We start from the raw sequence: 144,179 nt of genomic DNA on the forward strand, positions 1-144,179 counted from the left end.
CAAAGAGAAAACACCACCAGGTGTGTGTCAGGCTGTGAAAAGGACATGTCTTGGTGTCAAATTGGTAGAGTAGACCAAATAATCAAGGGAGGATTTCAACACTAACCTGATGGTTTGGCACAATTGGTAATTCAATGGATCGTCCGGTGGTGTAAAAAAAAAAAAAAAAAAGCTCTCTTCTCACTAAGAAGACCGAAGGAGGAGAAGAATTTTTTAAAAAAACTGATCGAAAACCTAAATTAAGAATATTTCCTAATAAGGAGGTTCTTACCTATAACTGAATAGTGAGGAGCTAGTAACTGGAGATGGGACACAGAAGTCATTCCAAGATAATTCACAAGGAAAATGAGAACGGAATGGAGGGGGGTGGGAAGTAGGAAGTAGGAGACTAGATTAGTAAGACTCTGTTCCCCCAAACTCCCAGGCAGCATGAAGACGCACTGACTGGATGGTTCACAGTAGAAATCAGCAAGGCATCCTAAGCTCAGTGCACTAAACAGCTTCCCAAGGTACAGCAGGTAGATTTCAATCTCGGAGAGCAAATTGTCAGAACACACACAGGGAAAATCCAGAGGCAATCCAAAAGTAAGGCCAAGTTCGTTACCATGTAGTCGGAAGCAGAAACCAATCCGAATCAAGAGGCAAGGCAGTCTGTGATGAGGAAACACCACCACCCGGCAAAACGCTAGTTACGGATGCATCCCTCCAAGGGTGGGGCACTTGCGTGGATCAACTACACGTCAAGGGGCTATGGGAAGCCACCCTACATATAAATGTGCTCGAACTCGGAGCAGTTGGGTGGGCACGCCAATCACTCCTCCCAATAATGAAAACACAAACGGTCAAAGTCCTGACATGGCACTGGGCCCTTGACCATGGGATCAGCATTCAGGCATATCACCTTGTAGGGTGGCAGAATCGGACCGCAGACAGCCGGAGCAGGCAAATGTCTCAAAACCACGAATGGGAACTCCACTCCACCATGCTGCAGTCCCTATTCCAGCGATGGGGTCAGCCAACGGTGCTCAATTTGGAAACTAGTTTGGAACGGCCTCTTCGCGTATGCCTTCCCTTTGTTCCCAATCCTGCGCAGAACCATACAATCAAACTACACACCTACAAGGTGATCCTCATTGCGCCAGACTGGCCTTTCCAGACCTGATACTCGGATGTATTACAGATCTCCAGGGACAAGCCCATCCGACTGCAATCAACCAGACGACATAACACAAGGCAAGGGGAAAATCCTAAACCACAACCTCCAATCACTTCGCCTGACGGTGTGGCTCCTGACTTTGCAGAGTTTGGAAGCCTAAAAACATATTGCAAGAATGTAGGCAGGACCTAGCGGCAGTGAGAACCCCTGCCATTAACAAATCGTACTGCTTGAAGTGGAAGCGTTTTTGCAAGTGGTGCGAAACCCAACGCCAACAGCACCAGGAAAGCTCAACCCATTCCAGGTGACACTGGAAGAGGGGCTGCCATACCTCACGCATCGTATTACCAGTCCAATGCACATTAAAGGACGTACGCTAGACTGGCTACCGGATCTTAACTGTAGGATCAAGGTACTGGCCAACACACGATGTCCATGAACTGACCACCATCTAATTACACTCACCATGGACAACACTGTACTTCCTGTCACTACCCCCACTCAGGCGCCAGCCCTAATGACAAGAAGCAAACGCAACCTTACTGTTGATAATTTGCTATCATTACTACGTCCTACCATTAAACATTCAGACCCATGAGACCTAGTGAACCTATACAATGACACTATCCTCAAAGCAATCAATACGATAGCCCCGCTCAAATTACAAAAATCTAAACCCCTTGCCCACATCAACAAATGGTATTCACCACACTTAAAGACTCTTGGGAAAGAGAAACGCTCAGCGGAGACCACCTGGAAAAATTCCCCATCTATACAAAACAAAGATATTTTCACTGCGCCCACATTAGCCATTGTACAGGCTAAAAAAAGATAACTTCAATGACCGTATAGCTGAAGCCAACTCTAGCACTAAGGAATTGTTCAATATCATAAAAGGATTGGAAACGCCAACTCCCATACCTGACACTTGTACTAAAGACATCCTATGGTGTTCTAACATACAGAATGCCTTACAAGATAAAAATTATTCTGCTACTCAATAAAATATCTAATAAGAAAAATCTTATCAACAACGCCTTACCAAAGGAATTACCATCTACCCCCAATCCCTCTCAATTCAACTTCAAACCACTTTCAATTAAAGAAGTAGAGATGATCATACTTAAACTCAAACCCTCGAACTGCAAGTGTGACGTATGTCCAGCTTCGCTTATTAAGGAAGCTGCCACCACACTCGCTCCTTTTATCACTACTTTCATTAATGGATCATTCGACACTAGTATTGTACCCACTAATCTGAAAGATGCATGGGTAATCCCACTATTAAAAAAACCTACGCTAGACCCTAATAATCCATCTAATTATAGACCTATTACTACTGTCCCCTTGCTGCTCAAAACCTTGGATTGCGCAGCATTCCTACAGATCCAACAGTACATGGAAACAAATAATCTACTGTGTTTAAGACAGTCAGGCTTTAGACCAAGACATGGGACTGAAACTGCACTTATTGACCTAAATAAACAAATACAGGCATTAAAAGATGAAGGTAAATCTTCCCTTCTCCTACTACCTGACTTATCGGCAGCATTTGACTGGGTGAACCATGAAGTTTTATACAAACACTTGTCATCTGCTGCACACTTTTCCGACCAAGCCAACTTATGGAGCAAATCCTTCCTTAGTAACAGATAAATGAGGGTCTTTGCACCGTCTGCATCAGCCCCCTCTCCCCACGCCAGTTACTTGTAGAGTCCCCCAAGGATCTTGTGTGTCCCCAATGCTCTATAATGTTTTCACCAAGCGATTATTTGATATACTCGATTATCTGGGTGTCACGTATACTAATTATGTAGATGACACCCAGATACTCATCCCGATCACTGGTGATTCCATTGTAGATAGTAAACCTTAAACGACATCTACAGTATGATACAAATATGGATGGCCAAGCACGGCTTATGTCTAAACGATGACAAAACCAAACTACTTTTACTTGGCTCCCCAACCAAACTTAACAAGTTAGGATCGTCCTTCAAAGCTTTCAACATTGACGGGAATATTATCAAAGTAGCTAAGGATGTTAAAACATTAGGCATCTACATTGACTCCACACGATTGCTCACAAGACAAACTAACGCCTTAGCGTCAGCGACATCATACACTTGCAAGCTTATCACAGCCTGCCGTCCCTACCGAACTACATCCAACTGCATTTCAGTAGCAAGAGCCCTAGTACTATCTAAACTAGACTACTGTAATGCGCTATACCTAAGAACCTCACAATAACATCAATAAAGTGCACGTCATCCAAAATAATGTAGTGAGATCAGCTTGTAACATCCCAAGGAAACATCATATTACTACAACCAGGCAGAATATAAATTGGCTGAACATTCAGCAAAGAATAGATCGCAAATCTCTCTAACACATGTGCCTCTATAATCAGGCACTTATATACCTTTGTGACACGTTTTCACGTCATCATGACCGAGTAGAACCGAACGGTCACACTGTATTATAATGTAAAACGTTTTCTATGGCGTCTGAGCAGAATGTTAAATAAGGATTAAAATGAGTGTTCCAATTTCACTTCGCAGCCAATGGCAATATTCTAACGGGTTGCTTGACATAGAGGTGACTCATTGTTTTTCACAACTTTTCTTGGCATTTGGCCCCGCAAATAAAGGCAATGCTCTAACCAAACAAAGCATAGCAAGATGGATCTCATTGGCTATTGTCTTCTGCCACAAGTCAGTGGGGAAACCCCTCCAGACTCCCCCACATTTACATAAAACAAGAGCTACAGTGGTGTCCGCGACATGGTGGTCGGGGGTCCCGATCAGACATCTGCCAAACGGCCACCTATTTGGTGCAGTACTGGCTGGAGAAGCAGCATCCCGAAGAAGTCCGAAGAGGGAGAGCACTCCTACAGCACCTGTTCCAATAAGGTACGATCCTATGGATTTGCTGTACGGTGTGCTAGTGGGGTTTTTACCTGCGTGTACCTACCATGTCTGCATACTGCTACATAGTCCATTCACAGCATGTGAATCAGGAGTATGTTTCTTAGCTGTAACTCCTGTTCTCCACCAATGGTATCGGCCTGCTCCCCTGACGGGGAGACTAACAAGCTCTTTGTATCCCCGCACGGCTAGGATGATGCCTGCTGTATATTTCTCAAGGGCATAAATCCGCTTGCTAGCTCCTGCAGTAAAAGGAGGGCAACGCATACATTAAGTTGACCCAATCCATGTGGGGCCAAGGCATATAATGAGGTCTCCCTGGTCCCTTCTGTAACAATGGGAACTGGTTTCCCTTCTATTTAAGCTTGGCGGTTCTCACTCGCATATTACTTGTGTCTGGGGCCATTCGGCCATGCCGCGATCAAAGTCTGTGGCTCCAGGGTGTTGCCTCCTGCGGGGCCTGACTTCCCCGATGTTGCTGTCCTCCCCTGGCTTCCCTCTGCACTTTGTTTTATTTATATAGCGCTCCCCACCCAAAGGTATCTGGGCGCAAGTTTACAAGTTACACTTGGGTATGTATATAGAATAAACATCTAGAAATACAGATAAAATATATTACATAGGATATGGTACATCAATTAGGATACAATTATAGTAAAAATGGATGCGGTATCTGGGCGCACGTTTGCAAGTTGCACTTGGGTATGTACATAGAATAATCATATAGGAGTACAGGTGAAATACATTGCATTGGGTGTGGTACATCAGTTAGTAAACAATTATAGTAAACATGGATGATAACAAAGGTTTGTGGTTTGTCTAGGTCAGAAGTCTGTAAAGAGCAAGTAGTCCTCGGGAGGTGATCATGAGGCTAGGGCCAGGAGCTGTCTGAGGGGATGGATTATTCTTGGGAGACTAGCCAGGTCTTTAGTTTATTACGAAAAGTCCAGTAGGTTGTCCAGTTCTAAGGTCAGCAGGCCGAGCATTCCAAAGCTTGGCGACTAGGAACTGAAAGCTTTCCTCCATCCCCCCACCCCCAGATTTTTCATGTTTATATCGTAGTTTGAGTTGGTTGATTTGTGCTTACCTGGTGGGTCTGTCAGAGTGGGAATTAGTGAATTTGCAATTTAGGTATTTTGGAGCAAGGTTGGCTAGGCACTTGTGGGTGAGGGATAGTGTTTTGTAGATGATTCTGTTCTTCACAGGCACCCATTGGTGACTGTAATGTGGTTGGCTCAGGGTATGTTAAGGGCGGCTCTAAGAGCATTGTTTTGGAGAACTTGGAGTTTGTTGAGGTTGCGCAGACTAGTTCCGTTGTATAATATATTGCAATAGTCGAATTCTGATAAGTGCTCTGGCCAGGATAATACAGCTGTCAGGTGTTGGGGAAGGGTCTGCAAGCGGTTATAAGTTTGGCTGTGTAGGCAACTGATGAGGCTGTGGCATTTATTTGATTAGTGAGGCTAAGGTTGGAATTTAGGTATACCATTTCAATTATGTTAATGGTTTCCGACACTGAGACAGGAGTGAACTGAAAAGGAGTTGGCCGGTTGGTGGTGAGTTTGGAATGGTTGGCGTGTTTGGTTTCAACAGGGAGGCTGTTTTTTTGCATCTATTTTGGATTGGAGGAGCGCATCAGGTGTCCCTGGTGTTTCCAATTCTCAGAGAATAGAGAAGTTCTTTAGTCCCAGATTTAGTGTTACTGATTCTCAAGTTATAGATACCTCTTTTTTTTTAGTGAATTGCATTTTTGTAGTTGGTAGAGGCTAGTGCAAATTTCTCTGTTTTGAGGGCAGAGGGATTTTTGTTTCCATGCCCCTTCAGCTGCTTTTCTGATATTGTACAACTTTTTTAGACTAATGTTGTATACCAGGAGTTGAGGTGCTCCGTTTGTTTGGCTTTCTGCACTTCTAGAAGGGCTACTTCGTCTAAGGCCAGAGAGAGGGTGTGATTGTACAAGTCTACCAACATATCAGGGCTAAGGTTGTTGTAGTTCTGTGGGGTGATGATGGTGTTGAGTAGCGGGAGCATCTTATCCCCTATAATATTCTTTTTGTTTCTAGTCTGTGCTGATGGTGCCATGCTGGGGCGGGAGGTGGTCAAAGTGCCCTGAATGGTGAAGGTGATAACATGGTGGTTGGCCCAGACGCAAGGTGAGTTAGGCAGGATCTTGATGTCGCAGTTGAGGTCCGCAATCCAACCAAGGGGTCTGACTTTATTGTGCGTGGGGCTATTGATGCGATTAATAAAGCTCAGTTCTGTGACAGTGTTGGCTAGTGCCAAGGCATTAGGGTCGTTAAGGCCCAGGTTGAGGTCACCTAGGAGGATGACTTTGGACCCTGGTTTGACATTAGCAAGGAGTAAAGTGATCTCTTCTAGGGCAGCAACTGGACCTGCAGAATGGTAGATGTGTGTGATCAGGGTGGCTTTGAAGGAGAGGGGTATTTCTAACTGAGAAGTTCTCCCGAGCAGAAGGGTATGAGGGTGGATGCTTCTTGAACTCCCCGATGTTTTTTGGCAATAAGTGCTATACCTCCTCCTCTGGTGATTTACCGGTTAGTTCTTAAGATCATATAGTTGTCGGGACTACCTAGTGATCGAGTGGGTCTAGCTGCGGCGTGGAACCAGGTCTCGGAAACTGCTAGGAGGTCTAAGTTGTTGGTGAGGATGATGTCAGCAATGTCTAGTGCATGGGCATTGAGGGAGCTTGCATTGATGAGTGCGATCTTGAAGGACTGGCACTTGGGATGAGAGGTGTCCAATTTTGTATGAGCCGCAACTTGTTTGATAGTCACAATGGTAGGTGGGCGGGGGGGCTGTGCGAGTGGCTGCGTATCTCTTCAGCCATTGCCTTTGGAGGATTTGTGTATGGGTAGCTTTTTGTGCTTCCCAGGAGTATTTGTGTGAAGACCTGAATAAAGGTGAGAATCTGGAGACATGGCTCCTCTCGATCTCAGTCTGTGGTTGTTACGCTCACCTGGTATCCACAGGGACGCCACCCAGCCGGGTTACTCGCTGGTATGCTTCTCAGCTTTGCCCTGATGTGGTCTGCGGGGAAGGTTCTGCCTGAAAATACATGAGGACTGTGTTCAAGACTGACCAACTGGGATAAGTATCCTCCCTCATCCCCCGTATGATTTCAGTCCCTTTGGTGCCCTCTCCTCACCTTGTGTTAGAATTAGGCGCGCTCCCCGTCCTGCCTTCTTTGCAGGGGCGCGTTGTCTTTCTTGGGCGAGTGCGGTCCAGTTACTTCACTGACGCCGGCCCGTTTGATATTGTTCAGGTAGGTCTTATTACTGTTCTTTAGTTTTGTTGCTATCCTGCATGCCTTTCTTTGTTTAAAATGTCTTTTTTTCTCCCTTAGGTATGCAGAGCTTCAGCGCGGCGAACTGGCTTGGTTGAGCCCCGCTGGTAAATGATGGCGCGTTAAGAGCGCTATGATGCGGTAAGTAAGCGCTATGCACAGCGCTGCAAAGTCTTGCCTTTGCTAACCTGTGTTTTCCTTCCTTGTAGGTCGCGGTGTTCTTCAGCGCGAGTAGAATGTCCAGAGTGGTGCCAGCCGAGAGGCGACCAGCAAGGTAAGCCTTTTGAGCAGTTTGTAATTTGTAATTCTGATGTTTGTTAATCTGCTTAGAATCACATGCTGTGCATAGGTCCGACATCCAGTGGTCACTGCGGAGTATTGCATTTTGTTTTTCGTAGTCGAAAAGGGGACGTCGACAAGGCGTGTCTGAAACACTATCCCTATAGTGATGTGCGTTGTACCCACAATCCCTCACGCGCCGAGGTCCCTCAGATTGTTTTTTTCCGCCCAGCTACTGGTCGCCTTTACGCGGAGCTCCTCGAGAGACATTGCAGATTTCATCTCCTCGACCTTTGGTCGTTTTCTTATAATATATAACACATAGATCCCTCCCTCGACGCAGTTGTGAAGCTGTTCTCCGCCGAGCAAGATCTTCGACGGAGGGGACGAGCGGAGGAGATACTTCGGCGTTGCCGAACACGTGGCCTGGCCTTGCAGGCCAAATAGAGTAGGGAGAGTGGGGTCGTGGGACATCTCTTGTTTCCTTTCTGAGAATGCCTTTCCCTTCCCCTTCCTTCCCCTTGGGGTCGTTATCACGATTTACTGCCTCAGCTATGGAGAGGACACCCTTTAGGTTTTGCCCGCGTTGCAAGGGCAAGTTCACTTGGAAGGACAAGCATTCACGGTGTAATCGCTGCTTGCCCCTCGATCACAAGGAGGAGGGTTGCACGGCTTGTCGGCTTCTTAAGCCAAAGACTCTAAAAGACCGTAGGGTCAAGAGGTGGGCGGCCTATGCTATGTTGAAGGCCGATTCCTCACCCGCCGCCGCTACCACCGACAGTGACGAGGAACGTGATAACACGACCTCTGCTACGGAAGTCGTAGACCCCTCTAAAGAGCGCTCGCGCTCTTCGTCGTCTGTCCCCGGCCCCGACGGGCTCGGCTCACGCCCTGCTTATGGGGATGAACACCCCGGCGACACTGACGCACACGATACCACCCATAAGCACACAACCCATGGCTCTTCTTCGTCGAAGACGAAGAAAGCATCAGCGCCCAAGGAGACCGTTCAGGTTCGAAGCCCCTCTCGCAGCCGCGACCAGCGACTGGGCTTTCGGCAAATAAGGGCGCCGCCCCCAAACCATTGGCCGGCGTGCACCAGCAGAGAGCGCAAGCCGCCGTAGAACGATCGACACCCGTAACGTCGAAACCACAGCCCTCCTCTGACAAACTAGTCACAGAGAGCTTGGCGAGGATCGTTGTAGCCGACGCCCAGAAGCGTACGCTTAAAGACACGTCGAGCGCTACGCAAAGGTCGAAAGACACGCAGAAAAGGCCCAAAGAAAGACAGGGACTACCCCCTTCAGTCGGGGGGACCCCCAGCACACCGGAAGGCTTTTCTGAAGGCGACGGGACACTTTCCTCAACGTTATGGGAGAGGTCAAGCCGTTTTCAGGCGGAAGACACTAATTTTCCACCGCTAGACCGCTCAGGGGTACCCCATGAGACCATGGAAAGGCTCCATCTCTGCATGGAGAGGATGGAGAGGTTTATGAAGACCCAGAACCCTCCCACTCCCAAGAGAACAAGAGAAGGGCCTCAGGAGGACCCCAGGGCTAAATATCCGAGACTATTCAACCCCTCCCAGCAGGACAAAGCCTCAGATTTCCATAATCTGTATGACCTCACTGGTGAGGAACAATACTTGGAGGATGAATTTGTGAAGGTCTGGAAGACAGCCCAGACATGGTAGGAGAAGGCTTCAGAGAAAATCCAGAAGAAGGGCCTTCACATCCCTGGCAATCCCCATCAGTATATTCGGACACTGATGTCCTGAACCTAAATCCTCCTGACAATTCACCTGTTAGGAACACGTCTCCCATAGACTATCAGCCCACATTCAATGCCCTGTTGCGCAGAGCAGCAGCACATTTCAAACTGGACACTGGGGAGATCTCTCCTGAAATAGACTTTGTGGAAAGAATAATTAAGGAGAAACCCCCGGTCAGCCAGACCATTCCCCTCCTCGCTTCAGTGAAGAGAAGAATCATCCCTTCGCTATCCACGCCCGCACTAATCAGAGGAGTTAATCCAAGAAATGAAAAACTTTTCACTCCTTCACTCTCAGACCCGCTGTACATCAGGGGACATTCTATTCCTGACTCCCTTGTAGTAACTAATACAAGGAAGAGGGCAGGGGTGCCGCTGTCGACCAGCGAGGCACCACCTGACAAGGAGGGCAAGAGATTGTATGCCCTTGGAAAGAGAGTCACATCCTCGGCTGCCTTTTCTGCAAGAATTGAGAACAACAATTCCTTGCTAGCTAGCTACGCGGACGCGCAGTGGGCCAAACTGCGCAAAGACGCCGAAGAAGCGCCGGAACCGCTACGGACACGCCTGCTATCAACTATTGGCGAAGGAACCCAGGTCAACCAGAGCATTGTGAAGAACTCTCTGGATGCTGCAGAGACAGCGGGACGTTCCCTGGTTCAGGGAATACTCCTAAAACGCCATGTATGGCTGCGTAACTCAGGGTTCAAACCGGAGACACAGGCGTCTTTAATAAATAGACCTATTGAAGACTCAAACCTCTTCGGGAAAGCGGTGGATGAGGCTCTGGAGATGGCTAAAAAAGAGTTCGATACTATCAAAACTCTTGACCAGATCTCTAAGCCCACTACCAGACGCGGCTATGGCAACAAACGCTTTTTTCGTGGCCAACAACAGAATCAGCAGCAACAGTACCCTGCCACCAATTACCAGACCAATAGTGGGCAGTACAGCCAAAGAGTCCAGCGCTGTGGCAAAGAGAGAGGTCGGGGGTCCACCCCCAGAGGCTCCCAAGCCCCCAACAACACCAAGTGACGCGAAGATTCGCGTCCCCTCCCATGCAACACCGGTCGGGGGCCGGCTAACATCCTTTCTTCCAGCATAGGAGGGAATAACGTCAGACCGCTGGGTACTTTCCAACGTAGCCCACGGATACTGCATCGAATTCAACGGTTCCCCAACATACAGACCCCCGAGGGGACGACGCATGACACCAGAACACCTTGCCATCCTTCTCCAAGAAGTAGAACAACTGCTGGAAAAAGGAGCCATAGAGGTCGTGCCTCTATCTCGGGTAACGGAAGGTATTTATTCCGTGTACTTCCTTGTACCCAAAAAGGATCTAACCGTGCGCCCAACGAACAAGTTTGTCAAACCCCAGAAGTTTCGTATGGTGACCTTACAGGAAGTGATCAACCTGCTATCACAAGGAGATTACATGACAACACTTGACATGAAAGATGCATACTTTCATATTTTAATGTTGCCAGCGCACAGAAAATACCTCAGGTTCATGATAGAGGGCAAACACTACCAGTTCAGAGTGCTACCCTTCGGCATAGCATCTGCACCAAGGGTATTCACGAAGGTACTGGCAGTGGCAGCGGCCCTCTTGCGCAGGTTGTCCATACCAGTTTACCCTTACCTCGACGACTGGCTCATAACGGGGGATTCTTACGAAACATGCTTCTCCAATACCCAAAAGACTGTAGACCTTTTGTTCCAGCTGGGTTTCTCCATCAACGAAAAGAAGTCCAGCCTAGACCCCAGCCAGATCAAACAATTCCTAGGGGCTCTAATTCAAACAAAGGACGGCCTTGTCTTCCCCTCCAACGAGAGGGTCCAAAACATGCTGTTTCAGATCCCTCAATATGTGGCCGGTCGAGAGGTGACGGTACGCAAAGCAATGCGCTTGCTAGGAATGATGGCGTTGTGTATTTATTTGGTACCTCACGCGCGTCTGCGCCCAATGCAAGAGTGGCTCAACAGCCAGTGGTGTCAGGCCAGCGGACTATGGGACGATCTAGTGGTGGTCTCGCAGGCCTTGGTTCTCTCGCTACGGTGGTGGACAAAGGAAAACCTGGTAAGAGGGAAACCCTTTGCCACACCCGCGGCGGACGTCACTCTAACCACAGACGCATCCCTCACAGGATGGGGGGCTCACCTATCCCATCAGACTGCTCACTGAGTGTGGACTCCGAACGTAGCATCCAAACACATACATTTACTGGAGCTACTAGCTGTGTTCAAGGCCCTAAAAGCCTTCCAGGAACACCTACAAGGCAAAACAGTTATGGTCCTTACAGACAGCACCACAGCCATGTACTACATCAACAAGCAGGGGGGCACCCAGTCTCCAGGACTGTCCAAACTGGCCCAAAATATATGGAAGTGGGCTCTCAAACAAAACATGTTCCTACTGTCACAACATGTACCAGGGGAACTCAATCTGCTGGCAGACAAACTCAGCAGAGATTTCCCCCTGCTCGAAGAGTACGAATGGCGACTGCACGAAGACATCGTCTTTGACGTCTTCACGCAATGGGGATTCCCAGAAATAGACCTGTTCGCAACCCTGGAGAACTCGCAATGCCAAAGTTACGCCTCCAGGTACCCCCAGAACCAATCCAAGGGGAACGGTCTGTCGATTCAATGGTCAGGGAAATTTGTTTACGCTTTTCCCCCGACTCCCCTTCTCAACAAGGTGATGCACCAGGAACAAGTGACCATGATACTGGTGGCCCCAATGTGGGCCCGACAGCCATGGTTCGCTCACTTGATGGAGATGTCTCTATCCCCCCCAGTGAAACTCCCCTGCCCGTACAACATGCTGTCACAAGACAAGGGCAGGACTCTGCATCCATGCCCCCAGAACATGAACTTAGCAGCCTGGCTCCTGAGATCATAGAATTTGGACATCTACAGCTCCCGCAGAGATGCATGGACATCCTCAGGGAAGCCAGAAAACCTAACACTCGCCACTGCTATTCTAGCAAGTGGAAGATATTTGTCATCTGGTGCAGAGGAAAGAGCATCAACCCAATTGTCTGCTCTCCCACACATATTGTTCTATACCTCACCCATTTATTGGATTCAGGTCTAGTGTTCAATTCCATTAAAGTCCACCTAGCGGCACTTTCTGCATACACCACTTCCCAACTCAGTGTTGTGGTGGGAGATCCCTGTTATAAAGGCCTTCATGGAGGGAGTAAAGAGAATACACCCCCCGATAGCTGGCCCAGCTCCCGGATGGGACCTTAACGTGGTACTTACCAGACTCATGGGCTCACCATTTGAACCCATGCACAAAGCATCTCTTAAAGACCTCACTCTTAAGACTGCTTTTCTAATAGCTATCCCCTCCATCAGGAGAGTAAGTGAACTACAGGCTCTTTCTGTTCTAGACCCCTTCGTTACAGTTCACAGAGATAAGGTGGTTCTACGCACGCACCCAAGGTTTGCACCGAAATTCATCTCGAAATTCCACGTAAACCAGTCTATAGAACTACCAACGTTCTTTCAAAATCCTTCCAACTTGGGAGAAAAAAGTCTGCACACACTAGATGTGCGCAGAGCGGTCATGTTCTACATGGAAAGAACCAGACCACTGAGGAAGACTAATCGGTTCTTCGTCTCGGTGGCAGCAGGAAGAGAAGGGGATGCAGTTTCAAAGTCCACTATTTCTAGATGGATTGTTCAATGCATCACTCTCTGCTATACTCTTGCTAAGAGAGAACTGCCCTTTAAGCCAAGAGCACACTCTACTCGAGGCACGGGGTCGTCCATAGCATTCATTGCAAATGTTCCCCTTGAGTCCATCTGCAAAGCGGCTACCTGGAGTTCTGTGCACACCTTTACAAAACACTACTGTCTAGATGCACACTCGAGATCTGACTCCCAGGTGGGACAGGCAGTATTAAGACATCTTTTCTCTACTGTTCCTTCTCCTAACCCACCGCCAACTCCGGGTACTGCTCGCTAGTCTATGCACAGCATGTGATTCTAAGCAGATTAAGAAACATCAGAAGGCAATGCATTACTTACCGTAAAAGCATTTCTGATGGTTGTATCTGCTTAGATTCATATGCGCCCACCCTTCCTCCCCGCTCGGATGGAAGGAACATAGACTTCCTTTTATGTCTCTTTTCTGTACTCACTCGCGTCTAGAAGGCTCCCTCAGGGCAGAAAAACACAAACAGAGGGACCTCGACGCGTGAGGGATTGTGGGTACAACGCACGTCACTATAGGGATAGTGTTTCAGACGTCCCCTTTTCGACTACAAAAAACAAAATGCAATACTCCGCAGTGACCACTGGATGTCGGACCTATGCACAGCATGTGAATCTAAGCAGATACAACCATCAGAAATGCTTTTACGGTAAGTAATGCATTGTCATGTCTCTACTGCTTTCTTTAATGTTGCCTCTATCTTCCTCTTTCAGGTCGTTCTGTCCGGGAGGCGTGCAGATTCGAGGAAGCTGTTCTCAGTAGCTGCAAGTGTTTAAAGATGAAGACTGCAGGTAAGATGCTGATGCTAATGATGTTCGTTTTGTCTCCTTGCAGGTTCTGCTTCTCCGAGGTTCAAGGGAATAGCTGGACACGGTGAGCGTCACGTTGCAAGCTGCAAAGTAACGCGAAGCGTGTTGCCTTGCTCGGGTGTGGTTTAAATAGCCCCAACAAAATAGTCCAGGTAAAGTAGTCCCTAGGCTACCACACCCAAAACACTGGACCGCATAGCTTGTTTCTTAGGAAGCATAGCTTGGTTCTTAGGAACCAAGCTATGTGGATGCCTCCATGTTGGCTGACAATACAATAAAGTAGTTCCCAAGCACATTGTCTTTCATGGTGTATAAGCCTGGCGCCATAGGCGCCAGGACTGGCCCCATGAGGGCTTTTGTAGAGGATGCCAGGCTCTAGAGGCCTGAGTCCTGGCTCCACCTGGCCAATGGGTTTGCCAGAGGGGTTTTGGGCGAGGGTCGTGACAGTGGTTACTTAGGCCAAGTGGGCAAGGGATGTTAGGAGTAGGCCGGGATGCATATTTAATGTTCCATTCAATTGGAGAATGGGTCGCGTGGGAAGTTGAGGTTGACATTGTAGTTTGGTTAGCGGCTTGCCAAGAAGAGGGATACGTCCCCGGGCAAGTGCGTCGAACAAGATGAACATTGGCGAGCATGGGGCAATGCCACTTAATAGGTAAGTGTGCACGAGAATACAGAGTTTCCTATGCTTGGGTGGTAGGGCACGAGGTATTGAGGAGGTGGATACCTGTCTTAGGTGTGGGTGTGTAATAAGCGTTAAACCCAAGTACAAGCCTATAGATGAGAAAAAGTAAAATCCTGCTGCTAATGTGGGGTGAGTTGGAGAGGCATATGAAGTACGATTACACAGAAACAGTCTTAGTGATAGTAAGCAATTACCTGCTTATAGCTAGGCTACTGTGGGGTGAATTTGAAAAGCAGTAGAAATACAATATATTATACTTAATAAATCCCTGTTCTTGCCCATAAATTGGGATTCCTCACTTGCGCCCCATGGCATGGTATCGCCGAGGGTGGTCTGAGCTGGCGAGATTTGGGGATCGTCAACAACTTTATCATTGATCTTAAAGAGGATCCGTCCCACTCCTGATTTATCAATACCTAGAGACGCGCTTTGTCCCTCCTCTTGCCCCTACTGTCTGTTCTGGCTCTGCAAGGCTCGTGTGTACTCCTGCTAACCTTTTTGTAATGCCGCCTCATATGCTTGTGAGCCTTGTTCTCAATTGCTAAAATCGTCTGATCTTTGGTGGCATCCTCCAGGCTTCCCTTTTCCGTCTTCCATTGGGGAAGAATAAAACTGGGCGTTGGTGTTTCCTACGGCAGGCAAAAAGGTATGGGACCCATATGGGTCCAGGAGGCGGGCAGGCGGCAGATCTTTTGCTCACCTGGGTGGACCTTCTCCCCCTATTACCAAGCACACCTTCTTCCTCAACATTTTACATAAATTAAGTATACTCTATCTATTTTCCAATTGTTCCCCCTTATAGGTTGGCAATAGACAACCCTAGAAATCCAGTAACACTATATAGGTAGACTGTCCATGGCACCCAAAGAATCCTACTATCCTAAATAGCTGCCTAGTTGCTATACTAGGCCAGCCATTCTATTGCGCCAAGAAGACCTAAGTATAGCTTATTCCCCCTTCAGCCCCCTTTTTTCCACAGACTGACAACACAGCAACATCAAAGATCAGGTCTGTCTGTGCTCTTGGTACGTATAAATGCACCACTTCGGTGGACATCTGCCACAGACTCGGCTATAGTAGAATGCAGCTACGACATATGATAAAATTCAGGCTAGCTGGACACTTAATGTTTGTAAACCCGCTTACACCAGACAATGCCTCAACACCCCTGACATCAGTATGCAGTGAAGACCTATGACAAATTCAGGCACTCTGGACTCATAGCGAGTCTCTAGCACACATACCATCTCCTGACCCCTCAACACCGATCCACATGCCAGGTGTTCATGGGTTGTTTCTACCATAGCCTTGCCGGCCCTGCTAAGCCTGATCGTGGCCAAATGCACACACAAATTCTATCTCCGTGATCTCCAACACTATGGACCTCGGTCCTCCAAGGGCATTTACACTAGCATCGCTTTGAGACTACAATAATGGAAAAAAGGCGCTATACAAATGACAAGTACAATACAATAAATAAGTGCATATGTTCCTAATTGTCTTGCCGTGCATGCCCTCTTCTGGCCGTGGTTTAAACAATTTGCCCACAGCTCCCCAAACCCATTCCTACTGAAACTTCAATATCTTGTCTTTACATTGCAGCAGTACTTTTTTTTATTGTTACTTGTTTTCATTGAAAATCAATTTTTACAAGAATCAAAGATTTCTCGTTTCTATAATTTGATCAAAATTTAAAAGAAAATCGAGATCCTAGGGAGGGGGCGGGTGTTAAATGGAGGAAGAAGGAAGGATGATTAATGGGTACAATACGTTGCTGAAACATGGACTCGGTTGGTCTAAAACCCAGAAAGTTCAGTTTCTTTTTCCAAGTATAGTTTTCACTTAGTCCGTTCAAAACACTCCTTCTCCCCGACCCCTTATGCAGTCTTTCGTCTTATCTTTCACTCTGTCCCAATGGTCTCTAGTTTCAAGTTCTCAAAGAATTTGGTGACGGCAATCACCCACGTGGTTCTTTCGCCACTCAGCAGACGTGAGCACCATTCGTTTTCATCATAGGAGTGGAGGTCAAAAAGGATATGTCCAAAATAAGTCTTTTCGCTGCTGTTCTAGGGCTTGGCAATTTAATACTAGGTGTCTTAGATTTTCAGTTGACTCCTTATTTTGACAGAAACGGCAGGATTTTTCATTTTGTTTACTCCTTATGGCTTTCACCTCTTTAGTCTTTAATAAGTTTAATCTTATTCTCATGAAGTTTTCTCTTAAGCTTTTGTTAGGAAATTTTTTGCGGTAGTTTGGCGGATGATTAATTTTGTTAAGTATTAGTGGAATGTTTTTTGTCAACTTGTTTCTATTAGCCCGATCTTGTGTTAATATCCAATCCTGGATAAGTAACTTTTTTTTTTATTTTTGTCGGGTTTTCCAAAAGGTCTTCCTCTATACAGCTGATTTGTCCAAGTCTCTCTTGAATATTTCTTTTTTATGTAAGCCAAATATGTGAGGGCTTGCAGGGTCGATTATCTTCCTGTATAGCATAATTCTGTTACAAACTACTACCGATGAAATTGATTGGATGCTTAACTCCTGCCGGATCGATGCTATAGGTGTTGATTGCGGGCGTGACAGGACCCTTCGCCAAAATCTTCCTTTTAACTTGTCCCACAAAGTTTCAGGAAGGTTTGGCATAACTTCTACACCATAAGTCAGACATGGTATGATTTTGGCCTTATAAAAATTCAGGACCGGTAAGGAGAATCTTCCATATTTTTTATTTACAGCTTTGGTCCGTACGATCAGGGATTTCAGTTTTTCCTGTAATGCCTCTTGCGTTGGTAAATCCCTTCCGCTTGAGCTAAGGGTCACACCGAAGTATTTGAAACTGGTGACGGTGTCTAATTTTTTCCCCTTAATGAACCACTTTGAATTTTCGTTTTTCTTTTTTACGAGTTCAAAAGACATTATCTTGGTTTTGGAGTTGTTTATTTCCAAGTCGTTCTCTTTGATGAAACCCGCCAAGTTCAGTTTTCTTTGGAGACCTATTTGTGTTTGGTCAATGATGATAATGTCATCTGCGTAAATTGATCGCGGTAATGGTTCACCGCCGAAGGTTGGCGGAAACGCTGGAAGTTTGCATTCACTGATCTTGTAGTCCGCGATGTAAGCGTTGTATAGCACCGGTGCCAAGGGACAACCTTGTTTCACTCCTCGGGCCGTTTCAATAGGTTTCGTTAGTTGGCCCGCTCTGCTGAGGCGCACTTGAATCGTAGTTCCAGAGTATAATGCTCTGATTTGCGCCAATAGTTGCTGTGGGCATTTCCAAGAGGCAAGTTTGTTCCACAGTTTGGACCGGTTAACCTGATCAAATGCCTGTACGAGGTCTATAAACCCCATAAATACTCTTGGTTTGCCTTCCAGCACTTTGTTCTTAAGTATACTCAGCAGGAGGATGTTTACTGTTGTTCCTGTAGCCTTAACGAATCCAGTCTGTAGAGGGTCATTGATTTTGCTATTATTGGTCCAGGTTTGAAACTGATCCAATACAAAGGAAGCGAAGATCTTTCCTATTGTGTCAAGTAGTGCAATAGGGCAGTAATGTTTAGGGTTGTCCCTTGCTCCCTTCTTAAATATTGGGACAATGTTTACGCATTTCCATGACACCGGAATTGATCTAGTTCTCTGACATTTTGCAAATACTTTGCTGATGAATAACGACCATGAGTCCGCCTCTTTTTTCAGAATTGGTCACCCCGTCTGGACCTGGGGCTCTGGATTGGTTTAGTTTTTTTATTTTGACCAATATTTGTTCTGGGTTATGCGGAATAGTCCATGGCTCAGGATCCTCTTCCGGCGGTAATTGGGTGCAGATGTTTCTTGCTTTGGTACAGTGGTTTGAAATGCTTAATCCACTTTGCTTCTCCCACGCTGTTCTGTAGTGCCTCATTTGCTGATCTTGTAGTGGTTTTTACCAGGGTCCAGAAAGTAGTTGTTTTTCTCCCGCAGAGAGTTTTCAACCTCTCCTCAGAATCAGTCTGATACATTTTTCTTCTATGATTTCTCACCCAAGCTTTATATTCTTTTTTTGCTTGGAGTGCGTCCGCTATTGTATTGGGTGAGGTTGTTTTTTTTTTTTTGCTTGCCTCTTTTATTTGCGCATCCATCTGCGCATTACAACTAATTCTTGGTCCTATGTATGATTTTCAGGTCTTGCATAGTTTTGATTTTCAATTTAGTTTCTTGAATGCCAAGAGAAGTGGACGATAGTCTATTGTTTTATCAATCATGCCAGTATCAGAGTAACGTCTTGTTAGCTGTGCGATCCCTGCTTCAGTTATTCTGAGGCAGACTGCACTGCAGTCAGCTTCTAAGTCGAAGTGAGTTGTCTGAGTTGGTGGTTTTGGAGAAATCCATTGCATCTGGAGCATATTATGATCGCTATGTGTTGTTCTTACTACGTTAAAGGATTTGATTTCCGTAAGCAGGTTTCGTGAGACGTAGATATGATCTATAATTCCTGCTTGATTTTCTCTCTCCCAAGTAAGTATCTTTTCAGTTGTTCAAATATCACATGGAGGTTGTGCAGGTCGTTCTTCATAAGTGACTCCTATAATTGAGCTCTTCTTACCATATCCGTATGTTGCGGAGAAGTCGTTTTTTGTCTATCAATCCCTTCACAGGTTATGTTTAGGTCACCTCTGATCAAGATGTGGTCAATATCATGATTCTCCGATGTTATTTCGATGACGTTTTCCAAAGCGTTCAGGAAATCGTCATCAGAAATTGCGTTTGGGTTCCAGTATGTATTTCTAAACATCAGCTTCCTTTTAGTCACTTCCGATTTTGCGGTGTGTGATTTCCATAGAATTAAGGAAGCTTGTAAAAATGTTGTTGTCAATGATGCGATCAAGGAGAACCCACTGCTGGAACGGAAAGCTGTTAATAGGGCAGACATCGGACGGCCTTTAATGCCTCTGTATGCAGGGGAGAAGTTGATTTCAAAGCCATCCAGTGAAGGTTTGTTTAGTAACCAGGCTTCTTGTAACATTATTACGCTGTGTGATCCCAGATTTATATCACTTTTCCTAGTCAAGTGAGCAAAGCCTCTAGTGTTCCACGAAATGATGGATAAATTGTCTGTTGGGCCTGTGTTAGATGATTCACATGAGTGGTGTGCTCCGACGGATTTTGCTGATTGCTAAACATTTTTATTGGCTAAGGTAGGCGCGATCCAAGACCACTTTTCCACGCTCTTGTCTCCGTTCGATTATCAGTGCTTTACACACATGCTCCAATGGCCTCCTGTCCCAATGCTCCAACCAAGCTGAAAAATAAATCTGCTGACACTGGCCTCTCCCTTAACAACAAAAACCAGATGGTGCCGTTTTCAAAACTCAGTCGTTATAGCAGATCTTATGCACACAACTGCTAGTAACATTTTTACAGAAAACCCTGTCCTAAACACAATTGCTAAGAATGTCTGACTCCAAACACCTTCCTGTAAGCAGCTCCCAGCAATACCAACAAACACATTTTATATATTAAATTTCTATCATTCTTCAGCATCAGATCTTACATGGATTCTCAGGCTCATGAATATTCCCTGTTGTCCGGCTGGGAATCCTCAGTAATATTAAAAGCAGTTTCAATTTAAAACTAAAAACTACTTGTCGCTTATACAACCTATTTGTCATTTTGGCTCATACTGGCCAAGCCAATGGCGTTCGCCCTACTGGGCTCCACTCCCAGTAGCCATATTCAGATTTTTACTGCACATTTTCGAGTTGAGAGTCCTTAGATTTTGCTCCTCAAATCTCAATAGTTCTATTTTGTTTCCTTTTTTACAATGCTTCATTGTTTTCATCTCCAGAGACATTGGTGACCACTGGTGGCAGGGGCCCGTCGCCGGTTAAGATCCATTCCATCGTTGGATCCTTTTTGTTTGTGTGAAGCATTCTGATGGGACTTGGGCCTTCACCATGCAGCATGGCAGATGCCAGCAAGAAGAGTGTCTTCAGGGCCTGTTCCAAGTGCAACCTGAAGAAGGTCTTCGTGGATGAACAGCATGATGAATGTGTCTACTGCATGCACCTGGACCACGATGAAGGTAACTGTTATCTGCAAGTCCTTCTCCAAAACTGAACTGGATCGTCACAGAAAATTGGTTGTTTAGCTAGAGGGTGCCAAGACCTCGGCCACAGTGCTAAGTTATGCCTCTGCCTGGGGTTATGCGCACTCCCTTTTCTAAGAGGTTGAGATCAGTGGTGGACACTTCCCTGGGAAAAGACCTAAAAAGGACAAGAAGTCCTACACTCCAACTTTCTCTGATGGCTCCCAATGGCTCTACGACGGTGTGGTCCACTGCCACAAATCCAGCTAGCTCATCGTCAGAAAAATGGCGCACGTCGACGGGCACAGCACTGTCCACAAGGAGACACTCCAAAGTTCACATTTCTATTCTGTCGTCAAAAAAGTCTGTTGGAGTTAGCGACAAAGACATTGTGACCGGTCCATTGACTGAAATCTTTGTCTACCATCTTGTCGACTGCTCCTCAGTCTGCCCTCTCGTTGATTGCATTGACTGTCCCGTCGATGGCTACGATAACTGCCCACAAGGTTCCTCTACCTCTATGGCTGCCCTCATTTGGCCCATCTTCAGCCCTGTCGACTACTCCACACTCTTCTCTCATCGCCTCCTCCCCTAGGGGTGCGAGTGTGGACAAGGAAATGCTGCCTGCTCTCCTTTCTCCCAGAACAAAACCACTCTAACTGCCCCTGCCCCCCCAACCCCATCATTCGTGGGTTCGCCCGGAGCATTACCACCTGCTCAACTACTTAGTACATGCAGGCACTCGGATGCCAAATCTCCAGGGTCTTTTTCCTCTGATCTGGAAGAGGTTGAGGATTCTCCTGACCCAATTCTTCCTAGTCCTTCTCGCACTCCGCAGCCACAACCCACTCTACCAACTGTGCCTGTGGCTTCCATGGGAACAGCGCCTAGAGATCCTGTTTACTCGGCACATCTTGGTTTCTGAGCTGCAGCAGCATCTACCTCCAACAGCTCCTCAGGCTGCTCCCTGTAGGAGTCCACCATTGCCCTCCAGGCCGAGGACACATTTAGCACCTATGCTCTTTTCCATCCCTGTGGATACCCTCATACATGGATACTAATCCTGACACTTCACAAGGTACAGATGAGAACATGATTCTGGCTCATGGCGAACCCCCTGATGTGGATCTGCCCTCCAGAGAGACTCCACAAGATCAGATCGGCTCGTTTCGTGCACTGTTGATCTGTGCAGCAAAAGTATTCAATTTGCTGCCTGAAGAGAAGAAAAAGGAAGATTTCCTTTTCCGAAAGGGTCCTCTAGGAAATCACCTGGGTCAATCCTGCTGCTTGACGACATATGGGCAGATGGCTTAGTGGTCATGAAAATGCCTTTCTCTGCCCCTCCAATTAAGGATTGCCTAGAGAAGAAGTACAGAATACCGGATTCATCCCTTAAATGTCTTCATTCCCAACCTTCACCCAACGCTGGTCTCTGCTGCAGCGGGGGAAAAGTCCACTAACAACACCTCTCCATGCATAGTCCCGCCAGATGAAGAGGGTAAGAAGTTGGATGCATTTGGAAAACTCATCACTACCGCAGCCTCCAACATCAAAACAGCTATACTCTTCCATACGATAAAGAGCTATGGTATAATCTAGGACCCATCTTAGACTTCCTCCCGGAGGACAAAAAGAAAGAATCATTGGCATCATTTCACAACTGTGAGGTTTGTCGTAAACTGCAGACATTACCAATTCCTGGCTCTTCCCTTCGGCCTCAAGTCAGCTCTGAGGGTCTTCACAAGGTGTCTAACTCCAGTGGCAGCCTGTCTGTGCATCCAGGGATCTGTCTATTTCTACCTAGATGACTGGCTGATATTAACCTGCTCTCATCCACTGGCTTTACAACACACCAAAGAGACTATCGGGTGCCTAACTTTGCTGGGATTCTCAATCACCTTTCTGAAATCACACATGGTGCCATCGCAGAACTCTTTCTAGGCTCACGTCTCAACACAATGATATGTCTTGCTTCTCCCTCAGAGGAAACGGTTGAGGCCATCTTGAGCTAAGTGCAACAACTCTCTCAACTCTTAGTGACAACCATCCATGCCATCAAATCTCTTGGATGATGCGTCCCCCCCCCAGCCCCACATTTATTTATTGTGCATTTTTTAAGATGCTTATACATCAAGAAATTGGCTGCATGTGAGGCCTCTACAACAGTTTCTGGATGCCAGGTGGCAACAAATAGCCTCTTGCAACGACAAGATCACCTTCATTCGAGTGTTCCGGAAGACCCTGCATTGGTGGTCCATTTGTCAGCATCTCACACAAGGTGCTCCTTTTCGCCTTCCAGGGGATCAGGCCACATTGAACACCGACGCCTCCCTGGAGGGTAGGGTAGCACCCGCACAGGACTTCACGTCAGAAGCTTATGGCAACCAGATGAGGAGTTGCACATCAGTGTCTTGAAGCTGAGAGTGGTGTTCTCGGCTCTCAAGTCATTCAAACTCCAAGACAAGGTGGTACATATCTGCATGGACAACACAACTATGTTCTACATCAGGTAACCGGGTGGAACTCCATTCTAGCCAAGGAATTGCAGGCGATGTGAAATTGGCAGGCATTTACAATTACCATCGCAGATTCACTCAACAGGGCACTGCGATCCTGCACAAGTGGTAGCTTCATCAGACTCAAATTCTTCTGCTCTTCTCCCGGTGGGGTCACCCTCAAATCGAGCTATTTGCCATGGCAGAAAATGCAGTTACCCTAGTTTGCCAGTTGGTACCCGCAACCAAGGAACCTAGGGCACACTTTCTTGTTCCCCTGGGAGAGCCAATTTCTCTACAGTTGCCGCCAATTACCCATAATCTGCGAGTGATAACGGCACTCACAGACCCATTAGAAGATGATACTCATTGCTCCAGCGTGGCCCAGGCAGATCTGGTACTCCTTCTCCACTTGTCTCTGGCTTTTTGTATCAAGCTGCCTCCTCTTCCAGACCTGCTCTCCAGGGGGAAGGGTGTATCCTCCACCACGACCCAGTGTCCTTGCAACTGGCAACTTGGCTCCTGCAAACCTCGAGTTTGGCTGTTACTTATTGCCTGCATAATGTAAGGATATTCTGGCTAAATCTAGAGCAACGTCTGCTCTTGCATGCTATGAGCACAAATCGAAACACTTCTTTGTGTGGTATAATTCATAGAGGTTTTCTCCTTTTCTTGTAAAAGCTTGTCAAATCCTGCCGTACTGGTTCTCCCTGGCAAAGGCAGTCCCTGCTCACGTGTCCATCATAATTACCACCAGGGGGCGCATGAGCATGGCTGTCTGCGTCTCCTCAATCAGGCTGAATCATTCTAAAATTAAAACGGTATAAACTGCAATTCTACCCCTTACCATCCTCCGTTCCTGTTACTTACCTATTGGACCTTCTGACTGCATTTCCAGTGAAAATCGGATCCCCCTTGAGTGACTTCGGCTCGAGCCTCGGGACGGCCTCCTGCCGCTCTGTCCTCAGGCCAGCTCTACGGGATCCTTCCCGCCTCGCAGACATCCAAGGCGGCAGTTATCCCCTCCTGCCTTTGCACATCCGGCACCAGCGGCAACCCATGGAATCTCCACACGGGGACCTCTCTACTGGACTACTCACACCCCATACAGGCCCCAGAGCCCCTTCTCCATGGTTCGAGGTCCGGGTGCGGCTGCAGCCGTCCACGGAGCCAGCATTGGACCAGCTTCGGGATCTCTCTAGACCGCCAGGCTCCACATGGCCCTCGCAGCCCCCTCTTCACTACACGGGGTCCGGAGCCTCCTCTTCCTCACACGCGATCACAGTGGACCTATATTGCTGCTTCTTGAGACCTCTGCACTACACTCAGCCCCCGGAGCCCCTTCTGCTATATGCAGGGTCCGGTCGAGCCTGCGACCGTCCGTTGTGCCGGCTTGGAACCTCTCAAGACCTCTGTCTGGCTCCCGCCCTTCCTGTGTCCGGACAGTATTGGGACAGCTCTGTGTGCCCCCTCAGCAGCTCCGGCGCACTCTGCTCACCCACCGGCCCCCCTCTTCACTCCACGGGGTCCTGGTGTGCCTGCGGCCATTCGTGGACCCACAGTCTGGCCCTCCCGGAGCCTCCATTTGTCTCTCGCCCTCCCTGTGTCTGGGCGGAGAAGGGGGAGCCTTGAATGTCCCATCTGCAACTCCGAGGTGATCCGCTTCCTTGTCGGCCCCCTCCTTCTCCACGCCAGTCTTGGTGAGCCTGCGGCCATGCATGGATCCGGCATCTGGACCCCCTGGGACCTCCACCTCCCGTGTCCGGGCCAAGACAGGGCGGCACTGGGAGTCCGCTCCGCGGCTCTGAGGCGCCCCGCCTCCTCAACGGCCCCCTTCTCCACTACGCAGAGTCCTGGTGAGCCTGCAGCCACACCTGGAACCAGCTTCAGAACCTCCTGAGTCCTCTACTTGCCTCTTGCCCTTCCTATACCCGGGCGAAAAACGGGGTGGCTCTGTGTCCCCTCAGCAGCTTCATGGTGCTCTGCTCCTCCTTCGGCTCCCTGAGCTCCGGTGGGCTAGCCGTGGTCTGAGGTGCTGCCATCTTGACGTTGCCCTGCCCCTCCTGCCCCCCCCCCCCCCCCTCCATCCTAGAGCGAGTCTGACTTCCTCCTTCTCCAGTGCGGGCTCTGTTCCCTTTGTGCTCCCCCCAGACTGGGGCTTTTGTTTTCTTGTTGTCTGCCGCAGCCTTAAGTGTCAACATCTTTAATCCACTACTGCAGCCTTCTGAGCCGCTATTTAGTTTCCACATCCTGTGTACCGACGGGGACGAGTTGGCTCCATGTTCCTCCATACCTGCACTTGATCATTCCAGATTGGATCCATCCTGCCCCATTCTCCAGCTCCAACTCTGCTTCCACAGTACTCTGTTCACCTGGCACTGGCTGTGATCTGTACGCTGCTTCTCCATTGCTTTTCCTTCCTCCTCAGGCCACCTTGTCAACGAGTGAATTTACAGCCCCTGCGTTGTGGTAGCTTTCTCCATTCTACCCTGGTACCACCTACAGCGGTCTGGCCAACCTGTGCCCCTTTGCTCACGCCCAGGTGCAGCAGCCCAAAACTGCTACTCACCACCTTGTCTCAGGCACCTGGTCTCCTCCACTTAATACTTGTACCTACTCCACCCCCCAACTCTATTGGCTCCTGCCGGCTAACTCTCTACAATGGACTTGTGACCACCTTGTAACAGTCCAAAATTGGTACCATCTACAGCGGTCCGGCCAACCTGAGCCCGATTGCTCACACCCAGGTGCAGCAGCCCAACACTGCTACTCACTGTTTTGCCTCAGGCACCTGATCTCCTCCAACCACTACCTCGAGTGCCTACTCCCTCTGACCCTATTGGTTCCTGCCTGTCATCCCTCAGCATTGGACCCGTGACCACCTTGCAACAATCCAAAATTGCCACCTCATTTTCCTGCCTCAAGCACCTGGACTTCTCCATCTGAAGTCTCGAGAACCTGCACCCTCTGTCTCTCTTGGTTCCTTCCCGGCTTTCTCTCACCACTGACTCGAGTCCACCTTCGACGCCATCCTCACCTGGACTCCTCCAACTTGAATTCTGTGTGCCTGCTCCCTCTGACCCTATTGTTTCTACCTGCCATCTCTCGCCACACTTGATTCCACATTGCCCACTGCATCCCCCTTTATATATCTATCAAACTGGTCTCTACCCCCTACATTCCCAATTCCTACAATTACGGCTCATCTCTACCTGTCCTTCTCTAAGTCCTTGGTATGCGATCCTCCATATCTCGCTTACACCTCACTCTTTCCCCCCACCCTTCCACCTCCTCCTCTCCCTTCTACTCTCCTCTTTCCTCCTTATGCCTAGTCCTCTTCACTATCCTCTCCCCCACTCCCCAGCCACCCTCCTTCCTTCTCTCACCGCCCTAACCTTCTTTACCCCCCACTGCCAGCCACTCTGCCCTCATGAACACTGCTCTCTGAAACGCCAGATCCATCTGTAACAAAACCGCTGATACCCTTGATCTATTTTCTCCTTAACCTTCATTTCCTCTGCCAAACTGAAACCTGGATCCCCCCCCTCATAACACCTCTGTCCCCGCTTCCTTAACAACCTCTTCTTCCTCTTTTATCCACACCCCCCGCACCTCTGGTCGTGGTGGAGGCGTCGGCCTCCTGTACCACCCCAAATACATCTCCAACTCTCCCCTCTTTCCCTACCTTTGAATTCCTCTACAAGTCTTTCTCCTCTCCCCACCTTAGTTCCTTCCTGGTCATCTATCGGCCCTCTGGCCCTCTCTCTTCCTTCTTTGAAGAACTGGATCACCTCCTCTCACTTATTTCTCCCCCCCTCTCCTCTAATTGTACTTGGCGACTTTAATATCCATCTTCCTTCTCCCCCCCCCCCCCCCAAATCTTCTCCCCTCCACTCCATCCTTGATTCCTACCTCCTCTCCCCCCTTCCTTCCCCTACTCACTCCTCTGGTTCCACTCTTGACCTCATCTTCAACTCCTCCTATCCCTTCTCCCCTGTCTTTTCCCTTCCTGTTTATCTCTCAGACCATACCTTACTCTAATTCTCCCTTTCTCCTCTCTCACCCTCCACTAATACTAATCCCTCCCCTCCAATCTACTCACGTCGTGACCTACGTGACTTTGACGCTACCCTCTTCTATGACACTTGTTCTTCTTCTCTTCCATCTCACCAAGACTTTGCATTACTCTCTGCTGATGATGCTCTCTCTTCCCTTTCATCTTCTATCTCCACTGCCCTTGATCAACTTTACCCCCTTTCTCTCTTTCGCCCTACTCGGAAACCTTCTCAACCCTGGCTTACCTCCCATCTCCGCTCTATGCGGCACCTTCTCAGGTGATTAGAGAGACTCTGGCTCAAAACTCCCTCGCTTCACTTTACAACTCTTGTCTTGCAACGGCCAAGTCCTCCTACTACTCCAACCTTCTCCAGTCTCAAGCCTCCCATCCTCGTCGGATTTTTCAAACTCTTTCCTGCCTTCTCTCTCCTTCTACTCCTGATCCCTCATCCAATTCTACACTTTCTCCCTCTGACTTTGCCAACTTCTTTTCCTCCAAAATCATCAGTCTCCGCCAAAAAATTAACTCCCTCTCTGACTCCCTCTCTCCTCCTCCCCCCCTCTCTCCCTCGTCCATTATGTCTGTCTTCTCATCTGTTTCCCCTTCTGATGTCTCCTCCCTTCTATCCAAAGCCCACCCCACGTCTGCCCCCTCTGACCCTCTCCCCTCTGTTCTCATCCCCAGGATCTACCCTCTTCTTATCCCTTACCTTACCACTTTCTTCAACTGCTGCCTCTCCTCATCTACCTTTCCCTCCGCTTTCAAACATGCAACAATTATTCCTATTCTAAAGAAACCCTCCGCTAATCCACTTCTCACTGCTAACTACAGACCTATCTCTCTTCTGCCTTTCCTTTCTAAACTCCTTGAGCGCCTTGCCTACTCTCAACTCTCTTGCTTTGTCTCTACTTCCTCTCTCCTTCCTCCCTTCCAATCTGGCTTCCGTCCCAAACATTCCACTGAAACTGCTCTCACCTCTACTCTCAACTCGCTCCTCTCTTCTCGGCATGCCAAGCAACCCTCTATCCTTATTCTCCTTGATCTCTCTGCAGCTTTTGACACTGTCGATCACCCACTCCTGGTCCACACTCTCTCCTCCTCCTTCGGGTTCAAAGGCCCTGTTCTAAAATGGCTATCTTCTTACCTTTCCTCCCGTTCCTTTGCTGTTTCATGGGGAGGCCAGACCTCTCCTTACTTCCCTCTTATTTACGGTTTTCCTCAAGGCTCTGTACTTGATCCTTTCCTCTTCTCTCTTTACACCTCCCTCATTGCCCCTGTTATCTCCTCCTTTGGCATCTCCCATCATTTCTATGCGGACGATACTCAACTCTTTCTCTCTTTCTCCTCCTTCACACCTGACCTCCACCTTAAACTCTCCTCTTGTCTCACAGCCATCAAGAACTGGATGTCCTCACGCTTTCCCCCTCTCAACACCGATAAAACCGAAGTCCTTTTCTTCCCCTCTAATACTCTTCCCCCTCCCTAGCCACCACCTTTCATCCACTTTCCTCCCTCCATTCTCCCTAGCTCCACCCATGCTCGTAATCTAGGCGTTCTATTTGACTCCTCTCTCACCTCCTCACAACACATTTCACTCACCTGCCGATACCACCTCTACAATATTCGCAAAATACGTCCCTCCCTCACATTCCACGCCACCAAACTCCTAATTTCCTCTCTTTTCCCGCCTCTTCTACTGCTCCTCTCTAATCTTCGGACTTCCCGCATCTCAGCTTGCCCCTCTTAAATCCATATACCACTCTGCTGTTCGTACCCTTTGTCTCCTTCCCTGCCGTGACTCCACCTCCTCCTAGCTCTCTCACCCTTGCTGGCTATCTTTCAACTTACCGCTAAAATTCTGCTTTCTCTGCCTTGTTTTCAAATCCCCCCATGTTCTTGCTCCTCCTGATCTCTCTTCCCTTCTCTCTTTTTACTCCCCCTCTCACTCCCTTCGTTTCGTTGACCATTTCCTTCTCACTATACCTCCTTCCCTCTGCACTTCCTCCCGGTTCCGCTCCTTCCAACTCCTTGCTCCTCTGCACTGGAACTCACTCCCCCTCTCAATCCGCTCTTCCACGACCCTCACCTCATTTTGCACTTCCCTTAAATCCTTCCTCCATTCTCCACCTTGAAAGCCCCCCCTACCCTCTCTACTCCCCCCTCCCTTTTTTCCCCTCATCTAATTCCTCTCTCCCCTCTCCTATTACACACTCCCTTCCATTTACACTCGTCAAATCCTTCTCCTGCCCCCCCACCACTCCTATTCCCACTCCACTCCCCCCCCCAGTTAATTTCTCTTTGCACTGTTTTGTTGAATGATTCAAGATGTAATTTCTTGCTCGGAATGTTATTTGTTGTTACTCTGTAGTTTGTTGTTCCATTGTACGGCGCCTTGGTGTAAGGGGCTCTATAAATAAATCAATCAATCAAGGTACACCTGTCGGCTATCTCCCGATAGAATTCAACACCTGGTAGGCCTTCCTTGTGGTCTCGGACTTGTTAACCAATTCCTAAAAGGTCTGTTCAGAGCGTTCCCTCCTGTGAAGGCTCCAGCCCCCGCATGAGAGCTCAATGTCATTCTGTCAAATCTGAGGCGTCCTCCTTTTGAACCTCTTCAGTGTTTCTATAAAGTTTTGTCTTGCAAGGCTTCTTTTCTAGTGGCTATCACTTCAGCCAGACGTTTTGGAGAGTTACAGACTCTTGCAAATCACCCTATTTGTCTTTACATCAGTCCAAGGTGGTGCTACATACTCGAGCATCCTGCATGCCAAAGGTTCTGTCAGATTTTCATTTGAACGAGCCCTAGGTTCTGCCAGTCTTCATCCTGCTTCTCCTGCAGAACGGGCTTTGCATTCTGTGGCGTGTGCTTTGAATTTCTATGGCACACGCACTAAGACTTTTCACACAACTTGTCAGCTGTTTGTGACAGTTGTACCTAGGGTGCAAGGGAAAGCCCTCTCCAAGGCTTCCTTTTCCAGGTGGCTCTCTGGGTGTGCATCATATTGTCTCTGGCTTGTCACAGGCTGTTGCCAGGAAGACCAAGAGCCTATTCCACCAGAGCTGTGCCTACTACGTGAAGGTTGACTCATACCTTCATGAGATTCTACTGCATTGACAGGGATTCCAGGGTTGAGTCCTGTCTCGGTCAGGTGAATGCGTACCGGAGGTGAGTTATTGTATTTCTTCTGTTGAGCCTATGCCACCTGCCATGGTTGTATATGGACTGCTGTATAATCGTACTCGTGAACATGTGAATCCATGTAAGATCTCATGCTAGAGGAGCGACAAGTTACTTACCTGTAACTCCTGTTCTCCAGCATTGGTATCTTGCATGGATTCACATGCACCCTTCCCTCTTGCCCCTCTCTGACTTTTCTTGATTCCTACTGCCACTTCATGTGCAACTCTAAATACGAAGATGGCCACTGGGGGTGGAGTTGAGGAGGATGAATGCCATTGGTTTGGACAGTATGACCCAAAGCGTCCACAATAGGCTGTATAAGCTACAAACAGTTTAGCTTTAATGTGAAACTGCTTTAATATTACTGAGGATTCCCAGCCCGACTCGGAATATTCGTGAGCATGTGAATCCATGTAAGATACCCATGCTGGAGAACAGGAGTTACAAAACACCTTATTTATACAAGGGTCAATAATACCTGCAATAAAGCACATTTATTAACACAATGATTTAGATCCTTCCTCTGTTCCCTTACCTTGTGACTAGGGCCAAACCTCATCACATTTCCTTCTCTGGAACTGAGGGATATCCCACATGTCTTTCCCCCCTTGTAAGAGCTTAGCCACAATAATCGGGGCCGCACCGGAGCACGTTGAAGCATCAAAAACGTTTTGTCCTTTTTATTTTTACACGAGTCCACCCCATTGGGGTGTAACCTCGCCTTCCTGAACTCCACCCAGCGCATCGCCAATCGGTCCATTTCTCTGTGCAGTCGGGGTGAAACGCACTTACATTGCAGGGATTTTTTCTTTTTTCCCACCTGTCCATCTTCCTGCTCCGATTCCACAGTCTTCACCTGCGTCTATGCCGAAGCGTCCGGGTTTCGTGTCCTGTTTGTGTGAACATCGCTACGCCAGGGCAGATCCCCATGCTTTGTCTGGAGTGCTTGGGCCAGGAACATCGGTGGGACTCTTGCCTCTACTGCGACTCACTCTGTCCGCGCACTCAAGTGTATGCTCGTCAGGTGGAAGTGTTATGATAGTTTGTTTATATAGCGCCTATACACAATGTGTTTCAAAGCGCTTCAAGGCAAGGGAGGGAACAAGGGAAAATACAATGACATTCTTACAGGCCATGAACAGTAAGGATGTGAAATTAACTATCGTACTCGGCCTGACGATGTTTCAGATAGTGCAAGAGCTAAGACATAGATAAGGAAGGGAAGGGGAGAGTGGGAAGGAAATGGAAACAGACAGGCGACTACCATACTAGGCCTGACGACATTTTTGGTAGAGCCGGAAAAAAACAAAAGGTGAGGGAGAGGGGTGCAGAAAGGGAGGGGAGGAACAAAATAAGCGACTATCATACTAGGCCTGACGACATTTCAGATAGTGCTGGAAGGGGTGTGGGGAGGAAAAAAACAGTAATGGCAGGGTGGAGGAAACGGGTGAGGTTGCTATCATATTAGGTCCAGGGACAATTCTGATAGAGTAAGTCCATAGAAGAAAGTAAGGGGAGGAGATGGGAAAAGGGAGAAGGGAAAGGAGGAGAGAACAGAGAGTAAGCAGACAAAAAGAGTGGAGAAGCGAGAGTGGAGAGTGAATACAATTGCACTAGTCAGTAGTAACACATAATGTTGCAAGCCAGGATACAAGATGAAGATGGGAACAGCATGATTCAGGGCCACCATGAGTACAAGATGCAAAGGAAGTCCACATGAGAGTTGAGAAAGAGTGACCCACCGTGAATGAATGAAGTCCATAAAAGTCAAATCCAGCATTGGCCATAAAACGGTGATGGTGAAACCAGAATATATCAGGACAGACTCCTGCAGAAGTAGGCTGGAGCAGGTTGAGGGGGAGGAGGGTAGAAGAATCAAGCAAAACGGGCAACACCTGTGTGCGAGAAGTGGGGGGGGCAAGGGAACATCACAGGGGGACCAGAGGGGGTGGGGATGGCCTGTGGGGACGGAGGGGGAACACATGTTGGTGCGTGCTTACCTGCTGTCTGAGCAGGGGTTCAGGTCATGGGTCCTCCTGGTCTGAACAGGTCCAAACAGGAATTGCCCTTTTTTTCGTCTGCCCTTCACTGCAGATGCCCCAGTGAGACGCGCCCTTGGTATAATAGTTAAGAGCAGGAAGGAAAAGGCAGGGCTAAGAAGGTGGGTGGTGCTTAGGCCAGGTGACCTAGAGCCGCTTGCACCTGCTCCCCATCTGCAAAGGAAAAGAGGCTGGAGGGCTCCTTAAGTAGGGAAACAGAGCAGCAAGGTGGGCGGGGCTTGCTAAGTGGTGAAACAGAGCGGCAAGCAGGAAGGCACCAGCTGGGCGGGGCTTGCTAAGTGGTGAAAAAGAGCGGCAAGCAGGAAGGCACAAGGTGGGCAGGGCTTAGGCCAGGTGACCTAAATCCACTTGCAACTGCTCCCCATCTGCAAGTGTTCCAACGGCTACCTCCGCCTCATTTACAGCAATTCATCGACGAAAAAAAAAGGAAGAGTCCAATAAGTTCCTTGCTTTTTATGGCACTCGACCAGGGGACTCCTTCCCAGGGTCTTCTGGATCTGGGAGGGGTCCAAGTGGCTCTTGCACCCGGGTTCTCCTTGAGGTGTCCCAAAAGGATCTACCTGGATTCTGGAGTTCCCTCTGAGGTACCCTGTCCAGGGACTAAAACGGCTGGATTTTCCTCAGGTTTCCCTTCTCGGAAATAAAACTAAGCCCAAGGTTTCTGGGGCTGTTTGAAACTAGGTTATTCCCGAGGTTTCCCAGTCTGGGATCAAACATACCGAGCCTAGTCTTGACGCTTCCTTTAAAGTGGCTTACATGTTAATGCTAATGTTAAAGGACATTTGTACCGCGCACGTACCGCGCACTATCCCCACCGGTGTGGTCCCCTGGCGCTTTGGCGGCTCTGAAAGAGGGAGGGTGGGTTGGTGGGGGGAGGATGGAAAAGGTCAAGAGTGCAGTGATATCCCGTTGGCTGCCTCAACCCAGTGGGTACTTTGGCTGGGCCTGGGGTGTCTATGTGTTGCTTTTTGTTTTGTTGTTGCGGTGTAGTAAAGTTTGTGCGGTTTGTTGTGTTGTAGGTTTGTGGTTGTGTTTGGTTTGGAGTTTGAGAGGTGGACGAAAATTGTTAGTGGAATTGCTTAGTTGGCATCTCTATCTTGAATTGAAGAGTTGAGCTTGCGTAGCCTCTCACAGATGGGGTGCTTGTGCACCCTGTGCCTCTGGTTCGGTCTGGGCCCGTTCTGAATTCGAGGCCCTTTCACATTTCGCTGCCACCTCCACTAGCCTCCCCAACAACCCTGCATGTTCCTCACTCCCACTTATGTGGCCAGTGCACCTGCCAGTGTCCACACCTCAGTTAGTCTCGACAGTTCCACAACCCGTGGTATCTAGTACCAGCTAGGGGCCGTTGAAGATGTCGGTTTAGGGTTGGCTAGGGATGATGATTCCGTCTCCCTTGGTGTTGCTTGTGTTCCACTCTGCCCTGCGTCACCAGTCCAGGTGCCGTCGATGCTTCGCCGTCTGTTCTGGGGGCATGTCGGTGTCCTTTCCGGTTTAGTCATTCCTTTCCTTTCTGATGTTTCCGTTTTTTCTTTTTTTTTGTAGTCTGTGGTATTGAAAAGCCAGGTTTTTAGTAATTTCCTGAATTTTAGGTGATCTTTGGTGTTTATCTCTTTTGGGATGTTCCAGGTTTTTGCGGCTCAGTGGTAGATGTATGGTTTTAGTTCCAGGAGGATTTCTTTGCTTGACCTGAGCGGTCTCGTTGGTTTCCAGATTATTTTCTTTTGTAGGAATTTAGCTCCTTGTCAGCAGATTGCCCTGTGTGTTATGCACACTGTTTTGTCGGTGATACAATGTTTTACTGGGAGCCAGTGTAGTGTTATTAGGGCAGGGGTGATGTGGTTTCTTCTGGACAGTTTGAGGAGTAGTCTGGCTGCTGTATTTTGGATCCATTGTAGTTTTTTCAGGAGGTATTCTGGTATTCCGCGGTAGAGGCTGTTTGCATAGTCGATGCTTGACATGATGAGGGTGACGATGGTGAGTGTTTTGTGCGTGAAGGAGAGGAAAGGTAGGATTCTTGCTGTGTTGAGGAGGAAGAAACATTTCTTGACTGTTGCATTTATTTGTGGTTCTAAGGTTAGGGTGCTGTCCATCAGGACTCCCAGATGTTTTACTACGCTAGATGGTGATGGTGCGGTTCCCAACCTAAGCTTTCACAGAAAGAATCTTCTGGTTTTCCCCCTCCTGCTGAGGGGGCAAAGAAGGAGGGCAAAGGCCCTAAGTCTTTAAGCACCGGCCCTGTCGAGGTTCCCTCACAGAGCGCTAACACTTCTCAGGCTAAAGGGGATGAAAAACACTCCAGATCTTCGGTACCGGCTCTGCAGAGCTAAAACGAATTTAAAAGGTCCTACAATTCCTGTGGTGATAATGTTCTCACACAAACCTGTGCCACAGATATTTTTTTAGGCAGTGACAAAATGGCAGTCCAACACAATATCAAGTGCTACCGTTTGGACTCAGCTCAGCACCACGTGTCTTTGCGAAGATCATGGTGGTCATCGCTGTGTTCCTCAGGCTACAGTGAGTTCATGTTTATCCATACTTAGACGACTGGCTCCTGCAGAGCCCTTGTCCCCAAACGGCGGCAGTGAATCTGCAGTTTCTTCTCCAGCTCCTGTTCCGACTTGGGCTGTCGGTAAACTGGCGGGAATAGTCTATTAGGTTGCTCAAGACCTAATACCACTAGGTTTCAGTTGGGATACTATCAGTGCCAGGGTTTTCCTAACAGGACAGGATTTCAGATTTGTCAACCACATGCCATCTGTTTCTAACCTGGTCCCACGAGTCAGCCTGGTGGTTTCAACGGCTCATAGGCCTCATTGGCCTCATGTGTTCTAGCTCTGCCTCTGGCGAGACTCAAAATGAGGCGCACGAAGCTAGCGCTTCTGAACTGTTGATATTCAGCATTAGACCCGGACTCCAAAATGATACAAATCCCAGCTTCCATGCGGTTGGATCTTCAGTGGTGGGCAACCTCCAGCACCTTCTTGGTGGAAACCTCATTTCAGGACCCTTCACCGCAGGTCGCGATCACAGCGGACTCCTCCCATTGGGTTGGGTGGGCTAGGTTGGGTCATCTCGAAGTCTATCTGTGGACTCCCTGGGACAGGTTTTCTCATATCAACTATCTCAAACTTTTAGCGGTCTTTCTGGCCTTCCATCACCAACAAAATAGTGTGAATTTGTACAGACAATTCGGTGGCTATGTTCTATGTGAACAAACAAGGGGTAACCAGGGCTCTTCCTCTGGTAGATATAGCCATCCAAATATGGAAGTGGGCAATCCAACAAAATATCTGGCTGCAGACTGCACATTCCGGGATGGAACAATGTTGTAGCAGATTCCCTGAGCCACCAGGCTATGGCAAACCACGAATGGGAAATCAACAGGGAGGTTCTTGCCAAACATTTACCTCTTTGCGACTGCAGCCAACAAGAAACTGCCATGCTATACCTCCATAGATGGCCTCTGAGCATCTTCCTTGGGGGATGCGGCCAGGATTATGTGGGATAACATGAAGGCTTATGCCTCCCACCTCCTCCCTCCCCTCCTCTGCCGTTGATTCATTGATCACTCTGGAAACTCGGGAGTGCCTCGAGCGACACTCTCTCCTGTTCATAGCTCCTTGGTGACCAGCCAGGTTCTGGTTTTTGGAGCTTGAACACTTATTGATATGTGACCCAATCAGGATACCTCACCTCCCCAACTTCCTGCACCATAGCAATCATCAGCAATCCTTCAACTTGGCGGCCTGGTGCCTGAGTTCAGGTCCTTAGCTCAGTTTAACTTTTCAGAGGATAATATGCACATAATCCAGGTAGCACCTAAACCTTCTATGAGAGTGCAGTACAAAAGTAAATGGCTTTGTTTTTGCCATTGGTGTCTTGCTAAACAGCTTGATCCTTGACATGCTTCTATTGACTTTCTTGTCTTTTTATATCAGACCTTGCAGCCTCTGGCATCCAAGTATTCTAGTGCAGAATTTATCTGTTAACCATTGAGGCTTACCTTTCTACAGATACTTGCTCTTTCTCCAGCATGGAGTCTGGCATGGATTCACATGCTCATGAATATTCCCTGTCGTCAGGCTGGGAAACCTCGGTAAAGAAAAAATCAGTTTGTTTCGTTTCTGAACTGTCTTTCTACTAATAACCAATAACTGGTCTCTGGGTCATACTGCCCCCAGCCAATGACTGCCCTCTACCTAAGCCCCTCCTCTGGCAGCCATCTTTAGATTTTTACCACACGTTCAAGTGTTGGGAGTCCTCGTGCTTTAGCTCTCGAGCTTTTACTGCGTGTTGTGTTTTTTTTAAGAGATTTTGAAGGATTTTCGTCGAATTACACTTCTTGGAGGATTCCCAAATACCTCTGAGGCCTACCCCGAGTCGGACATGGCTCAGGACAAAGGAGATTCGACACCTACTGAATCCAAACTGTTCAGGGACTTCCCAGGATGTGGACTACAGAATATCTTCAAGGAAGATGAGCACTCCCGGTGCCTCTACTGCCTTCACGCCGACAAGTCGCATGTGGAGGAGGACTGTGCGTTCTGTAAGAACATGTCCGTCCGGACAATGAAGGACCGTCATATTCGGCTCACGAACTGGCTGGAGGGGGAAGAGCCCAGCAGCAGGTGATAAGAAGTCTGAGCAGTCTTCTAAGACCTTTGAGGGCGCTCTGGCGACAGGGGCCCAACAAAAAGCAAAGCACTGCGAGTCCGCGGGCACCAGGAGCGCCGTTGGCTCGGGCTCCTTGGCTGCCAGGCAAGGCGCGATGTCACTGACGCCATCATCCACGAGCCAACGCTCTGGCTCGGGGGGGAAAGGAAGTCAGAGAACCCGGGTAGGCTTTGGGAGAAGCCCCGGTCGATCCCGACGGAGAAAGCCAAGGGGGGGTGAGGCGGTGACCCTCCCCCTAAGGTGAAGGCCTCAGATGCGCCCAAGGGCGTGAAGGCCCTGATTCACCCGGCGAAGGCCTCGATTGAAGGAGTTATGATGGCCCTGGCGAAGCCTGTGGAGGCCACCCCAGTGGAGACGACTTCCGGGCCTAGAGTTACCCTGCCACCCCAGAGGGAATCATCTTTCCAGTCTATCGAGAAGACCCCCGTGAAACCCCAGGACGAGAAAGAGGGGGGGGGCACAGTAGCCATAACGGACACAGATACTACCTCTGAGGATGAGCTGGCTGGCGTCAAAAAGATCCTGGACAAGAAGTTTGAGGAAGTCTGGTCCTACGGGAGGGATCCCGACGAGGCAGACGTAGAGAGCAACAGTGGGGCTGACTAGGCGCAGCGGGCCATGGAGGAAATGGAGAACCCCGCAGCCCAGCCGTCGCAACCGATGCCTACGCCACAACACAATTCAGGAGCAATCCGGATGGCTTTGCAGACCCTTTGTATGGAGATGAGGACAAGGTTGCCCTTACCCTCAGCGGACGATCCAGCGGCGCCTGGACCTTCGGGGAACCCACCGAACAAGCGGAGGTGAATCCATTCTCCCTCCCTCCCCCCTCTCTCCCTTCAATCCTTCACCTCCATCCCCCCCCCCCCCCCACCAAGGGATGAGGCGGTCATGGAAAAAACGGGGACGGACGACCGGACAGATCTCCCATCACCCGCTGCCCGGGCCTCACCCTCCACCCTGATGAAATTGGCTCCTTTCACGCCATGATCGCCAGGGTATCGGAGCTGTTCCAGCTATGCCCGAAGAGCAGGAGAAGGAGGGTTTCCTCTACCAACAATGGGAGGCCAAAGAGGAAGGCCGTCCTCTCAGTCTCGTTACTGGACAACATCTGGGACGAAGGACTGTCACTGCTGAAGAACCCGTCTACGGCTCCTGCGAAGAGGGACCGGTACGAGAAGTACTGGGCCCCAGACTCCGCCCCTATGTGCCTCAGAGCACAGCCGTCCCCGCATTCCGTGGTCTCTGCGGCGGTCAAGGAGAAATCGTCAGGGGCGACGGCATCCACTTCCCCACCGGACGGCAAGGGGAAGAAGCTGGGCGCCATGGGATGACTGGTCATCTCGTTGGCAGCGACGACCATCAAAGCAGCCAATGCCCTCGTGATCATGACATGCTACGACAGGGAGCTGTGGTTCAAGATCGCTACCTTCCTGGACTTCCTACCAGACAAGATGGCGGAAGCCCTTGAAATCCTGCAGGAAGGCTTCGGACTATGCCATCACGGTGGCCACGGACCTCGCCGACACCTGCTTTCGCCCGATGGGCAACAGCGTTTGCCTTCACCGGCGCGGTTGGCTCAAGGCCACCGATTTCCGTCAGTACGTGCAGACCAGGGTACTGGACATGCCCTTCGATGGGAACAACCTGTTTGGCAAGGCAGTGGACGAGTCACTGCAGGCCATCAAGGCGGACACCGAGACGGCCCGGGCCTTGGATTCTCCATCGACGGCCGTCCTTTCGGACCTTCGGAGGCAAGTCTCAAGGTGCCTCCAAAGGATTCGGCGGCAGTTCCGCGTCGAACCGCCAGGCGGCCCACTCCTCGTCGCAGGAAGCCTACAGAGGCCGCAGCAAGGCCGGAGGATACCGTCATCGCCAAGGTGGCAAGGCCTCAGTGAAGCAAGACTGAACCGACCATGACGTCGGGGCCCCTTCCCGAGCACCCCGGTGGGATGCCAGCTGGCGAATTTTGTCAGCATGTGGGACTCCATTGCCACCGACTGTTGGGTGCTAGATGCTTTGGCCAACGGGCACACTCTGGAGTTCCAAAAAAAGTGTCCCTGTCTACCACCCATGGCCAGGAAGGAAAACCATGTGCCATAGCTGCTTCTAGAGGTACGATCAATGCTAAAAAAGGACCCGATAGAACTCGTCCCGAAGAGGCTCCGGGGCTCGAATATGCTTGTGGTGCTTTCTCGTCCGAAAGAAGACCGGCGGCTGGCGGCCCATCCTAGCTAGACCTTCGCCGCTTCAACAAACGCATCAAGTCCCAGAAGTTTTGGATGGTCACCCTTCAGCATGTGCTGGGACAGCTGGAGGAGGGGGACTGCCTGTCGTCGCTGGACTTGAAGGATGCCTACTTCCACATCCCCATAAACAAAGGACATGGAAAGTTGATACGATCCATGGTCCAAGGGCGACACTACCAGTTCAAGGCCCTGCCCTTCGGGTTGAAGTCGGCGCCGAGGGTCTTCACCAAGTGTCTGGCACCAGTGGCGGCGCGGCTGTGCCTCCAGGGGATCCACGTATACGCCTACCTGGATGATTGGCTCATCTGAGCCAGGTCAAGAGAACTAGCAGTCGATCACACAGCGAAGACCGTCCAACTGCCCACGGATCTGGGATTCTCGATCAACTTCGCGAAATCCCACTTGGTACCTTCGCAAGATGCCCTTTTCCTGGGAGCCAGACCCGACACGGTGGCGCGGTTGGCTTCACCGTCGGAGGAAAGGGCGAACGCCATCCTGGGCAAGGTACAATGGCTGTTGACCATGGAAGCGGCCAGGGTGAGGTCCATCAAGTCCCTACTCGGCATGATGTCATCGTGCATCTACCTCGTGTGTCTATGCAAGTTGCGGATGCGGCCCCTGTAGGAGTTCCTCGACGCCCGTTGGATGCAAGCGGCAGGCAGCTTCGAAGATGAGATCTCCCTCAACGAGACGTTCCATCAAGCGATCCGGTGGTGGGGCGCCCGCGCGCACCTCGCGGCGGGCATGGACTTCCAGACCCCAGCGCATTAGGAGACTGTGACGAACGCCTCCCTGGAGCGATGGGGAGCGCACACCGGAGATCTCCACGCAAGAGGCCTTTGGCTCCCAGAGGAGAGGTCCTAGCACATCAACGTCCTTGAGCTCTGGGCCGTGTTCTGGGCCCTCGGGTCTTTCCTTCCGTCCCTCGAGGGCAAATTGGTACGGATCTTCACCGACCACGCAACCACGATGTTCTACATGCGGAAGCAGGGGGGCACCAGATCCCCAGCCCTATCCAAGGAAGCGCAGGATCTGTGGCACTGGGCCATCACCCAGGGGATGTTCCTGGTACCTTTTCATCTGGCAGGAGTGAAAAACACAGTCACTGACTCACTCAGCCGGGAGCTGCGCTCTTGCCATGAGTGGGAGCTTCGGCAGGATCAAGTGGATCTCCTATTCCGACAATGGGGCAGTCCCCCAGATCGACCTGTTCGCGATGGCTGCGAACACCAAGTGCCAGAGGTTCGCCAGCAGGTTTCCCGAGCCAGGGAGCATAGGCAATGCATTCTCGTTCCCCTGGGAAAGCTTGTTCCTATACGCGTTCCCACTGCTGCCTTTGCTTCTGCGACTCATCAATCAACCCAGACAGTCCCGGTGCAGGATGATCCTCTTCGCACTGGCGTGGCCGAGACAGATATGGTTCCCGGACCACCTAGACTTGTCAGCGTTCCCTCCCTCCCCCCAGTCAAAGTGCCGATGGATGCAGATCTTCTCTCCAGGGAAGGAGTCGCCATCCTACATCAGGACCCGGGGTCGCTTAACCTGCAGGCCTGGCTCCTGCAGCACTAGAGTTCGGAGGCTACGATATCCTGGCGGACTGCAAGGAGGTACTTGCAAAGGCCAGGGTGTCCTCGACTCTTAAGTGCTATGGACATAAGTGGAAGAGGTTCTCTCTCTGGTGCTGTGCACAGATCATCAACCTCTACGGATTACGGCCCCTCAGGTGCTGCCGTACTTGCTGCCGAGGACGGGGCTGTAGTCTCACCGCCTGGTGAAGGAGTTCATGAAAGGACTGTTCTGCTCGTTCCCACCGGTGAAGGCCCCGGTGTGGGAGCTCAACGTGGTGCTGACCAGGCTTATGAGTCCCCCATTGGAGCCCTTGCACTCGGCACCGCTGAAGTTCGTGGAAGACAGCGTTTCTTGTGGCCATCACCTCCGCACAACGAGTGGGAGAGATCCAGAGCCTCTCCTGTAAACCTCCATACCTGACATTGCATGAGACGAGGGTAGTGCTGAGGGCGCATCCCTCCTTCATACCCAAGGTGCCGTCGGACTTCCATCTCAACGGGCCCTTGGTGTTACCTGTTTTCTTCCCATCTCCTTTGTCGCCGGCTGAGAGGACTTTGCACTCGCTGGATGTGGCTAGTGCGCTGAAGTTCTACGTGTACCGCACGAAGAGTCTTCGGAAGACATCACAGCTGTTTGTGAACTTTGGTCCTGTGAACCAAGGTAAGGCCCTCTCGAAGGCTTCAATTTCCAGATGGCTCTCCGGCTGCATCATGCTCTGTCACGGTAAACCATCAGTTGCCCAGCCGTCCGAGCCCATTCAACCAGAGCGATCACTGCTACCACAGCGTTCCTGTCTGGTGTGCCCCTGCTGGACATCTGCTAGTCTGCTACGTGGAGGTCGGCACACCTTCACAAGATTCTACTGCGTCCACCGGGATTCCAGGGAGGAGTCCAGAGTCGGCCAGGCAGTGCTGCGCAACCTGTTCGCTTGAAGGTGAGCCTGGTGAGGAGGTAAGAGATGCTTAATGTTGTGTTGTTGAAAAGCTTAATGTTGAGCCTTGCCACGTCCTGTGGTTGTGCATGTGTGTACTGCTATGTATTCTTGTATTCATGAGCATCTGAATCCATGCCAGACCCCATGCTGGAGAAGGAACAATACTTACCTGTAACTGTTGTTCTCCAGCATGGGTCTGGCATGGATTCACATGCGAACCCTCCCTCCAACGCCTCTGCGGCTCTTCTCTTGGTCCTACTGCCACTTCACATGCTACCAAATCTGAAGATGGCTGCCAGAGGAGGGGCTTAGGTAAAGGGCAGTCATTGGCTGGGGGCAGTATGACCCAGAGACCAGTGATTGGTTATTAGTAGAAAGACAGTTCAGAAACTAAACAAACTGATTTTTTCTTTACCGAGGATTCCCAGCCTTACGACGGAGAACATTCATGAGCATGTGAATCTATGTCAGACCCATGCTGGAGAACAACAGTTACAGGTAAGTAACTTGTTCCTTTTCACTAACAAACCCAGTAATCGAGAGGCATTTTAAAGGTCTCCTTCACCTCTTTCCGCCAGTTAAGCCTCCTCATCCAAAATGGGATCTAAATGTGGTCCTTTGGCTCTGTGTCACAAGCCATTTGAACCACTGGCCACTGCGGAGCTCTAATTTCTCTCCTGGAAAGAGGCCTTTTTAATTGCAATAACATCTGTGAAGTATAAGCGAGCTCCAAGCTCTGTCGAACACCCGTTCTTGACTTTTCATAGGGATAAGGTTATGCTTCACACTCCTTCTTTCCTTCCAAAAATTGTCTCGGAGTTCTAAATAAACCAGTTAATCTCCCTCCAGGTTTTCTTTCCGACACAGTCTCTGATGTAGACCTGGATTTCAGAAGCGCTCTGAAGTTTTATCTTAAAAAACAAGCTATTTCAGAAGCTCCCCACAACTCTTTATTTTTGGGGACCCAAAGTGGAAATCTGCTTCAAAAGCTTCAATTTCACGCTCGATCGCCTCGTGTATCTCAGAGGGAGGCTTGTGTACAATTAAGGGCCATCAAGCCCCAAAGGGCGTTCATGCACATTTGGTCCATGGCAAAGCGGCTGCTGTTGCCTTCCAGTAATGGGAGTCCATAACCAAGGCTGCTACGTGGGCTTCTCCCTCGGCTTTTTGTAGACCCTATTGTTTTGACCTGAGCTCCCCGGCTTATGCCCAGTTTGGCCAGCCAGTTCTTAAAAACCTGTTCCAGTAAGGGAAATTTCCATCCTCTTGTTTCTATGGTTAATGCTTGGGAATCTCCCAAAAGTATGGAGGGAAGGGATGTAGGAGTATAACAGTTACTCATTGTAGTGACTACCTTACTCCCATTCTGGGGTTACAGCCACATGCGGTGGCCCCCCGCATAAAAATAAAAGGACAAAAAGTAGGTTTTGATTCTTCAAAGTGCTCCAGTCCTGCCTTGATGGACGTGTCCCAAAAGTATGGATGAAGGGGGACTATAGACTACGAGTTAGGTAGTTGCTATGGTGAGTAACTTTGTTATTCCCAGCAAAAGGGGAGATTCACTTCAATAATTCGGCAATACTCATGAAATATTATAAGACGTCTTTCTTCATTAAAAGGCGTTTCCCACAATATTTCATCGACTCCTAATAGCAATTCACAAGCAATGACAAAATGTTAAGAACACTGTATTTTATACAAAATGTGCACCCAATTTACTGTGTCCTCCGAGCCCTCCCGATGGCGTACCACGTAAACTGCCTGCACAGCCCTTTAAAGAAGCACAGCGTCTGCTCGCCACTTTTTGCTGTGGCACAGATTTCCGAAGGCAGGAGCTGTGGCTTGGGATACGCGGCCAGGATGCCTGGCACCCTCTGTTATAACTTTATATTAATAAAGCACTTTCAATAACATACGTCTCTCGGCAATTGTAAATAACACCTACCTCTATGCAGATCAGTAGTTTTGTAAGAGAAGGAGAGTCTCACCTAGAAACCCCTCCACCACCCAGCCAAAAGGCTAGGCAGAAGTGGAGTCTACAGGGAAAACCCCAGAAGGGGAAAAACCCTGCAATGGGCTGCTGGGGTCCGTGGACTCCTGGAGGCAGCTGGTGATGGTATACACGCTAGTTTTAGTGCAGACCGGAATCCTCTCGTGAAGAAGTCTAATAAAGACAGAGTAAGTGTAAGTTAAGTATGAGTAGAAAGTATCTCAAGGTTTGTTGAAGTCAGAGGGTAAAAGAAAGGGGCTTACCCTGGCAAGACTAAACACTTCTTGATCTATGTTATTCAATCCGATGGTAGCCGCTGGTAAAGAACCAACATGCAGTTGACCAAAGGAAGGATAGCAGATAACAGATTATTAGTCTTGGACTCGAAGACTGCAGAGGATTTCTAAGGCTGAGTCCTAATGCAATGGCGGCTGGGGAAGTTGCTGACGATTGAGAATAGCTTCCTTTAGTTTCACAGAGTATGAAGGAGGATCGAGGTATGATGCGCAGCGAGACTCTGCTTAGAGAAGCAACGCGTAGTTCCGAAGTTCGGGTAGCCGGATATTCGATTCCGGAAGTCGGGGGCGTGGCTACTTGCTCAGTTCCCGGCTCCTCCATGTTGCGAGTACCGAATCCGGGCAAAACCGTGGGTATTGGCACATGGGGAAAGTGAAACAGCAGAACCCAGCTGGAGAGTTGTAACACCCTCGGGATGCCCTGAAGAGCACATCAGGGTCACCACTTTGTAGACCCTGAAGAAAATGCAAACTGTGATGGCCCGAAGTGTAGAAAATGCAACTTTAATAGAAATGCAAAATAACGGCTGGGAGAGTCCGTCTCGTGAGACTAAAAAGCGGAGAACTCGCCCCGCCCACATCAGACAGCAGTATTTAAATACAGAAACCACAAAATTAGAATACATTTGTGTATAATCTAAACATTATTTGTAAATGCATTCTAATCATCCTATTGGCTCCTGTCTATATAAAACCAAGCTCTGTATAAATTGCCCTATTCTGATTGGTTAGTACGATAACAGATTACGTTCAGATTTGCATCCCCCACAGCAGCCTAATCATGCACAGTCAGTACGAAGAGTGCAATCTGCCCTCCTCAATGCAAGGCCATTATGTTCTGTGCGACCAGATATCTTGGCAGCCCATGTTACTCACCACACCTGCAGCTCTACCATGTTAAACCCTGTCCTTGTTATTACTATTGCATACTTGTCTGCCTATGACAAGGACGAAACCATGATTTCATAGTGTGCTCGACTCCCTTGGGAAGATTCCATGAGAAAGTGTAACAATGGACTAACTCATAGAACAATAGCTAATATTTGTGCTGCCAGACCATCATGCCATGTACTTAGCAGCTGGGAGGCTGTCTAGGAAGCGGCAGAAACCAAACCGAATTCAAAATGACAGACACTGAAATAAAATGGCAGAATACTCAGAGGCCTAATTCTAAAGGCAATGGTTAATATTTGTGTTGCTAGCTCCCTCTGCTCCGTACTTGGCAGTCCAAGGACTCTCTAGAGTGATGCAGAAACAAGGCCTAATTCAATAACATGGCAAAAACACTTAAGTTAATATCCATCCCTGGGCCAATATTTTCTGTTGCCTTTAGGATGTTGCACCCTCCATATTAACAGGTAGGAATTGGCGGTCCACTGATGGGTTGCCTGCTGCATTAGTAAATTTGTCTGCAAAATGTGAGCTGTATGTAAGAGGAAACCTAGCTATGTGGTCCGACAGATGGAGCAGGTCGGTGCAAGTGTCTCTCAATCTGGGACATTAATTGACGGCATTGAGTCAATGAAAGTCTTTGTGCACTAGTGCTATACCCGCTTCTCTTCTGTAAGATATATTTGCACAAATTAACTTGTAGCCTTCTGAGATACTTTGCTGGATAACTGGGGATTCGTCATCAGAAAGCAGGGTTTCTGTGAGGAAGAGTAGTCCTATTTTGTCCTTCCGGGAGAAGGTTGAAGAGTTCAGTCCAATGTTTGGAAACAAGGAATGCATTGACCAGGTGGTATCTGGTTACCATCATTCCAGGGTGGACTAGGTTTGTTGAGGGAATGCTGCTTGTTTGTGGTTGCTTTTGTTAGTTCTTAGGGCTCTTTGTTGAGGCTTTCTGACTAAGTAGGTCCTTTTTGGGGTCTGGCTCCTCTATACGTTTTTCCTCAGCGGTTGGAGAGGTTGATGTCGGATGCCTAGTGAGGAGTGGTGTAGTAGATGTTACTACCTGTGTTTGAGGTATTATTCTTGGGGATAGGTGAGGATGTTGATGGTGATCTGTGCTGCATTTCTTTCTGGTGATCTGTCAGTTTGTTTTGAGGCTGTCTCTGGAGATGGGTTGTTAGCAATCTCAAGTTTGCAAGAGGCATTAATTTTGAGTCCCCGGTTGACTGATCTTAGGGAGTGGCTTTAAACACATTTCTTCTTTATGGTTCTACTGCTTTTGCACTTTCTAGGCATCTTGTTGCTGGGTAGTAATACTAAAGGAGAAGGAGATTCTAGATGGAGTCAGAGGGAATGGGGATGGTAGGAGATTAAAGGGGCAATACCCCCAGGCCTTGAGTCGTGTTTCGCTTGTTGGTGTATACTCTTGTGGTTGACGGTGAAAGAATTCTAGAGTCTTATAGCATAACAGGTGTTCTGGCTTGAGAATGTGGTTACTCTTTGTAGTTAATAGATTTCTACAATTGTTTTGCATGCAAGAAAATGAATTAAGATAACTATTAATATAGCTTTGCTATAGGTATGCAGATGCAAATGAACTATCTGGTTAGGTGCATGGAATGTATGGCACAATGAGGCAGGTATGTGCTATGAGGGCAGACACAATTAACCAGCGTAGTGATGTGCTAGGTTAATGACCGGTCTCATAGATTCACATCTCGCGCCTTGAAACACTTACGATATGGCATTTGTAACGCACCTATACACATCACATGCTGTTGAATATTGCCCAACATCGAACTGGGAGTACTGTAATAATAAAGCAGTTTTAATGGAAACGCAAGAAACAGAGCTCACTTCAGTTTTCTATTACTCATTTACGTTTCAGCCAATAGATGGTGCCCCCTTTAAGTCCACCCCTGGAGGCCATCTTCAGATTCTTTACTTCATGATCAGAGTTGGAAGTCCTGTCCACAGTTCACACTTTACTTGACAACTGTTCACACATCTTCCATTTACAGCTACCATTTGTATCATTCTGCAGCTGCAGATAAGTACTTTAAAAAAAGAAATGGGCATTTCCAAATTGTACATAATAAACACAAAGCAAAAGGAACAAAGAAAGAAAACAATACCCATAGGCCCACCCCGACTTGCCGGTACATCCTTCTTCACTTGCATGATATTACCCACACAACTGAGGAACGTCCCGTCCTCTATATTATGTCCAATAAGCTCAGGTTCTGAGGCCACCATTGTATCATATAATCACTTTTAAGATACTCTATTATCATTCCCCAATCTGCCCGAAATCTACTGGCCTCTTCTTGTATTCTATATGTAACCCACTCCATTGCCAATATTCCCCACAGTTTATGCAGCCATTTTATGTTCGTGGGTGGTGCTTGCTGTTTCAATTTCTTTGCTATTACTAGCCAGGCTGCTATTATCAGTATCATCATAGCTTTACGTTTTGGTTTCAAAAAGAGCTGTTTCTCAGGGTCAAACGTCCCATGCATCCATTCCCGGGGCATACACCTTTCTAAATCATCCACCATCAGTTGGATCTGTCTCATTATTTCATTCCAAAATGTCTTCAGTTCTGGGCAATCCCACCAGATATGTCTCCAATCTCCCCTACCTGACCATCCCCTCCAGAATTCATGTGATGTGGTGGGAAACATGTTATATAGTCTTTCTGGTTGTTATACCATGATTCCCTAATCTGGATAGAATTCTTCAGCTTTGGTATATTTGCCCAGAGGTTTCCCAAAAAAAGAAATTCCGGCTGCAGATCTATTAAGATAGAATAGGGTTTGTATACCAATTGTTTGTCCCCCTTATGCATTGTAATAAAATGCACAAATGGCGTCCGGGCCCTCTGAGCTGCTTCTTAATTAGAAATCTTTTCAACCAGTGACGCAGTTGATAGTATTCCATTCTGTCTTTCTGTCGGGCCTATGAGCGTTTTGCAATCTTCAAAAGTCCTGACCTCCCCTTCTGATATCATAACCCATTTTCTTACATTCCTTTTCCATTCACTTCTTGAAAGAGTCCTTTGCCATCCCTGGTGTAAACTGCAGGTTTCTAAATAACGGTGTGAATATAGAGTGGAGCACAGAGAAGTGTCCCTGCGTCAATAGATGGGACCATATATCACACGCCACAGAAATGAGTCTGCTCATATTGGCGCTGCGCGGTCTATCCTGTTTATTTAGCCACAGCAATCCCTCTAAAGTGGTCCCTGCTACTGCCCTATCCAGCTTTACCCAAGATTTAGTCAAATCACCAGACAGTCATTCTCTTATCACCCGCAATTGGGCGGCCTGATAATATCTGGAGATGTTTGGAAGTCCCATCTACCCCTCTGTCTAGGAGCCATCAATGTTTCCAGGGCTACCCTCGGGCGTTTATTCTGCCACACAAAACGTGAAATGATCCTATTTATATTCTTGAAAAATTGTGGTAACTGGGAGTGCCTGGAAATAATACAAAAGCCTGGGTAGAGTGACAGTTTTTCACAGGACCGTTCAGGGGGAAACCCCAGCCGTGTTCACCTGAGTACCTCTGGGTGGGAAAGCACTAGTACCTTCAGGTGGAAGGGGGTCTGAGATGATCCACCCGGTACTGGAAGAATTATTTACACCCGACAAAATAACAGCGGTACCGGGGAAGCCCTCTAATGCCTCGGTAAACCGAACAGGCAAGGGTTCCTGCAAAGAGGCCCATGCCTCTGGGGTTGACTCGGTCCATTCCGATTCTCCTGCATCTGCTAAAGCCAAGTCGGCTACTGCATGTAAAACATCTGGTACTTGGGTACCGAAAGACAAGGTCTTATCCTCTATAACGGTAGTTGAGTCCTCGGTACTGAGGAAATCGCATAAGTCCTCTCACGAGAGGCATTAACATTCTCACTCGAGATTCAGTCTGGTACCGACTTCTCCAAGGAAGCACAAGCAGAACAAATCTCCTGTTGCATCTGTCTCTGATTCGGTACCGGAGAGTCAGAAAGATAATGCCATTCTAGTTTCTGACTCTGAAGATTTTGATGCTTTGACATTTTTTTTTACAGTTCCACTGGAACAATTATTCAGCACTCCTGTGAGAGTTAATTAACCTCAGATTTTGCTACAATTTTCTCCTCAGTCTGAGGACAATTTGGTACAACCCACTACGGTTCCAGCACAATCGTGGAACCACAGCTGGTTTTAACCAATATACAAGTGCCTAGAACTGTGGTTTTTAACATCTACAATCCAATCCAGCTGCCTAACCGGGCTGGCTTTTACTTCCCCTTTCAGGCTAGAAGAGCCCCAATCTAGCCCTTCCCAAATGGCGAATGACATAACCAGTACAGTGCTGGAAAACATGCTTTCTGAGCCCTTCTTAGAAGTTCTGGCTCAATGTATTAAAGACAAGATGTCACCTATATATACACCTCAGGGATTAGTGCCCACCAATCTAATTCCTGAGCCAACCACTGTATCGGCGGACAACGAGGATTCGGCTCCCCCGTCCAGGAAACTAAAAATGTCCAAAGACTGGCACAGATTCGGATGACATCACTCACTATCTAAGGTTTTTCATGACATTGTCACAAAAGCCATGCAGGCACTAGAAATAATTCCTAATGATAAGACTGAAACGGCTGGTATTTTTGGAAAACTGCCCTCTAAGCAGTCAAAGAATCCACTTCCCATGGAATTGTTGGTTCTAGAGCAAACATTTGCTTGTTGGGGTAAGTTTCATTCCGATCCACAGATCTCCAACGCTCTAGACAAGTACAAGGTGTCATGATTCCTACCCCCGGGCATCCGGACCAGGTCCATCTGTCCCGGGAGCAGGCATCCAGATACTTGGGAAAAACCCAGCAGCCCCGGCTAGGGACGATCTGGGTACAGTCCTGGCGCCATAGGCGCCAGGCTCATAGAAGGGGTCAGTCCTGGCGCCACAGGCGCCAGGCTCATTTGCTTTCACTTACCTCATGCAGACCATGCTGCTCAGCATTCAAGCCAATGTGAAGTCTGAAGGGGGACTACTTTATTTCAGGGACTATTTTCTTACTCAGGTGTGATCTTGGGAACTTCTTACCTGGGACTACTTTGAAGGCTATTTAAACCACGCCCGAAGAGCAGCTCACGCTTCGCGTTATTCTGCATCCTGCAGCGTAACGCTCACGGTGCCTGCAAGCCAGCATCCAGTCTTCTGCCACGCCCGCCTCGAGCCTGGAGCTCCTAGAAAAAAGGGAGAAAGAAGGAAAAAGGTTAGAACAAGAACAATACGTATTTCCTCACCTGATTCTGGATCCATCGCGTCTTCGAATAGGAAGAAAGACGTTATTTGATGCGCGTTGCATCGCCTGCTGCAGCGCCTCGCTATAGTCACCAGTCTTCGCAGCACCTCCACGATACATCTGTCTTCATCATTTCTTTGCCAAACTCCGGCACCTAAGGGGAATAAAGAACAGCAAGGTGAACCGAGAGAATAATAAGGCAATATTAGTCACCACAATAGATTTACCTGATTTTACCGCCGGAGGCATTCTTCATCTCCACGGGCCGGCGCAGCCTCCATTCATCTTCGCCGAACTCCGGCACCTAAGTGGAACAAAAGGACAGCCAGGTGAGCCGAAAGAACAAACCAAGGGAATCTCTTTCACCTTAATAGACTTACCTGATTTTACCGCCGGAGGTATTATTCCTCAAAACGCCATAATTTCTGACTCTGCACCTGTAATAAGGGAGAAAGCAACAGATTACATACAGGTGTCATTTACCGGACAGTGTTGGATAATATAGACTCTTACCTGAACTTTACCAGCCGCACGAGGCAATCTTCTCTAGGGTCAAGCTGCAAGGAATCGGACAAGAGTGAAAGTCAGACATTTTGAACTCTTACGAACCATATACTTACGGCTCCTCGCCAGGAACCTCAGAGTCAATATTGTTCTGGAACTCTCCAATTCCTTCAGACCAGTGAAGTAACTGGTTATCCACGCGCCCCTGCATTCTACGCAGGATGGAGAGCTCATCTTTTAAAAACCTAAGGTGAGAATATAAAAGGAAACATCGGAGGTGATTAGAGGGGAAAACAGGGGGGGGGGTTATCACTCAAATCCACGGGTGTCTAATTCCCTTTCTCCACTTTCAGGAGAATACTTCTTCGGGTCAAGCAGACGAGATTAGGTGGGCCAGTCCAGTCTGTCATCTTGGCACTACGCGTCACGTGGGTGGAAACCGCAGCTGTCCAGTTCCGATCGACGCCCCTGTGGGAGCCAGGTGAGCGTAACACAAGGTGCCTAAGGAGAAACCTTTCATACTTATGGGCAATCTTCCTGCACAGTCTCTGGTAGTTTCAGCTACCCTAGGCACATAGGAAAAAAGGCCCTTCTCCATCTCCAGTTCTTGATAAGAATACAAAAGCATAGGAAACTCAGGGTAAGATGTCTTACACTAACGCTACCTTGCAAGTCGGGCAAGTAAACACTGCTACAGTTTTGGCATGATTTAATATCCTTAATTGGGAGAATCTTGAACGCTTTGCATACATGCTCCTGCAGGAAGCCGCTGACAAGTTTTCCTTTTGGATTTCAGAAGGTGGAGAAGCAGCTATTCAGCAGCTTCAAGTGGTTAAAGACCTCACCGACATAACAGAAAGAGCAGTCACTAGTACTGTCTGCATGTGTAGACACGCATATTTGTAAGCCTCTTCCCTTCACCAAGATATCCAGGAGAAGGTGCTGGACCTTCCATTTGATGGCAAGACGCTGTTTGATCCCTCCACTGATGAGGTGCTTCAAATATAGGGCCAGTGTCGCAGCTGCCAAAACCCTTGGCTCAATTTTGGTTGAACAACTCTATCACCAAAACTTTAAATCATCCAAACCACATCCTCAAGGAAATAGTGGTACTCCCGCAATTCTTATTGCTCTTCTAAAAAGAGAAGATCTAGACCCAAATCTATGTCTGGGCCTTCCCCTTCCTCAAATTCTTCACAAGAACAAAAGCAGTCCATTTGACTTGCTTCCGGTCATGTACATACCTTCCGCTCCTACTATCAAGGAGCATACATCCCCGGTAGCAGGATGGGTTCCCCAAGAAAACTGTTGCTCAATTCTGCTCCCAGGGTTTTCATTAAAAATCTGGGATCAGTGGCAGGCTACCTTCAGTTAAGAACAGTACATCTATATCCTTACCTAGATGACTGGCTTTTCAAGACTTAGTCTCCGGAGAAATTGCTTCAAAAGATGCAGTTAACATGGCACACTCTTTTCAGCCTAGGGTTTTACATAACTGGCAAAATCCAAGCTCATCCCTTCGCAAAGGATCCAATTCCTCAGAGCAGTTATAGATACTACTCTACAGATCTTACCTTCCACCGGAAAGGCAGGAAGCAATTCAACAAACCATCCTAAAGTTCAATACACTATCAGATTCTAACACCTTGGTGGGTTCAAAGGCTCTTTGGGCTAATGGCCTCTTGTATAAACCTAGTTCCCTTTGCAAGGCTGCATATGAGAAAGTTCCAGTGGCATCTTGCCTGCCACTGGAACCAGCTGTTAAAAGGAAATGAAAATTCAAATTCCAAAGCAAGTTCAGGACTCACTAATCTGGTGGAACTCCCCAGAGAACCTGTTAATCGGGTCTCCTCAGCCCCCTCATCACCAAATAGTTATTACAACAGACTCCCCATAGTATGGTTGGGGAGCCCATTGTCTTCGTCTAACAGCACACGGTCTGTGGTCTTCTCAGGAAAAGGACCACATAAATGTCCTTGAACCAAGAGCCATATTTCTCGTTCTAAAATCATTTTTTCCCTCACTTCAAGGAAAGGCGGTGAAGATTCCAACAGACAATACCACTCAAATGTTCCATATCAACAAGCAGGGGGGGATACTTGTTCCCTTCCCCTGTGACTCCTAGCAGAGCAGATTTGGTATTGGGCCATTCAGAATCACATTTTCTTGTTGACGTCCCATCTGGAGGTAAAGAACAACGCTCTAGCAGACAAACTGAGCAGGCTACAGTCTGGTCCGCACAAGTGGGAGCTGAACTGTCAGTAGCAAAGATAAGTGGGGCAATCCATCAGTAGACCTCTTTGCCAACCTGCACAACTCTGTCCTCCGTTTTCGTCAAGGCCAGGTCACGTCTTCAGTCCCTGGAAGATGCTCTACATCTTGATTGATGGAACTTTGCACTTTACGCGATTACTCTCCCATTGATACACAAAATATTGTTCAAATTCAAAATGTCACAGAATCTAACAATGATAATTATAGCCCTGTTCTGGCCTCGCCAGATTTGGTTTCCAGAACTCCTGGAATTAGCGGGTACTTCCAAATTAGATCTCCCATCATCAAGGGATCTCTTGACTCAACAGAAAGGGCAGGTTCTTCATCCCTCCCCTCAATTGCTGAACTTGAAGGCCTGGTTCCTGAAAAACTAGCCTTCTCCCACTTATATTTGTCAGAGTAAACTATAACCATCATGTCCTCTTTTAGGAAAGCTTCTACTAAGAAGCAATATCATAGCAAATGGTTACGGTTCTTTCACTGGGCCTTAGACCATGACCTTAATCCTCTAGAGGCTTCTAGTGAATGTCATGTCCTTCATGTCTTATCTAGTTTCCAGGGGTGTCAAAGTAGACACTTGCAAACATTACTTATCGGCTATTGGAGCATACCTGTATAGAAAACATAGGTCTTTCTCTTTCGAACGAAGCCATTCGCAGGCACTTGGTGGGTGTTCTACATTTACCTCCCCCTATTCGTGAACCTCCATTTAAGTGGAATCTCAAAGTAGTTTTGTCAGCTCTAATGCAAAAACCATTCGAGGCTATGGCATGTGAATTAGAATTTCTAACTTGGAAAACGGCATTCATAGTAGCCATTACTTCACCTAGGAAGATTGGAGAGCTCCAAGCTTTCTCTTTAAAGGAACCTTATATAGTTTTCCATAAGAATAAAGTAGTCCTCTGTACAGTCCTCTCCTTTCTACCAAAGGTGGTTTCCGATTTTCATTTGAATCAGGAAATATGTCTTCCAGTTTTTCTTTCTGGGCCGCATGCTTCAGCAGCTGGGGAGACATTACATAACCTAGACATTGGAAGTACTCTAAAATATTATCTAGAAAGGACCAAACCGTTCAGAAAAGCAGACCAGCTCTTCATTACCTACGTGGGTCCTTCTCCTGGCAATAAGGCAGCTAAAGCTTCCATCGCCAGATGGGTTGTCTGCTGTATCTTCAAGGTTTATAATATGAAAGGACTCACGACTCTGCAGAGAATTCAGGCTTATTCCACTAGTGCCAAGCACCATCCGTAGCCTTCACCAGACATGTTTCCATTGTAGAAATCTGTAAAGCGGCTACCTGAGCTACCTCGCTTGTCTTTTACAAGCACTATGCTATAGATACATCTTCTAGAAATGATGCAAATTTCAGCCAAGAGGTCCTCAGCAACTTTGTTTGCCTGAATTCCGTACATGCTGTCTCCTCCACCCTTACTTATTCTAAGGCTTTTTTCAGTTGGGAAGGAGGGAGAGTCAAGACGAAAGAGAAACAAAAAATGACCTACATGGTGATTCATGTTCTTAGTCCAGGCGCTCCGTCCTTCACAATACCCACCCAACCATCCCCTACAGTAGTAAGCATATACTTAAATTCTACCGCCATCGGACGAACCACAGGAATTGGGTTTGGAATGTTGGTGATGTAGGGGTAAGGTGTGGGCCTGGTGCGCGGAGGGATGCACACATGATGTAGGCCCTACGCCTTCAGAGTCTTAGACGGCTAACTTGCAGCCAGTTTTTCTTGCCTGCCTGTGGATGCAGGCGTTCCCAACCAATTAGGAGGGGGAGCCTGAACTAAAAGAACCTGAATCACCATGAAGGTAATTTTTCATATTTCTAGATAGGACTCAAACCTTCTTAAAGATTTCACCATAACCAATCATACACTTCCACGCAGGAAACACATGAGCCCCCATCTACACATCAAATCCATCCAGCAAGCAACAATGCCTTTTCCGGTGTCCAGTCATTATATCGAAAAAATAAAGTCGAATGACAAAAAAGTCGAATCAATAATGTCGAGAAAAAAAAAAGTCGAATTTGTTTTTTTATTATTTATATATATTTTTTTGGGTTTGGTAAGTAAAAAAAAAGGGGTAAAATAAAAAAAAATAGAAAAAAGGGAGGTTGGGGGGGAACCCCCCCATTTCGAATAAAAAACGTATTAAAAAAAAATTCGACTCTTTTTTTTTCGAGATTATTTTTTCGACATTTTGACTTTCGATTTTATTGATTTCGATTTTATGTCTAGGAACCGCCTTTTCCACTGGAAGCTTTGATCAGAAGTTAAATCTAAGTGTTTTCTTTTGCTTTGCCAAATTTAAATCTAGGTGGTTTTCATCTGCTTTGCCAAAGTTGAATCGGAGTGTCTTGCTGTTACTGCACCAAAGTTAAATCTAGGTGTGCTCCAGTGCTATGCCAAAGTTGATTCTAGGTGGTTTTCCATCACTGTGCCAAAGTTACATCTAGGCGTTTCCCATTGCTGTGCCAAAGATGGATCTAGGTATTTTTCATTGCAGCGCCAAAGTTGATTCTAGGAGGTTTTCTATTACTGTGCCAAAGAGATCAGAGTGTTTCCCATTGCTCTACCAAAGTTGATTCTAGGTAATTTCCCATTGTTATGCCAAAAATTGATTACAAGTGATCCTAGCTTTCACTCCTTGCCCTGCCGTCCCTGGATGTACCACCCTCCATTTTCTCCCCTCGCTCAGCATCCCCAACCCCCCCATGCAACTGACATTTCACCATAAAAAATCAACTCTGGCAGCTCACTGGTGCGCCACTCTCCAAAACCCACCAGCCACTGCCTCACACAACTCACCCCACAAGTCCAACTCCATCCCTCCCACCCACTCCCCAGACCCACACATTGAAATAAGGCAGCTCACTGGCCCACAACCCCCTATCTTTGCACCCAAGCATACATTTTGCACTATAAACCACCCACCCGTGGCAATGTTGCACCACCCCTCGGCTTCCACTTCTCTGCCCTCAACCCCACCCCCTCAGACACCTAACTCACAATTCCCCTCCACTTATCACGAGCCGCCCTGGCCAACACAGCCCTGTCAACAAACCCTTCTACTCTCTCGCACACTCCTGTGCCCCACAAATCACACAGGCCATACTCCTAGTAGGCCACCACTAACACATTGCTCTTCCCACCTCCTCCCTAGGGTGCTCCTGCTCCCTCTCCATCGCCCTAGCCTTCCCCACTCACAATCCTGTCCTAGCCCTTTTCGCCTCCCCTTCAAAACACCCGTCCCAGACCAACAACCTTCTAAACCTCCCTCCTTCTGAACTTCCCACCTTGCACTTCCACATCCCTGCTCCTGCCACTCCCAAAGCCGACCATACACCAGAATTCTCACACTATCCTGCATACTCATCAACGCCAGATCAGCTGCCAAAAATAAACTCAACACTGAAAACCCAGACATCCTAGTCCTCACTGAAACCTGGTTCACCAATCATCTCCATCGCCAATGAGGCATTCCCACCCGGCTACTCAGTGCTTGTGTGCAAAAGGCCCAGCAGAGTTTGGGGGATGGGGGAGGAGCCTAGCTATCCTCCACAAAACACCTTTCCGAATCAACCTTGCGGCACTAAATGCAAATCTATTCTCATTAAGTTCCACCTCAGCCCTTCCGTCAGTTTCCTTCTATATAGGCCTCTTGGCTACGACCGAAATGTAACCAACTCTCTGACTCCCTCTCAGCCACGCTGATCCAGCACCCTGGACTTCAACATCTGGTTTCATGTTCTTGCCAACCTCCTGACCCGTTCCCTCACCAACAATCTGGAAGTGCTCGTCCTAACGCAACTAATTTCCCACCGGACCCACACTGCAGGACACACCTTTGACACACTATTCTGCACATCAGGCCTGGTCGCCCCACTCCTGCCGTGCCCCCTCATCTGGACTGATCATCATGTGATACCCTCCTCACGTCAACACCATGCCCACTGCACACCACTTCCAGCAAACATATCCTCAACCGCCCCGGCCATCCTCCCTCTGTGGAATAAAATCATCAACCCAGACCTACCCAGTTCCATACTTCACACACTACCTGATCTCTCTCGCAAGGAAGAACACCCCTCCATCGACCTCTTTGACCAATGGCTCTTTTAAACTATGGTCCCACTCACACCATCCTGTTGCCCCTCCCAACAATTAAGCCCACACCAAAAGTGGTACGCCCCTTCTCTCAAAGCTCTCAAAACCCTTAAGGATTGCCTAGAACGAACTTGGAGGACCGGACCAACCCTACCCTACCCAGTAAAACGGCCTTCGCAAGACTGAAAACGGCATATCTGTACGAAATCAAGAAAGCAAAAAAAAATGGAAACCGAATCTCCAACAATCAATGTTTGGAACTCAACAAAATCCTAGGAGAATTCAATTCACCTGGTTGCCTAACACCCCCCACCCCCTCTAACTCACTAGCGCTCTGCAATGAACTTTCCAACCACTTTCGTAATGCTGCGCTTGATATATATCATACAATCTGCACAAAAATTGCTAGAAGACCCCCTCCCCTCCACATCCTGCCCTCTCTCAAACCCAATCTTTTCCTCGCCCTCCCTACCAACTTTCTCTTTATTTACATCTCTTTCCCAGGTCGATTTCTGCAACCTTCTAGCACTTAGCTGACCCTCAGCTCACCTTGAGATCCTTGCACCAGTCCAAAAAGGATCCTTCCCTCCACCTGTGCTGGCAGCGCAGCCTGCTCCATCATAAATAAATCCCTCATCTGGCACCTTCCCAGAGGCTTTCAAAACCTCTCATGTCAGATCACTACTCAAAAGGCCCAGCCTCTACCCACTCTCCATGTCAAGCTACTGCCCAATCTCCAACACCTGCTTCATTGCTAAACTAATTGACCATGCAGCATACAAGCAACTTCACAGAAGCCAATAGACTCCTCGACCCAGCCCAATCTGGGTTCCGGCCCCGCTGTGGAACAGAACCTTCACTGGTCTATCTGGGACGACCTAAAAAGAACTGCCTATTCAGAAGGGTGTGCTGCACTCATCCTCCTAGATCTATCGGCAGCCTTTGATACCATCGACCACACAATACTCAGGAACAGGCTCCTCACCTTATGCATCAAAGTTTCCGCCTTTAATTGGACCACACCTTTTATTTCCAATCGCTTGCAAATCATTCTCCGCCCTCGCCCCGGTCACAAAAGGGGTGCCACAAGGAGCCTCCTATTCAACATCTACCTAAACCCGCTACCAGTTCTCGGCCACTCTGACAGCCTTACCTGCTACAATTATGCAAACGACACCTAGATCATTTTAAAAATTCCCAAGACTCCAGCTTCCACACTTCCTGACCTCGTCTCTTGCATCATGGATAATGGGCAAATCAGAAATCCTTATATGCAGCAAATCTGCTCCGATTCCCCAATCTTTACCATGGCCAGTAGCCCTGGGAGCCCCACCTGCCACCTCCACCTCCTTTACAAATCTTGGATACACCATAGACGCAGACCTACCACTTCCACTTATATATCCTTAAATAAACCTTTCCCTAACTCTCCTATACTCTGAGTCTCTGCGATAATGGCCACCGTCATCATCGTCTCCCGCCTAGACTACGCCAATGCCCTCTGTCTTGGCGTCCAGCACGCCAGCTCAGGAAACTCTAACGAATCCAAAACTCAGCAGTCCGACTGCTCCTTGCTCTCACCCTGAGATATCGCACCTGCACTCAAGAGTACTACACTGTCTCCCTATCAGCCTAAGAGCGACCTTCAAAGCCATGTGCATCACACACGGAGCCCTTCATAATACAGGTAGAGTTCCTACAGAATAAAATCATCCGCTACCGACCCCCAGGAACCTTTTATCGGCACGATTCTCCTTGCTATTCCCCTTACCACTCCACCAGAATTGGCGGCTCCGCCTTCTCTATCCTGGCTCACACCATCTGGAACACTCTCCCTCTGCACATCTGCCGCACCGAGAACGACCTTGCCTTCAAAATACTTCCTTAAAACCTGCCTATTTGCTGCATTAGCCTGAAACCTGTCCCTAACCTTCCAAATCCCAATCCGAGCATAGGAATGCTCATCACCAGGCAGTGCTGGCTGTATTTGTAGTGGCCCTGACATTACAACACCTGGTGCGCCAGCTGTTATTGGGGCAGCCAGACCATACACACTATCAAACAACAATCATGATCCTGGCTTCCCACAAGCACCACCACCTGAAACACAGCCCTTCATCTCGTGTTTTCACACTGTGAAATGTCACAGGATTGATCACTGCACGTGGCATTTATGCAGAAAACGGGCAAATTGCACTCAGTGGTTGTGTTGGAATCACCGCCATCTCGCTCGGACAGATCGGGATGCACGGCAGGGAACTGTCATTAGAGGAATTGTGCCAGGGCCATGTCTCGCACCAGAAGACCAGGTGGAGGGTTTCTCATGCATTACTCGGGGAAGGCAATCAAGAACTAGCCCCGCAATCCCACTGGAAGCACTTGAGGGATGGGCGGATATGTGCATGAATGAACCATAGGATGAACCACCCATGGTAAAGTTAACAATTGGACAGTTCAATAGGCGCACAATATCAGGGTAGATTACGCCACTCTATCCACCTAGAAGAGCGCGGAAGTACAACCCATGCGCCTCTAGTTCCAGTTAGTTGGAGCATAGACTGTCGCTAAACGCTTTATTGCAGCTGCAAAAATCGACAGAAGAAGCCAATGCCTGATTGGGTGCACATACAACATAGCGCCACTGAATCTGCTAATTACGTATAATGCACCACTCCGGTGGACACAGGCATGGCTACCTGCACACATCAGAATACTGCAAGGACTACAACAAATGTAGTTGTGCTGGTCACATTATTCTCTTCTTACTTGTACCAGACTCCGCCTCAACACCTCTGACATCAGTATGCAGCGAAGACCTATGACAAATCAGGGCACACTGAACACATAGCGAGTCCCTAGCACTCAGGCCATCTCCCGACTCCTCTCAGCACCCATCCACATGCTTGACCGCATGGGTTGCTCTCTACTGGAGCCTGGCCAGCCCTGCTAAGCCTTATTTGGTGAAATGCACACACACATTCTAATCTTACTCTGTGTAACGCTCTGGACTTTGGTCCCTAACGGCGTTCCCACCACTAGTGCATTAAGACTATAATAATGGTAAAAGGCCCTATATAAATGACCATTACAATACTCATCCTGAGACATCCACATCCAGCAAGCATACTGCCTTTCTCCACTAGGTGCTCTTACCACGACATATAAACCCACACCAGCATAAAACTAATGACTGTAATGTGGGAGGCATGCCACACACCCAGCCATCACACACGAAAATAAGCATTACCTTTAAAACATGAATTTCACTATACGTTTCCAAAATGCATCGAGCACTGACTTGTTCAATCTTAACAGTCCATGTTGCATTTTCCTTTGCAACCAAAGTGCTGATAACTTCCTCAAAATGTTACCACGATCCTAGATGCATTTCATTAGCATAACAATTTCTCTTCAAACTGCAATTCAGGATACACGCGTCTCTTAAAACAGCGATCTAAAAGTCCATGTTGGGTTGTAGCTTTACCTGAAATGCCTTACAAACGTCAACACCTACATAAAACTGCCTTAATGATTATGCTAATCATCAAACTACTAAACTCTCTCGGTGATAACAGAATTGAGGAATCTCAGGTTTTGATGCCGTTATTACTGACAGTTACACAGTGCACTCCCATGCTCGGCATTGCACACAACCCATTACCGCTACAAAGTGACAGCCAAAATATACACTTGCCATTCAAACAAGTGACCAACATCCTTCAAACGAAACGCATCATATGCCGGTGCACATCACTTTAAAAACACTAAGAGTAATGACCGCATGGTATGCATCAAAAACCTTGACAACCGAGCCTCGGCAGGCAGTAAAGATGGCACTCCTGGTGCTGGAGTGGCTCTCGTAAACGAGGAATACTCATTGACTCAAACTGGCACGGAAATAATCATGCCAGATCCACTTGGAGCAGCAACATCAGTCCCCAATTCTATGTCAAGACATGGAGGCTTGTATTATGCTTTTCTCTCTAACTTTACTGTTCGAGCAGCAGCATCAAAACACAATAACGATTACTTTCAAAGCGAAAAAAACAAATCCCATCAGTTTATAGACTTTGTAGTTCATCTGTTATTGGACTTCAAACTGCGAGTCCGCGGGCACCAGGAGCGCCGTTGGCTCGGGCTCCTTGGCTGCCAGGCAAGGCGCGATGTCACTGACGCCATCATCCACGAGCCAACGCTCTGGCTCGGGGGGGGAAAGGAAGTCAGAGAACCCGGGTAGGCTTTGGGAGAAGCCCCGGTCGATCCCGACGGAGAAAGCCAAGGGGGGGTGAGGCGGTGACCCTCCCGCTAAGGTGAAGGCCTCAGATGCGCCCAAGGGCGTGAAGGCCCTGATTCACCCGGCGAAGGCCTCGATTGAAGGAGTTATGATGGCCCTGGCGAAGCCTGTGGAGGCCACCCCAGTGGAGACGACTTCCGGGCCTAGAGTTACCCTGCCACCCCAGAGGGAATCATCTTTCCAGTCTATCGAGAAGACCCCCGTGAAACCCCAGGACGAGAAAGAGGGGGGGGGGCACAGTAGCCATAACGGACACAGATACTACCTCTGAGGATGAGCTGGCTGGCGTCAAAAAGATCCTGGACAAGAAGTTTGAGGAAATCTGGTCCTACGGGAGGGATCCCGACGAGGCAGACGTAGAGAGCAACAGTGGGGCTGACTAGGCGCAGCGGGCCATGGAGGAAATGGAGAACCCCGCAGCCCAGCCGTCGCAACCGATGCCTACGCCACAACACAATTCAGGAGCAATCCGGATGGCTTTGCAGACCCTTTGTATGGAGATGAGGACAAGGTTGCCCTTACCCTCAGCGGACGATCCAGCGGCGCCTGGACCTTCGGGGAACCCACCGAACAAGCGGAGGTGAATCCATTCTCCCTCCCTCCCCCCTCTCTCCCTTCAATCCTTCACCTCCACCCCCCCCCCCCCCCCACCAAGGGATGAGGCGGTCATGGAAAAAACGGGGACGGACGACCGGACAGATCTCCCATCACCCGCTGCCCGGGCCTCACCCTCCACCCTGATGAAATTGGCTCCTTTCACGCCATGATCGCCAGGGTATCGGAGCTGTTCCAGCTATGCCCGAAGAGCAGGAGAAGGAGGGTTTCCTCTACCAACAATGGGAGGCCAAAGAGGAAGGCCGTCCTCTCAGTCTCGTTACTGGACAACATCTGGGACGAAGGACTGTCACTGCTGAAGAACCCGTCTACGGCTCCTGCGAAGAGGGACCGGTACGAGAAGTACTGGGCCCCAGACTCCGCCCCTATGTGCCTCAGAGCACAGCCGTCCCCGCATTCCGTGGTCTCTGCGGCGGTCAAGGAGAAATCGTCAGGGGCGACGGCATCCACTTCCCCACCGGACGGCAAGGGGAAGAAGCTGGGCGCCATGGGATGACTGGTCATCTCGTTGGCAGCGACGACCATCAAAGCAGCCAATGCCCTCGTGATCATGACATGCTACGACAGGGAGCTGTGGTTCAAGATCGCTACCTTCCTGGACTTCCTACCAGACAAGATGGCGGAAGCCCTTGAAATCCTGCAGGAAGGCTTCGGACTATGCCATCACGGTGGCCACGGACCTCGCCGACACCTGCTTTCGCCCGATGGGCAACAGCGTTTGCCTTCACCGGCGCGGTTGGCTCAAGGCCACCGATTTCCGTCAGTACGTGCAGACCAGGGTACTGGACATGCCCTTCGATGGGAACAACCTGTTTGGCAAGGCAGTGGACGAGTCACTGCAGGCCATCAAGGCGGACACCGAGACGGCCCGGGCCTTGGATTCTCCATCGACGGCCGTCCTTTCGGACCTTCGGAGGCAAGTCTCAAGGTGCCTCCAAAGGATTCGGCGGCAGTTCCGCGTCGAACCGCCAGGCGGCCCACTCCTCGTCGCAGGAAGCCTACAGAGGCCGCAGCAAGGCCGGAGGATACCGTCATCGCCAAGGTGGCAAGGCCTCAGTGAAGCAAGACTGAACCGACCATGACGTCGGGCCCCTTCCCGAGCACCCCGGTGGGATGCCAGCTGGCGAATTTTGTCAGCATGTGGGACTCCATTGCCACCGACTGTTGGGTGCTAGATGCTTTGGCCAACGGGCACACTCTGGAGTTCCAAAAAAAGTGTCCCTGTCTACCACCCATGGCCAGGAAGGAAAACCATGTGCCATAGCTGCTTCTAGAGGTACGATCAATGCTAAAAAAGGACCCGATAGAACTCGTCCCGAAGAGGCTCCGGGGCTCGAATATGCTTGTGGTGCTTTCTCGTCCGAAAGAAGACCGGCGGCTGGCGGCCCATCCTAGCTAGACCTTCGCCGCTTCAACAAACGCATCTAGTCCCAGAAGTTTTGGATGGTCACCCTTCAGCATGTGCTGGGACAGCTGGAGGAGGGGGACTGCCTGTCGTCGCTGGACTTGAAGGATGCCTACTTCCACATCCCCATAAACAAAGGACATGGAAAGTTGATACGATCCATGGTCCAAGGGCGACACTACCAGTTCAAGGCCCTGCCCTTCGGGTTGAAGTCTGCGCCGAGGGTCTTCACCAAGTGTCTGGCACCAGTGGCGGCGCGGCTGTGCCTCCAGGGGATCCACGTATACGCCTACCTGGATGATTGGCTCATCTGAGCCAGGTCAAGAGAACTAGCAGTCGATCACACAGCGAAGACCGTCCAACTGCCCACGGATCTGGGATTCTCGATCAACTTCGCGAAATCCCACTTGGTACCTTCGCAAGATGCCCTTTTCCTGGGAGCCAGACCCGACACGGTGGCGCGGTTGGCTTCACCGTCGGAGGAAAGGGCGAACGCCATCCTGGGCAAGGTACAATGGCTGTTGACCATGGAAGCGGCCAGGGTGAGGTCCATCAAGTCCCTACTCGGCATGATGTCATCGTGCATCTACCTCGTGTGTCTATGCAAGTTGCGGATGCGGCCCCTGTAGGAGTTCCTCGACGCCCGTTGGATGCAAGCGGCAGGCAGCTTCGAAGATGAGATCTCCCTCAACGAGACGTTCCATCAAGCGATCCGGTGGTGGGGCGCCCGCGCGCACCTCGCGGCGGGCATGGACTTCCAGACCCCAGCGCATTAGGAGACTGTGACGAACGCCTCCCTGGAGCGATGGGGAGCGCACACCGGAGATCTCCACGCAAGAGGCCTTTGGCTCCCAGAGGAGAGGTCCTAGCACATCAACGTCCTTGAGCTCTGGGCCCTGTTCTGGGCCCTCGGGTCTTTCCTTCCGTCCCTCGAGGGCAAATTGGTACGGATCTTCACCGACCACGCAACCACGATGTTCTACATGCGGAAGCAGGGGGGCACCAGATCCCCAGCCCTATCCAAGGAAGCGCAGGATCTGTGGCACTGGGCCATCACCCAGGGGATGTTCCTGGTACCTTTTCATCTGGCAGGAGTGAAAAACACAGTCACTGACTCACTCAACCGGGAGCTGCGCTCTTGCCATGAGTGGGAGCTTCGGCAGGATCAAGTGGATCTCCTATTCCGACAATGGGGCAGTCCCCCAGATCGACCTGTTCGCGATGGCTGCGAACACCAAGTGCCAGAGGTTCGCCAGCAGGTTTCCCGAGCCAGGGAGCATAGGCAATGCATTCTCGTTCCCCTGGGAAAGCTTGTTCCTATACGCGTTCCCACTGCTGCCTTTGCTTCTGCGACTCATCAATCAACCCAGACAGTCCCGGTGCAGGATGATCCTCTTCGCACTGGCGTGGCCGAGACAGATATGGTTCCCGGACCACCTAGACTTGTCAGCGTTCCCTCCCTCCCCCCAGTCAAAGTGCCGATGGATGCAGATCTTCTCTCCAGGGAAGGAGTCGCCATCCTACATCAGGACCCGGGATCGCTTAACCTGCAGGCCTGGCTCCTGCAGCACTAGAGTTCGGAGGCTACGATATCCTGGCGGACTGCAAGGAGTTACTTGCAAAGGCCAGGGTGTCCTCGACTCTTAAGTGCTATGGACATAAGTGGAAGAGGTTCTCTCTCTGGTGCTGTGCACAGATCATCAACCTCTACGGATTACGGCCCCTCAGGTGCTGCCGTACTTGCTGCCGAGGACGGGGCTGTAGTCTCACCGCCTGGTGAAGGAGTTCATGAAAGGACTGTTCTGCTCGTTCCCACCGGTGAAGGCCCCGGTGTGGGAGCTCAACGTGGTGCTGACCAGGCTTATGAGTCCCCCATTGGAGCCCTTGCACTCGGCACCGCTGAAGTTCGTGGAAGACAGCGTTTCTTGTGGCCATCACCTCCGCACAACGAGTGGGAGAGATCCAGAGCCTCTCCTGTAAACCTCCATACCTGACATTGCATGAGACGAGGGTAGTGCTGAGGGCGCATCCCTCCTTCATACCCAAGGTGCCGTCGGACTTCCATCTCAACGGGCCCTTGGTGTTACCTGTTTTCTTCCCATCTCCTTTGTCGCCGGCTGAGAGGACTTTGCACTCGCTGGATGTGGCTAGTGCGCTGAAGTTCTACGTGTACCGCACGAAGAGTCTTCAGGAGACATCACAGCTGTTTGTGAACTTTGGTCCTGTGAACCAAGGTAAGGCCCTCTCGAAGGTTTCAATTTCCAGATGGCTCTCCGGCTGCATCATGCTCTGTCACGGTAAACCATCAGTTGCCCGGCCGTCCGAGCCCATTCAACCAGAGCGATCACTGCTACCACAGCGTTCCTGTCTGGTGTGCCCCTGCTGGACATCTGCTAGTCTGCTACGTGGAGGTCGGCACACCTTCACAAGATTCTACTGCGTCCACCGGGATTCCAGGGAGGAGTCCAGAGTCGGCCAGGCAGTGCTGCGCAACCTGTTCGCTTGAAGGTGAGCCTGGTGAGGAGGTAAGAGATGCTTAATGTTGTGTTGTTGAAAAGCTTAATGTTGAGCCTTGCCACGTCCTGTGGTTGTGCATGTGTGTACTGCTATGTATTCTTGTATTCATGAGCATCTGAATCCATGCCAGACCCCATGCTGGAGAAGGAACAATACTTACCTGTAACTGTTGTTCTCCAGCATGGGTCTGGCATGGATTCACATGCGAACCCTCCCTCCAACGCCTCTGCGGCTCTTCTCTTGGTCCTACTGCCACTTCACATGCTACCAAATCTGAAGATGGCTGCCAGAGGAGGGGCTTAGGTAAAGGGCAGTCATTGGCTGGGGGCAGTATGACCCAGAGACCAGTGATTGGTTATTAGTAGAAAGACAGTTCAGAAACTAAACAAACTGATTTTTTCTTTACCGAGGATTCCCAGCCTTACGACGGAGAACATTCATGAGCATGTGAATCTATGTCAGACCCATGCTGGAGAACAACAGTTACAGGTAAGTAACTTGTTCCTTTTCACTAACAAACCCAGTAATCGAGAGGCATTTTAAAGGTCTCCTTCACCTCTTTCCGCCAGTTAAGCCTCCTCATCCAAAATGGGATCTAAATGTGGTCCTTTGGCTCTGTGTCACAAGCCATTTGAACCACTGGCCACTGCGGAGCTCTAATTTCTCTCCTGGAAAGAGGCCTTTTTAATTGCAATAACATCTGTGAAGTATAAGCGAGCTCCAAGCTCTGTCGAACACCCGTTCTTGACTTTTCATAGGGATAAGGTTATGCTTCACACTCCTTCTTTCCTTCCAAAAATTGTCTCGGAGTTCTAAATAAACCAGTTAATCTCCCTCCAGGTTTTCTTTCCGACACAGTCTCTGATGTAGACCTGGATTTCAGAAGCGCTCTGAAGTTTTATCTTAAAAAACAAGCTATTTCAGAAGCTCCCCACAACTCTTTATTTTTGGGGACCCAAAGTGGAAATCTGCTTCAAAAGCTTCAATTTCACGCTCGATCGCCTCGTGTATCTCAGAGGGAGGCTTGTGTACAATTAAGGGCCATCAAGCCCCAAAGGGCGTTCATGCACATTTGGTCCATGGCAAAGCGGCTGCTGTTGCCTTCCAGTAATGGGAGTCCATAACCAAGGCTGCTACGTGGGCTTCTCCCTCGGCTTTTTGTAGACCCTATTGTTTTGACCTGAGCTCCCCGGCTTATGCCCAGTTTGGCCAGCCAGTTCTTAAAAACCTGTTCCAGTAAGGGAAATTTCCATCCTCTTGTTTCTATGGTTAATGCTTGGGAATCTCCCAAAAGTATGGAGGGAAGGGATGTAGGAGTATAACAGTTACTCATTGTAGTGACTACCTTACTCCCATTCTGGGGTTACAGCCACATGCGGTGGCCCCCCGCATAAAAATAAAAGGACAAAAAGTAGGTTTTGATTCTTCAAAGTGCTCCAGTCCTGCCTTGATGGACGTGTCCCAAAAGTATGGATGAAGGGGGACTATAGACTACGAGTTAGGTAGTTGCTATGGTGAGTAACTTTGTTATTCCCAGCAAAAGGGGAGATTCACTTCAATAATTCGGCAATACTCATGAAATATTATAAGACGTCTTTCTTCATTAAAAGGCGTTTCCCACAATATTTCATCGACTCCTAATAGCAATTCACAAGCAATGACAAAATGTTAAGAACACTGTATTTTATACAAAATGTGCACCCAATTTACTGTGTCCTCCGAGCCCTCCCGATGGCGTACCACGTAAACTGCCTGCACAGCCCTTTAAAGAAGCACAGCGTCTGCTCGCCACTTTTTGCTGTGGCACAGATTTCCGAAGGCAGGAGCTGTGGCTTGGGATACGCGGCCAGGATGCCTGGCACCCTCTGTTATAACTTTATATTAATAAAGCACTTTCAATAACATACGTCTCTCGGCAATTGTAAATAACACCTACCTCTATGCAGATCAGTAGTTTTGTAAGAGAAGGAGAGTCTCACCTAGAAACCCCTCCACCACCCAGCCAAAAGGCTAGGCAGAAGTGGAGTCTACAGGGAAAACCCCAGAAGGGGAAAAACCCTGCAATGGGCTGCTGGGGTCCGTGGACTCCTGGAGGCAGCTGGTGATGGTATACACGCTAGTTTTAGTGCAGACCGGAATCCTCTCGTGAAGAAGTCTAATAAAGACAGAGTAAGTGTAAGTTAAGTATGAGTAGAAAGTATCTCAAGGTTTGTTGAAGTCAGAGGGTAAAAGAAAGGGGCTTACCCTGGCAAGACTAAACACTTCTTGATCTATGTTATTCAATCCGATGGTAGCCGCTGGTAAAGAACCAACATGCAGTTGACCAAAGGAAGGATAGCAGATAACAGATTATTAGTCTTGGACTCGAAGACTGCAGAGGATTTCTAAGGCTGAGTCCTAATGCAATGGCGGCTGGGGAAGTTGCTGACGATTGAGAATAGCTTCCTTTAGTTTCACAGAGTATGAAGGAGGATCGAGGTATGATGCGCAGCGAGACTCTGCTTAGAGAAGCAACGCGTAGTTCCGAAGTTCGGGTAGCCGGATATTCGATTCCGGAAGTCGGGGGCGTGGCTACTTGCTCAGTTCCCGGCTCCTCCATGTTGCGAGTACCGAATCCGGGCAAAACCGTGGGTATTGGCACATGGGGAAAGTGAAACAGCAGAACCCAGCTGGAGAGTTGTAACACCCTCGGGATGCCCTGAAGAGCACATCAGGGTCACCACTTTGTAGACCCTGAAGAAAATGCAAACTGTGATGGCCCGAAGTGTAGAAAATGCAACTTTAATAGAAATGCAAAATAACGGCTGGGAGAGTCCGTCTCGTGAGACTAAAAAGCGGAGAACTCGCCCCGCCCACATCAGACAGCAGTATTTAAATACAGAAACCACAAAATTAGAATACATTTGTGTATAATCTAAACATTATTTGTAAATGCATTCTAATCATCCTATTGGCTCCTGTCTATATAAAACCAAGCTCTGTATAAATTGCCCTATTCTGATTGGTTAGTACGATAACAGATTACGTTCAGATTTGCATCCCCCACAGCAGCCTAATCATGCACAGTCAGTACGAAGAGTGCAATCTGCCCTCCTCAATGCTTGGCCATTCTGTTCTGTTCGACCAGATATCTTGGCAGCCCATGTTACTCACCACACCTGCAGCTCTACCATGTTAAACCCTGTCCTTGTTATTACTATTGCATACTTGTCTGCCTATGACAAGGACGAAACCATGATTTCATAGTGTGCTCGACTCCCTTGGGAAGATTCCATGAGAAAGTGTAACAATGGACTAACTCATAGAACAATAGCTAATATTTGTGCTGCCAGACCATCATGCCATGTACTTAGCAGCTGGGAGGCTGTCTAGGAAGCGGCAGAAACCAAACCGAATTCAAAATGACAGACACTGAAATAAAATGGCAGAATACTCAGAGGCCTAATTCTAAAGGCAATGGTTAATATTTGTGTTGCTAGCTCCCTCTGCTCCGTACTTGGCAGTCCAAGGACTCTCTAGAGTGATGCAGAAACAAGGCCTAATTCAATAACATGGCAAAAACACTTAAGTTAATATCCATCCCTGGGCCAATATTTTCTGTTGCCTTTAGGATGTTGCACCCTCCATATTAACAGGTAGGAATTGGCGGTCCACTGATGGTTTGCCTGCTGCATTAGTAAATTTGTCTGCAAAATGTGAGCTGTATGTAAGAGGAAACCTAGCTATGTGGTCCGACAGATGGAGCAGGTCGGTGCAAGTGTCTCTCAATCTGGGACATTAATTGACGGCATTGAGTCAATGAAAGTCTCTGTGCACTAGTGCTATACCCGCTTCTCTTCTGTAAGATGTATTTGCACAAATTAACTTGTAGCCTTCTGAGATACTTTGCTGGATAACTGGGGATTCGTCATCAGAAAGCAGGGTTTCTGTGAGGAAGAGTAGTCCTATTTTGTCCTTCCGGGAGAAGGTTGAAGAGTTCAGTCCAATGTTTGGAAACAAGGAATGCATTGACCAGGTGGTATCTGGTTACCATCATTCCAGGGTGGACTAGGTTTGTTGAGGGAATGCTGCTTGTTTGTGGTTGCTTTTGTTAGTTCTTAAGGCTCTTTGTTGAGGCTTTCTGACTAAGTAGGTCCTTTTTGGGGTCTGGCTCCTCTATACGTTTTTCCTCAGCGGTTGGAGAGGTTGATGTCGGATGCCTAGTGAGGAGTGGTGTAGTAGATGTTACTACCTGTGTTTGAGGTATTATTCTTGGGGATAGGTGAGGATGTTGATGGTGATCTGTGCTGCATTTCTTTCGGGTGATCTGTCAGTTTGTTTTGAGGCTGTCTCTGGAGATGGGTTGTTAGCAATCTCAAGTTTGCAAGAGGCATTAATTTTGAGTCCCCGGTTGACTGATCTTAGGGAGTGGCTTTAAACACATTTCTTCTTTATGGTTCTACTGCTTTTGCACTTTCTAGGCATCTTGTTGCTGGGTAGTAATACTAAAGGAGAAGGAGATTCTAGATGGAGTCAGAGGGAATGGGGATGGTAGGAGATTAAAGGGGCAATACCCCCAGGCCTTGAGTCGTGTTTCGCTTGTTGTGGTATACTCTTGTGGTTGACGGTGAAAGAATTCTAGAGTCTTATAGCATAACAGGTGTTCTGGCTTGAGAATGTGGTTACTCTTTGTAGTTAATAGATTTCTACAATTGTTTTGCATGCAAGAAAATGAATTAAGATAACTATTAATATAGCTTTGCTATAGGTATGCAGATGCAAATAAACTATCTGGTTAGGTGCATGGAATGTATGGCACAATGAGGCAGGTATGTGCTATGAGGGCAGACACAATGAACCAGCGTAGTGATGTGCTAGGTTAATGACCGGTCTCATAGATTCACATCTCGCGCCTTGAAACACTTATGATATGGCATTTGTAACGCACCTATACACATCACATGCTGTTGAATATTGCCCAACATCGAACTGGGAGTACTGTAATAATAAAGCAGTTTCAATGGAAACGCAAGAAACTGAGCTCACTTCAGTTTTCTATTACTCATTTACGTTTCAGCCAATAGATGGTGCCCCCTTTAAGTCCACCCCTGGAGGCCATCTTCAGATTCTTTACTTCATGATCAGAGTTGGAAGTCCTGTCCACAGTTCACACTTTACTTGACAACTGTTCACACATCTTCCATTTACAGCTACCATTTGTATCATTCTGCAGCTGCAGATAAGTACTTTAAAAAAAGAAATGGGCATTTCCAAATTGTACATAATAAACACAAAGCAAAAGGAACAAAGAAAGAAAACAATACCCATAGGCCCACCCCGACTTGCCGGTACATCCTTCTTCACTTGCATGATATTACCCACACAACTGAGGAACGTCCCGTCCTCTATATTATGTCCAATAAGCTCAGGTTCTGAGGCCACCATTGTATCATATAATCACTTTTAAGATACTCTATTATCATTCCCCAATCTGCCCGAAATCTACTGGCCTCTTCTTGTATTCTATATGTAACCCACTCCATTGCCAATATTCCCCACAGTTTATGCAGCCATTTTATGTTCGTGGGTGGTGCTTGCTGTTTCAATTTCTTTGCTATTACTAGCCAGGCTGCTATTATCAGTATCATCATAGCTTTACGTTTTGGTTTCAAAAAGAGCTGTTTCTCAGGGTCAAACGTCCCATGCATCCATTCCCGGGGCATACACCTTTCTAAATCATCCACCATCAGTTGGATCTGTCTCATTATTTCATTCCAAAATGTCTTCAGTTCTGGGCAATCCCACCAGATATGTCTCCAATCTCCCCTACCTGACCATCCCCTCCAGAATTCATGTGATGTGGTGGGAAACATGTTATATAGTCTTTCTGGTTGTTATACCATGATTCCCTAATCTGGATAGAATTCTTCAGCTTTGGTATATTTGCCCAGAGGTTTCCCAAAAAAAGAAATTCCGGCTGCAGATCTATTAAGATAGAATAGGGTTTGTATACCAATTGTTTGTCCCCCTTATGCATTGTAATAAAATGCACAAATGGCGTCCGGGCCCTCTGAGCTGCTTCTTAATTAGAAATCTTTTCAACCAGTGACGCAGTTGATAGTATTCCATTCTGTCTTTCTGTCGGGCCTATGAGCGTTTTGCAATCTTCAAAAGTCCTGACCTCCCCTTCTGATATCATAACCCATTTTCTTACATTCCTTTTCCATTCACTTCTTGAAAGAGTCCTTTGCCATCCCTGGTGTAAACTGCAGGTTTCTAAATAACGGTGTGAATATAGAGTGGAGCACAGAGAAGTGTCCCTGCGTCAATAGATGGGACCATATATCACACGCCACAGAAATGAGTCTGCTCATATTGGCGCTGCGCGGTCTATCCTGTTTATTTAGCCACAGCAATCCCTCTAAAGTGGTCCCTGCTACTGCCCTATCCAGCTTTACCCAAGATTTAGTCAAATCACCAGACAGTCATTCTCTTATCACCCGCAATTGGGCGGCCTGATAATATCTGGAGATGTTTGGAAGTCCCATCTACCCCTCTGTCTAGGAGCCATCAATGTTTCCAGGGCTACCCTCGGGCGTTTATTCTGCCACACAAAACGTGAAATGATCCTATTTATATTCTTGAAAAATTGTGGTAACTGGGAGTGCCTGGAAATAATACAAAAGCCTGGGTAGAGTGACAGTTTTTCACAGGACCGTTCAGGGGGAAACCCCAGCCGTGTTCACCTGAGTACCTCTGGGTGGGAAAGCACTAGTACCTTCAGGTGGAAGGGGGTCTGAGATGATCCACCCGGTACTGGAAGAATTATTTACACCCGACAAAATAACAGCGGTACCGGGGAAGCCCTCTAATGCCTCGGTAAACCGAACAGGCAAGGGTTCCTGCAAAGAGGCCCATGCCTCTGGGGTTGACTCGGTCCATTCCGATTCTCCTGCATCTGCTAAAGCCAAGTCGGCTACTGCATGTAAAACATCTGGTACTTGGGTACCGAAAGACAAGGTCTTATCCTCTATAACGGTAGTTGAGTCCTCGGTACTGAGGAAATCGCATAAGTCCTCTCACGAGAGGCATTAACATTCTCACTCGAGATTCAGTCTGGTACCGACTTCTCCAAGGAAGCACAAGCAGAACAAATCTCCTGTTGCATCTGTCTCTGATTCGGTACCGGAGAGTCAGAAAGATAATGCCATTCTAGTTTCTGACTCTGAAGATTTTGATGCTTTGACATTTTTTTTTTACAGTTCCACTGGAACAATTATTCAGCACTCCTGTGAGAGTTAATTCACCTCAGATTTTGCTACAATTTTCTCCTCAGTCTGAGGACAATTTGGTACAACCCACTACGGTTCCAGCACAATCGTGGAACCACAGCTGGTTTTAACCAATATACAAGTGCCTAGAACTGTGGTTTTTAACATCTACAATCCAATCCAGCTGCCTAACCGGGCTGGCTTTTACTTCCCCTTTCAGGCTAGAAGAGCCCCAATCTAGCCCTTCCCAAATGGCGAATGACATAACCAGTACAGTGCTGGAAAACATGCTTTCTGAGCCCTTCTTAGAAGTTCTGGCTCAATGTATTAAAGACAAGATGTCACCTATATATACACCTCAGGGATTAGTGCCCACCAATCTAATTCCTGAGCCAACCACTGTATCGGCGGACAACGAGGATTCGGCTCCCCCGTCCAGGAAACTAAAAATGTCCAAAGACTGGCACAGATTCGGATGACATCACTCACTATCTAAGGTTTTTCATGACATTGTCACAAAAGCCATGCAGGCACTAGAAATAATTCCTAATGATAAGACTGAAACGGCTGGTATTTTTGGAAAACTGCCCTCTAAGCAGTCAAAGAATCCACTTCCCATGGAATTGTTGGTTCTAGAGCAAACATTTGCTTGTTGGGGTAAGTTTCATTCCGATCCACAGATCTCCAACGCTCTAGACAAGTACAAGGTGTCATGATTCCTACCCCCGGGCATCCGGACCAGGTCCATCTGTCCCGGGAGCAGGCATCCAGATACTTGGGAAAAACCCAGCAGCCCCGGCTAGGGACCATCTGGGTACAGTCCTGGCGCCATAGGCGCCAGGCTCATAGAAGGGGTCAGTCCTGGCGCCACAGGCGCCAGGCTCATTTGCTTTCACTTACCTCATGCAGACCATGCTGCTCAGCATTCAAGCCAATGTGAAGTCTGAAGGGGGACTACTTTATTTCAGGGACTATTTTCTTACTCAGGTGTGATCTTGGGAACTTCTTACCTGGGACTACTTTGAAGGCTATTTAAACCACGCCCGAAGAGCAGCTCACGCTTCGCGTTATTCTGCATCCTGCAGCGTAACGCTCACGGTGCCTGCAAGCCAGCATCCAGTCTTCTGCCACGCCCGCCTCGAGCCTGGAGCTCCTAGAAAAAAGGGAGAAAGAAGGAAAAAGGTTAGAACAAGAACAATACGTATTTCCTCACCTGATTCTGGATCCATCGCGTCTTCGAATAGGAAGAAAGACGTTATTTGATGCGCGTTGCATCGCCTGCTGCAGCGCCTCGCTATAGTCACCAGTCTTCGCAGCACCTCCACGATACATCTGTCTTCATCATTTCTTTGCCAAACTCCGGCACCTAAGGGGAATAAAGAACAGCAAGGTGAACCGAGAGAATAATAAGGCAATATTAGTCACCACAATAGATTTACCTGATTTTACCGCCGGAGGCATTCTTCATCTCCACGGGCCGGCGCAGCCTCCATTCATCTTCGCCGAACTCCGGCACCTAAGTGGAACAAAAGGACAGCCAGGTGAGCCGAAAGAACAAACCAAGGGAATCTCTTTCACCTTAATAGACTTACCTGATTTTACCGCCGGAGGTATTATTCCTCAAAACGCCATAATTTCTGACTCTGCACCTGTAATAAGGGAGAAAGCAACAGATTACATACAGGTGTCATTTACCGGACAGTGTTGGATAATATAGACTCTTACCTGAACTTTACCAGCCGCACGAGGCAATCTTCTCTAGGGTCAAGCTGCAAGGAATCGGACAAGAGTGAAAGTCAGACATTTTGAACTCTTACGAACCATATACTTACGGCTCCTCGCCAGGAACCTCAGAGTCAATATTGTTCTGGAACTCTCCAATTCCTTCAGACCAGTGAAGTAACTGGTTATCCACGCGCCCCTGCATTCTACGCAGGATGGAGAGCTCATCTTTTAAAAACCTAAGGTGAGAATATAAAAGGAAACATCGGAGGTGATTAGAGGGGAAAACAGGGGGGGGGGTTATCACTCAAATCCACGGGTGTCTAATTCCCTTTCTCCACTTTCAGGAGAATACTTCTTCGGGTCAAGCAGACGAGATTAGGTGGGCCAGTCCAGTCTGTCATCTTGGCACTACGCGTCACGTGGGTGGAAACCGCAGCTGTCCAGTTCCGATCGACGCCCCTGTGGGAGCCAGGTGAGCGTAACACAAGGTGCCTAAGGAGAAACCTTTCATACTTATGGGCAATCTTCCTGCACAGTCTCTGGTAGTTTCAGCTACCCTAGGCACATAGGAAAAAAGGCCCTTCTCCATCTCCAGTTCTTGATAAGAATACAAAAGCATAGGAAACTCAGGGTAAGATGTCTTACACTAACGCTACCTTGCAAGTCGGGCAAGTAAACACTGCTACAGTTTTGGCATGATTTAATATCCTTAATTGGGAGAATCTTGAACGCTTTGCATACATGCTCCTGCAGGAAGCCGCTGACAAGTTTTCCTTTTGGATTTCAGAAGGTGGAGAAGCAGCTATTCAGCAGCTTCAAGTGGTTAAAGACCTCACCGACATAACAGAAAGAGCAGTCACTAGTACTGTCTGCATGTGTAGACACGCATATTTGTAAGCCTCTTCCCTTCACCAAGATATCCAGGAGAAGGTGCTGGACCTTCCATTTGATGGCAAGACGCTGTTTGATCCCTCCACTGATGAGGTGCTTCAAATATAGGGCCAGTGTCGCAGCTGCCAAAACCCTTGGCTCAATTTTGGTTGAACAACTCTATCACCAAAACTTTAAATCATCCAAACCACATCCTCAAGGAAATAGTGGTACTCCCGCAATTCTTATTGCTCTTCTAAAAAGAGAAGATCTAGACCCAAATCTATGTCTGGGCCTTCCCCTTCCTCAAATTCTTCACAAGAACAAAAGCAGTCCATTTGACTTGCTTCCGGTCATGTACATACCTTCCGCTCCTACTATCAAGGAGCATACATCCCCGGTAGCAGGATGGGTTCCCCAAGAAAACTGTTGCTCAATTCTGCTCCCAGGGTTTTCATTAAAAATCTGGGATCAGTGGCAGGCTACCTTCAGTTAAGAACAGTACATCTATATCCTTACCTAGATGACTGGCTTTTCAAGACTTAGTCTCCGGAGAAATTGCTTCAAAAGATGCAGTTAACATGGCACACTCTTTTCAGCCTAGGGTTTTACATAACTGGCAAAATCCAAGCTCATCCCTTCGCAAAGGATCCAATTCCTCAGAGCAGTTATAGATACTACTCTACAGATCTTACCTTCCACCGGAAAGGCAGGAAGCAATTCAACAAACCATCCTAAAGTTCAATACACTATCAGATTCTAACACCTTGGTGGGTTCAAAGGCTCTTTGGGCTAATGGCCTCTTGTATAAACCTAGTTCCCTTTGCAAGGCTGCATATGAGAAAGTTCCAGTGGCATCTTGCCTGCCACTGGAACCAGCTGTTAAAAGGAAATGAAAATTCAAATTCCAAAGCAAGTTCAGGACTCACTAATCTGGTGGAACTCCCCAGAGAACCTGTTAATCGGGTCTCCTCAGCCCCCTCATCACCAAATAGTTATTACAACAGACTCCCCATAGTATGGTTGGGGAGCCCATTGTCTTCGTCTAACAGCACACGGTCTGTGGTCTTCTCAGGAAAAGGACCACATAAATGTCCTTGAACCAAGAGCCATATTTCTCGTTCTAAAATCATTTTTTCCCTCACTTCAAGGAAAGGCGGTGAAGATTCCAACAGACAATACCACTCAAATGTTCCATATCAACAAGCAGGGGGGGATACTTGTTCCCTTCCCCTGTGACTCCTAGCAGAGCAGATTTGGTATTGGGCCATTCAGAATCACATTTTCTTGTTGACGTCCCATCTGGAGGTAAAGAACAACGCTCTAGCAGACAAACTGAGCAGGCTACAGTCTGGTCCGCACAAGTGGGAGCTGAACTGTCAGTAGCAAAGATAAGTGGGGCAATCCATCAGTAGACCTCTTTGCCAACCTGCACAACTCTGTCCTCCGTTTTCGTCAAGGCCAGGTCACGTCTTCAGTCCCTGGAAGATGCTCTACATCTTGATTGATGGAACTTTGCACTTTACGCGATTACTCTCCCATTGATACACAAAATATTGTTCAAATTCAAAATGTCACAGAATCTAACAATGATAATTATAGCCCTGTTCTGGCCTCGCCAGATTTGGTTTCCAGAACTCCTGGAATTAGCGGGTACTTCCAAATTAGATCTCCCATCATCAAGGGATCTCTTGACTCAACAGAAAGGGCAGGTTCTTCATCCCTCCCCTCAATTGCTGAACTTGAAGGCCTGGTTCCTGAAAAACTAGCCTTCTCCCACTTATATTTGTCAGAGTAAACTATAACCATCATGTCCTCTTTTAGGAAAGCTTCTACTAAGAAGCAATATCATAGCAAATGGTTACGGTTCTTTCACTGGGCCTTAGACCATGACCTTAATCCTCTAGAGGCTTCTAGTGAATGTCATGTCCTTCATGTCTTATCTAGTTTCCAGGGGTGTCAAAGTAGACACTTGCAAACATTACTTATCGGCTATTGGAGCATACCTGTATAGAAAACATAGGTCTTTCTCTTTCGAACGAAGCCATTCGCAGGCACTTGGTGGGTGTTCTACATTTACCTCCCCCTATTCGTGAACCTCCATTTAAGTGGAATCTCAAAGTAGTTTTGTCAGCTCTAATGCAAAAACCATTCGAGGCTATGGCATGTGAATTAGAATTTCTAACTTGGAAAACGGCATTCATAGTAGCCATTACTTCACCTAGGAAGATTGGAGAGCTCCAAGCTTTCTCTTTAAAGGAACCTTATATAGTTTTCCATAAGAATAAAGTAGTCCTCTGTACAGTCCTCTCCTTTCTACCAAAGGTGGTTTCCGATTTTCATTTGAATCAGGAAATATGTCTTCCAGTTTTTCTTTCTGGGCCGCATGCTTCAGCAGCTGGGGAGACATTACATAACCTAGACATTGGAAGTACTCTAAAATATTATCTAGAAAGGACCAAACCGTTCAGAAAAGCAGACCAGCTCTTCATTACCTACGTGGGTCCTTCTCCTGGCAATAAGGCAGCTAAAGCTTCCATCGCCAGATGGGTTGTCTGCTGTATCTTCAAGGTTTATAATATGAAAGGACTCACGACTCTGCAGAGAATTCAGGCTTATTCCACTAGTGCCAAGCACCATCCGTAGCCTTCACCAGACATGTTTCCATTGTAGAAATCTGTAAAGCGGCTACCTGAGCTACCTCGCTTGTCTTTTACAAGCACTATGCTATAGATACATCTTCTAGAAATGATGCAAATTTCAGCCAAGAGGTCCTCAGCAACTTTGTTTGCCTGAATTCCGTACATGCTGTCTCCTCCACCCTTACTTATTCTAAGGCTTTTTTCAGTTGGGAAGGAGGGAGAGTCAAGACGAAAGAGAAACAAAAAATGACCTACATGGTGATTCATGTTCTTAGTCCAGGCGCTCCGTCCTTCACAATACCCACCCAACCATCCCCTACAGTAGTAAGCATATACTTAAATTCTACCGCCATCGGACGAACCACAGGAATTGGGTTTGGAATGTTGGTGATGTAGGGGTAAGGTGTGGGCCTGGTGCGCGGAGGGATGCACACATGATGTAGGCCCTACGCCTTCAGAGTCTTAGACGGCTAACTTGCAGCCAGTTTTTCTTGCCTGCCTGTGGATGCAGGCGTTCCCAACCAATTAGGAGGGGGAGCCTGAACTAAAAGAACCTGAATCACCATGAAGGTAATTTTTCATATTTCTAGATAGGACTCAAACCTTCTTAAAGATTTCACCATAACCAATCATACACTTCCACGCAGGAAACACATGAGCCCCCATCTACACATCAAATCCATCCAGCAAGCAACAATGCCTTTTCCGGTGTCCAGTCATTATATCGAAAAAATAAAGTCGAATGACAAAAAAGTCGAATCAATAATGTCGAGAAAAAAAAAAGTCGAATTTGTTTTTTTATTATTTATATATATTTTTTTGGGTTTGGTAAGTAAAAAAAAAGGGGTAAAATAAAAAAAAAATAGAAAAAAGGGAGGTTGGGGGGGAACCCCCCCATTTCGAATAAAAAACGTATTAAAAAAAAATTCGACTCTTTTTTTTTCGAGATTATTTTTTCGACATTTTGACTTTCGATTTTATTGATTTCGATTTTATGTCTAGGAACCGCCTTTTCCACTGGAAGCTTTGATCAGAAGTTAAATCTAAGTGTTTTCTTTTGCTTTGCCAAATTTAAATCTAGGTGGTTTTCATCTGCTTTGCCAAAGTTGAATCGGAGTGTCTTGCTGTTACTGCACCAAAGTTAAATCTAGGTGTGCTCCAGTGCTATGCCAAAGTTGATTCTAGGTGGTTTTCCATCACTGTGCCAAAGTTACATCTAGGCGTTTCCCATTGCTGTGCCAAAGATGGATCTAGGTATTTTTCATTGCAGCGCCAAAGTTGATTCTAGGAGGTTTTCTATTACTGTGCCAAAGAGATCAGAGTGTTTCCCATTGCTCTACCAAAGTTGATTCTAGGTAATTTCCCATTGTTATGCCAAAAATTGATTACAAGTGATCCTAGCTTTCACTCCTTGCCCTGCCGTCCCTGGATGTACCACCCTCCATTTTCTCCCCTCGCTCAGCATCCCCAACCCCCCCATGCAACTGACATTTCACCATAAAAAATCAACTCTGGCAGCTCACTGGTGCGCCACTCTCCAAAACCCACCAGCCACTGCCTCACACAACTCACCCCACAAGTCCAACTCCATCCCTCCCACCCACTCCCCAGACCCACACATTGAAATAAGGCAGCTCACTGGCCCACAACCCCCTATCTTTGCACCCAAGCATACATTTTGCACTATAAACCACCCACCCGTGGCAATGTTGCACCACCCCTCGGCTTCCACTTCTCTGCCCTCAACCCCACCCCCTCAGACACCTAACTCACAATTCCCCTCCACTTATCATGAGCCGCCCTGGCCAACACAGCCCTGTCAACAAACCCTTCTACTCTCTCGCACACTCCTGTGCCCCACAAATCACACAGGCCATACTCCTAGTAGGCCACCACTAACACATTGCTCTTCCCACCTCCTCCCTAGGGTGCTCCTGCTCCCTCTCCATCGCCCTAGCCTTCCCCACTCACAATCCTGTCCTAGCCCTTTTCGCCTCCCCTTCAAAACACCCGTCCCAGACCAACAACCTTCTAAACCTCCCTCCTTCTGAACTTCCCACCTTGCACTTCCACATCCCTGCTCCTGCCACTCCCAAAGCCGACCATACACCAGAATTCTCACACTATCCTGCATACTCATCAACGCCAGATCAGCTGCCAAAAATAAACTCAACACTGAAAACCCAGACATCCTAGTCCTCACTGAAACCTGGTTCACCAATCATCTCCATCGCCAATGAGGCATTCCCACCCGGCTACTCAGTGCTTGTGTGCAAAAGGCCCAGCAGAGTTTGGGGGATGGGGGAGGAGCCTAGCTATCCTCCACAAAACACCTTTCCGAATCAACCTTGCGGCACTAAATGCAAATCTATTCTCATTAAGTTCCACCTCAGCCCTTCCGTCAGTTTCCTTCTATATAGGCCTCTTGGCTACGACCGAAATGTAACCAACTCTCTGACTCCCTCTCAGCCACGCTGATCCAGCACCCTGGACTTCAACATCTGGTTTCATGTTCTTGCCAACCTCCTGACCCGTTCCCTCACCAACAATCTGGAAGTGCTCGTCCTAACGCAACTAATTTCCCACCGGACCCACACTGCAGGACACACCTTTGACACACTATTCTGCACATCAGGCCTGGTCGCCCCACTCCTGCCGTGCCCCCTCATCTGGACTGATCATCATGTGATACCCTCCTCACGTCAACACCATGCCCACTGCACACCACTTCCAGCAAACATATCCTCAACCGCCCCGGCCATCCTCCCTCTGTGGAATAAAATCATCAACCCAGACCTACCCAGTTCCATACTTCACACACTACCTGATCTCTCTCGCAAGGAAGAACACCCCTCCATCGACCTCTTTGACCAATGGCTCTTTTAAACTATGGTCCCACTCACACCATCCTGTTGCCCCTCCCAACAATTAAGCCCACACCAAAAGTGGTACGCCCCTTCTCTCAAAGCTCTCAAAACCCTTAAGGATTGCCTAGAACGAACTTGGAGGACCGGACCAACCCTACCCTACCCAGTAAAACGGCCTTCGCAAGACTGAAAACGGCATATCTGTACGAAATCAAGAAAGCAAAAAAAAATGGAAACCGAATCTCCAACAATCCATGTTTGGAACTCAACAAAATCCTAGGAGAATTCAATTCACCTAGTTGCCTAACACCCTCCACCCCCTCTAACTCACTAGCGCTCTGCAATGAACTTTCCAACCACTTTCGTAATGCTGCGCTTGATATATATCGTACAATCTGCACAAAAATTGCTAGAAGACCCCCTCCCCTCCACATCCTGCCCTCTCTCAAACCCAATCTTTTCCTCGCCCTCCCTACCAACTTTCTCTTTATTTACATCTCTTTCCCAGGTCGATTTCTGCAACCTTCTAGCACTTAGCTGACCCTCAGCTCACCTTGAGATCCTTGCACCAGTCCAAAAAGGATCCTTCCCTCCACCTGTGCTGGCAGCGCAGCCTGCTCCATCATAAATAAATCCCTCATCTGGCACCTTCCCAGAGGCTTTCAAAACCTCTCATGTCAGATCACTACTCAAAAGGCCCAGCCTCTACCCACTCTCCATGTCAAGCTACTGCCCAATCTCCAACACCTGCTTCATTGCTAAACTAATTGACCATGCAGCATACAAGCAACTTCACAGAAGCCAATAGACTCCTCGACCCAGCCCAATCTGGGTTCCGGCCCCGCTGTGGAACAGAACCTTCACTGGTCTATCTGGGACGACCTAAAAAGAACTGCCTATTCAGAAGGGTGTGCTGCACTCATCCTCCTAGATCTATCGGCAGCCTTTGATACCATCGACCACACAATACTCAGGAACAGGCTCCTCACCTTATGCATCAAAGTTTCCGCCTTTAATTGGACCACACCTTTTATTTCCAATCGCTTGCAAATCATTCTCCGCCCTCGCCCCGGTCACAAAAGGGGTGCCACAAGGAGCCTCCTATTCAACATCTACCTAAACCCGCTACCAGTTCTCGGCCACTCTGACAGCCTTACCTGCTACAATTATGCAAACGACACCTAGATCATTTTAAAAATTCCCAAGACTCCAGCTTCCACACTTCCTGACCTCGTCTCTTGCATCATGGATAATGGGCAAATCAGAAATCCTTATATGCAGCAAATCTGCTCCGATTCCCCAATCTTTACCATGGCCAGTAGCCCTGGGAGCCCCACCTGCCACCTCCACCTCCTTTACAAATCTTGGATACACCATAGACGCAGACCTACCACTTCCACTTATATATCCTTAAATAAACCTTTCCCTAACTCTCCTATACTCTGAGTCTCTGCGATAATGGCCACCGTCATCATCGTCTCCCGCCTAGACTACGCCAATGCCCTCTGTCTTGGCGTCCAGCACGCCAGCTCAGGAAACTCTAACGAATCCAAAACTCAGCAGTCCGACTGCTCCTTGCTCTCACCCTGAGATATCGCACCTGCACTCAAGAGTACTACACTGTCTCCCTATCAGCCTAAGAGCGACCTTCAAAGCCATGTGCATCACACACGGAGCCCTTCATAATACAGGTAGAGTTCCTACAGAATAAAATCATCCGCTACCGACCCCCAGGAACCTTTGATCGGCACGATTCTCCTTGCTATTCCCCTTACCACTCCACCAGAATTGGCGGCTCCGCCTTCTCTATCCTGGCTCACACCATCTGGAACACTCTCCCTCTGCACATCTGCCGCACCGAGAACGACCTTGCCTTCAAAATACTTCCTTAAAACCTGCCTATTTGCTGCATTAGCCTGAAACCTGTCCCTAACCTTCCAAATCCCAATCCGAGCATAGGAATGGTCATCACCAGGCAGTGCTGGCTGTATTTGTAGTGGCCCTGACATTACAACACCTGGTGCGCCAGCTGTTATTGGGGCAGCCAGACCATACACACTATCAAACAACAATCATGATCCTGGCTTCCCACAAGCACCACCACCTGAAACACAGCCCTTCATCTCGTGTTTTCACACTGTGAAATGTCACAGGATTGATCACTGCACGTGGCATTTATGCAGAAAACGGGCAAATTGCACTCAGTGGTTGTGTTGGAATCACCGCCATCTCGCTCGGACAGATCGGGATGCACGGCAGGGAACTGTCATCAGAGGAATTGTGCCAGGGCCATGTCTCGCACCAGAAGACCAGGTGGAGGGTTTCTCATGCATTACTCGGGGAAGGCAATCAAGAACTAGCCCCGCAATCCCACTGGAAGCACTTGAGGGATGGGCGGATATGTGCATGAATGAACCATAGGATGAACCACCCATGGTAAAGTTAACAATTGGACAGTTCAATAGGCGCACAATATCAGGGTAGATTACGCCACTCTATCCACCTAGAAGAGCGCGGAAGTACAACCCATGCGCCTCTAGTTCCAGTTAGTTGGAGCATAGACTGTCGCTAAACGCTTTATTGCAGCTGCAAAAATCGACAGAAGAAGCCAATGCCTGATTGGGTGCACATACAACATAGCGCCACTGAATCTGCTAATTACGTATAATGCACCACTCCGGTGGACACAGGCATGGCTACCTGCACACATCAGAATACTGCAAGGACTACAACAAATGTAGTTGTGCTGGTCACATTATTCTCTTCTTACTTGTACCAGACTCCGCCTCAACACCTCTGACATCAGTATGCAGCGAAGACCTATGACAAATCAGGGCACACTGAACACATAGCGAGTCCCTAGCACTCAGGCCATCTCCCGACTCCTCTCAGCATCCATCCACATGCTTGACCGCATGGGTTGCTCTCTACTGGAGCCTGGCCAGCCCTGCTAAGCCTTATTTGGTGAAATGCACACACACATTCTAATCTTACTCTGTGTAACGCTCTGGACTTTGGTCCCTAACGGCGTTCCCACCACTAGTGCATTAAGACTATAATAATGGTAAAAGGCCCTATATAAATGACCATTACAATACTCATCCTGAGACATCCACATCCAGCAAGCATACTGCCTTTCTCCACTAGGTGCTCTTACCACGACATATAAACCCACACCAGCATAAAACTAATGACTGTAATGTGGGAGGCATGCCACACACCCAGCCATCACACACGAAAATAAGCATTACCTTTAAAACATGAATTTCACTATACGTTTCCAAAATGCATCGAGCACTGACTTGTTCAATCTTAACAGTCCATGTTGCATTTTCCTTTGCAACCAAAGTGCTGATAACTTCCTCAAAATGTTACCACGATCCTAGATGCATTTCATTAGCATAACAATTTCTCTTCAAACTGCAATTCAGGATACACGCGTCTCTTAAAACGGCGATCTAAAAGTCCATGTTGGGTTGTAGCTTTACCTGAAATGCCTTACAAACGTCAGAACACCTACATAAAACTGCCTTAATGATTATGCTAATCATCAAACTACTAAACTCTCTCGGTGATAACAGAATTGAGGAATCTCAGGTTTTGATGCCGTTATTACTGACAGTTACACAGTGCACTCCCATGCTCGGCATTGCACACAACCCATTACCGCTACAAAGTGACAGCCAAAATATACACTTGCCATTCAAACAAGTGACAGAAAATATAACCAACATCCTTCAAACGAAACGCATCATATGCCGGTGCACATCACTTTAAAAACACTAAGAGTAATGACCGCATGGTATGCATCAAAAACCTTGACAACCGAGCCTCGGCAGGCAGTAAAGATGGCACTCCTGGTGCTGGAGTGGCTCTCGTAAACGAGGACTACTCATTGACTCAAACTGGCACGGAAATAATCATGCCAGATCCACTTGGAGCAGCAACATCAGTCCCCAATTCTATGTCAAGACATGGAGGCTTGTATTATGCTTTTCTCTCTAACTTTACTGTTCGAGCAGCAGCATCAAAACACAATAACGATTACTTTCAAAGCGAAAAAAACAAGTCCCATCAGTTTATAGACTTTGTAGTTCATCTGTTATTGGACTTCAAACATGTGAGTTTTTAACTACAAATCCCCATAGTCCATCCCTATAAATCCAGTCCACCATTTTGATTCCTCCTCTATCTTTGCTGCTCAGGCAGCCAGTTAAGTACTTTACTTGATGATTAATGTGTATATGGATTTATGTAAATTTCTGGCAGTAGGGTATAAAGAGAGCAATAGCGTGCAGCATATATAGTCTTTGGCAGAACATATAGGCAGAGGGCAATGTTGTTAGAACAAATTATTCCATGCGGTCGCAACGGGACAAACCGTTCTGGTGACCGCAGTGAGCATTGACGGAGGGGGCACTACAGTCACGGAAGTGCGAGGAGCAGGACAGTGACTTAATAAGGTTCTGGTGCTCCTCATTGACACTTCCATGACATAGTAGCCCGGAGCGAGTCAGAGAACGGAATGTTATATATACTTGAAAGAATCACTATCCGGTCCTTAACGATCGTATTGTGCAGAGATCAGCTGTTTCAGGCTAAAGCGAGGTGCAGGGCGTGAGAGGTTCCCTGGAAACACAGCATGAAGTGTGTGAGGGATAAAACAGCGTTAAACGCAGATTAATAGAACAGTGCCACCTAGTTGCCTAAAAAGTTAGGTAAGCCTAAAAGATGCTTCTAGTGTATACAGAGCCTCCAGAGTTTTAAATAACTTATATTCGAAGGGATTGTGTCCTCCGACGTATTCCTCATCTTAGATATCTCCTTCCAGCTCTGCTGGCCTCGGAAATTTTTTTCTCTAGAGGGCGCTGCGCGTCGACGTCCTCCGAGTTGATGTCCTTAGACAGCCACCACGTCGACGTCATCCTGCCTATAAAAGCCGCGCGCAGCGTCCGTTGCTCAGTTCCGTTTTTCCGCGCTTACTCAGTGCCTCGGAATACCGTTGCTCAGTTCTTAGTCAGATTAATCCTATTTACCTCGAGTTATTCGATCCGTACTCGATGGCTTCCTCGTCGGAACCGACAACTCCTCGATCCGGCTTCAAGAAATGTCGAGATTGTGGGAAAAAGATGTTGTTGACCGATCCTCACAGAATTTGTCTGTGGTGTTTGGGAGCTGAACACCATTGTTCGGAGTGCGAGGACTGTATGTCCATGACAGCTAAGGCCCTGAAGGAGCGTAGGGGGAAGCTGGAGACAGGTAAGACTTTTAAAGCTTCTTCTTCGTCGACGAAGTCGAGACATTCGTCTCCTCGTCACCATTCGCGCTCCATGTCTCGGAGTGGGTCTCATCACTCCTCGAGATCGAAGCACTCGAAGAGGAGACGTCGAAGATCCCCTTCTCCGTCCTCTTCCTCTGTTTCGCCAAAAAGAATCCCTTGCCCCACGAAACATAGTTCCCGGGCTGAATGGGAGGAATTCCGCAAAAATATGATGAGCGTCTTCGAGAAAGCGGCCTCGACCCCCTCGAAGACTGCCAAGAGCGATGCTCTGGTCGAAAGACCCCAAGGTCAAAAACGCTGCGAGTCGCAGTACGCGGCAAAAGAAACCTCTCAAGCGCGTCTCGAACCCTCGAGCAGGACTATGACCTCCAAACCTTCCTCGAAGGTTCCGTCGACGCCGTCGAGGAAGGTTCCGTCGACGTCAAGGTCAATGTCTTCGACGCCGTTGTCGAAGGGACCTTCGACACACGGGTCTGTCGACTCGACGCCGGCTTCGACACCGGCATCGACGCCAAGAAAAGTCACGGTTACCACACATCCAGTGACTATCCCCAGGCCCTCGACGTCGATGGCTTCGATATTGTCGAGTAGAATTCCAATTCTGTCGAGGTCTTCGAGGCCTCCGCCTCTGTTTTCGACGCCACGCTCGAAGCCTTCGGCGTCGACGACATCGACGTTTTCGAGGCCAATAATGACAAGTTCGGCACCCTCTGCCTTGGAAATGGGATTTACTCCCTTTATGAGTTCAGAACAATTGAGAACTGTATCCTCAATTTTAGAAGAGGGTGATTTGTCTGAACAGGAAGACACATTTGAGTTACAGGGACCTGTAACCTCAGTTAGAGAGGATTTTTCCTCTGAAGAGCGCAGATTAAAGGATCTTCATGATTCTTTACATGAGGCAAGTGGGTTAGACACTTCCCCTGAGGTGGAGTTTGCTAAGCCAGACCCGGGGGAGCATGCTGAAACCCCCTACAGAGCCTTAATGGCCAGGATTAGAGTTCATGGGGTGGTCTCACCTTCACAATCTTTCCAACAAGATGACCTCACGGATATTCTTGACAAAGGCCCACAGGAGGATCCTGTGGTGCCTTTTCATAAAGCTCTTCAGAGAAAGATCATGACAAACTGGGAAACCCCAGATGTAGTACCAGCAGTAAATAAAAAACTGTCTACAAAGTACAGGGTATCTTCTATAGACCCAGAGTTTTTGTCTAAACACCCATCCCCAGAAAGTCTGGTGGTACAGGCAGCATCCTCTACCGATGTCAAGATGGCTTATCCTACCGTCCCACAGGACAGGGACGATAAAAAATATGATGCTATGGCAAAGAAAGTCTTTTCAGCATGTAGCATGGCGTTAAAATCTGTTAATGCTACTTGCACCCTTGCTAGGTTCAGCCATACACTTTGGGAGTGTGCTTCTACAGCGGCTGACTGCATCCCGGAGGGAGAAGAAAGGGATGCGTTCCTGAATATTATACAGGACGGTAAAGACGCTATGTGCGAATCTCTCCAGACGGGCATTGATTCGGCTGACAGTATCAGCAGAGCAATGGCGGCAAGTACATCAACCAGGAGATTCGCTTGGTTGAGAAAGTCGGGTTTTGCCCCAGATGTGCAAGCCAGGCTCTTGAACATGCCATTAGATGGCTCTTCTTTGTTCGGGAAAAAGGCGGATGACAGTTTAGAGAAACTGCAAACTTCAAAAGCAGCAGCAAAATCCCTAGGAGCTGCAATCCGTCAGACTCCTTTTCGTCCCACAGGAACCTCTGCGAGGGGCAAGTCCTTTCGCTTCTACTCCGCATTCGGAAGAGGTAGAGGACGACCGTCTCAAAGGGGTCAAAAAAGAACTACCCGAGGTGGACGGGGTAGATATTCAAAAGCCGCAGCAACAGCAGGTGCCTCTTTACCATCGGCATCTGCATCAGCCGCCCCAAAACCACTCTGAGGACTTCCCTCACAGGACACCTGTAGGAGGCAGGTTGACTCAACATCTGACGGTATGGCAGGCTATCACGTCAGATGCTTGGGCATTGGAAACAGTTGCCCAAGGTTACTGCCTGCCTTTCCTACATATACCTCAGAGTCATCCCCCGGGGATCAGCTCTCAGAAAGCTCCAGATCCGCTCCTCTTGCAGGAAATTTGGGACCTGCTAGAGAAAGGTGCCATAGAACCGGTACCTGTAGCGGAGAGGAACAAGGGCTGGTACTCCCCTTACTTTCTCATTCCAAAGAAAGACGGAGGAATGAGACCCATCTTGGACTTGCGAGAATTGAACAAATTCCTCAGAAAAGACAAATTCAAGATAGTCACCCTTTCTCAGATCCTCCAGGCCCTTCAGTTCCAGAACTGGTTGGTATCTCTGGACCTTCAGGACGCTTATTTCCATGTGCCTATCCATCTAAACACAGGAAATACCTCAGGTTCGCAATTGGCAACTCTCACTATCAATTTCGAGTGCTGCCATTTGGGCTGACCTCCGCCCCAAGGGTCTTCACCAAGTTAATGTCGGTAGTGGCTGCAAGTCTAAGGAGGGAAGGGATTCACGTCTACCCCTACCTGGACGATTGGTTGATCAGGGCTGTTTCTCCGGAACAAGCTCAGATCCAGCTAAATCACGTGTGCCACTTCCTTCACAGACTGGGCTTCTCCCTCAATTTAAAGTCACAAATTATACCATCGCAGAGACTCCAGTTCATAGGAGCGATCCTGGATACTTCCCTGGGAAAAGCCTCGCCACCAGAGGTGAGGGCTCAAGATATTCTACAGATGGTTACCAAGTTCCAGCATGCCCAACGTCTCCCAGCCTTCGACTTTTTGAGGTTGCTAGGCCTCATGGCATCCTGCATTTTCCTAGTGCCAGAGGCTTGCCTGAGAATGAGATCCCTCCAGTGGGCACTGAGGACTCAGTGGTCACAATTCTCAGGGAGAATGACAGATCTTCTTCAGGTTCCCGGAAGGGTGGCTCGAGACCTTCAGTGGTGGGCCTGTCAGGAGAACATTCTGAAAGGAGAACAGTTTTGGCAACCCTGGCCGGAGATAACAGTAGTCACGGATGCCTCACTCACGGGGTGGGGAGCCAACGACTTGACCATCAGCGGTCGTTGGTCTCCATCGGAGTCCAGACTACACATCAACCTGTTAGAGCTGAGAGCCATCAGACTTGAGCTGAAGGAGTTCCTGCAAGCTGGACAAGGGAAGAACGTCCTGATAATGACGGACAACACGGTGGCCAAGCATTACCTCAACAACAGAGGAGGCGTAGGATCACTAACCCCTGTGCAGAGATGCTATGCAGCACTGGTTTTGGGCAATCCAAGAAGGAATCTCTCTATCGGCAGTTCACCTAGCCGGAGAGAAGAACTTGACAGCGGACGCTCTGAGCAGGCAGAACACAGTCTCCCACGAGTGGGAGCTAGCTCAGGAAGTCCTTCAAGAGATCTTCGCCCTTTGGGGAACCCCTCAGGTAGATCTGTTCGCCACCAGCCTAAACAGGAAATGCGACCTGTTCTGCTCAAGGGAATTTCCCCCGAGAGGAGCTCTGGGAGACGCGTTCATAGTGGACTCGGATTTTCCGCTTCTGTACGCGTTCCCACCGGTCCCTGTCATTCCTCAAATGATCAGGCGGTTGAGAAGATTCTGGCGAACCATGATCCTAATTGCCCCGGATTGGGCCAGGAGAACGTGGTACCCGGACCTTCTAGACTTGTCCATCTGCCCTCCAATTCGACTTCCACTCAGAGAGAACCTACTCTCACAGAAGGGAGGTCAGGTTCTCCATCCAGACATCAAAACCCTCAACCTTCACGCTTGGCTTCTGAAAGGCTGAGGTACAAGGATTGGGACCTCCCTGAGGATGTTATGGAGGTGTTGCTTTCGGCAAGCAGGCCAGCAACAAAGTCTTTATACCGCTGCCGTTGGAACAGATTTTGCAGCTGGTGTAGAGAACAGAATATCGACCCTTTTTCATGTGGTACACCAATGGTTTTGTCCTTCCTACTATATTTGGCAAATTCAGGCCTTCAAGTTGGCACCATTAAGGGCTATCTCGCAGCGCTATCCATCTTTAAGCGTACTGCGGAAGAACCATCCTATTTCAAATTACCCTTGGTAATACAGTTTCTAAAGGGGTTAACCAATGTTTACCCCCCCAAGACCCTTTCAAGTTCCCCTATGGGATTTAAACTTAGTACTAACTTTCCTGATGGGTACACCTTTCGAACCTCTCCATTCTTGTTCGTTAAGATTCCTTACCCTTAAAACTGTTTTATTAATAGCACTTACATCTGCTAGAAGGGTGAGCGAATTACAACCTCTTTCTTGTAAACCCCCTCATACTATATTTCACAAAGACAAAGTTGTCCTGCAAGTGAAGCCTAATTTCCTCCCAAAGGTGGTTTCTGAATTCCATATCACTCAGAAGATTACCCTACCATCTTTCTATCCTCCTCCTCACCCGGGGAAAGAGGAAGAGAGGTTACACAGGCTAGACCCTAGGAGGGCTTTAAGTTTTTACATTAGTAGACTAGCCAGGATAAGACGGGCAGACCAGCTGTTTGTAGGTTACGCAGGTCCACAAGCTGGGGTTACCAATAACTAAGCAGACCATTTCCAGATGGATCATTCTAGCCATTATGGAATGTTATAAACTGGCAGGGAAGGAGCCCCCTCAAAACCTTAGGGCTCACTCGACCAGAGGTATTGCAGCTTCATCGGCCCTCAGAGGCGTGCCGGTTAAAGACATATGTGCGGCCGCTACATGGTCGTCTGTCCATACCTTTACACGTTTTTACAATCTGGATTCCTCCTCCAGTCAAGAGACTAGGTTTGGAAGGGCTTTACTGCATTCTATTCATCAATAGAAGACAGCGTGAAGTCAGTACTCCCTCCTCCGATAATAGAATACTGCTATGGGAGCCTATCTAAGATGAGGAATACGTCGGAGGACACAATCCCTTCGAAGAACAAGTTACTTCTTACCTTGTAACGTTCTTTCGACAGGATGTTCCTCCGACGTATTCCTCATCGACCCTCCCATCCATCCCCGCAGGTCTACTTCCCTTGTTGTTGCAGCTTACGCTCCTTCAGGGTGATTAGTTAGTCCAGAAAGTATTATTGTGGGCTACAAAACGGAACTGAGCAGGATGACGTCGACGTCGATACGGCGGCTGTCGAAGGACATCGACTCGGAGGACGTCGACGCGCAGCGCCCTCTAGAGAAAAAATTTTCTGAGGCCACCAGAGCTGGAAGGAGATATCTAAGATGAGGAATACGTCGGATGAACATCCCGTCGAAAGAACGTTACAAGGTAAGAAGTAACTTGTTCTTCTGCTGTAACAAAATATATTAAAGACAGCTACAGGCCGAAGATACGTGTGGTTTATTTAACAGTGGCACATCTGTCCACAGTCAAGTACAATAATGTCCAACTCGAGGGAAGAGCTCAAGTGAGCCAGAAAAGAATTCAACCCGGCATCGGGGAAATATTACACCAAGCCCTGGGGCACAGCTCGCAACAGCTGGCAATCATGGAAGACTGGATAAAGTTCTCCAAAGGGATGGAAGAACTTAAAAGAACAAGTGGTCTAGGAATGAACAAAGGGGGAAGAAAGAAAGCCTGAAGGCCGAGATCCAATCCATCCCTGAACCCCCTCGCCTCCTCAGGCTCGCCACTGAAAGGAAAGGGCAAAAGAAAGGCGATAAACGAAAATATAAAAAGCGCAACAATTCAGAGGGATATGAGGAGGATGATTGGGGGAGTCAATTATCAGAAGTAGTCGAGATTATATCCCCGGAAGAAGAGAAAAATAAGAGAGCTTCCAAGAAAAAGAAAATGGAAGACCAGGAGAAAGAAGCCAGGGACGTGTTTGACCCAGACGCCCTGATACACCCACGTTTTTCAGAATGGTACCCGCTGACTAGGATAGCGGCATACATAAAGAAAAGACTTAGAACCCCGCTGGCAAAAGAAGCCAGAAATAAAGTGAGGGCAGAATGCCCAAGACCACACCAGCTGAATGGCATTGCGGAGACCCCAGGTATTGATGACCACATGGTCACATTCAGGGGGAGGTGCGTTAAAGACATTAAAATAGAACTGGACAGGTCCTGGCGCTCATGCCAGTACAGAAAATGCTAGATGTGATTGGGTCCCTTATGAAAATCATGGAGATGGCAAACGAAGGAAAAGAATGAGGCTGTAGAACCAGCTGTAAGGGGATTCAATTCAACACTACAGCTAAGTCAATGCCTAGTCTGGGATACTGAATGGAAACCCTTATTGATATATCTTTATGTCCAGTTCATGAGTTCTGGATGTCTACCCCTATATAACACCCCTCTCTTAGAATCCCCCTGACCCCACGGAGCCAAGAAGTAGTTCTGTTTTGCAAGTTTAAAAGGTTTATTTGAGAAATAAAACAAAATATAGATACCACGCTTTTATAATAAATTAATAATCGATATCACCCTTATAAATATAATGTTAATCAACAATGGGTAATCTGACACTAGCACACTTCTTTATAATCAATGAGTAGTTGGTGTAGGATGGATAAGGCAGCGAAAATACTTTTATGGTTTCAAATGGATGCAATGTTGAATGAAAATGCAGTACAGAAACTAACTAATATGGTTTCATAAGATATCATATGTTCACTTTTCCCCTGGTGGCAATTCACCCCCCCCCCCCATATGCAATGCAAGGAGATGGAAGTAACACACACAGTTCTCAGGAATGCAATCAAATACAATACGAAATTCAATTCCCACCCCAGCAAGCTTAGAGAAAACCGGTATGAGTTTTAAAACACAGGCCCAAGTGCTTTGAATGTGGTGGCAATGAAGTGAGAAATATGCTGAAAATGCTTTTAATTCCCTTTAGGAGGTTCAGGGTGAGTGAGAGATACTTGGGATGAGCTCAGGCTCACTTTAGCAATGATTCAGGGATGGTTATTAAGAGACAAACACATTTTTAGCAAAGGAAAGAAAAAAGCTGCTATCTTTTTACAGGTAAAGAAATCATGCCAAATCGTGGCAAAATTCGCGAGTGCGTGAATCGCGATTACGGCAAAAGTATAAGTAGCAAGTCGGTTCTAGGTACGTTGGAAAGCTGAGATTCTAAGCTTTCAGAGGAAAGTTAAACCAAGTTCCTAGGACGAACGGTTCCAGAGATATGAACGATTTTGTAAAGGTCGTTTTTCAGATTTAAAGTAACTCAAATTGACAGGTGACAGCTTTGAAAATGACAGGTGACACGATTTCTAGGAGACAGTTCTAATCAGATTAAAATGGTCGGATTAAATTATTTTAACTAAGAGCTTATTTCTGTCACAATCTGATCTAAGTACTCACTCCTAGCTTTGAAAGGACTGGACCTCGCCACGGATCGGGTCAGGATTGCCTGCGGTTCCCTCGCCACGGATGGTCTCTGCGCGCAGCGCCTGGGTCAGCTCCGCTCTGCTGGGTCTGTCAGGCACCGGTTCTGCTCACAGCGTCTGGGTCAGCTGCCCGGATACAGCGGCCTGTGGTTCTCTGGATCTCTGGTCTGCTTTCTGGGTGTCTCTGCTTTCTCTGGGTACAGCACTGCTTCTGGATCTTTCTGGCGCAGGGTTTCAGGCCAGAATCAACAGCTCAGCCCGGCTGTGAATAGTCTGCAAATGATTTTGAAGCCTGCTGAAGAGAACTCAGCTTGTGGGTTAGGCCTGTTCTTTACAAATTCTGAAGTAAAGTCTTGGTCTCTGAAGATTGATGGATTGAAGTCTGAAGTCTCCCGGCAGAGCGTCTCGCAGAAAGTGAAAGAGGGATCTCCACTTGTCCTGCACTGTCTGCTTTTATGTGTTTAGAAAGTGGGTATGTGCGCAGCATCACTAAGCCAGCCCCTCTCTCAATTTATCATTGGCCAAGCTTTCCTTTCTCCCTTGATTGGGGGAACTGAGTTGTGAGTCAGAGTGATGAGGTAGATTTTATGGCCAGGGAGCCCTCCCCTGTTATCTTTACACACAAATCTATATTTGATCCAAATACATCTTTCCCAACTACACAGTTGCTTTTACATCCCCCACACACCTCATATATCACATGAGGTAGGCTCTGTTCCGACTCTGGCGTTTCTAGGAGCTTGGGTAAAGAAATGGCAACTTATTTTCGATTTTAGTGAGTTATGCAACATTGGTTTTTCATTAAAAATTATACACATATACACGGCCTGTCCATACATACTCCAGTAAATTCCCATGTCTCTAGCTTAAACACAGAGTCTGTAGTATCAATAAATAGCGGGGTTTTGCCCCAGAACATCACACACATTGGAGTTTGGGCTTGAATTGTGGGCGAAGTTTTCATTTTAAGGATCCCCAAATTTCACATTTCTGTCATCTGGTTACCAAGAGTTATCAGTATTTCTGTAAAATATATATTCGAAGGGATTGTGTCCTCCGACGTATTCCTTATCTTAGATAGAAATCCTTCAGCTTTGCTGGCCTCGGAAAATTTTTTCGCCAGAGGGCGCTGCGCGTCGATGATCGCCGAGTCGATGACCCTCGACGGCCTCCGTGCCGACGTCGACGTCATCCTGCCTATAAAGGCCGCGCGCAGCGTCCGTTGCTCAGTTCCGTTTTTCCGCGCTTCGTTGTGCCTCGGAACACCGTTGCTCAGTTCTCGTCAAGATAACGTATATAATAACTACTATTTACCTCGATATCGATGGCATCCTCCTCCGACCCGACGACCCCTCGGTCCGGTTTCAAAAAGTGCCGAGACTGCGGGAAGAAAATGTCGTTGACGGACCCTCACAGGGTCTGTTTGTGGTGTCTGGGAATCACGCACCAGAGTTCGGAGTGTGAGGAATGCCTTTCCATGACGGCGAAAGCCTTGAAGGAGCGTAGGGGGAAGCTCGAGAGAGGTAGGTCAACTTTAACTTCCTCGAAAGCTTCTTCGGTAGAGTCGAGACGTTCGTCTCCTCACCATAAAAAACACTCTCGATCTAGATCACGAAGTGGCTCCCACCACTCGTCGACATCGAGACACTCGAAGAAGAGACGTAGGAGATCCCCTTCGTCATCTTCGTCGAGTTCTCCTGAGAGAGTTCATTGCCCCACAAAACGCAGCTCGCAAGCTGAGTGGGAGGAATTCAGGAAAAAGATGCTAAGCGTCTTCGAGAAAGCGGCCTCGTCCCCCTCGAAGACAGCTGAGGGTGATACCCCGGGTAAAAAACCCAAAAAATCTAAACGCCGCGAGTCGCAGTACCCGGCGGAAAAGTCAACCCGAAAGCGCCTCGAGCCATCGGGAGATAAAGCATCATCGACGCCATCGTCGAAAACTCCTTCGAAACAGAGGTCGGCGCCATCGACGCCGTTGTCGAAGGATTCATCGGCGCATCAGTCGATCGAGTCGACGCCGACGTCGACGCCGATATCGACGCCGGTGAAGGAAAGAACCACGGCTACTCCACAGCCAACGGTTAGACAAAAGACCTCCGACTCGACGCCGAGAACGTCGACGTCGTTCTCGAGCAAGACTCCGATCCTTTCGAGTTCTTCGAGGCCTAGTACACATTTCTCGACGCTTTTCACGGCGCCTTCGAGTACTTTCACGTCGGTGTCGACGACATCGACGTTTTCAAGGCCTGTGATGATGGCTCCTTCTGCATTGGAAATGGGGTTTATACCATTCCAAAAACCAATGTATCCCCCTTTAACCTCGATTTTTGAGGAAAGGGAGGATTCAGACCAAGATATTGATTTACAGAGGACCACATCACCAGAGCCTGAGACTTTCGCCTCTGAGGAAGGAAGATTAAAAAATCTTCAGGATGCACTTCAGGAAGCTAGTGGCTTGGACACTTCTCCTGAAGCAGAATTTATCAAACCAGACCCAGGAGAACATGCGGAGACTCCATATAGAGCTCTGATGTCTAGAATCATAGAATTTATGGGTTGGTCTGCACCTTCTCCTGCCTTTCAGCAGGATGACCTCACTGACATACTGGACAAGGGCCCACAGGAGGATCCTGTGGTTCCATTTCACTCTGCTCTACAGAGAAGGATTTTGACAAACTGGGAAACGCCAGAAATTATCCCGGCAGTAAATAAAAAACTGTCAACAAAATACAGGGTGGCTAGTTCTGACCCTGAATATTTGTCAAAACACCCTACTCCTGAGAGCTTGGTTGTACAGGCTGCAACCTCATCAGGCAGCACATCTGCATACCCCACTGCTCCGCAGGATAGGGATGACAAAAAATATGATGCCATGGCTAAGAAGGTTTTTTCTGCCTGTAGCATGGCGTTAAAGTCTATTAACGCGACCTGTACGCTCGCTAGGTTCAGCCACACCCTTTGGGAGTGCGCTTCATCAGCGGCTGACTGCCTCCAAGAAGGAGAGGAAAGGGACGCATTTTTAAACATCATCAGGGATGGTAAAGATGCGATGTGCGAGACCCTACAAACTGGCCTAGATTCTGCTGACAGTATCAGCAGGGCCATGGCGGCAAGTACCACAATCCGCAGGCATGCGTGGTTGAGGAAGTCTGGTTTTGCCTCTGACGTGCAGACCAGGCTTTTGAATATGCCCTTTGACGGTTCTACCCTCTTTGGAAAGAAGGCGGATGACAGTTTGGAGAAACTGCAAACGTCCAAGGCAGCAGCCAAGTCATTGGGAGCTGCTATCCGTCAGAATACCTTTCGTCCTTCGGGATCATCGTGGAGAGGACGGTCCTTTCGTTACTATTCCTCATATGGAAGGGGCAGGGGACGACCGGCTCAAAGAGGCCAAGGAAGATTTACCCGTGGTGGACGGGGTAGGGGAAAGAAAGCCGCACCCGCAGGAGCAGGAGCCACTTTACCTTCGGCAACTGCATCAGCCGCTTCAAAACCACTCTGAGGTCTCCCCTCACAGAACACCAGTAGGGGGCAGGTTAACTCACCATCTGACGGAATGGCAGGCTATTACGTCAGATGCTTGGGCTCTGGAGACAGTGGCCCAAGGTTACTGCCTGCCCTTCCTACATATCCCTCAGAGTCATCCACCGGGGAACAACCCTTTGAAGCTTCCAGATCCGCTCCTCTTGCAGGAGGTTTTAGACCTGCTAGAGAAAGGTGCCATAGAACTGGTACCTGTAGCGGAAAGGAACAAGGGTTGGTACTCCCCCTACTTCATAATACCGAAGAAGGACGGAGGACTGAGACCCATCTTAGACTTACGGGAATTGAACAAATTCCTCCGAAAGGACAAGTTCAAGATGGTGACTCTCTCTCAGATCCTTCAGGCCCTCCAGCTTCAGGACTGGTTGGTATCTCTAGACCTCCAGGACGCTTATTTCCATGTGCCGATCCATCCCAGGCACAGGAGATACCTGAGGTTCGCAATTGGCAGCTCTCATTATCAATTTCGAGTTCTGCCATTTGGGCTAACCTCCGCCCCGAGGGTCTTTACCAAGCTAATGTCGGTTGTGGCTGCAAGTCTAAGGAGGGAAGGGATTCATGTCTACCCTTACCTAGACGATTGGTTGATCAGAGCTGTATCTTCGGAACAGGCTCAGAGACAACTAGATTATGTTTGCCACTTCCTTCACAAGCTGGGCTTCTCCCTCAATTTAAAGAAGTCACAGATGATACCATCACAGAGACTCCAATTCATTGGAGCAGTCCTGGACACTTCCCTGGGAAAAGCCTTGCCACCAGAGGTGAGGGCTCGAGATATTCTGCAGATGGTCATCAGATTTCAGAATGCCCAATATCTCCCAGCCTACGACTTTCTGAGGTTGCTAGGCCTCATGGCATCCTGCATATTCCTCGTGCCGGAGGCTCGCCTGAGAATGAGATCCCTCCAGTGGGCACTGAGAACTCAGTGGTCACAGTTCTCAGGAAGGATGACAGATCTCCTTCGGATCCCGGTCAAAGTAGCCCGAGACCTTCAGTGGTGGGCCTGTCGGGAGAACATCCTGAAAGGAGAAATGTTTTGGCAACCATGGCCGGAGATAACAGTAGTCACGGATGCCTCACTCACGGGGTGGGGAGCTCACGCCAACGACTTGACCATCAGCGGTCGTTGGTCTCCATCGGAGTCCAGACTACATATCAACCTGTTGGAGCTGAGAGCCATCAGACTAGCGCTGAAGGCTTTTCTGCCGTCTGTACGGGGAAGAAACGTCCTAATAATGACGGACAATACAGTGGCCATGCACTACCTCAACAAAAGAGGAGGCGTAGGCTCACTACCACTGTGCAGAGAGGCGATGCAGCTCTGGTTTTGGGCAATTCAGGAAGGAATCTCTCTATCGGCAATTCACCTAGCCGGAGAGAAGAACTTGACAGCGGACGCTCTGAGCAGGCAGAGCACAGTCTCTCACGAGTGGGAGATAGCTCAGGAAGTCCTTCAAGAGATCTTCGCCCTTTGGGGAACCCCTCAAGTGGATCTGTTCGCCACCAGTATCAACAGGAAGTGCGACAGATTTTGCTCAAGGGAATTTCCCCCGAGAGGAGCTCTAGGAGATGCGTTCGTAGTGGACTGGGAGTTCCCACTTCTGTACGCGTTCCCTCCGGTCCCTGTCATTCCTCAAATGATCAGGAGGTTGAGAAGGTTTCGGAAGACCATGATCCTAATTGCCCCGGATTGGGCCAGGAGAACGTGGTACCCGGACCTTCTAGACATGTCCATCTGCCCTCCAATTCGACTGCCATACAGAGAGGATCTTCTCTCGCAGAAGGAAGGTCAGGTTCTCCATCCAGCCATCAAGACCCTCAACCTTCACGCTTGGTGTCTGAAAGGTTGAGGTACAAGGATTGGGACCTTCCGGATGATGTTATGGAGGTGTTGCTTTCGGCCAGAAGGCCGGCAACTAAAACTCTATACCGCTGCCGTTGGAACAAATTTTGCAGCTGGTGCAGAGAAAAGAATATTGAACCCTTTTCTTGTGGTACACCTATGGTGTTGTCATTCTTACTTTACCTGGCTAATTCAGGCCTACAGGTTGGCACAATTAAGGGCTATCTCGCAGCGCTATCAATCTTTAAGCGCACTGCAGAGGAGCCTTCATACTTCAAAATTCCATTGGTAATACAATACCTAAAAGGATTAACTAATGTTTATCCCCCGAAACCTTTTCAAGTTCCCTTATGGGATTTAAACCTAATTTTAAACTTCCTAAAGGGTGCCCCTTTTGAACCACTACACTCTTGTTCATTGAAGCTTCTCACCCTCAAAACTGTTTTGCTAATAGCATTGACATCTGCTAGAAGGGTTAGCGAGTTGCAAGCCTTATCGTGTAAACCTCCACATACAATCTTTTACAAGGACAAAGTTGTTCTTCAGGTGAAGCCTAACTTCCTCCCGAAGGTAGTCTCGGAGTTTCACATCACTCAGAAGATTATATTACCTTCTTTCTACCCTCCTCCTCATCCGGGGAAGGAGGAAGAGAGACTGCACAGGCTGGACCCTAAGCGAGCCTTGAGCTTCTATATCAGCAGATTGGCTAAGATCAGACAAGCAGACCAACTCTTTGTAGGTTATGCAGGACATAAGTTGGGCCTTCCAATAACAAAACAAACCATCTCCAGATGGATTATTTTAGCCATTCTGGAGTGCTACAAATTGGCAGGAAAGGAGCCTCCTCAAAATCTAAGGGCTCATTCTACCAGGGGTATCGCAACATCCTCAGCCCTTCAAAGAGGGGTGCCAATTCGAGATATATGTGCGGCTGCCACATGGTCGTCCGCACATACATTTACCAAATTCTATAGCCTGGATTCCTCCTCTAGTCAAGAAACTAGATTCGGCAAGGCTGTGTTACACTCTGTCCATTCTGGAAGGGTAACATAACTTTTATTACTCCCGCCTCCAGTCACAATACCACTGCTATGGGAGTCTATCTAAGATAAGGAATACGTCGGAGGACACAATCCCTTCGAAGAACTAGTTACTCTTACCTTGTAACGTTCTTTCGATGGGATGTTCCTCCGACGTATTCCTTATCGACCCTCCCATCCATCCCCGCAGTATGACTTCCTGTGGGTTTGCAGCCTATGCTCCTTCAAGGTGATTAGTCTAATCCAAAAACATTACTGGGGACTACAAAACGGAACTGAGCAACGGACGCTGCGCGCGGCCTTTATAGGCAGGATGACGTCGACGTCGGCACGGAGGCCGTCGAGGGTCATCGACTCGGCGATCATCGACGCGCAGCGCCCTCTGGCGAAAAAATTTTCCGAGGCCAGCAAAGCTGAAGGATTTCTATCTAAGATAAGGAATACGTCGGAGGAACATCCCATCGAAAGAACGTTACAAGGTAAGAGTAACTAGTTCTTTGCTTTCAATTCAAAGTACTGCAGTGTTTGAGTCCGCCCCCAAAGTTTGGGATGACAGTGATCACATGTCTCTCCTGGCTGGCAGATCTTTGTTGACAGGAAACAGTCAAAATCACCATATCCTATTCAAGGGAAAAGGTCTTTTGTGTGGGCTCCAGCAAGCTGAGGTCAACAGACCAGGGGGCCACTTTGCATTTGGTTAGCATGACCATGTGATATCCTGGGCTTTCTGAGGTGAGAAGGTTTCCCAGCCTTTTGGCCTGTTAATCAAATCAGATTGTCTCTGGGAACAGCAGGTGGTTAGATTTCCCATTACCTAACAAGCTTTGAAGTCCCAATTGTCACAGAAGGCTGATTAGCTTCTGAAGTAGCAGTTCTCCTGTCAGAGTTTAGACCGCTAGCGCCGCCTTGAGTCCAAAGGGGGTACTGCATGCATTTTTTTTTTTTGGATCAGTCTTGAATTAATGCATTTCAAACAAGAGATTTTACATGGAAGTATATTATCCAGGTTCAGCACATGGCACTGGTGTGGTTCTGCAGTAAAATAATTTTGTGCCCATAATTTAACAATATTTGACCTGAAGAAAATGAATTCCCAATAGTTATGGGTTGCTTTTGGCAATCAGCATTGCCCCTTTTGCAATGGTTTCAGGCTACTGTGTGTAGCCCAATGGTGGTTTTAGGCAGTGCCCTTCTGTGCCCACAACATAGGCAAACATGGGTGGCAGCCTATTCTTCATGCATTTCCCTGTGCATTTTCTGGGAAGTTCTGGCCATTATGATGTTTTCAATGCCAGTAAGGCACAGTTTTTGTGGTAGGGCTCGGATGCATGGGTAAAAAACATCCCACACAGCTATACTGTCTGGTTTGGCCGAGAGCAATATGTTTACTGGGCAATGGCAATAGTGCTATCATGGTGGAAAGAAGATCAATCCTGGTTAAGATCGATCGCAAGCTCAGTGAGCTGGCCACATCAGAGGTGGCAGATTCCGCCAAAGGGAAACTCTTCGGAGATGCATTTATAAAAATTAACAACATTTGCAAGTTCATATGCCGTGATTGATAAAGCCCACGCTTCCTCAAAGAAAGTATTTGGCAGACAGGTTTTTGGCAGGGCTGGAAGAGGCAGGGGCTGCTCTGCCAGCCGCTTCGCAAACCGGTTGCATGCCAACAGATACCATTGGAAGCAAGAGGAAAGGAAGCCCAACCTGTTCAGCCCTTCGAAAGGAAGAGGGCGAGGGTGGAGACACGCAGATGACCAACATTAACCTAACACAGCTGAGAACGAATGTGCAAGCGCAGATAACTCAAACAGTAGGGGGAGAGTAGCAAAGTTTGTCGGAAAATGGTGAATGATTTCTACAGATGCTTGGGTGTTAGACTTAATACAGGGGTTTCACATAGATTGGCAAAGCTCGCCACGGCAAGAGAAATGGCCAAAGGCACTAGTACTCAGCACATCAAAAGGTATTAGACACAGAAATAGGAGAACTATCACAGAAAGACGCTATAAGGCAGGCAACAGATATGAGGGACAGCTTTATAAGCAACATGTTCCTAGTGAGAGGCTGTCACAAGACGAGACCGATAATAAATCTAAGAGAACTAAACGCATTTATAATATACAGACATTTCAAGATGGAGGGCATACACCTCCCGAGAGACGTATTACAAAAAGGGGATCGGTTAGCAAGGATAGATCTCAAGATGCTTACCTGACCATACCTATGGCAAGGTCAAATTTGGGAGTTCACCTGCCTACCCTTCGGGCTAGCATTGTCCGTATGGTGTTTCATGAAGGTGATGAAACCATTAGTGACATTCCTCAGGGAAAGAGGAGTCAGGCTGATCATTTATCTGGACGACATTTGTATAATGGTCCAGGACAAATTGCTGATCAAGGAACAGTTAGAAGTCACTTTAGACCTCCTTCAACTAGGGTTTATAATAAACTGGGTGAAATCAAGCCTACAGGCGAAACAGAACATGGAATTTCTGGGCTTCAAGTTAGACACAGGGCAGGGAATGTAAATCGTCCCCCTGAACAAAGTAAACCATATCAAGAAAGAGATAAGATTAACATCATAGACAATAGCAAGGCTAGTGGGACGCCTGGCATCATCAATTCAGGCGATCTTCCCAGGTCTACTACACTACAGGGCCCTTCAGAGACTAAAAATCCAACACCGCAGGAGGGGCGCATCCTACGAGCAAAGGATACCCCTCTCTATAGAAGTGAAGGAGGAACTGAAATGGTGCTCATGGATGCCTGGAATGGAAGGGCAATATTTGGCTCATCCCTGGACCTAGTGATGGAATCCGATGCCAGCAGGTGGGGATTGGGAGCCAGATGCGGAGATCTGTCGACATGGGGCAGATGGTCAGAAGAAGAAGAAGAATTGAACCTTCACATAAACTGCCTAGAACTCCTAGCAGGATCCCTTGCGTTGCAATGTTGGACACAAGAGAGAGCAAGATGCTGTGCGCTCCTCAAGATGGACAATGTGTCGGCAGTCTGATATATAAACGGGCTAGGAGGCACGAAGTCAAGAATGTTGGCAGTGCTAGCGAAAGAATTTTGGCACCTTTGCCTGCAGAGATGGATATCAGTGATGGCAGAATATCTACCAGGCTTTCAGAACGAGGTAGCAGACTGGAACTCCAGATTCCTCAGGGACGCCAGCAATTGGATGCTGGACGAGTCTTCCAGACACAGATGGAGAGATGGGGTCCGTGCAGGACAGACGTCTTTACATCGAGATTGAACAGGCAAATTGCTTGTTTTTTCAGTTGGAGACCAGACCCGGAGGCGGAAGCGACAGACTCATTCCTGCAACAGTGGGTTCTGAGCAAGGAATGTCTTTCCTCCATTTGCGATGATCGCAAGGACTCTGGCGCAGGCGAGGAGACTGCGAGCATCCATGGTACTGATTACGCCAGATTGGAGGGCTCAAGCATGTTTCCCGGACCTGCTAGTGATGGCGTACCACAATGCAATAGCACTACCAAGATTCAACCCAATAGTGAGGGACACCACGGGGGGGGGGTCATCCTCTGGTGAAGAAGCCTGAGCGTCTGGGTCCAGGAGGACATACAGAACAGCATGGTCAGGCTGGCACAATTGGTATGTTGAAAGGAACGTACATCCCACTGGAACAGATGTAGTTCATGTAGCCAATTTTCTGGCACAGTTAGCAGCACAGGGCAAAGCATACAGGACGATCGACACAGCCCGCTCAGCTATTTCTGCGGGACATCAGAGAATAGAAGGAATAACAGTGGGGGTGCATCCTCTAATTTGCAGACTTTTGAAAGGGGTTAGAATAATTCGACCCCCAAGACAAAAATATAATTGATTATGGGACGTAGATAAAGTCCTGAGAATGTTTATATCATGGGCAGATAATGATGAACTGACAAGGAAGGTGTTATCAGCCAAGTTAGCTATGCTTTTATGTTTATTGTCATGCAAGAGGGTATCAGACGTCCGAGCACTATAGATCAATAGGCAAACCTTATCCCCTCAGGGAATCACATTTGATATCGTGAAAAGGACAAAAACTTGGTTGAGATCAATATCTTATCAAGCATTCCCAGATCAACCTAAACTATGTCCAGTGAGATGCATTTTAATCTGCGTCCATGACTAGGGAAATGAGACCCCTGGGGTTACTCAGTTATTTATAGCCATAAGGAAACCTTTCGGGGCAGTAGCATCATCCACACTAGCTAGATGGATTAGGTCAGTTATGGCCCAAGTCGGAGTAGATACAGATTGGTATGGAGCTCACTCGGTGAGAAGAGCAATTTGCCTCTAAGGCATTTCACGCTGGGGCTAGACTGGAAGACGACATGAAAGCAGCAGACTGGTCAAATGAATCGACATTTAAAACATTTTATTTCATGCCAGTAGAAAAAGTGTCAACGTTGGTGGTAAGTAAGCTTTGAATAAGCATAATATGAGCCTCTGTGTCTTGACATACAATTCAGATTTTCCATACATACGTTGCAGAAAGTCATAATTCTATTAAAGAACCAGAGGCAAAGGATTGTCCCATGCAGTAATCAATGTCTTAAATTGTTAATGAGATGTCTTCTGTGATGATAATAATGTTACAATGATATGTTGTCAAAATTAATATGGAATGCTTTTCCTCATGTCGATTACCCACCCTTGGGACAGAAGTCTGAAATATGATTTGTGTTTCAGGTTCTATGGCGGATAACAAAACGGGATCATGTCATGTTAAGGGACGGGTTTACAGCGTCGACCAATTGGGATGCTACAGTTTACAAGAGACTACAAAGGAAGAGGAGGAATCCAAATGGTGGACTGGATTTATAGGGATGTGCTATGGTGATTGGTAGTTAAAGTCACATGTTTGAAGTCCAATAACAGATGAACTACAAAGTCTATAAACTAATGGGAATCGTTTTTTCACTTTGTAAGTCATTGTTATTTTGTTTTGATGATGCTACTTGAACAGTAAAGTTGTGAGAAAGGCATAATCCTTTGCCTGTGTGTCTTTAATAGAATGAGGACTTTCTGTAACATATGTATGGAAAATCTGAATGTTCTCCGTTCATAGTAACTCTTCCTTTTTTCTGGCATGAGCACGTTAGAAGCACCCAGGAAGGTCCTCTTTTCATTTACATCTCCGAAGATGTAACTATTTCCTGTTTCTGACTACAACATGTCGGGTGACGTCGTTGGTTCCTTTTCTCCAATTCACTCAACAGCGTACTTCCAACGCTATCCATAGAGCTGGACTTCCAATATGCCAGGATTCAACCTCGTCACCATCCCCTCAGCAGGCACCGTGACTTCACCATTGACCACACGACAGCCAGGGACCACAGAGCTCCAGCCCTCCAACTGACACTTCTAGAACCTTTCACAGGCAAGCAGCTGGAGTGCTTCATTGCTGTCCTTGGTGCTGCTTCTCAGGATGCTACCTGTCACCTTTCTCCATCAATATCCTGCCTGCACACTTGTCTGCCAGTTTCTTGCCCTTAGTGCCCAGCTTACACTCTCAGCTCCCTCTGTGTCTGGGCAGGCACCATGAATGTATGCAGGTATCCCATGTTGGGTTCCCTTCCACAGGCTCTGCCGAAGGGGCCTTTATGATCATCACCTCATGCCAGGCATGCCTGGTTATAAGCAAGATCACTCTGGAGGCAGCAGATATATTTTTTAAGCTCCATTATTCTGTTACTTCTTAGCTCAGATGTCATCCGATACATAAGCTCAATAGGAGTTACAAGGAAGCACAGAGAGCTAACTGGCTCAGACCACACCGGATACATACTTCCAACTGCCTTGGTTGGAATACTCCATCATCCATCAGCATTACAGACACTGGCAGCACCTTCCACTCATGACATCACTTGGAACATGCATTCAGGTAGCAGGGAACAAACAGGAAAACCGGTCATAACAAAGTCCCATGTACACAAAGGAATCAGGACGTCTACTCTTGCTACTTTCTCGTCCAAAAAAAAGACAGAGGTATTTTGGCCTTCTTAGACCTGAGATACCTCGTTTATCCACTCTTAACGTTCTACATAGTCACTTTTCAAAATAGCCAGCTTTTCAGTGGGGACTTCCTGTCATCCCTAGATATGGAAGAGCCCTATTTCAACGTCACCATTCACTGCTGGCAATGCACATTATTGCATTTCATTGTGACAGGCCACCACTTTCAATTGAAAGTCCCCCTGTTCACCCTCAAGCTGGCTGAAAGGATTTTCACTGAATGCCTATTGTCGGCTGTGGCATACTGCAGGAGAGCAGCACTATGTCTGGACTAATCGTTAATTCGGGATTCCGCCCTCGACAAAGGCCTTGGATACATGGCAGCCCAAGAGTGCGGCTTGACATCATTCAGCTTCTCAATAAATTATGTGAAGTTATCCACAACTCCAATGAGACCTATGGTGTTCCTGGGAGTGACCTTAAATACTGCTACCTCAACAGCAGCCTTATCGAACAGGGTGCAGCATTATCGAACAGGGTGCGCACTGTCTCGGAGACCCATTGCTTCAGTAACGGCAAACAAATCCCTCTTGGGCATGCTATCATTCTTCATACCTTTGATCCAAATCAGGCTTTTATATGCATCCCCTGCTAGAGTTTCTGGGTGCTAGGTGGAACAAAGTCTCTGGGCAAGATTAGGCTCCCCAGGGTTGTCGGCAAAGCACTGACAACCCCAGGAATGAAACACTCTTCACAGCTAACTGTCACAATGTTACAGCAACAATGGATGCTTCCATGGACATCTGGCAAGCCCACACTGGATGTCTACATGCAGGAGCATTTTGGCCAGCAAAGGAGTTGGGCCAGTTGGATTGTCACTAGCAGTCTGCTGTGGAGTCCTAGTGTATTTTTTCTCTGTTTACTGCAAGGGGAGGAGCTGCAGCAACAAAAGTGCCCAGGACTGCAAAGCGGAACGGAGTTGGGTGAGTTGGATTGTCACTAGCAGTCTGTGCATGCCTGCAGCCTTCAGACTACTGACTAAGGTAAACAATCTGTGTCTCCGGCATATGGGCCAGTGATCCGCTGTATGGCTCAGCGCCTCATGTAAGCTAGCTTTTCTGTTATTGCTACTGCAAGCCTCTTAACTTGCCTTCCGGTCCCATTCGGGATGCATTCCAGCCGTTTTTCCTTCTCCGCAAGAGAAACTGTTTTCTGAACCATTTGCTGCTTATCTGCTGTACACTTGATTCGTGTGAGCCGTTTATCACATTACATGTCCAGGTTTTGATAAACTAAGGGAGACTTTGCTACACTGAGTTGTGGTGCACATGTAGATTTTATTTTTGTCGAGCAATCGATGTGTGCTCCGCTAACTGGCCGTGACTGCTGGCTCAGCCTTGGAGCTGCTCCGGCATTGGATATCGATACTGCTACAACTCTACCACTAAAAGACCGGCCTTCTATCAACCTAGACTAGCACTTTGTTTTCTACCCCAGGACAGGCGGTGACTGCAGGCTTTGTGCCTTCGAGCCACTCTAGATCCCAATCTTTGTGAAGGTTCTACATTCTTCTGAAGGTCCAGGCTGAGTAGACTGTGTACTCGTGGTATGCTGGGCAGTGACTGCAGGTTTATTGCCTTGGAGCTGCTCTGGTATTTGACACTTGACACAGTCACTGTTTAGGAATCTACAAGTTCACTCACTCACCTACTTGGTCTAGTCCTCTGCTCTCTTCAACGGGTCGGGCGGTGACTGTGGGCTCTGTGTTTTCGAGCCTTTGAGCTGCTTTAGTATCCAGCCTGTGTGAAGTTCACTGTACTACTTTGTAGTACTTTGGTTGTGTAGTTTGAGCACTCGTAGTAGTATTGCCCGGCCGTGACTGCGGGCTCTGTGCCTTTGAGCTGATTGGCGTTTGCTACTGCTGCTATACTAAAGCTACCAATACATCAACTTGGACTTGTAATATAATTTCAATATTGCGGAAGGTGGTGATTGTGGTCTCTGCACCATTGAGCCAGTTCAACAGTTTGAGTACTCGTGGCATTATTGCCTGGTGATGACTGCGGGTTCTGTGCCTTTGAGCTTCTGGTGCCCTGTTGCAGTGAAGATGGAAGGCGGCCCTGTTAATTACATTGTCTTAAGTTATGTTAAGGTTTGGGTTTCAGTGGTGCCCTGACCGTGGTATTGCTGCTGTCTTTGCTTTCTTACATAAGAATTGTTAATTGCCATTTGTGTTATTATTTTTCTGTATTTCCTACAGCCTATTTGTCACTAGTTATGTCTGTCCACAGTGATTCTCTGCGAAACTTGGAATATGCAGGCTCTTGGGAGCGGCTTTGGACAGGGCGGGGAATCCTGTTTGGACGAGGGTGAACTGATTCCATACAATATGTTAACATCCAATGGCTATGACGGGGCCCTCTAAGGGCTTGCTGCCTACGACCAAAGGCCATTCCTGAATACTGGAGAATACTTAGTTTGATGGGGGTGTTCTGAGTGTTTGCAAGAATGTTTATCAGCGCCACATGTTCTTGTCACGAGGAGGGTGGTAAGATTTTGTTCATCGACACCACGGCACGCAGGCAAGTTCACTAATGATAGTGGGTGCATAGGTTCTATCAATTGCTTGCACTCAACTAATAGTAAGGAAATAGCCAGTTTGCCTAGTGAAATGACAGTTTTGTCTCCTGCATCTACATCCTGCTTCCCTAATGTCTTTGTGTTTGGCAGGTCCTGTGAATAATCTTTGTCAAAGTCTAGACTACAATGACTGCCGGAGGTGGGCGAGGGGAGGTCAGGGGTCCGTGGTCCACCACACATCTCACCAAGGGCATGCAGGGAGGGAGGTAGTGGAGGTAATACCACAGGAGCAGGAACGGGAGAGTTTCTGTATGGAGGATTCATTTCACCAAGCTGCTACTGCTACGAGGGAGCTTTTAAACAATATCATTGACTTAGACATGCCCTCCATTTAGACGAGACATTTACAACAAGAGACTACAGGCGTTTGTCTGGTGTTGGTGTTCTAGATGGACAAAACACTAGTACTCATCTGGGGGAGGGGAGGTTGGGGAGATTGGGCCCTTAAACCAGTGCAGGATTGTCTAGCTCAGAGGAGATATCAAGTGTAAAGGGACTGGACCGTTGACATATCCTACAACTACATTACAAGACCAGGGACAGGTTGATGTTTGCAACGTGGGGCTAGAGACCTTGCCTAATGGGACTTTAAACACTGGTAGTTCAAGTATTATGGATGAGAGGGAGGTTTGTCCAAATTTGTCTCATGCTCAGTTAGTCTATCACTGAGCTCAGAGTTCCACCGGTACCTCCAAGGCATGGGGTTTCTCAGTCCAGGGACGGATTCAACTCTCAGACAATCCTTAATCGTACTTTATAGAGTACTTCAATGGGGGCTTGTGAGCTGTTATCTCCCTTACTGTCTAACCTGCATGTTAGTCTGAATCTTGCACTTAAGACACTGGCTGATATGCAGGATAATTGGGGCGCGGGGGGCTGTTCACTGGTCAAAAATCAGCTTTCAATTAACTCTTGACCCGTATGACATTTTTGGAAGGATTTTCTAGGGAATGGCTCCTCAAATTGATCGTACAAGACACGACAGGGAAATGCCAGACAAAAACACTGAAAGATTCTTAAATCTGGATGCCAAGGTCTCTCTAGTTCTAGAAAAACTTTCTACAATGGAGATTGTCCAATGCAATACCTCAGAGGAGCGAAGTGTGGTCCGGGCTGCCAATATTAAGACCATCCCAACACATTCAGTTGGGGTATAGATGGTCCTCGGCTTTAGTTGAGGCTGCGGGGTGTCTAGAAAATCTGCAGATGCCACAAGGTATTGAGCCTGTGATATGTGATGCATCTCCTTCAATATCTAACTGAGAATCCTGATTCAGATAAGAGATTAGCATATAGGGCAAAGAAACGGACGATTAAGCAGAACAAAAAAAATAACTAAAATATGCCCTCTGTCAGGGTTGGAGGGCGTAATCCCAACCTAAAATCCATTTGCCTAATATCAGGGAGTGCTAAACACTCTGAAATGAACTATGATGGGGATCGGATATTGGTGACTGGGCGATCTTGCTCCAAGTAGCGATTTGATTCAAACGAAAACCATATCACAATGCCTATGGTATGCGAAGAAGGGATTGTGGTGTCCCCTACTGTACCAACAGGTCATGTAGCTGCAGAGAGTGGGGTAGCCATGCCGGAGCAGGCTCAGACCAAGCAGACTAAGATCACTGCCTTTCGTAGAATCATTAGCACAACCCATGCTCGTGTATCTACAGGCTCACAGATTATGGAAAATCTGTTGGCTAATGGTGATGGACGAGGGTTCCCTGCCAACCATGAAGGGGGTCATTCTTCCATCTATCAGTAACCACCCAGTGACAAGCAACCAACTTAGACATTAGCCCCTGTACTTCCAAGGAAATGATTGGTACCCAAGAAAAGCTTATAGTCCCAATGGTATCCCAGGCTGATATTTTATTACCCATAATTTCTTCACCAGCTATCTCGAAGGAGGAGACTGTTCGACCTGCCACAAAAATAGTAGGCTGGGATACCAACAACAAATCTGACAAACTATCTAGCGTATTAACTATCTTTAAAAAGATCCCCCTTCTGAGATCCATTGCAACAGAGGATATCAATGCTATTTCGTTGCCTATTGTAGATAACCACCATATGGTCAGCTATTTCCATTCGGAGCCAGAGGCGAAAATCTATTGTTCTTGGGTATGAACTAGTTGGATTGCAAAGCATTATGGGTGCCAAAAGTTTCTAGTCTGTAAGGCAATAGAGATCGCACCAAAAGAGGCATTCAGGACGCCCAAAGATACTGCTACTTGACCCTGGGGATGTGTTGGCACTAATTACAATTTTGTTTGGCAACAGACAGGAATGTTCACGACTAAAACCGGCCCTGAAAACCTTTCATAACATCAGACAAGGACCGGGGCATCCATGACAACATCAAGGTAGAGGTGTTCTCTTTGAACACATGTGGCGGTGCAAACCTATCTAAATTCTTGGCCAAAGTCTTTGTTGGAGATCCCCTCATATTTATATGTTCCAAGAGACTATGCTTCAATCCCATTTTGTACTCTATGGCTTTTATACAATCACAAATCCTGCAGTTACAGGGGCATCATGGGTGACCAAGAGGGGGCTTTGCAATAGCCGTTGATCATAATCTTGGGATTAAATGGGAACTAATTTGTAATGAATGGCTGTTGGCAATGAAGTTAGATTTGGGTTCGGATCCACAGCTGGTATTATTGTTGAATCTCTATTGGCACCTGGTTAGGGTCACGTTTGAAACCATACAAGAGTGTACAAGATATTTCCAGCTTGGTATATGCCATTAGAGCTATGTCTAATCTATGGCTATTTAAAAAAAACTGCAAACCCATCTTTTCAGTTAAATCCTCAACCTTCCATTTCCTATATACCCAGTTTATCTGCTGAGATGGTGAATCTGCTGCCCACGGTCCTGTTCTGTTTGTTGTCCTTGTGTGGTGTTGTTGCGCCCTGATGCCTACGGGCTGTCGTCACATTATAAATAAATGAATAAAATGACGGGATATGGAAAGAGAATAATCTTAGGGGGGGACTTCAATTCCTACTGTGCCGAGGGCGCTTTGTGGAATGATGCTAAGGCTACTCTTACTCACTTGCACAATAATAATTTTCGGGGCATGTGTTGGGACCTTTTTCTTATGGAATTGGGCATGGCCTTACTGGACTATTGCCCCTCTTCTCATCTTCCTAGACATACATGGCAAAGAGGCAATAGAAAATCCAGGATTGACTATTTTTACATCTCGAATGGTTTAAGGGGTAACTGCACCTTTTAAATCACATAATTATCTGCTTGGGTGACCAATTAGCTCCATCTTTCTCTCTGACCCTTCCTTTCCCCATCTTTGACATTAGACCTGGTTTGGTCGGGCTCTCTGCGACCAAGAGGCGGGCCGTTATAACATGGAATAGAAAGACAGTTGCCAAACTGAATCATCTCCTGACTGCTTCCATGGCCCATCTGAGCCCTTCCCCTTCTTATTAAAGTATGAGTGAAGGTTATTCAGACTCTTACTACAATGCTATCCTGGCTTATATTTACAAACTCACTCTAGATTGTCCCTTTGGCAGCTGCAAGTTCACCAGATACTTGGGTGATGATAGAACCTGGAAGTCAAAGATCCTTAAAAACAGGAAATTGGCTGTCTTAAAAAAACAGTCCCTTGTTGTCTTAGAGTACCTGGCTGCTAAATCTAAAATCTGCCAATCCCATAAGAACTTGGTAAAATCGTTGAGGATGGAATCCTACATACGGACTCAGAGTATGTTGGAATACTTATGTAAGGGCAAGGATGTTAAATTCTGGTTTATTTTCAATCAGACCTTCTGCTCAAAAGATAGGGGCATGGACCCCCGATAAAGGAGCAAATTTGGGTTGATTAGTATGTCAAGAAATATTCTTTACCTGACAACTTTAGTGACACGGGTGGTGCTGAGCTGGGTGTTGAGGGTACCTGTCCTTGGCACAGAGAAGACATCAACTGGGCCATCAATAAACTCAAGCCGTCTCGTGCCCCTGTTCCTGAAGGCATTTCTCACTTGGTCTGGAAAGAGACGCTGCGTCTGACTACTGAAACCAATGTTTGACCAAATCATCTTGACTCATGTAATTCCTGTCTCCTGGGACCAGTCCACTATTGTACCCATCTTTAAAAAGGGGAACGCTCTTGATCCAGACTACAGGCCGTTCGCCCTGATAGATGCCGTTTGGGGTTGAATGACCGAGGTAAGAATGTTCGAGGGAGCAAAGACTGAAGATTATTTTTTTAAATAACCTTCAGCTTTTCTTCCCTGAACACTTCTGACTTGGCCCACATCCCCACCCCTACCCACAGCCCCAACACACCCACACCCCTACCCACAGCCCCCTTGCTTACCTTTCTTCCAACTCACTGGGCCCTGTGATGCCTGACCCTTTCACTTCCGTGATTGGGAACTGGGTGCCGCAGGGTGCTTTTCCTTTTTTTTTGGAACAGAAGTGGAGGTGTTCCCTAACCCCCGCTGACAATATAGTGAGCAAGGGGGCGGGGGACCCCCTCACAGCCCTCAGCACCGAATGTGTGATTTGGACAAACCTTTCGGCCGTTTGCATTTTTCAAATGGACGAAATACGTCCAATCATGCATTCTATATTTCTTTTCCTGACATTTTGGGCAAATCCATAGATGCAACTAGCAACATCTTTGCTATTCTTCTTTTGAGGGACCTAAATCGTGTAGTGAAGAAATATAATCTTTTGTGCCAGGTTGGGTTCAGGCAGGATCTGGGAACCTCCATCAATGCTACCATTGTGGCCCATTTTAGACACCATGTGCATTATACACATGTTGGGGAAGTATTTATAGCATCCCTAGACATGTCTAGTGCTTTTGATGGAGTCATTAGATCTAGGCTCTGGTGTAAACTACTTGATACGAATGTCCCTCGTAAGTTGGTCTAGCTCCTTGCCTTCTTCACACTAATACCACCATACGTGTATGTTTAACCAAGGAAGGGACATTGTCGCGAGAGATAAGCTTGCTTATAGGGGTGAAACAAGGGAGTACTCTAACCCCCATACTTTTCAATCTGTATGTGTGTGACGTGGAGCCAGCTAGGCTGGGAAACACAAAGCTTGAATGGATGGCTTTCGCGGACGATTTTATATTGTTCAATAGAAACCCTAGAGGCTTGAGACGTAAAACGCATCTATTTTTTGCCTATGCCTTGGCTAATAATCTCCTTCCGAATGCCTCTAAATTCAAGGTTGTGGTGTTTACTAGGAGAATTAAAGCTAAAATTAGATCATTGGACCTGAGTGGAGCAAGTATTGGCCGTTACATATCTGGGCTACAATCTCACGAACAAAGCCACTATGGGATCATGGAGAATTAGTATCTATGCCAATATGCAAAAATCGGTTTCCCAACTGAAATTTCTGATGTACAGAATGTGTACATTTTCTATGCTACCTGTATGGCTTTACTATCTAGCCAAGTCTGAACCTATGATCCTATATGGCCCTGATTTGTCCCTACTTGACTCGGGTAATTTGCTTAATTCCGTCCAGGGGAAGTTGTGAAAGGTTTTGGGACTATCATTGGTAATTCCCAGTGCTGTCATTAGAAAAACTGTCTTACTTCACTGAAGGCTCGCCACACATTAGGAAAATCCTTGATCCTCCAACAAAAACTTTATACGAGGTTCTTAACAGAGCTATGTATGCCGAATGTGTTTCTTCCATCAAATTGTTTAAATTGAGGATGCAAGGTGTGCTGGATTCCATCAGAGCCTCTGAGTTGGATCTTGTGCAACGTCTGGGAGTTGTCAAGATGTCTCTATTCGGGGCTGATTGGGTTGAGACAATTGACAGCATAGCAATTTATGTTGAGTATTCATTTTTCATACACTCAAGAGAATGCATCCCTTTGTACTTATGTTTCCCTTGCGAAGAAATACGCGCAACCTACATGCGCTTTAGGCTTAACCAGCTCCATACAAACAAGAGGATCAAGCACTGGAGAGATCTTTCGTTGTACCCACAACCTAATTCTATCTGTCGATTCTGTGGTATAGTGGACACTACTGAGACCTTGAGACATCTGTTTATTATGTGTCCATACTTTGACATTACCCAGTTTTCTTGTTTTAAGGATAGTAATGGTAATTGCACGGATGTGTCCACAATCCTGTTAGGGTGTCGGTTTATGTGGATAGTAAGGTTTCTTTCATTTTAGCACTGAATATTTTTTTTAAAACTCTTATAAATGAACTGGACAACAACAAAAAATCTAATGTATGATCCTTGTAATCCTGGAGTATTTCTGGATACTTCTTTTAGGTTATGATTCTTGTTTGTATGGACCTATACCTTATGGTGTTTTTGATGATATTTATATATTTTTTTTTTAAAGTGTTTTTGTTTTTATGTTGTGTAAGGTTTTTGTAAACCATGAATGCAATAATAAAAAAAAGGAAAAACCACTAAATATCAATGTATTTGAGCTCACGGCCGTGTTTTGGGTTCACCACAGCTTTCTGCCGGAGCAGCAGAGAAAGACAGTATGGATGCTCACAGACAACACTACCAAAATGTTCTACGTCAGGAAACTGGGAGATCACAGATCCTATCCATTGAGGCATACGTGCTCTGGCTGGAAGTGGGCCTTGACCCAATGAATGTCTGTCTCCTTTTCAGCTGCCTGGCCTTGAACAACTCAGTAGCTGACCCCCTCAGCAGGGAACTCTGCTTCTCCCACAAAAGGGAGCTGCTACAGGGCCAGGTAGACCTTCCACTAATGGGGGAAACCGGATATAGACATGTTTGCCACAAAGGCCAACTCCAACTGTGAGTTGTTCGCGGGCAGGTTGCCTCAGCCAGCCAGCCAGCCAGCCAGTTTGGGAGGCTCTTACATTACCCTGGCACTGCAAGTTTCGTTCAGTCTTCCCACCAATACTTAGTCCAGAGTTTCCTTCAATAAGTCAAATCCAGACTGCCATGGTGGATACTTGTAGCTCTAGCACAGCTGAGACAATACTGGTTCTCAAAGCTTCTGCACTCACCAGAACTCAACCGTAGCACTTCTGCCTGTTCTCAACCATCTCTCCTGTGAAATGGGTGAAATTCTTCACCACAAGCCTGCTTCTCTCAACCTCAGTCTCGCTCCTTCATCCTTGGAGTTTGATCATATTGACCTGTGTTAGGGTGGTCGGGAAAGGTCCCAATGAGAAAGAGGGTTTCATGTTGTGCAAGCCATATTGGTGACTGGGGGAGCGGTGAAGTTGACGCTGTGTCGCAATTTTATATATATCTAGCGTAGTTAATGAGAATGGGATATGCGTTACTTTGTGTTTAAGTTGATTTAGATTTGCACGCAGCAAGGTAAATGTCAAAACCGCAGATGCAATATAAATGAAATATAGGTATGGTGTGTCGGGGCGTGGCTAAATGGCCATGAAGTAGGACGTGGTCCCTGCGAGCTCCTGCTGATCCTCTAATGATTCTTCAAAATAAGGACGCTCAAACCAAGCTGCAACATACAGGACTTCACCCACTGCTGCATGAATGCATGGTGCACAACAGGAACTGCACCTTTGTGAAAACAGCGCAGGACGGGAACTACGAGAGAGAAAGGTTTACCGAATTTGGGCTGCGGAGATAAACAAAATGGCGACTGATGCCTGACAAAGAACTGACCTCGAGGCAGAATCTTGTGAGAAGAAGCTGATTACAGACCCGCACCCCGATCTGCGCGCTGGTTAAGAACAATAAAAGAGCCAGGCCATCGCAACATCAAGGGGAGATCCGCCTGTGACACATAGCAGTGCTGAAGCTACAAACAAGGTCCTTCGCGAATAGCTGGTTACTCGCCCAACATGAAAAGGCTCTGATCGGCGTGAGCGCAAGAAAGGATGACTAAGGGTTAAAGCTACGGCGTCATCAGGAGAGGACCAGCACGCAACCCAAGATAGCAGAGTGCTGAAGCTACAGCCAAGATTCCACGCAAAGTGGCAACTACTCCCCCTGATATGATAATACCCTGACCAGCGTGTGGACAAAGAACGGTCAACAAAGGGTTAAGGCGATGGCATCAGCAGGGGAGACCGGTGGGCGAATTACCACAGTGGAGTACTGTAGATACAAAGTATCACAGCCCCACCGTGAGGCTCGATAGATAGGAGCAACATACAGTTCACCGTATGCGTTGTGCAACAAAAAGAAAAGGAAGGAAGGAAAAAAGAAAAAAAGTTGAATCAGCACCATAGACCGGACACAAAACGATAAAGGAACACCTGCCTGGGAAATGAAATGGGGCCACCAGGCACGGAACCCTGAAACTGAGACCAATCCAACATAAGTGGCGACAAGCCTGGAACGGTCCCTTATAAAGGCCCCCAACTGTGACGACCAAGGTCTTGCGAGGGTATGCAGCGCATGGATAAAATGACATATACCGGAAGACTACAACAAGAAGAGCTGCGCGAGACGTCACCAAAACAAACACAAGTGGACAGTGAAAGGGCCATCCCCATTCGATGCGAACACAGAGACTGGGTTGGAGGAACGTTTGCACTAAACAAATAGAAAACAAAACTGGGAACGGTGTAAAACCCGGAACGGTACCCTAATATATAAAATGGCAGCAAAACTCACCTGAAAATGATGCAAACACACATTATGAACATTTTGGAAATGGCAAAGGATGAACAATGTGCTGTCATTAACCCATTACTGCCCAAAATCTATATTTTCACACGAAAAAAAACCCGGAACGGTACCCTAACATATAAAATGGCAGCAAAAAGCACCTGAAAATGATGCAAACACACATGAAGAACATTTTGAAATGGCAAAGGATGAACAATGTGCTCTCATTAACCCATTACTGCCCAAAATCTACATTTTAACACGAAAAAGTACCCTGAACGCTACCCTAATATATAAAACGGCAGCAAAACTCACCTGAAAATGATGCAAACACACATGAAGAACATTTTGAAATGGCAAAGGATGAACAATGTGCTGTCATTAACCCATTACTACCCAAAATCTACATTTTAACACGAAAAAGTACCCGGAACGGGCCGGAACGCTACCCTGATATATAAAACGGCAGCAAAACTCACCTGAAAATGATGCAAACACACATGAAGAACATGTTGAAATGAGAAAGGTGCACCAATATTCTGTCATTAACCCATTATTGCCCAAAAGTTACATTTTATCACGAAAAAGTACCCGGAACGAGCCGGAACGGTACCCTAAAATATAAAACGGCAGCAAAAATCACCTGAAAATTATGCAAACACACATGAAGTACATTTTGAAATGAGAAAGGTGCTCCAATATGCTGTCATTAACCCATTACTGTCCAAAATCTACATTTTCACACGAAAAAGTACCCAGAACGGGCCGGAACGGTACCCTAACATATCACCTGAAAATTATGCAAACACACATGAAGAACATTTTGAAATCAGAAAGGTGCACCAATATGCTGTCATTAACCCATTACAGCCCAAAATCTACATTTTCACATTAAAAAATTACCCGGAACGGGCCGGAACGGTACCCTAATATATAAAACGGCAGCAAAACTCACCTGAAAATGATGCAAACACACATGAAGAACATTTTGAAATGGCAAAGGATGAACAATGTGCTGTCATTAACCCATTACTGCCCAAAATCTACATTTTATCACGAAAAAGTACCCGGAACGGGCCAGAACGCTACCCTAATATATAAAACGGCAGCAAAACTCACCTGAAAATGATGCAAACACACATAAAGAACATGTTGAAATGAGAAAGGTGCACCAATATGCTGTCATTAACCCATTATTGCCCAAAATTTACATTTTATCACGAAAAAGTACCCGGAACGAGCCGGAACGGTACCCTAAAATATAAAACGGCAGCAAAAATCGCCTGAAAATTATGCAAACACACATGAAGTACATTTTGAAATGAGAAAGGTGCTCCAATATGCTGTCATTAACCCATTACTGTCCAAAATCTACATTTTCACACGAAAAAGTACCCAGAACGGGCCGGAACGGTACCCTAACATATCACCTGAAAATTATGCAAACACACATGAAGAACATTTTGAAATCAGAAAGGTGCACCAATATGCTGTCATTAACCCATTACAGCCCAAAATCTACATTTTCACATGAAAAATTACCCGGAACGGTACCCTAATATATAAAACGGCAGCAAAACTCACCTGAAAATGATGCAAACACACATGAAGAACATTTTGAAATGGCAAAGGAAGAACAATGTGCTGTCATTAACCCATTACTGCCCAAAATCTACATTTTAACACGAAAAAGTACCCGGAACGGGCCAGAACGCTACCCTAATATATAAAACGGCAGCAACACGCAGCTGAAAATGATGCAAACACACATGAAGAACATGTTGAAATGAGAAAGGTGCACCAATATGCTGTCATTAACCCATTATTGCCCAAAATCTACATTTTCACACGAAAAAGTACCCGGAACGGGCCGGAACGGTACCCTAACATATAAAAAGGCAGCAAAAATCACCTGAAAATTATGCAAACACACATGAAGAACATTTTGAAATGAGAAAGGTGCACCAATATGCTGTCATTAACCCATTACAGCCCAAAATCTACATTTTCACATGAAAAAGTACCCGGAACGGGCCGGAACGGTACCCTAATATATAAAACGGCAGCAAAACTCACCTGAAAATGATGCAATCACACATGAAGAACATTTTGAAATGGCAAAGGATGAACAATGTGCTGTCATTAACCCATTACTGCCCAAAATCTACATTTTAACACGAAAAAGTACCCGGAACGGGCCGTAACGCTACCCTAATATATAAAACGGCAGCAAAACTCACCTGAAAATGATGCAATCACACATGAAGAAAATGTTGAAATGAGAAAGGTGCACCAATATTCTGTCATTAACCCATTATTACCCAAAATGTACATTTTATCACGAAAAAGTACCCGGAACGGGCCGGAACGGTACCCTAACATATAAAATGGCAGCAAAAATCACCTGAAAATTATGCAAACACCCATGAAGTACATTTTGAAATGAGAAAGGTGCTCCAATATGCTGTCATTAACCCATTATTGCCCAAAATCTATATTTTCACACGAAAAAGTACCCAGAACGGGCCGGAACGGTACCCTAACATATAAAAAGGCAGCAAAAATCACCTGAAAATTGTGCAAACACACATGAAGAACATTTTGAAATGAGAAAGGTGCACCAATATGCTGTCATTAACCCATTACAGCCCAAAATCTACATTTTCACATTAAAAAATTACCCGGAACGGTACCCTAATATATAAAACGGCAGCAAAACTCACCTGAAAATTATGCAAACACACGTGAAGAACATTTTGGAAATGGGGAAGGTTGAACAATGTGCTTTCATTAACCCATTACTGCCCAAAATTCAGTAAAAAGGCAGCTAATAAGTAAACTCAAAGAGGGACTTTGTGATGACATCTATATTGTACTAGAAAATCCTCATCTACCTAAATATACTCTAGTCACATAAAGGTAGAATTGTAACACTTTTGATTTGATTGACATGAAGGGAAATTATATATTTCAAAATATTACTGGAGGGTGACTACACCTTACTGAACACTAGAGGGAGCAGTAACTGTTTAGTTGTGTTCATAGTCAGGTTTTCCTTTATCACTTCCATATCCTTGTTTCAGGAAGTGGTAACATTTCACATGTTTCTTCTTCACTTAAATGTTGCAGCTTCATCTTGTCTGTGCTGATCACCTTGAGTTTAGATACAGGTCAGATTTATGTTTTTTTTCTCTCTGCAAGGCTTGAGCATAAGAGTGCAACAATGGATTGCTTCATGCTGACCAGATCATTTCTCATAGAAAAGCTCTGCTGCAGCAACTTTGACAAATGTAGGACCACCCTGCCTTTTCACTACTTGGTTGGAAAGAGGTCTTCAAGTGGACAGGGCCCAGCCTCGTATGTGACACAGCAAGGATCATAAAAGGTCTTCAAGGTGGCTCAGCAGCTTATAAACACATTTCATGCAAACAAGGAAGCTTGAATCCCTAAGAAGGGGCCCTTAAAAATCAGACACATCATCTCTTCCTAGGAGAAACCTAGATGTGCATCATGAAGAAAGCTGTTTCATTGTTTTCTATGTGTAATGTGTTATGTCTTGCTTTCTCCCCTGTTCCTGTGTTGTGAGCCTGGGTGCTGTGGAATGCTTGTAGAATGCCTGCCTCTGGAATGTTGAGAGAGTGTTTGAGAGCTCCTTGCAGTTTGGAGGCTGGGGCTTGAATGATGGCATTGAGGCTTCAGCGGCCAATCAGAGAGGATGTTGTGACGTGGCTAATGGCTGAGGATGTCGAATGATGTGCCATTGAAGGGGATGGACAGCATCACACACTGTACAACGGTTTGCCGCTGCACGCCTCTAAGGGTTTGAACTGAGTCTCAGAGGAGGAGATGTGTCCTGATGGTAATGCTGCTGAAAAGAAAAAGCGGCAGGTAACATCTAGTGCGGCGCCCAGCATGGAATGCTATCCGAGCCGGAGCTGGGAGTTGTTTCAGGAGAGCCGTGTGTGTGCTGTCAGCATAGTGAACAGCTGGGTGCTGTGTTTGGAGACCCATGTGGGCACAGTCAGCTCAGTGAACAGCTGGTACCTGAAACAGTCAAGTTGGCAGTGATGGAGGTTGGGCCCAACGTGTGTTGGGGTCGGGGTCACAGGTACCAGCTTGACAGCTGCTCCGGGTATGGTGTGGATGGAACTATGCTGTATCCTGACTGCGTCTCTGGGAAGCAAGAATTGACTGTTCGCTGGGAAGAGCTCTGGGGTTTTTGCCTTGGTTGTGGGGCTGACCTGGGTGATTCAAGAAGTCAATATATGGCAGTTTTCCACAAGCTAGATCAGGGCTTTGTCATTTTTCAGGGAGCTGTCCATGCTGAACCGTGAATATTGATCAACAGTGTTATATGAAGTGAAGCCTGTTTGGGTGTAAGTTGTCCATTGGTACGTTGTGGATTGTGGTGGATCTGGGACGTGTCTGGTGTATTTTGGTAAAGACATGTCCTCTGTTAGTTGAAGGAAGTTGAAATTTGGTTTGTTCTTGGATGTTGATTTAACTTTTGCCTCCACAGGTCTGTCAGAATATGGACGTGAGAATAGGGCATGGACTTACTGGGGGTTACTTGTGTATGTGGTGTGTGTTGTGCTCACTGGGTGGCCTGGCAAACCACATTGTGGGGTTGGACAGTTTTGTTTGTGTTTTGTGTGGCAGGGTAGTGCCAGCCACCTGGGCTGCTAGCTGCCAGCACATGGCACACCACAGCACTTTGGGGAGGTATTATGTGCCCGTGCCATTTGCGTTCATGGTTGTGGCTGGAGAAATGTTGTTGAGTGTAGTTTACCTCATTAGTTTGTTTCTGTGGAGGTGGACCCCGCACTCACATGTTTTTTTGCCATTTGGTCAAGTGTGCTTTGCCATTGTGTGTTGGGGTGACCCCAGTACCCTTTGTGGGGTGTCGCTCCCACACCTTGAATGTGGTGGTCTCAACCTATGTGTTGTTCTTGTGGTTGGGGTGCTCCTTGTTGGGGCACTGGTGGTGCATTTTCATGCGCCATCTATTTGCGGTGGTGTAGTGTTGCTTGTCTGTCGAGCAGCTTCAGTGTTGGTTTGGTTAGGTGATAAAGTGGTTTTGTTTGGTTGAGATGGGTAGTCAGCAGTCGTTCTGTGGGGTTTGAGGCCGGTCCCTTGTGTGAATTCCTGCTGTTTGGTCAATGGTGTGGATGGTGACGTGTTTTCAGTTGTGATGTTTTTCTAGCATTTCATTGGTAGGACGGTTGAGGGGATAAATATGGTGGCGAAGGCCCGCAGGCATTGATTGGGGCTCCAGGTCTGGGGTATGAAGGGGTCTGTGGGCGCACAGGAAGGGTTGGCAGAGCAGAGGATGGGAAGAGTAGAAAAAATATGAGTGAATGGGGGATAGTGGAGAGAAGGTATTGAGGGGTGGGAGGGAAAGGAGGCTAGTGAGATCACAGATTTTTAAGCCTTTTGCAGTGAGAGACGAAAGAATGAAGAGAGGTCGGAGGAAGAAGGGTAAAAACTGATGGTCCTGGATAGTTTGTGACGGTAAAAATGGAGAGAAGAGATGAGGTTGGTGTAGCAGTGTGATGTGACAGAGTGCAGGATGTAACAGAGTATGGGGAGTGATTCCTTGTAGGCGACAAAAAGAACCTGGGAAAGGATTTTACAGCAGCGATGGATGTCCATATAGTATGATGAATCAGTAGTGATTCCCCCCAGAATCTTGACCTGGCACCCTTCTCGTGTGGCCAGGGGAAGGCAGATGCTTCCTGATCCCAACCCTGGGGGTGGTGTTCTGCGGGAGGATCACATGGGGTGGGAACAGGCCAAGAGGAAGGAGAAACTCCCTTGTTTAATTTTCTCTGAACCCCCAATCTTGGAATGGCTTATTGTAAGGTAGAAGAAGTTAGGAAAACTAACTTGGTTGGCAGGGACTTCAAGTCCCATAATTCTTCAGTACTGGGACGAGGAAAAGGGATGCAGAGGAATATTGCTGTGGGAGCAATCAGCTAATTAGTGTAAACGACCTACACCTGAGGGAGACTGAGAGGCATAAAAAGCCCCCTCAGGTGCAGTAAGAGGGAGAACATGAACAGCAGGAGCAGCAGGAGAGGAGAAAGCAGTGCAGGCTTCAGAGGAAAGTGAAGCTTGCACGAGAGAAGACGCCGGGACCATTGTGCAGCCAAGAGCAGTGTCAAGTCCTGTGAGGGTCTTTGCCTCAAGCTATTCCTGTTGCAGAGGTTGCGCAGTGGGAAGCGTAAGAACGGGACGCTTGCCCATTGAAGGCTTGTTGTGCAGAGGTTGCGCAGCAGGAAGAGAAAGTAGCAAGGGAAGGGTACCCTCGTTAAAGGCTTTAGGTGGCTGGGTTGCACCTGAGCCTCTGCCGAGTGGAGGAAGCTCCAATTTCGAGTGGCGTGAGCGGAGGTGGACCAGACGAGGCTGTTGGCCTGACCGCGAGGAGCCACAATGACAGAAGACCTGCAAACACCAAGCGGAGCTAGATTGAGCGACTTACCTTGTGAGTTCACAGCTTGCAAGTGACTCCGGATCGCTCTGACACTATCCACGGCAGGCAGTTTCACTCGCGTGTGAATGAGAGAAGCAGTGATTACAATTCTGAATACTGAACCGTACAAAACCAACAAATGTTTTACTTATTAAACCAAAGTGACTGTGCAAGCAAGCATGTGAGTTGGTGGAAGGGCCAAAATCCCTGTGGTGAAGCTTTAGTCCAAACAAAAGCATACAAACAATACCAAGCAAAAGAGTATTTAAAAACCCGGCAATACCAATATAACAACCATTGCTCAAGATTTCGGGAGGATAGCTCAGGGGCAACGTGCTCGCCTTACAAGCAAGACGACATGGAGCACCTCAGGTTTGTCACAATTGTCACATTGTCAATTGTCACAAGCTTTGACACTCTCCTCCCGATGACTGTAAGATCCTCTCCGTGCCCAGATCCAACCGTTCTGGAGGGGGTGTAGCCTTGATCTTCCCAGAGTGGATTCCTGCCTCTGTCATTCCTATGCAGGCCTACTCCTCTTTCAAATGCCTTGTCTGAGGCGTTCTCTCTCTCCTTGCCACTCACTTACCATGGCTACTATCTATCAGCCACCTGGTCAAATCACCTCCTTCCTCTCTGAGTGGGCGGACCTCACTTCCTCCCTCCTGGCCTCAACTACTCAACTCCTCGTTCTTGGAGTCTTCAACATCCATCAGGATGCTTTCGCGACCTCTGTGACTCTCTCTCTCTCTCTTTCTATTCTCCCCTCTGGCCCAACTCACTCTGCTAGGCCCACTCTGGATGCTCTGATCTCTTCAGACCTCCCCCTCTCTATCCCTCTGACCACTCCTCTCTCCTGGAGTGATCACTCTCTCATTTCCTCCCATCTCTCCCTCTCTACCCATCAGGCCAAGCCAACTCCAACACTGCCATGTACCTTCTCGGTCATCCGACCCATGAAGCGTGTCAGTTGAGGCTTCCACTTCCACTTTCTCTCCCGCTCCTCCTCCTCTGGCTGCCTCACATCCTGACACAGCCCTTTCATGCTCTACTCTTCTATCTCTGATACTCTTGATGTTCTTGCCCCTGTCATGAACATCCGCTTGAAGCCCAAAACCAAGTGCAACTCTTGGTATGACTCTGACCTAGTTACCCTTAAACGCAAGTGTAGGGTGGCTGAGAGGAAATGGCGGGCTTCTTGTACATCCTCTGACAAACTGGCCTGCGCCTGCGCCTGCTACAAAGGCAATACCAGCTCCTTGTCCGCACTAAGAAGGGAGCCCACATCCAAGCCGGCATCTTTGTGGCATCTAACAACTTGGCTATACTCTTTAAAATCTGCAAGGAGCTGGCCAACCCTGCTGCAGTCTTTACCTCTCCTGTCGCCTGCGAGGCCATCTGCATGGCCTTTGCCTTTCATTTCATCTCAAAACCCAGGACATCCTGTCCACCCTCTCGTCCTCTCCTCCTCCTCCCGCTTCTCTCTCTGCTACCTTTGGCCCCCCTGCAGCCGCCTCTCCTCCTTCTTTCTCATTTTTTCCTCTGTTCTCCCTTGAAGAGATTTCCAGAAAGTCCAATCTATGAAAGTATCGTCAAAACAGGTTATTTCCTGTTCATCCAAAACCATCAAGGACCACATCGACACCCTTGCTCCTGCTCTGGCCGACTTCTGCAACCACTCCTTCGCCTCTGTAGCCTTCCCCTCCCCTCTGAAGCACTCTCTTGTGCACCCTCTTCTCAAGAAACCCATAGCCGACCCTTATTACCCGGCTAACTATCACCCGATCTCTATCACTCCTTTCCTGGGCATACTCCTGGAAAAGCTGGCCATCTCCCAGCTTAATCTTCACTCCGATTCTGTTGGTTGTCTCCATGACCATCAGTCTGGCTTCAGAGCTGCCAGAAGCATGGAAAGTGCTCTCCTGAACATCCGTGAAGACCTGCTCTCCACCCTTCATTCTAATATCCCATCTGTCCTCATCCTACTCGATCTTTCTTCTTCCTTTCACATGGTCAACCATGTCATCCTGCTCAATCGCCTCCGTGATAAGCTTGGTATCACTGATCAGGCCCTGGCCTGGCTGACACCCTTTCTCTCCAACCGACCCTCTTAGGTCCAACTTGGGTCCTTCCTTTCCTCTATCTCACTTTCTACCTGTGGCGTTCCCCAGGGGTCTAACCTCTCTCCTTGGCTTTTCAACCAATACCTGGCACCGCTAGCCCACTGCATTTCTGCTCTCTGCTGAAACTTTCAGTGCTATGTGGATGACAACCAACTTGTTTTCAGGCTCCCCTCTGCCACCTCATCTCTGACTGTGTGTCTGCAATCCAGGTGTGGTGCGCCGCCAACAACCTCTTCCTTAATGCCAGTAAGACAGAGATCCTCCTCATCGGCACACCTGCACCTTCCTTTCCTGTCACTCTCTGGCCGGCCTCCCTTGGCCTTCTCCCTGCTCCCACTTGTGAGGCTAAGAACCTCTGGGTAATCTTCGACTCCACGCTTTCCTTTTCTCCACACATCTCTGACGTCTCAAAAAAAGTCTAACTGCCAACTGCACCTCCTCAGAGGTATTCTTCTTTGCCTCTCCTTCCCCCATTAGCTCACTGTTTCCAGAGCTCTGGTTCTCTCTAGGCTGGACTATTGCAACAGCCTCTTTGTCAATCTGCCTGCAACCACTCTCCGCCCTCTGCAGCTCATCCAGAACAGGACTGTGAGACTTGTCCTTGGCCTCAAGCCCTGCGATCGTATCTCTCCAGCCCTGAAATCCCTTCATTGGCTCCCAGCGTCTGCAAGGATTAAATTCAAGACCCTTTGCATTGTCCACAAGGCTTCCTGGTGCCTGGTTCCGCAATACCTTGAACTCTCCCTCTGTAAATACCTTCCTACTTGAGCTCTTCGCTCCTTCACCTCCAACTCCCTCAGGATCAGTCGCTTCTCCAAGCAACAAGTTGGGGGTAGATCCCTTTCCTCTGCTGGGGCATACATCTGGAACAGCCTCCCTGCCTCTCTGAAACTTGAGGAGAACCATCTCCGGTTCCGGAAGCACCTCAAGACCTTCCTCTTTGCTTCTGCCTTCGCTCTTCCTCTCTCCTGCTAAACTGTCTGCTTTGGCACCGGGCACCTGGTTACCCTCTGATATCGGGCCCAGATCCCTGCCCTCCCAGCCACACACCCGCACTGCCTCCTGACAACCCTTGCACTTGGGTCTGTATCTGCTACCCTACAGTCCCCTTCGAGCACTTATAATACACCCGTTGTTTACACCTTATTTTCGCACTTCCAACCTACTGGGCACACTACCTGTTGTTCTATCACGTGTTCAGCACTTTCCACTCTTCCCCTGCCCCTCACACTTCCCCCTTCCCTCTCCCCTGCACTCGCACGTTCTTAATGTCACTGGGCCTAGTAAGATCGTTGTTCTGTCCTCCCTTGTTTCCCCTCCCTTGCCTCGTTGCGCTCTGAAACAATTGTGTATTGGCGCAATACAAGTAAAATATCATATCATGTAAATATCAGCCTCAGAAGGAAGGTGAGTAACAGCAATATTCGATTGAATAGAAATGATTTCATCCATAAAACATGTGGACAAGGAATTACAGAGGGCCTGAGAGGAGGGAAGAGGAACCGGTAAGCTAGTAGAGAGATTACGAACCACTATGGGGTGATTCACAGAAGTTTCAATAATAGATGCAACGTAGACACGTTTGGCACATGAAATGGCTAGTTGATACTGGGAGGTGACCAGAGACAAGGCAAACATTTTCCTGGGGGTATAAGAGTGCCTCCACTTTTGCTCCATCTGCCTGCATTGTAGGCGAAGGGCACGCAGCTTGTCCATGAACCACTGCTGAGAGGGGCGTGAAGATAGCCTAGATGTCTTGAGCTGAGCAAGGCTGCCTGCAACTGCGTTCAGAGTACTAGTTAAAGAATTCATGTCCACAGGGGACAGCCCTGAAAGTCGGGCAAGTATCAAAGAGGTCATATCAGATTTAGATACTGAGCGCCATCCACGCCGCTGGACTAATTTGGCTGGTGGAGCAGATGGCGGGCCCTTAATGCCCCAGGGGAAGTGAACAAAGAAATGATCAGACCACAGGATTTGAAAGGCCACAAAAAGAGTGATCTCAGCATCTGCTGAGAAAATCAGGTCCAAGGTGTTACCTAAGGAATGGGTCTGTTCATGAACCTGCTGGGGGAGGGAGAATTCTTTCATAGAGGACAAAAAGCTTTGAATCTTAAAGTTCTCCACCTCATTGACCTTAAGATTAAAGTCACCCACAATTGTAATTGTTTATTTATAACATGCTTAATACCCAGAGATTTCTAAGCGCGGACCCGGGCATCGAACCTGTGTTGCTCTGCGTCGTCTTGCTACCAAGGCGAGCACGTTGCCCCAGAGCTATCCTCCCGACACAATGGCATATCATCCTGACAAAGACAGTGTTTGTTTACTTGAAGGAGATTAATTTAAATCCTGTTCTTACTCCAGGAGAAGTTGGAACCTATCACTTCTTTTCGTACATTGTTGATACAACTGAACTTTTTATTATGAAGTTTTGAATCCGAAAGAACTGTGTTGGAACTTTGTGGCAAAACAGAATTTCCTGATTTCTTTTGAACTGTGGAGCAAATCCTTGCTCAAACCTGGGGAAGGGGAATTAACCCAGGTTATGAGAAGAGGCAGTGGCCACATTGTGATGTGGTTTTATGTTATATATAATTGTTGCATTAAACCGCCATACATTTCCTTATTGATTTATTGAGTATACAAGTGTGAGGGACAGATATCCTTTTGTAAGAGTACTTTCTTTAGTTTATTCTAGGCAGGAAAATCCTTGTCAGTGTAGGGATAGAGTGGAGTTTATCCTACCTTTTTATTTAATAAAATGCTAAAGTTGAAAACTATTTACAAAGTTGTCGGCCTCACATTTCTTACCCCTCACAATAGGTTCTGAGATGCTGGATGGTTGGGGAAATCCAAGGTTCAATGCACAGGCAAGAGGGATAATGGTACTCAACGAGAGCACTAGTGCTAGGTTAAAATCTGGGAAGGCCTTCTCACTGGAGTTGGTAACAGATGGAAAGAGCACCTAAAGGAAGGGCCTGACTTTATTCAGATGAGGAGTTATTTAGTCCAGTGAGTTTCAGAAAAATTGGGCCGACTGATTGTGGAGGGTGACCAGAAAATGGTCAGAGTATGAGGAGTCAAGGTGAAGACAGTGGCTGTAGTCATGTTTACGGCAGGTTGAATTGACAGGTGTTCAGTGTCAGAGATTTGATTAAGAGGTCTAAGTCATTGGAAAAGAGAGATTGAAGACTCAAAGAGGTCAATAGATGAGAATTATGCAAGAGGAGGTGGAGCAAGGAGCTGAATACAAACATACTCAAAAGAAAATGAGATTAAGTAATTGGGGAGAGGGGTGGATGGCGTGTCTTTACTGATCATAAGACCTCCCATCCTGCCATCCTGCTACCCATTCTGCCATCCTTTTAGGATAATCAGTAAGAGTAGGGAAAGTTAGAGGAATCAGTGTGAAGGGCTTCTAGTGAGGCTGATGAAGATATGGGGCCTCATTACGACCCTGGCGCTAAGTGTTTAACGGCGCCGTAAAAGGCTGCGGCGCCGTTAAACACTTAGCGCCTAATTACGAGGTCCCTTTGCGGGACCCGACCTTAACGGCTGGTTTTTCCAGCCGTTAAAGTAGGCACCCGCAAAGGGACCTTGGTGCTAATTACGGTACCGCAATTTGCGGTACTGTAATTAGCGCCTTCCCCATTCCCATTGAGCCCTATGGGTCAAAAATGGGAATGGGGAAGGGCCATGGCAGCATGGGGAATTACCGCCCCACCAACCTCGGAATGGGGGTGGTAATTCCCCATTCCGCCATGGCTGACACCGGCATGGACCATGGTGCTAATAGCACCATGGTCCTCCGCCTAGGTCATAATGAGGCCCATGGTGTTTACCCCATTGATACACACAGGTTACTGGTATCAGCACATAGAGACCCATTTTATGATATAGTGTGGAATTTAGGGCCCAATTCTGCTAGAGGTGTAACACATCCATGGCCCTTAGGGCCATATTCTGCCTGGGTTGTAATTCATGAGTGAATTCCTGATTCAGAATGTACATTTGCTTTTTACACCAGTTTTCTATCTTTATAATGGGACCTATTCTGCTAGAGGTGGAACAACCCCATGGGGATATTACACCTCTAGCAGAATAGGCCCATTATAAAGATAGGAAACAGGTGTAAAAACAGGTGTACATTCCGAATGGGGAATTCACCCATGAATTACACCTCTAGCATAATTACACCTCAATCAGAATAGGCCACTAAGTCCAGACATGCTTCCTTTATCACTATGTCCCGACATCATCCCTTATCACTGTGTCCCTTCTTGAGTAACAAACCCACTGCCTGCGTATTTGTAATGATCTTAGGGTGTGAGGGAAACAGTGTTCATTTTTAATTTAATTCATATTTTTACTTTATCCTCCAGAATGTGCAGCATAGTTTATATGAACAAACAAACGCCGCTTTCACCACAAGAAGTATTCAACATTTTAAGGCATCACCTAAAAGGCAATATTTCCACACTTCCGGCAACTAATCCAGAAAATGGTCAGGTGTTCCTATACAGTTATGAAGGACAAAAGCATAGAAAAGATGATTGGAGATGTGATCAGTATAAATGGATTCAGAAAGGAAGGCATGCTCTGCCGAGGGCCAGTCCTCTGGTGTGGAAGACCTACTTCCAAAGATTAATTGGTAGAGAGGAAGTTACATTTTACAGATATGGCTATGAAGTTCTTGATGGAAGTGTTGAAAAAGTGATTGTCCATTATCTAGGTGAAGACAAAACACCTGAGCCATGCATGCCTCATGGAAATATGAGAAAATACCCCTTAAGAGCTCATGTTCGCACAATGCCATCTGTGCTGATAGAAATTGCTGAAAATAAAGATTTAGGTCAAACTTCAATTTACCAGAAAATAATTGCAGAATGCGATGCTTCCCCTACCCACATGAGAGTTACAGTGCTGAAAAAAACAGAGCAAATAAAAAATAAACTTAAATATGGGAAACAGAAATGTAGTATCAGTCATGATGATTTATATAACATCTTCGAGCTTCACTATGCACTGGAAGGGTTTGTATGCCATTACTCTCTGGTTCCCGAACTTATTGTAACTTTGGCTCTTCCAGACATTATCAATATTTTTGAGGAAGTGATGAAGTTGAATTCAAGAACCCTAATTTCATATGACACAACATTTCAATTAGGTGATTTTTACCCCTCTCCACTAATATTTCAATGTTCATTGTTTGAGGAAAATCCTGCAATCCCTGCCTTTGTACTGATTCATGATAAACGCACAATTGTCCATGAAACATTTTTTTCTTTTGTAGCAAAGCGTATGCCTCAAATTAACCAGAGTTCCATTACTATAGTAACAGACAGAGAAGCTGCTATTGTGAAATCTGTAGAGAATATTATTCCAAGATGCAAGCATGTGGTTTGTTGGAACCACATACTGAAAGACGTGGAATTCTGGGTTTCAGGTCATGAAGGAGGAAAAGCAGACAGAAAAGTGTACACCAATAATATTCTACAGCTCTTAGACTGCAAAACTGAAGAAGACTTTCTAACATTGTTGGAAAAACTAAGGGCCACATGGAGTGCTTCTTTTGTGAAATATTTTGAGGAAAAACTGAGCAAAGACATCTTGACAAAGGCAGGCAGATGGGTCTTGGAAACAGTTGGCATTTATAGGAAAACCAGTGGAGTTACGACTAATGTGTCAGAAAGCATGAATGCAGTGATGAAAAGACTGACTAAGCACAAAGAGGTTCACATGGATGAAATGGTATTAGCAATCTACTTTTTGCAAACATTTTATCTAAAGGAAGTGTTGAGAGGACAGTGTGGTATGGGGAATTATCACCTGTCAAACAGGCATGCTGGCAAAAAACTTAATTCTGGTGATATTGAATTCCCATTTGATTACATACCTGTGGAAAAGATAGTGGACTTTATAAAGAAGGGTCACTATGATGAAGAACCTGTAACAATATCAAAAGGTGATGAGCGCAAATCAAATGCAATGGAAGGCCTAGCAGACTTGATAGTTAAGCAAAACCGAGTATTTCTTCAGGCACAGTCTGGATGTTTCATAGTTACGGACTACGAGACAAAAAGTATGTGGTAAAGTTATTCCCAGTTGAAACATGCTCTTGCAACAGTTCACGAACATGCTACCACATTCTGGCTGCACAGAAGTCAATTGGTAAGAGTTCAAGTAAGAAAAGAATAGTGTATTCTCTGAAAAAGCTCAGGATGAATGTCAGAAAAGGCAAATCTGGAAGGAAAAGAATTAGACAGAAAGATGAGCTGCAGACTGTAGCCGCAATGGATTCTATTCTGATGAGTGAAACTAAATTTGATGACACTCAGGAAGACATTAAAGCAAAAAATAAACATACTAAACAATTGAACCCATATGAGAATGTTCCCAAGAAAGAACATTTTACCTCTTTTCTGGTAGACGAGTATGATCTGGGTGTACCGCAGCGGTCAAGCTCACCTAAACAAACAAATAAAACGGTGCCCCTTCCATGGGACTTAATACCAGGTTATCCACGCATGCAGAGTGTCCTAGTTCAAAATATTTACATCAATGTTGAAGACATGAAATCTCTCTTAGGTGATAACTGGCTGGTTGACACAGTCATTGAAGGCTTCTTGCTTACTAGAGCTTCTCTAAAACATGTCACTGAATGTGATGTACGTGTGAGTGTTTTCAGTCCATTCATAATTCATTCCATTGACTTACGTGGATACTCTTCAAGTGTTCACGAGTTTGGCATCAAATCAGATATTATGGCAAAGGACATCTGGATCATCCCCACAAATGTGCAAAATACTCACTGGGTACTTATGCTGGTGTTCATGAAGTGGAAGATTATTCTATATTTAGATTCCAATAAAACCCTCTACACAAAGTACATAAACATACTACAAACATTCATGGACATTCAGGTGGCATCCACAATTGACTGGTCTAAGTGGACAATCCATGCTCCTCATGATGTACCAGCTCAGCATGATTCATCCAGTTGTGGACTATTTCTCTGCTTATTTGCACATACATTGTGTAGTGGGTCACTTGTACCATTCCCTGCAGACATGACTGCTGTGCGGCAGTGGATAGCTATGGAATTAATTAATGGAAAATCCTTTCTCCCAAAATCACAGTTGAAGAAACAAAAATATTGCAGAGCAAAAAAAGAGATTAAGCAGAATATTAAGAAAGATTTTAATACACCTTTTTCAAGGAATCCTCCAAAAGAGGCAACATCCACTGTTGGATTCTTATCTACAGCATTAGATGACTATTACACAGCAACTTGGTTCCTCTGTTTCATGGGTAAACTCTGTAAAAAACCAACAAAATCAAAAATGATACTCTGCCAGGGACTATGCCAGGACTGGTATCATTTGTCTTGCCTTGACCTAGCTCATTTCCCTAGTGGTCTGTACAAATGTCCGAAGTGCATTTAGGAAAGCACTATGTATTTGAAAAAACAGAATAAATCTCTTCAAATACACACAGATGTCTACCAAAAGACCAATAAAATATGACACACACTGCATCAATGTTTATGGACAACCTTTGAAAGACATTTTATGTTAAGTTTTATGTGACTTGTTAGCACAACATTTGCCAGATGCAGCTGGTTCAGGCAACACAATCTGCTTGTCTCATGTGCTAGATTAACAGGAATAAAAGGCAGGTTTTACTGACATCCTACAAGTGAGATGATTTCCCAAGGCTCTCAGGTGGCTTGGTCAAGAGTTTGAAGAAAGGGATGGCATATATTGTGAAAGAGAGCTCATCCATACATGTCTTATTGGTAGCTTGAAACCATGTTATAGTATCTCATTTACAATGTTATTTCATGTATTTACATTTTGTTAAATGTTATAAAATCTATGCTAACATACAAGTACTAATGTCTCTCGCCTTTGCTGATTTATTACACTGAGGGTGGTAAGTGACACTGGTGAATTGTACTTAGTGCCATTGCTGAATTTGGGTATTCATTGCAGTCATACCCAATGCCCCATCTTACAAACTTGTCACACAAAGTTGCACTCCTCTGCCTGTGCCTTCCACTTTTGCAGTGGAATGTATATAAACATAAGTATATCCACAGCACTAGCCAAGTTATACTGAGCGAGTCACTTGTCCACAGGTAGCGAAGAGCGGAGAGTCTTCTCCTTTGCATGTGCTCCCCTCACCCACTTGATTCCACTTGCGCAGCCCTACCAGACACTGCTGGTGAGTGCCCCTGCTCTTGTGTTTCCTCTTACTGTCCCCCATCCCTCCACTTTCATTTCGTCTTAGTGTTTTTTGCTTGTTTGGTCCTTTCCCAGTCCCTCCCTGACCTTCACCCCTGCACACCCTGGTCCGCCTGCAACTCCTGGATTGGGCCATGAGCGAATCACGTGTCCCTCATCCTGAAGAACTCCAGGGCAGCCTTGCCTGAACAGCCATCGGCTAATGCTTCTGTGATAAGACTGTAGATTCAACTAAAATGTAGATTTTGGGCAGTAATGGGTTAATGACAGCATATTGGTGCACCTTTCTCATTTCAAAATGTTCTCCATGTGTGTTTGCATCATTTTCAGGTGAGTTTCGCTGCCATTTTATATATTAGGGTAGCGTTCCGGCCCGTTGCGGGTACTTTTTCGTGATAAAATGTAGATTTTGGGCAGTAATGGCTTAATGACAGCATATTGGTGCACCTTTCTCATTTCAAAATGTTCTTCATGTGTGTTTGCAGCATTTTCAGGTGAGTTTTGCTGCCATTTTATATTTTAGGGCAGCGTTCCGGCCCGTTCCGGGTACTTTTTCGTGATAAAATGTAGATTTTGGGCAGTAATGGGTTAATGACAGCATATTGGTGCACCTTTCTCATTTCAAAATGTCCTCCATGTGTGTTTGCATCATTTTCAGGTGAGTTTCGACTGCCATTTTATATTTAAGGGTAACGTTCCGGCCCGTTCCGGGTACTTTTTCGTGATAAAATGTAGATTTTGGGCAGTAATGGGTTAATGACAGCATATTGGTGCACCTTTCTCATTTCAAAATGTTCTTCATGTGTGTTTGCATCATTTTCAGGTGAGTTTCGCTGCCATTTTATATTTTAGGGGAGCGTTCTGGCCCGTTCCGGGTACTTTTTCGTGATAAAATGTAGATTTTGGGCAGTATTGGGTTAATGACAGCATATTGGTGCACCTTTCTCATTTCAAAATGTTCTCCATGTGTGTTTGCATCATTTTCAGGTGAGTTTCGCTGCCATTTTATATATTAGGGTAGCGTTCCGGCCCGTTGCGGGTACTTTTTCGTGATAAAATGTAGATTTTGGGCAGTAATGGCTTAATGACAGCATATTGGTGCACCTTTCTCATTTCAAAATGTTCTTCATGTGTGTTTGCAGCATTTTCAGGTGAGTTTTGCTGCCATTTTATATTTTAGGGCAGCGTTCCGGCCCGTTCCGGGTACTTTTTCGTGATAAAATGTAGATTTTGGGCAGTAATGGGTTAATGACAGCATATTGGTGCACCTTTCTCATTTCAAAATGTCCTCCATGTGTGTTTGCATCATTTTCAGGTGAGTTTCGACTGCCATTTTATATTTATGGGTAACGTTCCGGCCCGTTCCGGGTACTTTTTCGTGATAAAATGTAGATTTTGGGCAGTAATGGGTTAATGACAGCATATTGGTGCACCTTTCTCATTTCAAAATGTTCTTCATGTGTGTTTGCATCATTTTCAGGTGAGTTTCGCTGCCATTTTATATTTTAGGGTAGCGTTCCGGCGCGTTCCGGGTACTTTTTCGTGATAAAATGTAGATTTTGGGCAGTAATGGGTTAATGACAGCATATTCGTCCACCTTTCTCATTTCAAAATGTTCTTCATGTGTGTTTGCATCATTTTCAGGTGAGTTTCGCTGCCATTTTATATTTTAGGGGAGCGTTCTGGCCCGTTCCGGGTACTTTTTCGTGATAAAATGTAGATTTTGGGCAGTATTGGGTTAATGACAGCATATTGGTGCACCTTTCTCATTTCAAAATGTTCTTCATGTGTGTTTGCATCATTTTCAGGTGAGTTTCGCTGCCATTTTATATTTTAGGGTAGCGTTTCGGCCCGTTCCGGGTACTTTTTCGTGATAAAATGTAGATTTTGGGCAGTAATGGGTTAATGACAGCATATTGGTGCACCTTTCTCATTTCAAAATGTTCTTCATGTGTGCTTGCATCCTTTTCAGGTGAGTTTCGCTGCCGTTTTATATATTAGGGTAGCGTTCCGGCCCGTTCCGGGTACTTTTTCGTGATAAAATGTAGATTTTGGGCAGTAATGGGTTAATGACAGCATATTGGTGCACCTTTCTCATTTCAAAATGTTCTTCATGTGTGTTTGCATCATTTTCAGGTGAGTTTCCCTGCCATTTTATATTTTAGGGTAGCGTTCCGGCCCGTTCCGGGTACTTTTTCGTGATAAAATGTAGATTTTGGGCAGTAATGGGTTAATGACAGCATATTCGTCCACCTTTCTCATTTCAAAATGTTCTTCATGTGTGTTTGCATCATTTTCAGGTGAGTTTCGCTGCCATTTTATATTTTAGGGCAGCGTTCCGGCCCGTTCCGGGTACTTTTTCGTGATAAAATGTAGATTTTGGGCAGTATTGGGTTAATGACAGCATATTGGTGCACCTTTCTCATTTCAAAATGTTCTTCATTTGTGTTTGCATCATTTTCAGGTGAGTTTCACTGCCATTTTATATTTTAGGGTAGCGTTCCGGCCCGTTCCGGGTACTTTTTCGTGATAAAATGTAGATTTTTGGCAGTAATGGGTTAATGACAGCATATTCGTCCACCTTTCTCATTTCAAAATGTTCTTCATGTGTGTTTGCATCATTTTCAGGTGAGTTTCGCTGCCATTTTATATTTTAGGGCAGCGTTCCTGCTCGTTCCGGGTACTTTTTCGTGATAAAATGTAGATTTTGGGCAGTATTGGGTTAATGACAGCATATTGGTGCACCTTTCTCATTTCAAAATGTTCTTCATGTGTGCTTGCATCCTTTTCAGGTGAGTTTCGCTGCCGTTTTATATATTAGGGTAGCGTTCCGGCCCGTTCCGTGTACTTTTTCGTGATAAAATGTAGATTTTGGGCAGTAATGGGTTAATGACAGCATATTGGTGCACCTTTCTCATTTCAAAATGTTCTTCATGTGTGTTTGCATCATTTTCAGGTGAGTTTCCCTGCCATTTTATATTTTAGGGTAGCGTTCCGGCCCGTTCCGGGTACTTTTTCGTGATAATATGTAGATTTTGGGCAGTAATGGGTTAATGATAGCATATTCGTCCACCTTTCTCATTTCAAAATGTTCTTCATGTGTGTTTGCATCATTTTCAGGTGAGTTTCGCTGCCATTTTATATTTTAGGGCAGCGTTCCGGCCCGTTCCGGGTACTTTTTCGTGATAAAATGTAGATTTTGAGCAGTATTGGGTTAATGACAGCATATTGGTGCACCTTTCTCATTTCAAAATGTTCTTCATGTGTGTTTGCATCATTTTCAGGTGAGTTTGGCTGCCATTTTATATTTTAGGGTAGCGTTTCGGCCCGTTCCGGGTACTTTTTCGTGATAAAATGTAGATTTTGGGCAGTAATGGGTTAATGACAGCATATTGGTGCACCTTTCTCATTTCAAAATGTTCTTCATGTGTGTTTGCATCATTTTCAGGTGAGTTTCGCTGCCATTTTATATTTTAGGGTAGCATTCCGGCCCGTTCCGGGTACTTTTTAGTGATAAAATGTAGATTTTGGGCAGTAATGGGTTAATGACAGCATATTCGTCCACCTTTCTCATTTCAAAATGTTCTTCATGTGTGTTTGCATCATTTTCAGGTGAGTTTCGCTGCCATTTTATATTTTAGGGCAGCGTTCCGGCCCGTTCCGGGTACTTTTTCGTGATAAAATGTAGATTTTGGGCAGTATTGGGTTAATGACAGCATATTCGTCCACCTTTCTCATTTCAAAATGTTCTTCATGTGTGTTTGCATCATTTTCAGGTGAGTTTCGCTGCCATTTTATATTTTAGGGCAGCGTTCCGGCCCGTTCCGGGTACTTTTTCGTGATAAAATGTAGATTTTGGGCAGTATTGGGTTAATGACAGCATATTGGTGCACCTTTCTCATTTCAAAATGTTCTTCATGTGTGCTTGCATCCTTTTCAGGTGAGTTTCGCTGCCGTTTTATATATTAGGGTAGCGTTCCGGCCCGTTCCGGGTACTTTTTCGTGATGAAATGTAGATTTTGGGCAGTAATGGGTTAATGTCAGCATATTGGTGCACCTTTCTCATTTCAAAATGTTCTTCGTGTGTTTGCATCATTTTCAGGTGAGTTTCGCTGCCACTTTATATTTTAGGTTAGCGTTCTGGCCCGTTCCGGGTACTTTTTCGTGATGAAATGTAGATTTTGGGCAGTAATGGGTTAATGACAGCATATTGGTCCACCTTTCTCATTTCAAAATGTTCTTCATGTGTGCTTGCATCATTTTCAGGTGAGTTTCGCTGCCGTTTTATATATTAGGGTAGCGTTCCGGGTACTTTTTCGTGATAAAATGTAGATTTTCGGCAGTAATGGGTTAATGACAGCATATCGGTGCACCTTTCTCATTTCAAAATGTTCTTCATGTGTGTTTGCATCATTTTCAGGTGAGTTTCACTGCCATTTTATATTTTAGGGTAGCGTTCCGGCCCGTTCCGGGTACTTTTTCGTGATAAAATGTAGATTTTTGGCAGTAATGGGTTAATGACAGCATATTCGTCCACCTTTCTCATTTCAAAATGTTCTTCATGTGTGTTTGCATCATTTTCAGGTGAGTTTCGCTGCCATTTTATATTTTAGGGCAGCGTTCCTGCTCGTTCCGGGTACTTTTTCGTGATAAAATGTAGATTTTGGGCAGTATTGGGTTAATGACAGCATATTCGTCCACCTTTCTCATTTCAAAATGTTCTTCATGTGTGTTTGCATCATTTTCAGGTGAGTTTCGCTGCCATTTTATATTTTAGGGCAGCGTTCCTGCTCGTTCCGGGTACTTTTTCGTGATAAAATGTAGATTTTGGGCAGTATTGGGTTAATGACAGCATATTGGTGCACCTTTCTCATTTCAAAATGTTCTTCATGTGTGCTTGCATCCTTTTCAGGTGAGTTTCGCTGCCGTTTTATATATTAGGGTAGCGTTCCGGCCCGTTCCGGGTACTTTTTCGTGATAAAATGTAGATTTTGGGCAGTAATGGGTTAATGACAGCATATTGGTGCACCTTTCTCATTTCAAAATGTTCTTCATGTGTGTTTGCATCATTTTCAGGTGAGTTTCCCTGCCATTTTATATTTTAGGGTAGCGTTCCGGCCCGTTCCGGGTACTTTTTCGTGATAAAATGTAGATTTTGGGCAGTAATGGGTTAATGATAGCATATTCGTCCACCTTTCTCATTTCAAAATGTTCTTCATGTGTGTTTGCATCATTTTCAGGTGAGTTTCGCTGCCATTTTATATTTTAGGGCAGCGTTCCGGCCCGTTCCGGGTACTTTTTCGTGATAAAATGTAGATTTTGAGCAGTATTGGGTTAATGACAGCATATTGGTGCACCTTTCTCATTTCAAAATGTTCTTCATGTGTGTTTGCATCATTTTCAGGTGAGTTTCGCTGCCATTTTATATTTTAGGGTAGCGTTTCGGCCCGTTCCGGGTACTTTTTCGTGATAAAATGTAGATTTTGGGCAGTAATGGGTTAATGACAGCATATTGGTGCACCTTTCTCATTTCAAAATGTTCTTCATGTGTGTTTGCATCATTTTCAGGTGAGTTTCGCTGCCATTTTATATTTTAGGGTAGCATTCCGGCCCGTTCCGGGTACTTTTTAGTGATAAAATGTAGATTTTGGGCAGTAATGGGTTAATGACAGCATATTCGTCCACCTTTCTCATTTCAAAATGTTCTTCATGTGTGTTTGCATCATTTTCAGGTGAGTTTCGCTGCCATTTTATATTTTAGGGCAGCGTTCCGGCCCGTTCCGGGTACTTTTTCGTGATAAAATGTAGATTTTGGGCAGTATTGGGTTAATGACAGCATATTCGTCCACCTTTCTCATTTCAAAATGTTCTTCATGTGTGTTTGCATCATTTTCAGGTGAGTTTCGCTGCCATTTTATATTTTAGGGCAGCGTTCCGGCCCGTTCCGGGTACTTTTTCGTGATAAAATGTAGATTTTGGGGAGTATTGGGTTAATGACAGCATATTGGTGCACCTTTCTCATTTCAAAATGTTCTTCATGTGTGCTTGCATCCTTTTCAGGTGAGTTTCGCTGCCGTTTTATATATTAGGGTAGCGTTCCGGCCAGTTCCGGGTACTTTTTCGTGATGAAATGTAGATTTTGGGCAGTAATGGGTTAATGTCAGCATATTGGTGCACCTTTCTCATTTCAAAATGTTCTTCGTGTGTTTGCATCATTTTCAGGTGAGTTTCGCTGCCACTTTATATTTTAGGTTAGCGTTCTGGCCCGTTCCGGGTACTTTTTCGTGATGAAATGTAGATTTTGGGCAGTAATGGGTTAATGACAGCATATTGGTCCACCTTTCTCATTTCAAAATGTTCTTCATGTGTGCTTGCATCATTTTCAGGTGAGTTTCGCTGCCGTTTTATATATTAGGGTAGCGTTCCGGGTACTTTTTCGTGATAAAATGTAGATTTTCGGCAGTAATGGGTTAATGACAGCATATCGGTGCACCTTTCTCATTTCAAAATGTTCTTCATGTGTGTTTGCATCATTTTCAGGTGAGTTTCACTGCCATTTTATATTTTAGGGTAGCGTTCCGGCCCGTTCCGGGTACTTTTTCGTGATAAAATGTAGATTTTTGGCAGTAATGGGTTAATGACAGCATATTCGTCCACCTTTCTCATTTCAAAATGTTCTTCATGTGTGTTTGCATCATTTTCAGGTGAGTTTCGCTGCCATTTTATATTTTAGGGCAGCGTTCCTGCTCGTTCCGGGTACTTTTTCGTGATAAAATGTAGATTTTGGGCAGTATTGGGTTAATGACAGCATATTGGTGCACCTTTCTCATTTCAAAATGTTCTTCATGTGTGCTTGCATCCTTTTCAGGTGAGTTTCGCTGCCGTTTTATATATTAGGGTAGCGTTCCGGCCCGTTCCGGGTACTTTTTCGTGATAAAATGTAGATTTTGGGCAGTAATGGGTTAATGACAGCATATTGGTGCACCTTTCTCATTTCAAAATGTTCTTCATGTGTGTTTGCATCATTTTCAGGTGAGTTTCCCTGCCATTTTATATTTTAGGGTAGCGTTCCGGCCCGTTCCGGGTACTTTTTCGTGATAAAATGTAGATTTTGGGCAGTTATGGGTTAATGACAGCATATTCGTCCACCTTTCTCATTTCAAAATGTTCTTCATGTGTGTTTGCATCATTTTCAGGTGAGTTTCGCTGCCATTTTATATTTTAGGGCAGCGTTCCGGCCCGTTCCGGGTACTTTTTCGTGATAAAATGTAGATTTTGAGCAGTATTGGGTTAATGACAGCATATTGGTGCACCTTTCTCATTTCAAAATGTTCTTCATGTGTGTTTGCATCATTTTCAGGTGAGTTTCGCTGCCATTTTATATTTTAGGGTAGCGTTTCGGCCCGTTCCGGGTACTTTTTCGTGATAAAATGTAGATTTTGGGCAGTAATGGGTTAATGACAGCATATTGGTGCACCTTTCTCATTTCAAAATGTTCTTCATGTGTGTTTGCATCATTTTCAGGTGAGTTTCGCTGCCATTTTATATTTTACGGTAGCATTCCGGCCCGTTCCGGGTACTTTTTAGTGATAAAATGTAGATTTTGGGCAGTAATGGGTTAATGACAGCATATTCGTCCACCTTTCTCATTTCAAAATGTTCTTCATGTGTGTTTGCATCATTTTCAGGTGAGTTTCGCTGCCATTTTATATTTTAGGGCAGCGTTCCGGCCCGTTCCTGGTACTTTTTCGTGATAAAATGTAGATTTTGGGCAGTATTGGGTTAATGACAGCATATTCGTCCACCTTTCTCATTTCAAAATGTTCTTCATGTGTGTTTGCATCATTTTCAGGTGAGTTTCGCTGCCATTTTATATTTTAGGGCAGCGTTCCGGCCCGTTCCGGGTACTTTTTCGTGATAAAATGTAGATTTTGGGCAGTATTGGGTTAATGACAGCATATTGGTGCACCTTTCTCATTTCAAAATGTTCTTCATGTGTGCTTGCATCCTTTTCAGGTGAGTTTCGCTGCCGTTTTATATATTAGGGTAGCGTTCCGGCCCGTTCCGGGTACTTTTTCGTGATGAAATGTAGATTTTGGGCAGTAATGGGTTAATGTCAGCATATTGGTGCACCTTTCTCATTTCAAAATGTTCTTCGTGTGTTTGCATCATTTTCAGGTGAGTTTCGCTGCCACTTTATATTTTAGGTTAGCGTTCTGGCCCGTTCCGGGTACTTTTTCGTGATGAAATGTAGATTTTGGGCAGTAATGGGTTAATGACAGCATATTGGTCCACCTTTCTCATTTCAAAATGTTCTTCATGTGTGCTTGCATCATTTTCAGGTGAGTTTCGCTGCCGTTTTATATATTAGGGTAGCGTTCCGGGTACTTTTTCGTGATAAAATGTAGATTTTCGGCAGTAATGGGTTAATGACAGCATATTGGTGCACCTTTCTCATTTCAAAATGTTCTCCATGTGTGTTTGCATCATTTTCAGGTGAGTTTCGCTGCCATTTTATATTTTAGGGTAGCGTTTCGGCCCGTTCCGGGTACTTTTTTGTGATAAAATGTAGATTTTGGGCAGTAATGGGTTAATGACAGCATATTGGTGCACCTTTCTCATTTCAAAATGTTCTTCATGTGTGTTTGCATCATTTTCAGGTGAGTTTCGCTGCCATTTTATATTTTAGGGTAGCATTCCGGCCCGTTCCGGGTACTTTTTCGTGATAAAATGTAGATTTTGGGCAGTAATGGGTTAATGACAGCATATTCGTCCACCTTTCTCATTTCAAAATGTTCTTCATGTGTGTTTGCATCATTTTCAGGTGAGTTTCGCTGACATTTTATATTTTAGGGCAGCGTTCCGGCCCGTTCCGGGTACTTTTTCGTGATAAAATGTATATTTTGGGCAGTAATGGGTTAATGACAGCATATTGGTGCACCTTTCTCATTTCAAAATGTTCTTCATGTGTGCTTGCATCATTTTCAGGTGAGTTTTGCTGCCGTTTTCTATATTAAGGTAGCTTTCCGGCCCGTTGCGGGTACTTTTTCGTGATAAAATGTAGATTTTGGGCAGTAATGGGTTAATGACAGCATATTGGTGCACCTTTCTCATTTCAAAATGTTCTTCATGTGTGTTTGCATCATTTTCAGGTGAGTTTCGCTGCCGTTTTATATATTAGGGTAGCGTTCCGGCCCGTTCCGGGTACTTTTTCGTGATAAAATGTAGATTTTGGGCAGTAATGGGTTAATGACAGCATATTGGTGCACCTTTCTCATTTCAAAATGTTCTTCATGTGTGCTTGCATCCTTTTCAGGTGAGTTTCGCTGCCGTTTTATATATTAGGGTAGCGTTCCGGCCCGTTCCGGGTACTTTTTCGTGATAAAATGTAGATTTTGGGCAGTAATGGCTTAATGACAGCATATTGGTGCACCTTTCTCATTTCAAAATGTTCTTCATGTGTGTTTGCATCATTTTCAGGTGAGTTTCCCTGCCATTTTATATTTTAGGGTAGCGTTCCGGCCCGTTCCGGGTAAT

General features: G+C 47.0%; 1 long non-coding RNA gene across 1 annotated transcript; it reads left to right on the forward strand.

The window, feature by feature from the left end:
• The first annotated feature begins 2,360 nt into the window (after window positions 1-2,360).
• Window positions 2,361-105,595, forward strand: LOC138580539 (uncharacterized). The gene is made up of 2 exons (XR_011304285.1): window positions 2,361-4,068; window positions 105,297-105,595. It is a non-coding gene; the product is annotated as an uncharacterized lncRNA (long non-coding RNA).
• Window positions 105,596-144,179: the final 38,584 nt, after the last annotated feature.

The sequence above is a fragment of the Ambystoma mexicanum genome, chromosome 3p (assembly GCF_040938575.1).
Source record: "Ambystoma mexicanum isolate Mex_15411 chromosome 3p, UKY_AmexF1_1, whole genome shotgun sequence".
Lineage (NCBI taxonomy): Eukaryota > Metazoa > Chordata > Amphibia > Caudata > Ambystomatidae > Ambystoma > Ambystoma mexicanum.